The sequence below is a fragment of the Diospyros lotus genome, chromosome 2, assembly GCF_014633365.1.
Source record: "Diospyros lotus cultivar Yz01 chromosome 2, ASM1463336v1, whole genome shotgun sequence".
Classification (NCBI taxonomy): Eukaryota; Viridiplantae; Streptophyta; class Magnoliopsida; order Ericales; family Ebenaceae; genus Diospyros; species Diospyros lotus.
In genome coordinates this window covers 44,101,854-44,223,749 of record NC_068339.1, presented here as the reverse complement: position 1 = coordinate 44,223,749, position 121,896 = coordinate 44,101,854, and the positions used below count along the sequence as shown (strand labels likewise).

Below are 121,896 nucleotides of genomic sequence, written 5' to 3'. Positions count from 1 at the left end.
TGTGTGAATAATTAAAATCAAATTTAAAATCTCAAAGCGAATTTAATCCAAATTGAATAACCAAAATCAAAGTCCCAAACCCAATTTTCACTACATCGTGATTTCATGAACCTTTACAAAGTGTGAAAATTTAAATATTTTGTGGTATTTTATTTCCCATTGTCATCCCTCTCTTTATTTTTCTTAAGGTTAGTTTCTAAAATTATCCATCATTGATTGTTTGACGTTAACTAGCAACTAGATCTAGTGGTCAACTAAGACAATTTTTTATATTTTGTGTGTGTTTTTACTTTTTAAATTGTATTATTTATTAAATTTATCATAATTAGAGTTTGCTTAACTTAATTAAAATTATGCATATATATATTATTAGTATTATATTCATTAACTCATGAGATGTGATTGTGATGACGATAGACTAGTAATAAAGGAGACGCAATTAAATAACGATGACTAATGATAGAAATAGACAACGTGAAAAGAACAAAGATGAAAATTAATGGCGATGACATGTACTAAGGGTCAAGTCACAATTAGGTTAGGGTTTGTTGGATTTGGAAATTGCTATTGTAGTATATTATTAGTATTATATTTATATATTATATAATTATAATTCATTAATTAATCTATATTTGATTTTTAGTTAAGACAAAAACCAAATAAAAAATCAAAATTTTCTAAACCCCTAGATAATTATTATTTTAAATTAATTTATTGTCGTTGTGAGTGAGCAATAAAAGACAATGACAAATATGAATAAGCGAAAGCATACGAGAGAACGGAAATGGTAATCGAGAATAGATAATTAGTTATTAATGATGATAAATAATTATTAATGATAAATTATTACAAATAAAAATACATTTAAAATACAAAATCACAATTCATCGATTTTTATTTCATTTATATACCTATTAAAACAGAACCAATTCCGAGCACATGAACATTTTGTCCTAAAATTTGAGACTCAACCATAGTTAATTTAATTGGGGTCAAAATCTTATATATATATGTATATATATATATTATATAACAAAACCCTAAGCAAGTCGACCCACAATTGAAATTAAGCCCTAAAATTGAATTAGCCGATCAGGCAGGAGGTGGGGCCAGAAGTCATGCATGTGGGACAAATGTTAAAATCTCAAATCTTAGTATGCTACCTGTCGTCCCTAATCAAACCGCCTGTTACCCCCCTTGTTATTTTCTCTCCACTCCACCTCCGCTTCTTAAAAAATAAATATTAATCAACAAAATCTCTCTCTTTCTCTCTCCAACCCCCCTCTCTCAACCCTTTTGTCTCGGCAAAAAGATACCAAAAGGTACGTCCGATCCATCTGTATGCAGAGACCGACTAGTTCATCTTCATCATAAAATCTACACATGGAAAAAGATGTACTCCAGAGGAGAAAAATATGATTTTCCTTTAAAGATTCAGGGGTATAAAAGATTATCCTTTTCCGGGAACAATCCCGTCCATTTTCCCCTTGTCTTCTTCTCTCCCCAGATCTCTCCGCGGCGCAAACCCTTCAATCTGCGTTTTTCTTAGCCCTTTCTTGTTAGATATGTATGTTTATGGACATGTTTACTGAGCCCTCCTTGTAAAGCACATGCGTGTGTGTGTGTGTGGATGGATGGATACTTGTGTTTCTTGGTTTTTGGGTTGCATGTAAGGCTGCAAGTTTTTGATTTTTCTGTCTTCTTTCTCGTGGTTTTAGGGCTAAAGGGCATGCGGCATTTCATCATGGAAGTTGTTTTTGCTGTAGTTGGGACTTGAATGTGCTCGAAATGGAGGGTTGAGATTGGTTTTTTGGTTTCTGGATAGAGAGAGATGGGGAGTCCAAGTGACTCCAACACCAAAGGTATTGACGCCACAGTTGGCGGGTTGGTTTGGGTCCGGCGCCGAAATGGGTCGTGGTGGCCGGGTCGGATTCTGGGCATGGATGAATTATCTGAGGGCTGTTTGGTGTCACCCAGATCAGGCACTCCTGTGAAGCTTCTGGGAAGAGAGGATGCAAGCGTGTAAGTGCCCCATTTATGTGTTCACATAGTTGTTATCTGTTTTGTTAGTGGGTTTGTTTTGGTTTTATCACTCATTTTTCCGCCAAATTGTGCTCTGTACCTTTTATTTCTGACTTTAGGCTATATGTTAATCTGGTAATAGCTGTGTGCTGCAAGTTCCGAAAATGGGTAATGGACTTTTCTGGAATTTCTCCCACTTTTGCTTGTTCATTTGCACTCCCAAATGCACTTTGAAGACATTCAGTTTGATGATATGTAACATAGGTTTTCGCTGCCGTTGATACCTTTTTCAGTTTTTTACATGTCGAGTGATCCTTTACATGCATTGCATTACATGTTATACTTGCTGCTGATACGTCCACACAAATTTATTGTCAAGGATATATCTAGTTTGCACCTTAAGAGGTATGGTGCCAGTTTTCTTTTAAGATTATTTTTTGATGAAATGAATACCGGTGGTGCATTCCGTGATGTACTTGCTTAGATTGGAAATTGTGTGTGTGTGTCAAGTTATGGCACTTACACGGTTAAATCAAGATTTTTGTTGTGTTTGGTTATTTTGTATCATGCTATTACCGAAGTGGTGTCTCATGGGAATATATATATATATATATATATATGAGATGAACTGAGTGACACTGAAGTCACACAAAGTAAAACATTTGACTATCCTTTGACAGGAACCGGGTTTCTTACCTTAAATTGAAAATAATTTACTGTGTTTTTTTGATGTAGATTGCATGTGAAATAATCCTTCCACGAGTAGTTTAATTTCTAGAAGGTGGGTCTTTTTAATTGGTCATTGATTCTATTTATGTTCTTTTGTCATTGATGTTCTATTTGACATGGTGGATCTGATTTATAGTTGGAGATAGTTAGACTTGGGAAGAGGCAGAATAAGAATTGGAATTTGATGCCTTTGTATCTTATAGAGACTGTGGAATAAAGGATATGGGAGGGAAGCTTTTCTAGCATATGAGATTTGTGTGTAACATTTCTTGATGGGCGTGCATGGAACAAAATAGTTACTTTGTGTGAAGCTATGCATAAGCTCTGATTCAATGAGAATAAAACTCAATAACTATGTTTTGAACACTTTACAGTAAAAAGTGCTTGAAGTCTCATATGAATAACTGGGGTACAGTGGTTGTGAATCCTATGTGGGAAATTTTGGACCTGTACTGTTCTACAGCTTTTTGATACTGGAGTAGGAAGGCTTCTGTGGTCTTTTCTATCTTATTTTCGTACTCTTTTGATTATTTACTATACTTTTCTTATTCATATATATATATATATCTTGTGGATTTATATATATGTACATATTTATATGTCTAAATCATATGGATTTTGTTGCAGAAAACACTCTAGTTCTAAGATTTGGTTTTGGGGGGAGGGGGTGTAATGACATGGAGACCTTGATTTAGACATTGCTGGGTGATACTCTTGTAAATTGTAAGACGGCAACAAAGCCATGTGTAGAAATTAAGTTTAACAATGCACATCATTGGATAGGGAAGAAATCGTATTTTGCGTTATTGGTGATATTCTCACTTCATCACAGTAATTATTTGTTTGTATGTAGATTTATTTGTTAATTTTCTTGATGTCCCTAATATACCAGCTATTAAACTGAGATATATTGTGATTGTAGAATGGTCTATGGTGGATATCCTTGCGGCCTGGTCCAGCTAGCGTAGATATAGAGCTTCCCTTGATATAGCAAGCTACATGAAATGTTGTCTCCAAATTTGCTCCAAGCCTCTATGTCAAACTTGGGAATGTCCATGTGTTTTTTCCCCTCTATGATGGGCCCTGTGGCTGAGATGAATGCACATGTGCTTAGCCCAGAGCAACTCGTAGGTGGACTAAATCAAGGAACTCTCTGCCTTGAGGTTACAACCTCCATAGATAATATTAGTGTGAATTTTCTCCCTTGATTAGCCAAGTTACCCCCCACCTAAGTGTCCATCTTCTGACTTGGAGTTGAGTTTAGAATACTCATTTCATTAGCAACTTACACCATAGTCATTGGTGCTGAGCTGACCATGGTGTGAACTATGGCACAGCTAGAGAGTTTATTGGGTGGCTTAATCCATTCACCCTTGAGAGAGCTCTATGAAGGAGACATAGCCTACTTTTCTTAATCCATTCACTATGGCACAGCTAGAGAGTTTACTAGGTGGCTTAATCCATTCACCCTTGAGAGAGCGCTATTAAGGAGACATAGTCTACTTTTCTTACTGTCTCGCACCTAAGCGCTGCCCCTCAATGTTATGTACACCATTTCCACACTTCAATGGCTGAGAATGTGGGATCCACAATTAGTTGAGGTTGTCCCACTAATGAAGTGCGCGACTTTGCAATATTTGTCCTTAGCCTCTCTTCCTATAAACAACAACCTTTATCCATCAACTCCATGATGATCATTTACCTCTAAGATACTCCTCGTCTCTACTCTTCCATAAATAGCAACTGTCATTGCATCAAATCCATAATGGTCATTCACCTCTAAAGGTTTTGACAATCTCTCTCTCATACATGCATGTGCACGCCATAGCTCCTGTCGTGTACCTAAGGTGGGGGGTATAATTGTAATAAACAGTAGAAGTTGGTAGGGATTTGTAACTGTGAAACTTCGAGATTGTTGCATGCATAAGTGGCAACCGCTTTTGGCGCTAACTTCCGCTAAGGCCGAGTACATATATGCTCGGCCTATCACGTTGAAAGCATCGAATATCATTTGAGAATTTTCTGTTCTATTTCCCTCTCAATTCTCTCTCTCCCTCTCATTGCATTATCTAATTTCCCCCCTCCTTCTCTAATTCATCTCCTCTCTACCTAATTCCCGCTAAGTTCTCTCCACAAACGAGAGAACATCTTGCTGAATCCTAAGGGATTCAACAATTGGTATCAGAGCTCCGATCTTGGCCCCCGAACTTTGACAAGCTTCATTAATGGCGGACGACACTCGTATGAAGCAGATGGAACTACAACTTCAGCAAGTGACGACCACGGTGATGGACGTGCAGGCTAGAGTCGAATCGATAGAGGATTCGATTGGAGTTGTGGTGGATTGAAGGATGGAGGAAGCTTCGGAATGATTGCGTGGGGATATGCGCAATCAGATCAGAGATGAGATGTGAGAACATGGCAATATGTTGCGTGATCAGATGCAACAGTTCATGCTCATGTTTTCGAGCCAAGTGCAGATGAGGATGTCTTCAGATTTTCCCCTGTGAGAGAGATCGGAACCGATATTGCCAGGAGTTGGCACTGGACCGAGGATGATGGGATCAACGGAAGTGGAGATTGATCCAGTGGCAATGGAGAACAATGGCGCGGATAGGAGACATGAGATCCAGGTCAATTCTAACCACCATAACTTTCCTGTTCCGAAATTGGAACTTCCAGTGTTTGATGAATCGAAGCCACGGTGGTGGATCCGACGATGTGAAAAATTGTTCGGAATACATCAAGTGGCTGAGGAGCTGAAGATTAATTTGGCGGTGGCTTACTTGAATGACATAAGAGACGTATGGTATCAAGGATGGCCGAGAGTGAGGGAAGAATGTAGCTGGAATGAATTCGTGAAAGGATTATGCGAGAGGTTCGGCGAGAAGAGGACTATGGATATAGTTGAGGAATTCAACAAAATGAAACAGAGTGGATCGGTGTAGGAGTATCAGCTCCAGTTTGAGGAGCTAAAATCGATGATTCTCGGTAGGAATCCATACTTGATCGAAGACTATTTCGTGTCAAGTTTCATTAGCGGGCTGGGAGTGGAACTCAGATCCGCTGTTAAGATGACAAGGCCCAGGACGGTCCAGGAAACAGTTGAGAGTGCTCTGCTTCAGGAGTTAAATGTGGAGGCATTGATGAAGAAACAAAGGAGTCAGAGTAGGGGCAACGACCTGGGTTCCTCATTGCCAGGAAGGGAAATGTATAGGTCTGGGACCATGCCGAAGCCACCATTGCCATCTAATAATTTGGGGCAGCAAGGAAACAGAAGAAGTGAACAGAGGAGACCCTCAGGGGCTTGTTACAGATGCGGGGATAAGTACTTCCCTGGCCACCAGTGCATGAGGAAATTGCTCCTGCTGGAAGGAGGGGAGATTGAAGAAGACGTAGGAGAAGAAGAAGCGATGGCAGTAGGGGATGTTGGGAGGAGGAAGACAATGGCACGATATCCCTCCATGCCATAAAAGGAGTGGCAAGTAACAAGATTATCAAGGTGGAAGGAACGGTGCAAGAAGGAACACTTATGATCCTAATTGACAGTGGAAGTACCCATAGCTTATTGGTGAGGGGACCGCAAAAAAATTGAAATGTGAGTTATCTAACACTCAACCATTAGCAGTTACAGTGGCTAATGGAAGTAGGGTGTTAAGCAGATCAGCCTGCGTGGGGTTCTGTTGGACAATGCAAGGAGAATTGTTTGAAGCCGACCTGAGATTGTTGAAGTTGGGGGGGTGCCAAATATTCTTGGGAGTTGATTGGATGAGAGGGGTTAGTTCTATCAGTTTTTGATTTTAATAAGATGGAGGTTACGTTGGAAAAGGGAGGCAGGAGAGTTACACTTCATGGAAATATGGAAACAGGGTCCTGCAAGCTGGTCAAGGGCAAGAGGTTGTAGAAATTACTCAAATGTAAGTTTTCTCAAGTTGCTCAATTATTTTCGATTGAGACCAGCAAGTATACAGAGGAACAAGGGGAACAGGAGGGTTAGTGCCTAACAGCTAATAGCAAGCCAACCACCGACCTATGGCAGGTACATGAGCTAACCTCCCTTGATGCATTACTTATTGAGTTTAAGGATCTATTTGCAGAACCTAAGGACCTTCCTCCACAAAGACCATTTGATCATTCTATCCCTTTACAACCAAATGCTGAACCTGTGAATATAAGATCCTATAGGTACCTACCAAAGCTCAAAACAAAAATTGAAAACTTAGTAAGAGAAATGCTGGACAACTCTATAATTCGAGCTAGCAAAAGCCCATTTGCTTCCCCTGTCCTTTTAATTAAAAAAAAGGATGGAACATGGCGTTTTTGTGTTGACTACCACCAACTTAACCACATCACAATCAAAGAAAAATTTCCCATTCCCATCATCGAAGACCTCCTAGATGAACTACACCATGCAACTGTCTTCTCTAAACTCGACCTAAGATCCAGATATCATCAAATCCGGACGAACCCAACTGATATACCCAGAACAGCCTTTAGAACCCACCATGGGCATTATGAATTTACAGTTATGCCCTTCGGATTAACTAATGCACCAACCACCTTTCAAGCCCTAATGAACCACATCTTTGAGCCTTATCTTCGAAAGTTTGTGTTAGTATTCTTTGATGATATATTAATCTACAACCCAACTTTTTCTAAACACCTAGAACACCTTAGAATTGCATTTAGCATCCTTAAACTCAATCAGCTATGCATCAAAAGGTCCAAATGTGACTTCGCCCAAAAGCAGGTTGAGTATTTGGGGCATATAATTTCCAGTGCTGGAGTTAGCATTGATCCCAAGAAGATTTCAGCTATGGTAGCATTGCCTAAACCCGCGACCATCAAATCCTTGAGGGGGTTCTTGGGGCTAACGGGTTACTATAGGCGATTTGTGAAGAATTATGGGGTGATAAGCAAGTCTCTAATAGAATTATTAAAAAAGGATAACTTCAAATGGAATGAAGAGGCAGAAAAGGCATTTGGGCAGTTGAAGCAAGCTATGTGCGAAGTACCTATCTTGGGTATTTCTAATTTTAGTAAACCATTTTTCCTGGAGACCGATGCATGTGGAACCGGGGTAGGAGCTATGTTATCTCAAGAGGGCCGACCCTTAGCCTTCATGAGTCAAGCTCTAGCCCCAAGACATCAATGGCTCAGCACATATGATAAAGAGTTGTTAGCGGTGTTGATGGCAGTTGAAAAATGGAGGCACCACTTAGAAGGGGGGCAATTTATAATCCGAACAGATCATGAGAGCCTCAAGTTCCTTACTCAACAAAAGTTGCACACTAACTTGTAGAAGAAGGGGATGGCTAAGTTGATGGGGCTGGATTTTGTGATTCAATATAGAAGAGGGAAAGAAAATGTGGCTGCTGACGCTTTATCCAGGCGTTATGAGGAGGGAGATTGTGCAGCCATTACCACATTGGTACCAAGAGGTGACAACGAGCTATGCTAAAGGAGCGTGGACAAGAGAGTTACTAGAATAGCTGAGTCTAGACAACAACAACAGGCAAGGGTACTCTATATGTAATGGATTGAAACGGTATAAGGGCAGATTGGTAGTCGGAGACTGCAATGTCTTGAAGAAAATGATTTTCCAAGCCATGCACGACTAACCGTTAGGGGGGGCACTCAGGCATCCAAAACACTTACCGCAAGGTGCACCAAGTGTTTTATTGGCCAGGATTAAAAAAATCAGTAATGGAGTTTGTAATGCAGTGTGACACTTGTAAGAGGTGTAAACATGAATCGGTAGCTAAGCCTGGTCTTCTGCAGCCATCAGGGGTTCCAGCTCAAGCATGGGCTGATATAACTATGGACTTTGTTGAGGGCTTACCGCGATCAGAAGGGAGGAACTGTATCCTAGTAGTGGTGGATCGATTAACTAAGTACAACCACTTCATTAGCTTGGCCCACCCATTCACGGCATAGGAGGTGGCTAGAATGTTTTTAGATAATATAGTGAAGTTACATGGGGTGCCTCAAACGATCATTTCCAACAGGGGCAAGGTGTTTACTAGTTTATTTTGGCAAGGACTATTGAAATCCTTGGGTTCTAAGCTCCATTTGTCCACAGCGTACCATCCGGAAACTGATGGCCAAAGTGAGCGAGTTAACCAGTGCCTTGTGACCTACCTAAGGTGTTTCTGCTTTATGCAACCCAAGGAGTGGCACAAGTGGTTATCATTGGCGCAATGGTGGTACAATTCCAGCCACCATCGATCCATTGGGATGACTGTTAGAACAGGTAGGTTCTATGGCACACACCAAGAGGGGGGGGTGAATTGGATATTTTAAAAATAAAACTTGATAGAACTTTGAAATCCTTTTGATGAAAAATTCGATGCAAGTGAGGATTATTGAATTGCTTGAAATAATAAATGAAATAAAACTACAAGCACAAGAGAAGAACACACAGGATTTATAGTGGTTTGGCTTAACCCAAGCCTAATCCACTACCTTAGTTCCTCATTAAGGATTTTTCAAACCATCCACTAAAACCCCCTACTTAAACCAAGTAGGTCCTCTAGTCCAAGACTAGGAAAATACAAAACCTCCCACTCAAATGGGCCCTCTAGCTACACAAGCTAGGAAGAATAAGAAATATAGAATATGAGAGAATCTAAGAGATGAATCTCTTAGTTACAATGTCTCTCAAGATTAAACAAGGCTTAAATGAATGTATTAACAATAATAGAATGAAGCCTTGGAGAGAAAAGTATAACAATGAAGGCACAGAGCACTGTAAATACAAACGAAGATAAACCGTAAGCTCAAATCAATTCATTTCCATCCATTAGTCTCTCCTTGATCATCCATGAGTTCTATATATAAGCATCCATAAAGATTGAAGAAGAAACTAGCCGTTTTTGTGACCGTTGGAGTTGAAAAACTAGCCGTTATAAAATTCTGTGAAACACAATAGTCAACAGAGAAAAAGATTAGTCGACTATTTTTACAAGTAAAATTAAGAATAGTCGACAGACATAAACTGATAGTCGACTATTTCTAATACAAAAATCCAATAGTCGACAGACATACTTGAATAGTCAATAGTTGCTGAAGTGTGAAGAAATTTTTGAATTTCATGAACAAAAATAGTCGACAGATTAGAAGGCATAGTCGACTATCCTTACTCGATAGTCGACAGATGTTAAAACAGTCGACAGATGCTTGAATAGTCAACAGAACAATCAAAATAGTCGACTATTTCAAAGCATAGTCAACAGAATGAACCTGATAGTCTACTATTCTTTTGAAAATCTTGAATTTTCAATACATCCTTATTCGATTCTTTTAAAAACTCATTTTGATCATCTTGAAAGCAAGTTGAGATTATCAAAAGTATATTTTGAAACAAATCTCTCTCAACAAGCCATACTCAATATTTCCTCTATAAGATTTCATATCTTGCTTTAAGACTTATATACTAAAAATTCATTTTCTCATTCATATAATCCACATAGATTGATTTTCATATAGTCATTATCAAAACCATTTTATTACTCAAGAGTAAAATATCAATGACCCCATTTGAAGCCTTATACGGTACAAACCCAGCCTACTACCGTCTATGGGGGAGCCAACACTGGTGGCAGCCGCAGACAACTATCTACAAAACAGGCAGGAAGTCCTACAAACTTTGAAAACTGAATTGGCTAAGGCTCAAAACCGGATGAAGCAACAAACGGATAAAAAGAGGAGTGAGCGAATGTTTGAGGTGGTAGAAAAAATGTACCTCAAACTTAGTCAGCCCCATCTGAAAACTCTCTCGAGGCAGCCTGTCACTAAACTAAGCCTTAAGTTTTTTGGACCATATCCCATTATTGCCAAGGTGGGACCAGTTGCTTACAAGCTACAACTGCCCGAGGGAACACACATTCACCTCGTGTTCCACGTGTCCTTACTCAAGGGAGCAATTGGGAACCAAGTGGCCAGCCAAACCATTCCCATTCCATTCAGGGAAGAAGAACCAGCCATCACTCCAGTAGCCATCTTGGACAAACGGGTGCTTTTTCAGCAAGGCCGAGTACATATACGCTCGGCCTATCACGTTGAAAGCATCAAATATCATTTGAGAATTTCTTGTTCTATTTCCCTCTCAATTCTCTCTCCCTCTCATTGCGTTCTCTAATTTTCCCCCTCTTTCTCTAATTCATCTCCTTCTCTATCTAATTCCCACCAAGTTCTCTCCACAAACGAGAGAACATCTTGCTGAATCCTAAGGGATTCAACAGCTCCATTTTTTATGGTTGTCTTCTAGGTCAGTAATCAATATACTTTAAAAGGCAGTAAACAACCTACTCACCACCTATTGACAAAACCACACAGTGACAACATACTCGCTTCAAATATGTCTATAACGCCTGTCAACAGGGTTCTCTTTCTTATGCCAGTTGGCATCATGGAATATGCTCCCATTGCTCTTTTTGTCTTTAATTACTCAAATGGTTGTGACAGCCCCCTGGCATATTGTTGGGAAGATGACAACTTCTCTGATACTCTCAATGGATTGTTTTTGTCCTGTTAAATTAATGTAGTCAACTGGGTGTGCTTCCTGGTAGACAAAGTTTTCCTTGTTACATGTAGTACACATCTTTGCCACAAAAAATGTTCTGTTGTTGACCCACACAGAGACAGCATACTCATTTTCAAACGAGTCTATAATTCCTGTCAACAGGGTTCGTTTCTCTTTCTTATGCTCTGCACCTCTGTTGGCATCATGCAACATACCCTCATTGCTCTGTTTGTATTTAATTAGTCAAATGGTTGTCACAGTCCCCAGCATATTGTTGGGAAGATGGCAAGGCTTCTCTGGTAACTGATTGTTTTGTCCTGTTAAATTAATGTTGTCGATGTAGGGTGTTCCATGGCAGCAAAACTTTTCCTTGTTATATGCCATCAATTGTGATATATGTCGTTGAAGAATATTATTTTCTTTTCTTTTTATTTTTTCTTTTCGGGGGATGAATGAAATTTGGCCAGAAAGGGAGGAAACGGTGGGCTCTTTATTAAACTTTAGATGGGTGTTCTTGTGAAGTGCATTTCCTGCACATTTCCTATTGCACGGGTCATGAGATGCATGCCTCATGCATTAAGCAGGGTTAGATCTAGTTATTAATTTGAATGGGGGAAGAAAAAGAAAGCAAAGGGGAAAGCAAAATCACATGTTAATGTTCAGGGCCTCTTTGAAATTTATTTCATTTAAGTAATTTTCATTCCATTTCGGGTGAAATGGAATGAAAATTTCTGAAATGGTGTTTGGCACCCACATTTGCATTTCAAAAACTGAAACATGTTTCAGATAAAAATGGAAAAAGTGGACTGTTTTAAAACCGTTCCAGTTCCCGAATTTTCATTTCATTATAAACAAGACCCATTTCACATCTAAGGGCTCTCTCTCTTGTCGTTCACTGTCCATCATCATCTTCTTCTCATAGCCATCACCCCTCCACCACTGCCTGTTTGTCATCATTGTTCTCTCTCTGTCTCCCCCCCCCCCCCCCCCCCCCCCCCGCGGAATCTGGGGTTGGCAACCCCAAATCTGCTATCTATATACATATGTAGCTAAGAAGAAGGGGCTTGGCAGAGCTAGATCTGGGTCTGGGAGCTCCGATCTGCAATCTCTCTCTCTCTCCCCCCCACCCCCTTCCACGTATGTGTGTGTGTGTGTGTGTGACGAAGAAGAAGAGGAATAAGAGGATCTTTTTGAATATTCTCTGAATTTGTTTTTCATGAATTTTCTGGTTTTGTTGAATTTTTATAGGTATAAAAAATAAAACATTTAATTCTATCATATCTCTTAAAAAAAGAGGTGCATAGATTAGGAAATTTATCAAATATCATTTTCAGTTTTTCTTTTCATGTTCTTAACAGCTGACAGCAAAATCAAACATGTTCAGTTTTCATTTTCCTAACTCAAATGGAAGTAACAAAAATGGAATCGAATGGAAATCCGAAAATGAAATGGAAAAAAATCAAAGGAAGTTTGATATAAATATTTGTAGATGAGTGCACTAAATTTGTTATAGATGCACTAGAATAAATTTTGTTTTATTAGGCTACTTCTACAACTAGATTCCACATATAGCTGAAATGTTTAAGCCCTTTTGCTCTTCAGTTGTGTTTCCAGAAATGAAGATAATAATAGCTCATCATGAACAAAATCATAGGAAGTTTGAAATATACTTATTCCGTGGGTTTGTTTTTTTCTTATGAATGCAAGCAGGTTCAAAGGTTTGTCAAAAGCACTGCAAGCATCTTTTGTTGAGCTTCTTACTGTAGTCCTTATTTCTCAATTCCACATTTTCCCCTCATTCTGTTGTGAAAACAGAGAGGAAATGCTAGTTTTGCACTTTTTCAAACTAATCTAAATTTGGGAGAAAATGAAATGGCTGCTTTCTTCAGATGCTAGCTATTGGCCTCTGGAAATTGACATTGCCTGTGGAGACTATGGATTGCATTGAGGGTTGCAGATCAGACAGTTTTTAGAAGTTCTCACTTCCAGAAATAGCCAAATTGTGTTGATTTTAACTCTTGCATTTCTTGTGTGGTTGGCTGAGGTTTTAGTTGTATTGCTTATTGATTTGTTATCTTGCTCTCGGATATGCTTAAAAAGTTTAACATTTCTGTTCCAGGGACTGGTATAATCTTGAAAAATCTAGAAGGGTGAAGGCATTTCGCTGTGGGGAATATGATGAATGCATTGAGAAGGCCAAGGCTTCTGCAGCTAATTCCTCCAAGAAAGCAGTGAAGTATGCTCGGAGGGAAGATGCTATTCTTCAAGCTCTTGAGATTGAAAGTGCTCGTGAATCCAAAGATAATGCAGACCTCTGCTCAGAAATGGATAAATCAGGTGAGGAATGTTGTATTGTCAAGGAGTCGACAAAATTATCCCATTCTAGCAAAGAAACTGACCACACTGATGAGGAATCAAGCAGTTTTAAAGGCGCTTCCAGTTCAGCACAGGAATTGACTCAGTCTGGAGTATCATTTGAAGAGCCAAACCAGATAGGTGCATTCAGAGAGCAACTTGTGCAGGGGAGGCGACGACGAACCCCTAATGATTCAGAGGATGATGGAACTGAGGGAGTTAAGCGAATGAGAGGACTTGACGATTTGGGAATGAGTGTTGTGTCACCACTAAAGAGAAAGAGATCACAAGTGGCCCATGTTCATGAGTTCTTGAAACGAAAAAGTCGCCGCCGTCCCCTGACAAAGGTTTTAGAAAGTACAGCTATGGTGTCTGTTCCAGTTATGTGCGAAGAACTTCCCAGTCCAATTGGGTCACCTCTCCCAGGAGTGTCTGACAGCAAGGTTTCTGGACTAGAATCCAATGAATCAAAGAAGAGCTTCTCTGTGGTACTTAATAACTCAGATAGTACAGGAGTTTCATGTGAAAATGGAATCTCACTGAATGCATCTGGACAGGCTGCTGATGCATCTCTCATTAACTATAAACAAAAGGACAATGAAATTTGCAGCATATCAGGACCTGGCAATGATTCTTCTGACAAATTGTTTGATGTGCCATTTGTAAAGGAGGAAAGGAATGCTCCAGGTATGCTTTATCTTTAATGTGACTTACCCAAAGTTAGTATATTCTGCTTCATCCATCATTTTCATGGCTATTTTCTATTTTATTTTTAGTATGATAATCCCTAATGCTAATAGTGGATGTGACTGACTTATACTTTTTTTCTTTTTTGAGTTCGTTAGTAAGCTTAAGCTGATAGGAAATTGGTTGAACGATGTATATCAAACCTCTGGACTAGGTGCACTAACACAGAATACAAGTGCAAAATAGCCAGCAAGTGGAACACACATATAACAATATCTGAAACCGCAACCTCCTAGAACCAAATCTCTGATATTATTTTAAGGTACTACCAAAAGCTGAAGTTTTTTTAGGAAAGGGGTCTAAGGAGGTTATTTACCTACATCAAGAGGACCATCTATAAGCAATGAAATAGGATAAATTAACAAAAAAATTTCATCCAACCACTAGAGAGAGGAAAAATGAGAAATTTTGCCTTAAGAAAATGCATCAGGCTTTTTATGCCCCCTCAAAATTCTTATATTCCTATCTCCAGAATGATGTTTGAAAACTATTCTATGGTTTGCATGCAAGCAAACCAAAATATAAGACACCATATTTGGTGCACCAATGAGCAACATAGCAGGAGGTGTCCAGTAGTTCCTTGTACTCTTTAAACATAAAGCACCAATCAACTAAAATGTGTCTTTTCCTCAAATTATCAAAGGTGAGAATAGAATCGTGATGAGTACAAAGATGACTACCCTAAGTGGCATTCTTATTCTCCATGCAGCCTTATATGGGGAGCCCACCTTCCAACCATCTCAAACCACATTATAGAAAGACCAAATAATAAAGATCCTTCCCATTTTTGGGTGCATGCCCAACTCCACCCCCCCCCCCCCCCCAAAAAAAAAAAAAAAAAAAAAAAACCCAAACAAAAGAGCATTGATGGAGTCAATTTCTCAATACTATGTCTAAACTCTGGTCAAGCAAGTCCCTCTTGAGGCCAAATGTAGGAATCCTTTGTAGAAAACATTTTTAGCCCTGACCAACTCAAAGATTGATGAAAACATCTACATTTGCAAGAGCTATCAAGCTAAAACTCTACTCTATACCATACCCATACTTTGTAGAAGAGATTAAAAAAACAATCTACGTGGATATAGATGGAGGTACACCATTCCAAACTCCTAGATTGTAGTGGTCCTAACATGCTTAATGGACCATTCCCACAATTATGCCTATATTCGTGAGTCACTGCTTCTAGCATTGACTATTAAGTTCTAATGTGCTCGGTGGACCATTCTCCTAATTACACCTATATTGTCAGCCACCACATCCTCTTAACTATATGGTTCTGCAAATCTCCTAACCACTTCCGGGCAAAGCTTTATTCAACTTGCCAATTTTTGGAATAGCAAGACCACGAACTAGACAAAAGGCTTGCAAATCTTATTCCAACTTTCGATATGCTTAAATTTGTTTCTTATACCAACCAACTAGAAGCTTCCAAGTAGCTTTCTTTTCACCGACATTCTAATTCTATAGATGCTCTTGACAATAGAGGGCCCAACTCCTTGTGATAGATATTACCCCTAAGAGCCAACATCCTGACAATTTTTTCAGCTATCTAATCCTACATAGCTTTCAGTTTAAATGGAGATCCCAGGGGAAGTCCTAGATAAGTGCTTGGAAGGGAACCAATTTTGCTACCTAAAATCTCAGCTTAAGTCTAAGACGACCCAACTATAGGTCCCATGAGTGTCAACTCACTCTTTGCTAAGTTGATTCACAATTGAAAAAGCCTCGAGACAAAGAAAAATACTTCTCAATTAACTGCAAGTTTCTTGCATTAAATTTGGAAAATAAAATGAGATCCCCTCAAAAGGCTAATGTGAGATAGAGGGCTGCCCTTTTGGTGTTCCTTGCCCAAAAACGCTAACCCAACCTAAATTCTCAACCTTCTTCAGCATAATGCTAAAAGCATGCATAACATTGAGAAACAACAAAGGATGGTGGTTCCATTGGCAAAGCCCTCTAGAGGTCTCAAAAGAGCTGTTGGATAATATACCATTGACCAAGTCTTAAGAATTTAACTGGTGATATGTGGCAACAGATCCAGTCCCTCCAGTTATCCCTAAATCCTGTTTTTCCCAACACAACATGACGGTAAGCTTTTTAGCTTAAAACTACATCACACAAACTGCTAGAGAATCTATAGTCCTTGTAGTCATTAGCTTCAAGCACTGTGTCTAAAATCTGTTGACCCATCATATTCTGAGACTTTAGGAACTAACAAACCTATTACCTTCTTCAATCTCTTTTCCATGATTCCATCACATTTCAAAATTTTACAGACACTACCCACCAACTAGTTGCTTAGTTCAACAACTAGATGTTTGTCTTCCTTTAGTAAAGAGTCCAACCAAACATCATGATATTTGGTAAATGGGGCTCACAAGAAAAAGAGTACAGCTACTGTGAGTGTTGAACATGAGACCTCAGAAGATTATGCCTTATTGGAGATTCAATATCCAACCTCTTAATTGATACCTGTGTTTTGGCGGTGATTGCTGGTCCAAAGTTTATCCATAAACTTCGTACTAGATGAACAAGACTGGTCGGAGTTCTCTGTCATCAAATACTAATAACAACAATGTGAAATGTTTTATTAATAACAAAACATTTTCATGACATTGTTGTAATTGTTCTTAACATTATAATTCAGGCTGCATATTCTGCGTCTGTGATAATGAAACTACTCACAAACTGTTAGAAGCAGATAGAGAAGCTTTGAGCTAGTTTTCTCAATAAGCCAATGCTCACTAGTGAGAAGGAAGTTTCAAATATGTTGGTTGATTGCTTGATAAACTAAGGTTAGGTGCTAGGATTGGCCCTTTTGCTTTGTTAACCTTGTGCCACATGTTCTGGTAACTTGTCGCAAAGAAATCCCTTGAAAGCAGTTAACTAAAAGAGAAGTTTCAAACATTGAGGTATATGCTTGATAAGCTAATGTTTAGATAACAGGATTTGCATTTTTTGGCCTTGTTAACCATTGTGCTAGACATTCTGCAGCTGTAGAAGCATAATAATGAAAAGAGGATTTGATAGTTAGTATATGCATGAAAACTTCATGCTATCTCATCATGGATCTTCCCATGCCCAAGCATAGTTGCCATACACTTCTATAATGTTTGCATGGTTGTATCTTTCTACAATGGAACAGTTGGTCTGCACACTTGCATTTCATATGTTTCAGAAAACAAAAAGTTGCAGGCTATGCTATTTTGGGAACCTGATGCATTTGTTTTGGTACAAATATTGTTGTTTTAAAAATGTATAGTGCAATCAGTCAGTGTTACCTTCTCTCATCATAAGGGCTTCACAAAGGTGAAGTTATATTTTGGATGAGATAATACCAGAATTTTCCTTAAGCTGCATCTGTAAAATTTCATGTTGATTTTGTGAAGATACATAGTTCCTTTATTTTTTTTTCTTGGCCGATATTGTCAATATATGTTGTATTTTTTCCCTGGTTGGTCATGTCAATATATTTGTTATTGATTGTAATGGAAACCCTAGGGCACAAGAAGAAGAACAAAAACACGAGAGAGAATAAATCTCAAACACAAAATTTACTGAAATGATAGAATGAAACTTAACTTACAAAAGAGAGGCTGTGAGCTGCTTATATATGCAGCTCATTGCACAACAAAAGAGGCATTGCCTTACACCCAAACTTAGCTATTACAAACAGCAATCCAACTTACAATTAATCAACAAAACATGCTTGTTTCGAGAATGGAAGACTGGATTCTCAGCCATGCTCTTGGCAGCCAGATTATCACTCCACACTATTGGAGTAGTAACACATGGATACCCCAATTCAAAAAACAAAGATTTCAACCACATCAACTCTGTCACACCTAGGGCAACCGCTCGATACTCAACCTCTCCAACAGATTGTTTCTTGGACCCCCATACAATGAGATTCTTCCAAGATACACACAAAAACCACTAATAGATCTTCTAGTGACCTTACAGCCAGCATAGTCTGCATCTGTATCGACCACTAAAGACAAGTCATCCTGTGTGGGAGAGAAAACCAAGCCCATGCCAATAGTTCCTTTAAGGTACCAGAGCAGCCTCTTACAAGCTAACCAATGTTGAGATTTTGGGTTAGACAAAAATTGGCTCAATTTGTTCATTGCAAAAGCTATGTCCGGGCGAGTGTAGGTTAGGTACTGCAATGAGCCAATAAGAGTTCTATACAAGGAAGGATTAGAAAAAAGGTCCCCTTCATCAGTCAATGAAACCCCAGCAGTCATAGGAGTATCACAAGGCTTGCAATCTTGGATAACAGCCTTTTTCAACAAGTCAACATCATACTTGGATTGAGTTAGGTAAATACTACTGCCATCCCTATAGGCCTGAAACCCTAGGAAGTAATTCACAGAACCTAAGGTCTTAAGAGCAAAATGTGTGTTTATATCATGAATGCAAGACTTAAGGGCTGTTGAATCCGACTCGGCAATGAGTATATCATCAACATATACCAAAACAAAGGGTACATAACCGTGAAGCGAGAGCTTTATAGTTGGAAAGAAGCAAATAATTAGAGATAGAAAAATACATTGAGAATATTATTGAAATGAATGAAGAAAATAACAATCAATACAATGAGAGAACTAACTGATCCTTATATATATACATCACATTATGAACTGTCTAACTGCCTAACTAAACACCGCAACAACCATAACAAATATAATCAGCTGCAACTGAGAGCATAATTGCAGCCTGCTACCAACGACTTATGTCTTCCACATTCCCCCTCAAAGCAAGCTCCATAGATGATGAAAAAATAGACTTTGTAGTATTTGTAGGCAACAAACTTTCTGTAATAGCAGCAGAAGAGTCAGTATGAGAGTTCGACATAGGTGATCTCGTGAGCTCCGGCTTGGTACATAAAAACACAAATCTATCTCTTGATAATCCTTTAGTAAAAATGTCAGCCACTTGATGAAGCGTAGGCACATACCGAATATCAACATCTCCACTTTCAACCTTTTCTCTCACAAAATGCACATAAATCTCAATGTGCTTTGTTCTAGTATGGAATATAGGGTTTTCAGCCATACTTTTAGCTGCTAGATTATCACACCAAAGAATAGGAGTTTGAACATAGGGATAGCCTAACTTTGATAACAATGATTTAAGCCACAATATCTTGGTCAACCCTTGGGCAATAGCCCTATATTCTGCTTCACCCACTGACCTGACAACTACTGATTGTTTTCTGGAACCCAAATCAACAAATTATAGCCAAAGAATACACACAGCCCTCTCGTCGATCTTCTAGTCACCTTACAACTTGCATGGTCAGCATCTGTGTAGATAGTTAATGACAACTCCTTAGGTGACGGAGTAAACACTAGACCAAGATTAATAGTCCCTTTAAGATACCGCAACAATCTTTTACACGCCAGACAATGTTGTTGCTTAGGAGAGGATAGAAATTGACTTAACTTGTTAACTACAAAAGTGTTAGAATGTTGTCTCAAGTAATTCCAGTATATTAGCAGTTAGAATGTATCGGATTTAGTGGGTATATATAGGTGGTTGTCCCTAGAGGTTAATGCCCTATTCTTCTATAAATAAGAACAGGGGTCTAGGCTTAGGCAATACATTTGTTCATTCTCACGAGGAAGTTGAAAGAGGAAAGGCTGTGTGAGAGAAACAGTTTTTGTAATCTTGGAAAGGCTTGTAATCGTGAGGGTGAGGGTTGTATTGTGATCATTCTGAATCAAAGAAGGTTGCTATCAGAAGGTTTTAGAGGCTGGATGTAGGGTTGTCCTAAGGGGCAATCTGAACCAGGATAATCGAATTGTGTTCTTTTGTGGTTTGCTTTATTTTTTGTCAATTTACATTCTGTTTTCATTACCATTTTATTTGTTTTTGTTATCGTTCAAATCTGAGTGTGTGTGCAAGTGTGAGGTAGTGTAATCTGACTAAAGAATCTAGTTCTAAGTACTCCTAAGTTAACAACTTGGTATCAGAGCTAGTCTTTAGGATCAAGAAAGCCCAAGATTTTCATTGTTTAAAGTTTCGGTCATAGAAATAGTGTCAAGAATGTCGGCAACTAGATATGACATTGAAAAGTTTGATGGTCAGAATGATTTTGGTCTCTGGAAAATGAAAATGAGAGCTTTACTAGGGAACTTAGGATTAGAAGAAGCCTTAAACGGTGAATCAAAAATGCCTAAGTCATACTCGGATGAACAGAAAAAGGAGATTGTTAAGAAAGCCTATAATACCTTGATATTGAGTCTAGGGGATAAGGTGTTGCGAGAAGTATCAAAGATGAAAATTGCAACAGAGATTTGGCTTAAGTTAGAAAGCCTTTACATGACCAAGACCCTATCAAGTCGATTGTATTTAAAGGCTAGGTTTTTTACTTTTAAAATGAAGGACAGAAGGTTCAAGACCATATTGACAGTTTTAATAAGTTGTGCATAGATTTGGAAAATATAGAAGTCAAATATGATGATGAGGACAAGGCATTAATGTTGTTGCACTCTCTTCCAAAATCATATGAGACTCTTGTAGATATATTAAAGCATGGCAAGGACCCCCTAACCCTAGATGATGTAATAAGGGCATTAAATTCAAAAGAATTGCAACATAGGGTAGATGGGAAGAGCACAATTGGGGATGTCTTAACAGTCAGATCTAGATCCGATAAAAAGGACTCTAAGCAAAAGGGAAGATCTAGGTCTAAATCCAAGAATGGTAAGAAAATTATAAAATGTTATAACTGCCATGAGGAAGGGCATATTAAGAGAAATTGTCCTAAGAAAAAGAAAGATTTCCTAGATAAACCTAAGACTGAAAATTCCTCATCTATTTGTGAATATGACTATGATAGTGCCGATGCACTTGTAATATCAGAAAATACAGATAAATTTGTATGGGTATTAGATTCCAGGTGCTCCTTCCACATGTTACCCCATAAACAATGGTTCTTGAATTTTAAAGGAATAGGAGGAGGTAAGGTGTTGTTAGGAAATAATCATGAATGTAGGATTAAAGGCATAGGAGATATAAAGATCAAACTGCATGATGGGTCTATCAAAACATTAAATTCTGTAAGATATGTTCCTGAATTGAGAAGAAACCTAATTTCCCTTGGAGAGTTAGATAGAAATGGCTACTCCTATAGAGGAGATGGTGGAGTCCTAAGGGTATCTAGAGGCTCTCTAATAAGTATGAGAGCAGTCCTAAATAATGGCATTTATGTGCTGCAAGCCTCCACAGTATATAGAGAAGCTTTAGCCACTGAATTAAAAGCCTGTGATAAGACAAGACTTTTTCATTATAGAATAGCTCACATTAGCGAGCAAGGCCTTAGGGAACTATCTAAGCAAGGGATATTAGGTGAAGGAAAACTTACAGATTTAGATAAATGTGAGTCATGCATATTTGGGAAATCAACCAAGGTAAAATTCTCCAAAACTGCCATACATTCATCTAAAGCACCTTTAGACTATATTCATTCTGATTTGTGGGGTCCTGCCTAAACATTGACTCATGGTGGAGCTAGATATTTTCTATCAATGATAGATGACTTTTCTAGGATGGTTTTGGTGTATGTTCTTGAGTCAAAAGACCACACTTTTGAAGCCTTTAAAGGCTGGAAAACCATGATAGAAAACCAAAAAGGTAGCAAAATTAAAATCATTAGAATTTATAATGGTTTGGAATTTTGTAACAAAGAATTCTCTCATCTATGTAAAGAAAATGGGATCCTAAGACATTTGACAGCCCCTGGAAATCCAAAGCAAAATGGGCTTGCTAAAAGGATGAATAGGACCTTGTTAGAAAGGGTTAGATGCATGATTTTTCATGCTAAATTACCCAAATCTTTTTGGGGAGAACTTGTAAACATAGCAGCTTATATAATAAACCTATCCCCCTCAGCTGCTATAAGTTTTAAGACCCCATATGAAATGTGGATTGGACATAAACCTAGTTTAGATCACTTAAGAGTGTTTGGCATATGTCCATATTAAGCAAGGGAAACTTGAACCGAGGGCTAAAAGATGTATATTTATCCTCCAGTTAGGTATGGATATTCGGATTTGGTTTCCTATGCACTTTCAAGTGCAATGGAAGAAGCTGGTGATGAGCCTCTCACTTTTGAAGAGGCTATGCACTCAAAAGACTCCAAGAAATGGCAAGCTGCCATGAAATCTGAGATGGAGTCCCTTGTGAAAAATGAGACTTGGACTTTAGTAGATAAACCCTCAGGAAAAAGGGTGGTGGGCTGTAAGTGGTTGTTCAAGATTAAGGAAGGTGCTGGGAAAGAAGGTAAGCCTAGGTATAAATCTAGGTTAGTGGCTAGGGGCTTTACTCAAGTACCCGGTATAGATTTTAATGAAGTATTCTCACCAGTTGTAAGACATACTTCAATTAGGTTTCTATTAGCCATAACAACATACTTAGACTTAATGTTTGATCAAATGGATGTCACAACAACCTTTCTACATAGAGAGTTGGAAGAAAATATTCTTATGGAGCAGCCAAAGGGATTTGTGGTTAGAGGGAATAGAGAGCAAGTGTGCTTGCTTAAGAAGTCTCTCTATGGATTAAAGCAATCCCCTAGGCAATGGTATAAGAAATTTGACTCTTTTATGATTGTCCAAGGGTTTAAAAGGAGTGCATATGATAGCTGTGTATATTTCAAACATATGCCTAATGAGATATCAATATATCTTCTCCTATATGTAGATGATATGCTGATTGCAAGCCAATCAATCATAGAAATTCAAAATTTAAAGCTGAGATTAAGGTCGGCCTTTGAAATGAAAGAATTAGGAGAAGCTAGGAAGATATTAGGCATAGAAATTAAGAGAAATAGACAGCAAAGACAGCTTAGTCTATCCCAAAAGACATACCTTAGTAAGCTGGTTAGGAAGTTTAATATGCTGGATGCAAAAGAGGTTTCTATCCCTTTTGCACAACACTTTAAACTCTCACGAGCAGTCTCCAAACAACAAAACAAGCATGATAGAAATGAGTAAGATTCCTTATTTAAATGTAGTGGGCAGTTTAATGTACGGCATGGTCTGTACAAGGCCTGATTTAGCACACTCTATGAGTGTATCTGGCTCATTCAGATGTTGTAAAATGGACACGGAGATATGTGAAAGGAACATTAGATATGGCTTTGGTTTATGGTGGAGCAAAGTTAGGAGGAGAACCTTGCATTTTAGGATTTCTGGATGCTGATTATGCAGCTGATCTTGATAGGAGGAGATCCTCAACTGGATATGTTTTTCAGCTATGGAATTCTACCATAAGTTGGAAGACCAACCTGCAGCGTATGGTGGCTTTATCCACCACTGAGGCAGAATACATTGTTGTCACTGAAGCAATGAAGGAAAGTCTTTGGTTAAAAGGGATTGTGGGTGAATTCCTAGGAAGAAATGTCAAGGTTGAGTTAAGGTGTGATAGCCAAAGTGCAATCCACTTGGCTAAGAATCAATCCCATCATGAAAGAATCAAACATATTGATGTTAGGTATCATTTTATTAGGGAGATCCTTGAGAAAGAAGAGGTAAACCTAGTTAAAGTTGCAGAGGAAAATAATGCGGCTGATATGTTTACTAAACCGGTTCCTTTGTCCAAATTACAACATTGTTTGAATATTCTTAATGTTTGTTTGTGTTGGTGATCAGGTACATATTATGCTAAAGCCGGAAAGGAGAGCAGGTCAAAGCTTTGATGGATGAAGAATGAAGTGGATCTTACTCTAAGACAATGGTGGAGATTTGTTAGAATATTGTCTCAAGTAAATCCATTATATTAGCAGTTAGAATGTATCGGATTTAGTGGGTATATATAGGCGGTTGTCCAGCTTGTAATTAGAATTAAGTTGGAGGGATAAAACCGGAAATGTCTATACCAGTTATAAGTCTTAGAGGTTAACGCCCTATTCTTCTATAAATAAGAACAAGGGTCTAGGCTTAGGCGATACATTTGTTCATTCTCACCAGGAAGTAGAAAGAGGAAAGGCTGTGTGAGAGAAATAGTCTTTGTAATCTTGGAAATGCTTGTAATCATGAGGGTGAGGGTTGTACTGTGATCATTTTGAATCAAAGAAGGCTGCTATCGGGAGGCTTTAGAGGCTGGATGTAGGGTTGTCCTAAGGGGAAATTTGAACCTGGATAACCATATTGTGTTATTCTGTGGTTTGCTTTATTTTCTGTTAATTTACATTCTGTTTTCATTGCCATTTTATTTGTTTTTGTTATCGTTCAAATCTGAGAGTGTGTGCAAGTGTGAGGCAGTGTAATCTGACTTAATAATCTAGTTCTAAGTACTCCTAAGTTAACAAAAGCTATATTTGGCCGGGTGTAAGTCAAATATTGAAGAGAACCAACAATAGTTCCGTATAAAGATGGATTAGAAAACATCTCACCCTCATCAGTCAAGGACATGCCTGAGGTCATTGCTGTTTCACACTGTTTACAATCTTGCATTGTTGCCTTTTTCAATAATTCCAGTGTGTTTTTAGATTGTCTAAGATATATACCAGTGGAATTTCGATATACTTCAAACTCTAGGAAATAATTAACCGACCCTAGAGTTTTAAGAGCAAAATGTGTGTCCAAATCATGTATACACCCTTGAAAAGTTAAAGAATCTGAACCTGTCACGAGGATGTCATCAACATACACCAAAACAAACAACACATACTTAGAAGTTCTCTTAATGAAAAATGAAGCATCATAAATTGCTTTCTTGAAACCCTAATATTGTAAGGTAGGCTTCAACTTTGTGTACCAAGCTCTAGGGGCCTGTTTAAACCCATAAAGGGACTTTTTCAATCATGCATGTGTGGTGAATTCTGGATTAACAAACCCTTCCGGCTGAGTCATAAAAACTGCTTCATTTAGGTCACCATTTAAGAAAGTATTATTGACATCAACTTATTGAATGTTCCAACCAAATGTGATAGCTAAGGAGAATAAATCCCTGGTGGTCGGAGCCTTTACAATGGGACTAAAGGTCTTAACATAATCAGTTCTCGGATTTTGAAGGAAACCCTTCACTACTAATCGAGCCTTATGCTTAAGAATAGATCCATCGGGATTGTACTTAACACGGAATACCCACTTGTAGTCAATCAAATTCATCTAAGAAGAAAATGGAACCAGATCCCATGTTTGATTTCTTTGAAGAGTTGAGTACTCATCATTCATAGCACTAACTCACTTAGAGTCTAAGAAAGCCTCTTGAAGAGAATTGGGCTCAGAAGAACTTACTAGGGCATGAGGTGAGGAAACAACAAGGTGTTTAGACTTGGATTTGGTAATCATAGGGTGAATTGAAGGGGTAGGAGCAACTTTTGATCTTGATGATTTTGACAAAGAAGAAGACAAATTAGTGCAATTAGGTAATGAGCATTCTGCAGCTGCAGGTGAAGAAGGTCCAGTAGATGAATCACAGGATACGAGAAGATCATTAGGAGTTGGGATAGAGGACTGTGCTACCCGAGAGTTTGAAGAACTGCTACGAAAAGAATGAATAGCATGAAGGACAAAAGTAGACTGACCAATAGAGTTTAACTGAGGGGAATGAGAGGATGAGTTAGAACATAAATAAGGAAAGGGAAATTCTTCTGAATTAAAATGAATATGTCTTGACACATAGACCATTCCCGAAGGATGCAAGCACTGATATCCAACTTGAATATGACTATAACCAAGAAACACACATTTGATAGAATGAAATTGAAACTTATGCTTGTTATAGGGTCGAAGAAAGGGAAAACAAGCACATCCAAAGGGTTGCAATTGCATGTAATTAGGTTGTTTATTGTAGAGAGCTTCAAATGGAGACTTAAATTTTAGGGTTGATGCTGGAAATAGATTTATGGTGTAGACAACAGTTTTAAATGCTTCTGCCCAAAACTTCAAGGGCATGTGAGCATGGGCTAATAGAGTGAGACCCATCTCGGCTATATGTCTATGTTTTCGTTCTGCTACACCATTTTGGTGGTGTGTATAAAGGCAAGTGAATCGAGATTGAATGCCAAAAGAGGTAAGATAGGGTAAAAATGCCTTAAATTCACCACCATTGTTAGTTTGAAGAGCCTTGAGTTTAGATTGGTATTGTAGTTCAACAAATGTATGAAAGGTTTTGAAAATGTCCAAGGCATCAGATTTCAGTTTCAATGGATATAACCATGTATATCTAGTGCAACCATCAACAAAGATTATGTAATACCTATACCCCTCAGTAGAATGAATTGGAGCAGGACCCCATAAATCCGAATAGACCAATTCTAAGGGAGCCTTTGCTGTAATTTGACAATTTGCAAAGGGAAGTTGATGCATTTTTCCTACTTTACAAGAATCACAAAAGGACAGGCTCAAACTAGAACAAGGAATACCAATTTTATTCAATACCAACTGAAATACACGAGGTGAGGGATGCCCTAGTTTGGCATGCCACTGTTGACAAATTTTATGAACATTTGAAGATACACGGAAAGAAGACAAACAGGACAAATCTTGTCCTTTACATTTATTCGAAGAAATAACATTGGTAGAACTAGAAAGAGCAACTGGTGTCCTTGACTCAACAGAGAAAACAACTCTGGAATCAACACGACCAAATGTTGGAGTGAGTTGATAAAGGCCGTCTTTAAGGATCCCTTGAAGTAGCACTAGTCTTGATCCCTTGTCCTTGAGAAAACAAGAATCATAGTGAAACTCAACAATTAAATTGTGATCTTTAGTAAGCTAAGAAACACTAATAAGGTTCTTTTTCATGTTAGGAACATGAAATACATTAGGTAAAGAAAAGAAAGATTTATGAGTAGTTTGAGCATACAACTGACTACGGCCGATATTAGAAATAGAAAGCTTCTTACCGTTGCCAACTGCAACCTTGTCACTGCCATTGTAGGGAGAGTGGAGAGAAAGATTGCTAAGGTTGGAAGTTATGTGGTTAATGACTCCAGAGTCTACAATCCAAGAAGGTTCACTTTGAAAGGATAAGGTCGAAGAAAGTAGAAGAAAATTGGGACTATGTTTTTGAAGGTTGAGGCAAACAACCATAGTAAGTTCTAGGATTAGACCCTAACTCAGTCAAGTAGGCTTCATTATAACCTATGGGATGAGCTATAAACGACTACGAACCAGATTGCAACATACCTCCTTTTCTACCAAACTGTGAACCAAAATTTGGAGTGAAACTCCGTTGAAAATTCCGATCAAATCTATGATAGCACCTGTCTGCAAAATGACCAGGCTTCCCACACAATTGGTAGTATATTCTCTTGCCTAAGGATCTACCACGTCCTCGTCTTCCTCCTCCTCTATTTGAAGAACCACCTCTATTCAATCCATTCTCATTTCTAAACCATTGAGAGGCTAAATTTACATTTACAGATTCAAAACTAAAAATTGAGGAGTTAGATATATTCTTGGCAGCAAGCCTTTGTTCATGCATCAGTAACAAGTATTGAACTTTTTCTATGTTAATGTCATCCATTTGATACGTAATAAGACTCACAACTATTTAATGTTATCCATGTAAGATTGCCATAACTAATTCTTTGTCATTTAACGGTTCTCCAGTAGCAGCTGGGGCATGTCCTATGGTTTTGATTTTCAGGATATAATCATTTACAAGCAAATCATTCTTTCTTATAAATCTAAGTAGTTTTTTCAATTGAAAAGACTTAGCAACCGTCTATTGTGAGTAAAGATTCTCAAGAACATTCCAAACTTCAGCAAATGATTCGCAATGAATCACTTGCGTCAAAACTTCTTTCTCAATAGTAGAAAACAACCAGCCTAAAAGTAATTGATTTGACCTTATCCAATTGAGGTATTTGGGATTTACTACCTGAGCCTCGTGATTGGAATTTTTGGATCGTTGATGTACTTCAAAGGAGCTAGAGACTTGTTAATGTATGACAGCAAGTCAAACGCCCTAATTGTGGCTAACATTTGAGTTTTTCAAAACAAATAATTTCTAGAATCAAGTTTGATCGGAATGAAATTGAATGCTTTTGCTATCGCTATAAAGTCGGACTGAGAAGTCAACGATAACGTAGAAGTAGAGTTAGGTAAGGAGGAGGAGGAAGAACTGAATTCACAATTGGAAGCCATTGACGCTAGTCAATTGGCTCTAATACCTTGAAGTGAGAGCTTCACAGTTGGAAAGAAGTAAACAATCAGAGATAGAAAAATACCTTGAGAATATTATTGAAATGAATGAAGAAAATAACAATCAATACAATGAGAGAACTAACTGATCCTTATATATATACATCACATTACGAATTGTCTAACTGTCTAACTAAACATCGCAACAACCATAACAAATATAATCAGCTGCAACTGAGAGCATAATTGTAGCATGCTACCAACAACTTATGTCTTCCACAAGCCGGTTGTCCTCTTGATAAACAAAGAAGCATCAGATATAGCTCTAACAAGACCCTAACTCTGCAATGCAGCCCTTAGCTTTGTATACCAAGCTCAAGGGGCTTTCTTGAGCTCATAAAGTGATTTCTTCAATCGACACACGAGTAGGAGACCGAAAATTACAAACCTTCAGGTTGAGCCATGAAAACAGTCTTGGTCAAGTCTCCATTAAGAAAAACGTTATTAACATCAACTTGTTGTATGTCCCAACCAAAAGTGACTGCTAGAGAGAATAAAACTCTAATAGTTGGAGTCTTGACAACCGGGTTAAAGGTTTCAGCATAATCCACCCTTGGAGTTTGAAGAAAACCTTTGGCCACCAACATGCCCTTATACTTAAGAACAACCTCATCAGCCTTATTTTTTACCTAGAAAACCCATTTGTAGCCAATCAAATTCATATCCTTTGAAAAAGGAACCAAGTCCCAGGTATTATTCCTTTGCAAGGCCGTGTACTCTTCTTCCATGGCCTTAACCTATTGTGAGTCTAAAAGAACCTCACGAACTGAACTAGGTTCAAGAGAACTCACTAAGGCATGAGGAGAAGAGGCTACAAGTTGTTTGGACTTTGATCTTGTAAGCATAGGATGAATTGAAGGGGTTGGAACAACCTTGCACTTAGGTAGATAGGATTTAGGTGCTAATGGCTGGGTGACCAAAGGTTGTAATTCAGATGAAGTGTTTGTAGACCGAGCCGAAGTGTCATGAGAACTAGTGGAGATAGGACTAGACAAAATAGGAGCCGGAGACTGTGCTACTTGAGGAGATAATGAAGGAGTAGGAGAAGAAGAAACAGGTAGAAGAAATGCAGTGGAATACCCATTTAAAGATGATGAAGATGGCACTGATTTAGGTAGAGAAGAAGATGAAGTGGAAAACAAGGCAAGAAAGGGAAATTCACTAGGATTGAATTGCACATATCTAGACACATACTGATGTAGGACGACTAAGGAAACAAATAGAAGCAACACCCTAGGGATGTGAAAGGGAGGCACGACCATGAGGGCAGAACCGTCATTAGTTTCCATTAGTTTCTGTTTTAATTGATTTAATTTTATAATTACAACTGATGTCTATTTTAGTCTTTTCTGTTTTTTTTTTTTTTTTTCAATTGCGTTTAGGGTTGTTGATTGCTAGGAAGTATTTAAACACTTTTCTCTTGTTTGAGAGGTTTTTTTTTTTTTTCAATAAACTTATGAGTTTACCCTAAGTTGCTGGTGGAATCCAGTTCTCTTTGTTTCCCTAAGGTCTTCATTTGAAACCTTTACTTCTGCTTGCGTTAAGTGGTATTAGAGCATGGTTTCTCTGTCTCCGTATCGTTGACTACTATCCTCTTCCATTGAATCTACCATGGGCGATGAAATCGATGCCATGAGGGTCAAACTTGATGCCCAGAACCAGCGAATTGACAATCTGTCCACACAACTCGGAGAGATTCGTCAATTATTATTGCAGGTCGTCGGAAGCAGCAGAGGAAACAACATTGATAACCCTCCTCAAGGCCCCATTGGGGTAATTGTCCACAATATAATCGAAGGAACCATCTCGAGATGGGCACCCATGTTGAGGGGCAGCGAGGGATTAACATGAGGCATGTAGTAGATGATAGTGAGTCAGATTCCGAAGAAGATTTCAAGGATCTGCCTACATGCCATAACCATCAAAATCGAAACGCCTTCGACGATTATAGGATTAAGGCGGATATCCTTCATTTCTCGGGAAACTTGAGGATTGAAGAGTTCCTAGATTGGATGATGGAAGTGGAGCAGTTTGTGGAGATCATCTAGGTTCTAGAGGAGAAGGTCATTAAGATGGTGGCCTTCTGTTTGAAATTGACAGTTGCAGTATGGTGGGATCAGTTGTAGAAAACTCGCCAGAGACAAGGAAAGAGTAGAGTTCAAACCTGGATGAAGATGAAATAGCTTTTGATGGACCGATTTTTACCTGCTGACCATGAGTAGATTTTGTATCGCATGTATTTGGGATGCACGCAGGGCAATCAATCAGTATCGGACTACACCAATGAATTCATGAGGTTGGCCGGACGTAACAATTTGATCGAATCTAAAAATTGAAAGTAGCCAGGTATATTAATGGATTGAAAATCGCTATACAAGATAAAATTGGATTGCAGAATATTTGGACTTTGCAGGAAGCCATTAACAAGGCGTTGAAGGCTGAGATGATTGGTGGAGCTGATAGGCCAACCCCCAACTATCGGAGGGTTGTTCCCCCCATTGACCAGCCATCGACCAACGTTGTTGACACAGGAAAAGTCGTTGCCAGTTCATCCAATTCCCAAAATAAGGCCGGTACAAAAGGAGGTGGCAATAGGATTCCTAATAGAGGGCAAGGCCGAGCTCCATTTCAAAGGGATAATTCGTATGCCAGACCTATAGTAGATATCTGCTACAGGTGTCAAAAATCTGGGCACCGCTCCAATAACTGCCCAGAACGAAGACAAGTTAATTTGGTGGAATGTGAGGAACTTATAGAGGTGGAAGAAGAGGTGGCGAATGAAGGTGAATATGAGGGAGTCGAGTTTGCTGTTGAGGAAGGACTAGAGAGGTTGAATTTTGGTGTTGTAGCGAGTCCTCTTATCACTAAAAGAAGAGGGACAGAGACATAACATATTCCGATCACTTTGTTCTATTAGGAATAAAGTGTGCGAGGTGATTGTGGATATTAAAAGTTATGAGAATTTTGTATCCAAGAAGTTGGTAAGTCTGTTGCAACTACTAATTGAGAACCATCCCAGTCCGTATTCCTTTGGTTGGGTGAAGAGGGGACCTTTTGTTTAGGTTATTGAGACTTGTAAGGTACCACTCTCCATTGGCAGACGTTATAGGGATGAAGTGGTATGTGATGTCATTGATATGGATGCTTGCCATATTCTTTTGGGTTACCCTTGGCAGTTTGATGTTGACTCTACTTTCAAGGGACGTGATAATGTGGTGATATTTACATGGGGCAGTCACAAGATTGCCATGACTCCTCTCAAACAGACTGGTAATGTGAACAAACAGTGGTAAAAAAATTTCCTTACTCTTACGAGCAATGAGCGAGAGATAATGGATTCTGCAACACTCTGACTGCATCTGTCATCTGTCCAATGGTGGTTAAAGAGCTTATGATGACCATTAATGAAGGAGAAACGATTTCGATTGAAGCGCAGAAAATACTAAATACCAAACGAATTGCCTCCCATGTGAGATATTCAACACCAGATTGATCTAATACCAGGGGCAAGCCTTCCAAATTTGCCTCACTACAGAATGAGTCTGAAGGAGAATGAAATTCTGTGAGAATAGATTGAAGACTTGTTGAGGAAGGGGCAAAGAGAGCCTGAGTCCGTGTGTTGTTCCTGTTTTGTTGGTGCCTAAGAAAGGAGGGACCTAACGGATGTGTGTGGACAACTGCGCCATCAATAATATAACTGTGAAGTACATGTTCCCTATTCCCCGATTGGAAGACATGTTGGATGTACTTGAGGGGTCTCGTATGTTTTCAAAGATAGATCTTCGCAGACCACCAGATCCGAATCAAGCTCGGAGACTAGTGGAAAACTGCATTCAAAAGCAAGGATGGACTCTACGAATGGTTGGTAATGCCTTTCGGATTGACCAATGCTCCAAGCACCTTCATGAGATTAATGAATCAGGTACTTAAACCTTTCATTAGCTCTTTTCTTATTGTGTATTTCAACGATGTTCTCATCTACAACAAGACCAAAGGAGAACATCTAAATCATTTGAGGCAAATCCTGGGCGTGCTAAAAGAAAATCGGCTTTACATCAACCTGAAGAAGTGTACATTCTGCACCAATAAACTCCTCTTCTTGGGTTATGTGGTTAGTGAGAATGGTGTACAAGTGGATGAGGAGAAGATAAAGGCAATTCAAGATTGGCCAACTCCAAAATCCGTGTCAGATGTGAAACTTTCCATAGTTTAGCCACTTTCTATAGACGATTCGTTCGACATTTCAGCACCATCGTGGCTTCAGTTACTGAGTGTTTGAAGAAGGGATGATTCCACTAGGGAGAGGAACAAGATAAGAGCTTCACCCTCATCAAGGAGAAATTGTGCACTGCTCCAGTACTAGCCTTGCCAAGTTTTGACAAAGTATTCGAGGTTGAATGTGATGCTAGTGGTGTGGGTGTTGGGCGGTACTCTCCCAAGAAAAGAGACCTGTGGCTTTCTTTTCTGAAAAATTGAGCGATGCCAGGCAAAAATGGAGTACATACGACCAATAATTCTATGTAGTTGTGAGAGCCTTGAGGCAATGGGAACACTACCTTGTACAGAAGGAATTTGTACTGCTCATTGATCACCAAGCCCTAAAGTTTATTAATAGCCAAAAGCATGTCAATAAGATGCATGCTCAATGGGTGACTTTCTTACAGAAATTTCCTTTTGTGATCAAGCACAAATCTGGGAGTTCGAATCAAGTTACCGATGCCCTCAGCCGGAGAGCCTTTTTGTTGATCACACTTTCCCAAGAAATTGTTGGGTTTGAGTGCTTGAAGGAGTTATATAAGGATGATGATGATTTTGGGCAGATTTGGGGCAAGTGTGTGAATTGCGAACCAATGGCAGATTTCCATGTCAATGATGGCTATTTGTTTAAGGGCAATCAGCTTTGTATTCCTATCTTATCCTTGTGTGAGAAGTTGATTCGGGATTTGCATGGTGGAGGTTTGAGCGGACATTTGGGGCGTGACAAAACCATAGCCAGTATATAGGAGAGATATTATTGGCCCCAACTAAAGCGGAATGTTGGCACCATAGTCCGAAAGTGTTACACTTGTCAGGTGGCGAAGGGTCAAGTTCAGAATACCAGGTTGTACATGCCACTTCCTGTTCTTGACGGCATTTGGCAAGATCTCGCTATGGATTTTGTACCGGGATTACCGTGGACTCAAAGGGGAGTAGATTTAATTTTTGTGGTGATTGACAGGTTTTCCAAGATGACCCACTTCATCACTCGTCGAAAAACCTTTGATGCATCAAATATTGCCAAGCTGTTTTTCAGGGAGGAGGTGCGATTGCATGGAGTTCTCAAATCAATTACTTTTGATCGAGACAAAATTTCTAGGACACTTCTGGATTACATTGTGGAAGTTGTTTGGCATTGTTTGCTATCGTGTACACTGAAGTTCCCAACCATGTCGTCGATTTGGTGAAGCTACCCCAGGGTCATGGCAAGAGTACAACTGCTGAACACTTGGCTGAAGATGTGATTGTTGTTCGTGAGGAAGTAAAACAGAAGTTGGAAAAGATGAATGCAAAGTATAAGGTAGCGGTAGATGCTCATTGTTGGAATAAACAATTTCAGGAAGGAGATTCAGTAATGGTGTTTCTGAGGAAAGAGAGGTTTCTCGTCGGTACCTACAACAAGTTGAAGCCCAGGAAATACGGTCCTTTCAAAGTATTGAAGCAAATCAACAACAATGCCTACATTCTCGATTTGCCAGCCACCATGGGAATTTTCAGTACCTTCAACGTGGCAAACTTGTATGAGTTCCATGAGGATGATGACCCACTCTATCTAGACTATAACTCGGGGTCGAGTTCTTTAGAGGCAGAAGGGATTGATGTAGGACGACTAACGAAACAAATAGAAGAAGAATTGGACCAAAAGAAGCAACACCCTAGGGACGAGAAAGGGAGGCATGACCAAGAGGGGCAGAACTGTCATTAGCTTTCATTAGTTTCTGTTTTAATTGATTTAATTTTATAATTACAGCTGATGTCTATTTTAGCCTTTTCTGTTTTAGGGTTTCAATTGCGTTTAGGGTTGCTGATTACTAGAAAGTATTTAAACACTTTTCTCTTGTTTGAGAGAGTTTTTTTTTTTTCAATAAACTTATGAGTTTACCCTTAGTTGCTAGTGGAATCCAGTTCTCATGAGTTTACCCTAAGTTGCTGTGGAATCCAGTTCTCTTTGTTTCCCTAAGGTCTTCGCTTAAAACCTTCATACATTCTCCTCGATGGATGCAAGCACTTATAGCTAGCTTGAGTGTGACTATACCCTAGAAAAATACACTTGCTAGAATGGAAATCAAACTTGTGCTTGTTATAGGGATGAAGATAGTGACTTTTGATACAGCAATTCAAAGGGAGTGTTAAACTTGATAGGTGAAGCAGATAGCAAATTTATTATATGAACAGCTGTCGGAAAAGTTTCTACCCAAAATTTTAAAGGAATTTGGGCATAAGCTAACAAGGTTAGGCCCATTTCAACTATGTATCTATGCTTTCTCTCAACGACACCATTTTGTTGATGGGTGTGTGGGCAAATAAACCGAGGCTGGATGCCATTAGCATGAAGATAGGGTAAAAAAGCTTTAAACTCCTCCCCCCACCCCCCGCGCAAAAATTGTTAGTTTGTAAGGCTCTAAGTTTAGTTTGATTTGAAGTTCAGCAAACTTGTGAAAGATAGTAAAGATTGACAAGGCATCAGACTTGAGTTTTAAGGGGTAAAACTAAGTGTACCTGCATGCATCCACACAGATTATGTAGTATCTAAACCCTTCAATTGACATAACAGGAGGAGGTCTCCATAGGTCTAAATAGACTAATTCCAAAGGCTTAGTAGCAGTAATTTCACAGCTAGTAAAAGGAAGTTGGCTCAATTTGCCAATCTTACAAGAATCACAAAAAGATAAATCTGAAAGAGAACAATAGATACCAATTTTATTCAACACAGATTTCAGATTTCAGTACATTCAATGATGGATGTCCCAATCTAGCATGCCACTGCTGGCAAACATTAGTGTTTTGAGCAACATTTACAAAACTTGACAGCTCATGACAAAATGAGTTTTGTCTGTTACATGAATTGTAGGAAAAGTAGAATTGACAGATGAAGGCTCTAGGGATCGGGCAGAGGTGCTGTTGACAGCAGGACAAGATGTTGGAATCAGCCGATATAGCCCATCCTTAAGGTGTCCCCAAAGTAGCACCAACCTGAAAACCTTGTCCTTAATCAAACAAACATCCGAATGAAACTCAGCCACAACATTGTGATCACGAGTAAGTTGTGAAACACTAAGTAAATTTTTCCTCATACTTGGAACATGAAGAACATTAGGTAATGAAAGAATTGAAGTAGGTTTAAGCTATGTGTGTAAATAACTAGTACCTATATGAGTAATAGGCAGCTTCTTACCATTGCCTATGACCACTTTATCTCCACCATTATAAGGAGTATGCAAAGATAAGTTGTTTAGGTTTGAAGTAATGTGATTGGTTGCCCCAGAATCGACAAACCAAGATGGATCTGAAAGAGAAGACCGAACAGCAAAATCATCAGAAGATAAGGGTTTGGGGAAGCTTCCATAGTGAGAACCTCGTATAAAACCTCTCTCTCTCTCATGTAGGGTCCATTAGAATCACTAAAGGAGGCCATATAAGCTTTGGAATCTAATTGATTTCCACCATTATTCCCACCATTAGGTCTGCCAAACCCTTGGCTAGGCACTCGCTGAAAATTTCTATCATAACGATGATAGCACTTGTCTACAAAATGCCCTGCCTTCCAACACAATTGACAATAATTCCTTCTATTAGATGCTCTACCTCAGCCTCTTGCCTCCTTTATTCATATAACCACCTCTTCTCTGAGAATAACCTCCTCTATTATTACCAAACCACCACTTTTCTGTATAGGAAAAGACGCCACATTCACATGCATAGAAGAAGAAGACATAAGATCAAAACTTATTGAAGACTTTGATGAATTCTTAATTGACAGCCTTTGCTCATGCATCAACAAGAAGTATTGAACCTTCTCCAAATCAATTTCATCCATCTGATATGTTATTAGGCTCACAACTATTTCATAGTCCTGATTTAGACCATGTAATATAGCAAGCAACATGTCTTTATCATTTAATGGCTCTCCTATGGCTGCAAGAGCATGGCCTATTGTCTTAATCTTTAGGATGTAGTCATTTACAGAAAGTGCTTCCTTCTTAATTGACCTTAGTTGTTGCTTCAATTGAAAAGATTTGGCTATAGTTTGACGTGAATATAAATTCTCCAAAGAGAGTCATACCTCGGCAGATGATTCATAGTGAATCACCTGTGCTAACACCTCTTTGTCAATGGTGGAGAAGAGCCATCACAACAAGAGTTGGTCAGACCGGATCCAACTCAAATATATAGGATTGACTGCGGCTTCTCCTCCTTCTGGACCGGACATACACTTCATTGGAGGAGACGTTTTATTGAGAAATGGAACAAGATCAAAGGCTTAGATTGTGGCGAGGATATGAGCCTTCTAGAATATGTAATTGCTGGAATCGAGTTTTATAGGAATAAAGTTGAAGGTCTGTGCCACCGCTGAGAAATCAGACTGAGGAGCAGATGACAAGGATGAGGAGGATCGAGGAGGAATTGAGAGCATGATTGGAGGCCATTAGGATGGAGCAATGGCTCTGATGCCATGTAATGGAAACCCTAGGGCACAAGAAGAAGAAGAAGAACAAAAACATGAGAGAATAATTCTCAAACACAAAATTTACTGAAATGATAGAATGAAACTTAACTTAAAAAACAGAGGCTGTGAGCTGCTTATATATGCAGCTCATCGCACAATAAAAGAGGCACTGCCTTACACCCAAACTTGGCTATTATAAACAGCAATCCAACTTACAATTAATCAACAAACTACTACACAATAAAAAACAAACCGTAATAGCAACAACTCTATTATTGTAAAACATTAGATGCTTCCACATTGATAAGTAATTTTTCACACAATAGAACCCATATATTGTTGTTGGATGTCTGTGACCAGTTCTAGAAAACTACCAGCCTGAGTGATTTTTTTTTGAAAATGGTAATCATAGCAAAATGTTTGTGAAAGAACACCCTAGGTGGTGGGATTTCTTAAAGTGCATTATTCTTGGAGTACCTGTTGCTTGCAGATGTTGAGACTTGTTGAGGGCTCTTTTGTATATTGGACTTAGCGTAAATCTTGGGAGGATGCTATAGACTTGTTGATGGTGTGGTGCTCGATGAGTACTGTTCTTCCTCAAGGAATATAACATGGAGAATGTTGCTTATGAGATGGGGAAAGGAAGTCGGTAGTTACAAGTACACGGACTATTGGAGGTGAGAGAGAGAGAGAGAGAGAGAGAGAGGGGGGGGGGGGGATGAGAAATTAGAATTATGTAACTTTAATGTCTGATATTAGGATTAGGTTTTATTTAAATTTTACGTTTTAATTTTTGATCATATTTATTTAGATTTTATCTTTTTATTTATAGATTTGTTTTTAGATTTGAATTATGTTTTAGTTTTAAACCTATAAATAGGCATATGATGTATTAGTTGGACTTTCTCTTGTGACTGGTCAAATACCAAATTCCCTCAGGGGATGAACAGGGCCTAGAGGAGACTCATAGCCTAGGAAGCACTGATATGAATTGACTTTGGGAATACGAAAAGTAGGGATACAAGTATGTCATGCATATGGAGAAAGAGGCATTTTTCCTTAGTACATTTATGGACGTAGACACCAAAAAGTTTTTTTAAGAACACTATTAACTGAATATGAAGATACCAATTATTTTGTATAATGATAATATGAAAATTTATTAAATAAACCATAACCAATCTAATAAAAGGTACTATTAAATACATAATAATGATAATATAAGCATTATTTAACATACAAAAGAATAATAAGAAGCAGCAGAAGAAAGGAGCTGTCTTGCAATTATGCATAATTGTATTTCAACCTTTAGTTAAAACTTTTTATTTGTAGATTACTAGAGTTCGTCCTAAAGTTTTAAGAGCTCTATTGAAGCCACCTTGTCCTTAAAACGTATTTATCATGTTCAACTCATGGGCACATTTGTCAGTTACTTGTCCTATATATGTCTAAAAGCAGAAATAACACTAAAAAAATAACATATATCATTTCTGTGTCTGTCATGTACCATGGAGTGTTTCAGGGGTATCTGTATCTAATACATATTGCCATATAGGTCATGATTATGACAACTAAAATGAAGTGTGTGCGCTTCTTAACCCATAACTCTAGTAGCCTTAAATCCAAAATTTCCTAAAAAATACGGTATCATGTGGCATGCCTCCTCAAGTTGCATGATATGTGTACTCGCTACAGTGGGTAAAGGGATACTAAGAAAAACAATCATTCCAGGAGTATCTAATATGCAAACTGAATGAGATAGAAAACTCCCTATGCATGATAATTTGAGGTACCATATTTTCAAATATTTTGCATTCCATTTGGATCCAACATATAACGAGAAGTTGATTCACAAAGACTTTCCTCAAAATATTTCATTAAGCATAATTTATCATCATCTAAAGTGTTACAGGATGCCTAATATTTAATTCAAAATGGGTGTAGAGAGGAATATCCTTCTCATAATTGTCTCCTTAAATTTGGTTATACCCAATTGGGTTTTCTCCTATTCATGTATTTTATTTTTTATTTCTGATCGCCCAATGTTGACATTCAACTCTGCTGGTGCTTCTTTGATGATTTTTTCCTCCTTTTTCATATAACTTGAAACTTGTTTCTGACTTCCTGACACTTGTAATTTCGCCCCATTGTCACCTTGTTCTCCATTGCTGTGGAGAGTTATAATAAATGTTCACAAACTTTTTTAGTTGTTTAAATGCCTGCATTCCTATCTTTCTTTTGCAGTTATTTTATTTTCCCTCTCTTTCTTTTATCTTATATGCCGTCTTCAGTGAGTCTGTCTCTCTGGTATTTTACCATATGCTGATGTCACAATTTTATTCAATTAGGCTATGCACCATTGTTTGCACCGTGTCCACCTCAAAAGCTCCAGGTTGGTGCTGGGGGGCAATCTAGTCAAAGCAGTCAAGTGGAAACTATCTCCGTGGGAAATGAAGAACTTAATGAGTCTGGTTCTACAAGTTCAGGTGCCCTTGATATTGATAGTATCAGCCAGAGTATAGAAAAAGGTTCAAAGTGGCAGTTGAAAGGAAAGAGGAATTCAAGGTGTGCAAGTAAAATGAAAAGAATGGACTCAAGAAAGCCTGTCGATGTTGATGATGAATACGATGTTTCTTTGGGAGGCTTAGAGGCTGGGGATGAATTTTCTATAGGCTCTGATCTGAAAGTTGACTCTGAACCCCAAGCAGTTACAGAATTCCATCCAGAGTACCGGGGATGGAGTGGGCATATGGCTTTCAAGCGACCACAAACAAGGAAGCCAACTGCTGATATGAAACACCTGTCTGGTTACTCATTAACTGCGCAAAGGTTGCTACCGTATCGCCAGTCCCGTTTTACAATGAACCCGAAGTACCAGTCGTCAGATTTTCCCGTCAGATTTTATGATACTTATCCTTCTTTATTTGAGGTTAATCTGGAGGTGAAAGCCAGTTATCGTCCTCAGCATGTACCATATATTTCTCTCATGAGCAAATTGAACGGGAAACCTATCACAGGTCACCCTATCACTGTCGAGGCGTTGGATGATGGTTCCTGTGACCACATGTTGTATGGCCCTGATTGCTATGCGACTAGTAGCAGCTGTGAGTTGGATGACAATCTGGAGGATAATAAATCTGTTCTTGAAGGCGTGGATATGGATTATGAAGAAAAGCCAAGCCTGGGTGCTGGAAGAATTCCCGTCAAGCATCTGAAGTTACACCGTGTTTCGCCAAATAAATCACCCAAGTCCAGGAAAACCGGGCTCCTGTCTAAAAAGATGCGTAAACTGTCTTCGCTAACGGGGTCTCACAGACGAACTGAGGATGAGAAGCTGGTGGTAGAGAAGATCAAGGGCCCTTCCATAGCCTGTGTCCCCTTGAAAGTAGTGTTCAGTAGGATAAACGCGTCGCTGAAAGGGTAGAAGAAGAATGGGGCGAGCAGCAAAGCAAAGCAAAACAAAGGCATCTCATCTCATCTTGCTCGACCAATCCATGACCATGAAACCTGTTTATTTGAGAAAATTGCAGTAGCTGGAACATGCATGTATGTTTCTGTTTTGAGGTACTCTTTTAACTCAGTTAGGCAGCCTTATTTTCAACAATTTTAAACTGTTAATGGTGCTTCCCCGGTTTCCAGCTCTGTACATACTGCCCTCCACCCCCCAGAGGTAGGCTTCCCCCCCACCCCCAGTTTCCTTCTTTGTATCATATCGCCAATGCCCTTTTTCATTGCTAGGAAGAAGATGATGAAGAAGAAGGAATTATATATTAATTATTCTAGAATCTTAGACCAAAAATTATAAGCAGTCTGCTTTGGTTGTGCATGTAACATTGGCCAAGGTGTAAAAATATTGGTGATATCATCATATTTTGGGTTTTGGTGTTGTATTTCAGGGAATGAGTCTTCGATTCAGAATAGAATCCATTTTATTCGTTTCGATAACATAATCATGCATGCCAAAAGACTCTGGTTGGCTCGATTTGATTCGATTCGATTCAATTCTATTCTTGATTCTTGGTTCCCGTTCGATGCATTATTGATTGGTTCGCAGGAAAATTTGGCCATTTTATCTGTAGGTGTGCATTCAGGGCTCAAAGGTTGCACACTCACTGCCAATGCTTTGGATTTTGTCTTTGGATCACTTTGGTGGAAAGTTGTGACTACTTCTCTACTACTCTCGCATTCCTCTTTATCTGTCAGATGATCCAAAAAAATTTTGGTCCATCAAACGCTTTGATCGTGGCAGGTAAAATTCTAATTTCACCCATCTTTACAGATAGGAAATAGGAAATGATAATTTTTAAAAAATAGAAAGAAAAAATGTTGGGAAAACTTGTTTAAAAAAAAAAAAATGTCTTTTGTAAATATATTTTTTAATATAAAAAGAATTATTAAATTAAATATAAATATAAATTTTATTATTATTCATTCAAATAGCCATATGGTTGTTGGAACAATAAAATTGAAACTGCTTCATTTTCTATCGTGGTTGAATGAAAAATATTTTTCTAATATTATGAAAAGATCCTGAAACGTTTTTAAAATTATAAAAATAGATTAAAAATATTTTTTAACTTTTTGAGGATAGAAAAAGTTTAAAAAATACTGAAACCATTTCAATGTTTTAGTACATCAAGATTATAAACATAGGAATAAATATTGGGCATTTGATACTATTTTGCAAATCAGGCCCACAGCCCCAACGATAGATATGATATTAACGATAGAGAATACTATGTGCTGCATAGCAAATAGGCCAAGGGCACAAACGTAAATAGCCGAAATGAGACGTACTAAAACAGTCATTTTGGCCCTTTAGGGTTCCACGTACGGCTTATGTATAAATAGCAATAGCTGTTAAAGCTTCGTCTTCTCCCTCTAAACCCTACAAACCTCCCAGATCAAGCCGGCCTGAGACAGCGCCTTAGGAATTTGCTCTCTTGGTCTCTCTCTCTCTCTCTCTCTCTATATATATATATATATATTTATATCTGTGTGTATATATGTCTCTGGGTTTGGGAATTGATTGTATGTGGATACAGTGTGGAGATGGCGACGTTACCTGGGCCGCTGATATGGGAGATGGTGAAGAAGAACAACTCGTTTCTGGTGAAGGAGTTCGGTAACGGAACCGCCAGCGTGCAGTTCAGCAAAGAGCCCAACAATCTTTACAATCTCAATTCCTACAAGCATTCTGGTAACTTATTATTATTATTCTCCTATGTTTTAGGCTGCTTCGATAGTTTTCGATGCCTGGTTCCCCTATTTTAGAACTAGGGTTTGTTGGGGACGCGAAAGTGGGATCACTTCTATGCATGTATTCAGCTTTGTGGATAATCAAACTAAAAAAGAATATTTTCTTGAGGATTAGTGATTCATTCTTCTTTTTATTTCTTAAAAATTATATTAAGCGCTTTGTTGATCTATATATTTTTGCTCTTTCCTCATCCACAAATCAAACGTAGGTGAAACGTTTTGGTTACAAGGAAATATGGAAAGGATTGTCAGTTATTTATTTTGCTCATAGAATGAATAACGAAGCAAGACTTATTTGTTTAATTTCTTGGAAAATATAAGAAAGAAATCTTAGCTAGCTAGTGACCCACTTTGCAGAAGAAATGGAGGTTGTTTCATAATCTGCTTATTGTACTCTGAATTGTTGAATGATATTTTATTTTGTTAAAATTTTGATTCAAGTTCAACTGGCTCTCTAGCGAGCGCAGAGAAGTTGTGGTGGTTTTAATTTTTTTTGGGGTTAGATTGACATGGTTGTCTAATGGGAATTATTTTATAGGGTTGGCTAACAAGAAAACTGTGACTATTCAACCTGGAGGCAAAGATCAATCTGTTTTGTTTGCAACAGCAAAGACTAAGAAGCAGGGAAAACCTGCTACCTTGCTTCACAAGTCCATCATGAAGAAGGAGTTCCGCCGCATGGCAAAGGCAGTCAAGAATCAGGTATTAACTTGTTAAGTTGCCGCATTAAATTCGATTGCCTAATGAATGGTGTTTGCCATCTGTGTAAGCCATCTGTCACTATGAATTGTTTCAGCCAAAGTAGAAATTTGAAAGGCCCTTGTACAAAAAGATGTGGTTTTATGCGTTTAGGAATCACTAATTACTTGCAACATGTATTGGGTTAAGGTGAAATTGCTTTATTCTGTCTCGAAGAAGAATAGCGCTGTTCTAATGTACTGTCAAAATAAGTACTGTCAATTTATTTTGCTGTTAAAAGATTTAATTTGGACATTCCCTCAGGATTTTCTCTGCAGCAATTTGCTTCTACTTTTGAGAAGAACCCTGTCTGGTCTCCAATGGATCTTTCAGTGCTTTATTTATGAGTAACTCTAATGTTAGTAGAATTTAATCTACTATGTAAATATGATAAATTAACCAATTGCATTTTTCGTTCTAATATCTCATCAAAAATAAAATAGAATAGAATTCTGGTGCTAAGCTGATGTGTAGTTAATGTTTGGTGTTTGACCCCTCTCCCCCTCCCCCTCCCCCCCCCCCCCCCCCCCCCAAAATTCTATTTTTCGCATGTGTATTACACTGCAACTTGGGATTTAACTTTCTTTACAAAAAACTAGCATTTTACCTTATGTGTTCATCCTTTTTTTTTTTTTTCCTTCTAATTTTGCATTTGGGGAATTTAAGTTATATTAACTTGGAGAAGAATTCTCACTTTTTTACCATATAATTTATTACAGGTGGCTGACAACTATTACAGGCCTGATTTGAAGAATGCAGCACTTGCAAGGTTGAGTGCTGTGCATAGGAGCCTTAAGGTTGCCAAATCAGGCGTCAAGAAGAAGAACAGGCAGGCAGGCTGCTAAGACCACCCGTGGTAGGAAGTGAACTTAAGAAGATGTGATTTTTGCATGATTTATGGACGCGTGGAATGTTTGGATTTTCATCTTTTTTTGCTATTTTGAAGCTATTTCCTTTGACTTGAGTAGATCAAGTTTCGAAGTGGGAGTAAAAGAGACGTAGTCTTTTAACTCAGTTTTCCATCAACATGTAGTTAGTTTATCTTGGGCACTTCTACTCAATATTTGAGTTATTAATGCGATATGCTCTGATTTTACTTGCTTGGGATTTTTATGCGGTGATGCGAATGGCTTTAAATCCTGAATGTAGGCGCCACCCCCACCCCCAGCAAAGACTCTTCCCGATTTGCTCCTTTCATGGCCTCTGCTAGATCTTCTTTCATGGCCTCTCCTTCCACTGAACTCATCTTCTTTCATGGCCTCTCCTTTAACTGATCCCAAAATATGTCTGGGTTCCATGGGACTTGGGCTTTTTCAAGAAAGCCAGATGTGGTGGGTTCCTCAATGGTAACCCACCCGAAGGGTTTCGAAAGTGGGTTTTTGATTTGAAATCCGTTGGCGTTGGTTCAGATTCAAGTGGGTTTTTTAATTTTTAAATAAAGAGAAAAAATAAAGAAACGGGAGGGCATTCTATTCTAGAAATAGAAATTTAAAAGAAAATAACTAGCCTTGTTTAATGGCAAGGGATATGTTTTAGGTGCTAATGAACTTCATAGATGATGTCATTTGACTAGTAAAATTTAGTCAAACAATAGTTTTTCCAAGTTTAAAAAAAAAAATAGATTGGACGGTCAGATAAATAATATGTCGGTGTTAATCTGGTGGGTCGTGAGTTTGATTATCACCTTGCGTAATGAAATAAAATTTCACGCTTACGATTTATTTCTCCCAGTATACTTATGGGCATGATCGAAAATCGTGCAAAAAAAATTATCTTCAGTAATTATCCTAATAATTGATTTTTTAGTACTGAAAAATTATTATATTCACAATTTTGTCCATATTTACTTTTATTATTAAATAGTGTATTCATTATATATATATATATATAATTATCGAAACTCCTCTTTAAGAGTAACTCCCAAAAGTAAATAATTGAGTACGATTTTGAGTTATTTGATCCCAAATTTAGGACCAGTTGCCGGTTGAATAGGGCAAATGCCAATACTCTCCACTCATGGTAGAACTTGGATTGAATAGTTTAGTTGAACACGGTGAAATCTCCATTTAACCCTTGTATTTAACACTTATAATTAGACTTAAATTGAATAGTTTGGTCTGAAATGAAATTCTTATTTGATTCTTGTACTTACCACTCATAATAATGAACTCACTATAAGTATTAACTACAATAGTAGAATGAGATTCTATCCTCATTTTATACACATGATTCAATAAAACAAGTTTTCTTTTTATTTTACTTTTGTAATAGACTTTTTGGGTATAAGAACTATTTCGTATTTTATAATTTTGGATTAATACTAAAAATACCACTAATATCCAAGTAGCCATTATTTTATATATTTACTATTATTATCATTTTTTAGGGCTAATTATGAAAATATACCAATTCCTTTTGCAAATTTATAATTCTATTCAATTCTTTAATTTTATCAATTAAGTCTAAATTAAGTCAATTGAATACAATTTTATCCAACACATAAAATCAATTTAGAGGAATTGTGTTATGCTAAGTATTATATAATAATATTACTATTTGTAGAATCTGTGTATATATAAGAAAAAAATTAAAAAAAAAAAAATTATATATTTGTTGTTGTTGCCACCGTCGCCACCACAGTCGCCAACTGTCGTCAGTAGGCAGTAGTTGTGGCGAAGGAGGTGGTCTTGGAGGGGTGGGGCGAGTAGAGATTTTGGCAATAGGTCAGTTAGAGGGTTTTGGTCTTGAAAGAAGGATTTGGGAGGTGGGGGGTTGGGAGCTAGAAGAGAGAGAGCTAGCTTATTTGTCATTGAAGAACGAAAGAATCTATGGAAAGAAAGAAAAGATCTTAGAAAGAGAGAATGATGTTCAGTCTTTATTGGGTATAGGACCATAGCTAGTTGCCAGTGCTAAAATAAATAATAGCTAGAGAAGACGAACAAGCAGCTGTGATTGTCAAAAACTATAATTGATACAGTGATAGTAAAGATGGATTGTCGGTTATGACAAGACAAATCATGGTCGGAGAAAATGAATAGGCAACCACGATGGTTGGTAACTACAATTGATATAGTTGACGACGCCTGCGAGAGGCTAACGGCAATAGGCGATAGCGGTGATGACAATAAAGACGAAGATAATTTTTTTTTTTTTTTATGTACATATAAATACACTTGTTCTAAATCAATTTGATATAATAATTAAAATTATACCTAATTAAATTAATTTAAATTTAATTGTCAAAAGTGAAAGTGCTGGATTATATTACAAATTTACAAAAGAGATTGATATATTCTCACAGTTTAGCCTTTCTTTTTAGGAAGATTCTTCCACGACAGCTTTACGGTTGACATGTTCATATGGTACATAACCCAACAAACAAACTACCCAGAAAACACAAGACTTTGTGTTGTCAACGCTTTCCTTGGTGCCCAAGGCCAACAACAATGACCAATTATCGTTTGGCAAAGAGAATAGAATTGACCTGGAAACTTCTAATTGCTTCTGCTTTTATTTCCTTTATTTTCCTTATTTTTTGTAACTATAATTAATCCGAAAATAACTTTTCTATTGCTTCCGGAACACCATTACTTAATAATACCATCAACTCTGCTGTACTTTTCCCGTAAAATTTTATGTACCGAGATGATTGGTTGCTACGAAAGTTGATACGCCTAAGGAATGTTGGAAAGGTCTCGAGTCAACAGCCGCACGGTTCCGTGCCTTGAACCAACTCTATTTTAGCCTGAATAAATTCTGAGGAAGCCCTTGCAGCAGCCAATGCAGAATCCAAGTTTGGCTGCTCAGCCGATGGGAGAAGACTCCATCGGCAACTCCGCTAAAGAAGCCGGAGCTCCGGCAAAGCGCCAGCGTTTCGACCGCTGCTGCTCCTTCATGGAGATCTCCATGGAACCAGGAATGAAATCCCTGGCAAGCCTGGATTCCAAGAAGTTCAAATCGGAGATCAAGAAATGGGCTAAGGCTGTTGTTACCTACGCCCGTCAGGTCAGCGGCCAGTTTGGAAGCATCCGTGATTCCGGCGACCGGGTTGGAAGCTCTCGTAGATGATCGAAACTGCTGCAGCAAGAGCATGATCTGTACATACCTAGGCCTTCTCTCGAATCAATTGCTTTAACCGAAAGGCCCATATAAACAAAACAGAGTTGTTTTAGCAGCACAAGCCCACCTACTGTTCTACATTCTTCAAGGAGGCAAGGCAACACAATACAATTACAGAGTTGTCTTCACAATGATTCTTCACTGATATGTTGCTTGCGGGAAGAAATGAAGAAGAATTCTTTTCATAAAAAATGCTGTATTTATACAAATAAAAGAACCCCAGTTGAGGCAATACTCTATGCTGACACAACTAGGCTTCACATATGTTCCTTGAATAATCTTAAAGAAATTCAAGAAGATTTTTTTTCGTCAAATTGCCCCATCGCTCCACCTGTCATTTCGGCTCGAGAAAATACCTTTTCATTGCCAGAAATGTTCCTCAAAAGCTGCTTCGAGCACACATCCCGGGCTTGCGTTGCATTCATCATTCTGTCAGCTTTCACCCAATCAGGCTCCTACAAGGAAACATGTATGCTCAGGCTTCATGGATTGTTCAACTGTACTTCGGCATCTAATCTATTGGTTAGAATGGAGACGCAGCTGGAAGGAATTTTTTTGAACAAATAGAAAATCACCTCAGGAACAATGCGGGAGAAGACGGATTTAATTAACAAGAGGATGTGTTCCATGATAAGGATAGCAGCAAGCCCAGGTTCAATTTTCCATTTCCCTTCCCGATCGTAAAAGCAGACGAGAATCGCACAGTTGGTGCATATAGACACCACTATCAGAAACTGAAATTCAAAGCATTGGTTGCATATGAGTAACTCAGTTTGTTGTAGAGCACGAAGACAACCAGAAGACACAACACATCTAAGCAGCTAATATAACCAATGACAAATCCATCTGATCTACAAATCACATAATGTACGTTTAACCAAAGTCTATACCTAATGAGTGGAGAAAGAGCATTCTACTCCTTATTTTTACAAGAACAAAAGAAATGTTCATAGTAGTAAAAATTACAGAGGGATCAAGCTAATGGACTATATCATAAAAGTTGAGGAAAGGGTGATTGAGTAAGAGGTTAATACAGGAAACCAAGGTCTCTGAATCCCAATTTGGTCTCATGCCTAATAGATCAACAACATAATTTTTCTACTAACTGAGGTGTTTGATGGAAAGATATAGGGAAAAACCTATTACAAAGTCCAAAAGAGTTGTGGAAGGTTTAAGAAGAAAGGAGTTCAAGTTGTTTATATATGCTATTAAAAGAATTATCATAAAGCAGAAACACATGGCAGACCTTGTGAAAGAGATACTGAAGCTTAAATTAAGGGTCCATAGACTGTACATTAATGGCCCACGTCTCCTTCCCCCTTAGATGGCCACTGCATGGGATCATCTCCTTCTCTGTACAGTGGGTTGGTTCATTGGGGTGGGCGCAGGGGAGAGAGAAAGGGTGCAAGGGAGAAAAAGAGAAGAGAGGATAGTTCAATCATTGTCAAAAATTTGACTGGTGTTAAGTAACGTAGGGGGCTTAATGCAACCAGATTTCTAAAGTGAAGGGATGTCATTGCTATTTTTAAACCCTCAGGGTACCACCTGCTTTTAGGCCAAACCTCAGGGGTACTGAACACATTTTTCCCTTAAAATAGTCTAATGAAAATAAGATGTGGCAAGGTGCTATGATAAAGACCAACAGATGTGCCTGTGAAGAGACTGGATGAAATGAAAGAAACTTGTAACAAAAGAGAGACTAGAGAAAACTTGGTGAAAAACTCTTAAAATATGAAATAGGATATAGACTTCAGAAAAGATATGATCAAATTAATTACTTACCGAAAACAAAGATGTGATCAAAGACAAATATAATTGAAGAGTTAGAATCCATGTAGCCTGTCTTACCTAGTGGGATTAGGGCCTGTGATGATGATAACTATGATATAATTTACCTTCACATATCAAAAGATAAACAATGACAAATTTTCTCCTAGGGCAATGATAGATATTAAGCCAAAGCATAAAGCTTGAACTCATTAATATGGAAATATTGGTGCAGCGAAGACATCAGTAAACCCGAAAAAAAGCACAATGAAAACAGCTAATTTTAACTGTTAGGAGAAGCAGTTTAACCACAAAGAAAGGACCCAATGGATTTGCTAATGCCAACATCTAATTACAGTGATTATATCATTGATAAGAGTATTTGCTAAAGACAAGGGATACATCATTCTCAATTCCAAATGCAAATTTCCTTCTAGTTGATACTGATTACAAGCACTTTCTAAACTGGTGTGGCAACAAGTAATGACATTGACCCATAATTGCCACAAAAAGCAGTGACAAGGTTGCAATGTTAAGCTGAGGTATTTACTCTTTGGCTCTTGGATGCTTGAACATTGACATTAACAATCAATTTCTTTGGATGTATATCTAAGGAAATAACCAAAGTAATTCCAAAAAAAAAAAAAATCCATTTTCTACTTCCAAAATTCTGAAGAGATATATTACCCAGATAATATTCCAAAATAGAGTTGTCCAACCTGACAAATTTTACAAATAGCAAAAGAATACTTGTGGATATAGAAACTGTATTTTAAGAAATAAATTTAGCACCACCACTTAGACATGTTTATATGCTTCATGAGCGGGCATTCAGAAAACAAAAATGAGAGGACGGAAACCCTTTTTCTTTTTCAGTCTAGAACAGATATGTTTGGTACCTGAAATATATTTAGCCAAGCTCCAATTGTTGCAGCAGCACGAGGAATGGGCCTTTTCAACATAGCAAGCAGCTTTAGTGAATCTATTCTGATTTCTGTTATGTTGTTCTGCAAAGAAAGAACATGTAGAGGAAAGATTTTCATCTCGTCTATATCTGATACGATCTAAAAGAGTGCCCCGGAATTATGTTGAAGAAAGCTACAAAGAACATTATTACCAGTGCAGCAAAGGCAAATGCTGGAGGAAATGCACAAGCAAACATCATAATCATGCCAAACTGCAATGCCAACACCAGAAAGTCTGCAGATGATTTTGGAACTCTCATGAGCTGAAGAAGTCAAATAGTTTATTCCATATGCTTGATACAAAACCACATAAACAAGAAATGAAGCAAATAAAAAATAAGAAACCCCAAAGGAGGTTGGAATATGCACGTTTACCATGAAGGATGAAATCACAACCAAAAGCAATCAGAGGTGAATCATTTCTACAAATGCCAAAATACATGGCAAACTCAAACAATCACATGTTACGTTGGACCAAGGATGGAGTTCTCGACAAGAATTAGTTTGACGAGTCAAAATCAACTAACTAAGGCTTCATTGGCCTAATAAAGGAGCAGAAAAAGCTGGTTTAAAAAAATTTGTATCTTGCGTTTGGTAACTGCTTAAAAATGTTATTTTTCCTGTAGTAATATAATTTGGAAAAGGAAAATGCTATTGGTACACCTTTGTGTACACCTTGGGCTACATAAAAGTGTACCAATGACAAAAAAATCTATCATGAGACGCATAGAGGCGCGTGAGGCGGAGGGTATTTTAGTCATAATACCCCCTTATGTAGTCCAAGATGTACAAAATAGTTGTACATCTAGCATGATTCTTTGGAAAATAAAATAATAACACTCTTATAATAAGAAAACATTATAATTTATAAAAACAGTTATATAAAATGCAAAGGGTAAATTGACCATATACCCCCTGTGGTTTGTGCCTTTGGCCCAAAGGCCCTATGCTTTGTTTTTAGCCAAATCAGTTCCTAAACTTTCTCAAAATGGCCAAGAGATGCCCTCCATTACAAATTTCATTAATTAAACTAAAATTAAGTTAAAATTACCCTAATCTCTATTTAATTAAGTTAAATTAAATCAATTTTAATACAAAACAAAAAAATTAAATTAAAAAAAAAGGTTGCTGGCCGAGGGGAGCCCAGACTGGTTCCTACAATGGTTGGCCTTCTTCTTTTTCAGATCTAGGAACCCCTCTGCCAGCAATGGGAATGGGCCCACTGGAATCAATCGGGGGTGGGTTCCCCTCAGCAGTAACCTTTTTACCTTTTGAATTTTATTTTTTATTTTGTATTAAATTTGACTTAATTTAACTTAATTAGATAGATATCAAGGATAATTTTAACTTAATTTTAATTAAATTAACAGAGCACAGAGACCAATTTGGCTAAAAGTAGAGTATGGGGGTGTTCATGCCGAAGGTTCATACCATAGGGGAGTATGGTTTATTAGACCCAAATGTAAAAATATTTCTAATCTCTTCTATTACTGAAAAGAAATAAAGGGGTGATGATACATTTGCCAAGGGGAGCAGACAATTTTAGCAGCCAAGTGGCCAAATTGACAGTTTTGCCCATGCATTGAGATCTAAGTCGACTCATTTTGATACATTTATCATTATCCTAACAAAAAATAATAATAATAACAATAATCTTTGTTGATTTTTGGTCCAAAAATCTTGCTTTTTGCAAAGTAGAAATTGGCTAGAAAAAGTTTGCTCCAAAATGCCTACAGTATTTTTAAGGATAAAAACAGCTAAAAAACTAGGGTAAAACAGACCTAAACCTCATCTGAATATGCATTAGAGCAACAAAAAAAATAACACAAATCTATATGCAACTTTAAAGATAGGAAACAAAATAATGCCTGCCATATTAACTCTCGGCAACAAAATTGGACGCCTTAAATACCATACGATTTTCATATGTCAATATTAGCAAAACATATGATTTTGCAAGCAGCAGGAAATTGTGCATTACCATCAAACAGCCCATCTTCAAGTTCCTCACCAACGCTTGCAGAATATGCAGGCTTAAGATACTCTTTCTCTACCCTATTAATGAACTGCGCCTTCCCTGTATGCGATCCTTTCTCTCGTTTTCTTTTCTTTCTGCAAGGCAAGGAATGGTGAAATAGCATTCAAGTGCATTAGCATTCAAGTGCATATAATGAACGCAAAAATGAGCATGTTAGTTATGGGGCTAAAAAATAAGGAGATTACAATGAAAGAAATTTACCGAACAGCTCTATATTTTTTGTAGCTGTATTTCAGATAGGGTAAAGAATGTTCCATCAGATTTGCCAGCAGCTGGAGTATATTTCAAGCAAAAGAGTACATAAATTTTCAAAAAAAAAGAAAAAAGAACTGAACCACATAAAAAATCATCAACACCTATTTCTACCTGGGACACTATCAGCCGCTGAATTAAAACTTGGCGAAGCGTCGATAAATTACGATGAAGAAGTGCATGATAGAATATCCCAATATATGATTGCATAAAAAAGAGACCAAAAACCTGCAAGTGAGGAAGTACTTATTTATAAAAAACCCAGATCCTAAAGGATGGCAATGGTTCTCTTCGCTACCTTGTAAATCAAACTGTCAGCTCTGTATTCTGTGCTTTCATTCTTTTCACATTTAATGAGATTGACAGATATCTTGCCCCCAATTTTGTTAAAATATTGAATTGCAATAAGATAGAGTGCAGTCAGACCAAACCTGAAAACGAAAGATTCACCCGAGATTATAATAGTTAAATGTGAGAAAAACAAGAAATATTTGATGCAAAATTGTTATCTCAGAAGTAGTTGGCTAATCCTTGCCTACAAATTACAGCTAGGCCACATGGAGTGCAGATTCTAGTACATGGACATTGAATCTCTTTCTTTTCGGTAAGTAATGAACATTAAATCTCAATTGATAATTATGTCAAAAACCAACAAATGGCTAAATACCAATTCTGCAGAAACTCTTGACACAGTGATGATGCTTGAAAAAACATTAAATTAAAATTAGAGACAACAACAACAAAGATAACAAAATCAAACCTTAAACCTACTAGTTGGGGTCAATTATATAAACTCTAGCTCGCCAATCATTTTATCTATGGTCATACCATGGCTAAGAGGTAGAGGGTTGTGTTAGGAAAGGCATTTGGTATAAAATTTTGCCACATTGTTCTTTTGTATGGATTCGTATAGTCAATTGACATTACAAATTCCATGCTCCTGACCCCAACTTGGTTAGAATAAGGTGTATTACTCTTACCTCTTTTGCTAAAAACATTTTCCACTCTCCTTGCAAGAATATCGATCAATCTTCTTCTCATATGACCAAACTATTTTGATCGTATTTCATGTATTTTATCTTTAGTAGAACTCTCTCTAATCATATGACATATAACCTCATTTCTAATTCTATATTTTCTTGTAGGACCAAAGTCCACCTTGACATTCTCATCTCCATTACACTGATATTTTACACATATTGGTGCTTTATCGCACAATATTTTGTGTCATATAACAAAATTGTGAGAGATATTCGCATTAATTTGTCTATCTTTTTGTGGAAATGGAAAGGAGTCAATTCCCTTGACCCCAATCTCTTGATTGATGCCCCAAATCCCTTTCTTTGATTGGTTGTTTTTATTTTTAGGTGTAGGAATATTCTATATATTTTGTAAATCTTTCCTAATATGTTGTATCATTCCTCTATAAGAAGATAGGAACCATTGTTTTTCCACAACACAGTGAAATAAATTTCCTTCTCCATATCTATTCTTTCCAGTTTACATCAAAGCAGGGAATGAGTCATAGCCACCACTTTCAAACCCTAGGTGCTCGTTGATTCATAGCTGCCACTGTCAAACCCTAGCCGCCGCCAACTCCGGCCACCACTATCAAACCCTAGTCGTCGCCTTAAATCGCCGTTGTTTCAGCCTTAGGCAACCCTTGCGACCGCTGAACCCTAGGCCACTAGCCACCATCACAATTATTTAATGGCCTCATGAAGCCCTCCATCCTCGCCTCTAGCCACCATCGCGACGTTGGGCGACCTCCGCGTCTTTCCTACCTTTGTCGCCGGCCATCAACATGCCATCAAATGCCCTTTGCGCCCTTTCAGTCATTGCCAACAGTACCAGCCTGCAGCCTCTTTCTGCAACTTTGCTGCTTCATTCTGTAAGAGCCAAACTATGGCGCACACGTTACTGAGAGACATCCAAGCTGATGGTTGAGAATGTTCCGACTTCCCCATCATCTGTGAGTTGTGCCTCGGAAATAATCCGTATGTTCAAATGACAAAGGCAGATTATGGCAAGGAGTGCAAAATTTGCACTAGGCCATTTACAAGGTATTAAAAAACTAAGACTTGCACCACACTATTCAATCAGCAACAAGCAAGACCCCTTAGTAAAGAGTAGCTCAATCAACTCGTGTAACAGCTAAAGTCTAATCCATTACTTGGTACACCCAATTGTTCATTGGCCCATTCAAGTAGAAATCCTTTAGCCCTATCTAGTTTTTCTAAATCTGCTCCCCTAAATCATTGATTCAGGAGCATCTGATCATATGACTGGTTTATCATATATGTTCGATTAGTACATTCCTTATTTTGGTAGTGAAAAAATAAGGATAGCCGATGATAGTCTTTCACTTATTGTAGGTAAATGTCTCATTAAACTCTCTGATAGTATTGGTCTTAAATCAGTACTTCATGTTCCTAAACTTACCTGTAATCTTCTATCTATCAGTAAACTCTCAAAAGACTCTAACTATCGTGTTACCTTCTTTGATTCATACTGTACATTTCAAGACCAAAACTCAAGGAAGACGATTGGTAGTGCTAGAGAGATAAACAGACTTTACTATTTTTAATGAGGATGTCTTCAGTCAGAAAAAAAAGCTCACGAATTAAGTGGTACACGTTTGATTTCTGTTTTTGATCAAATTATGCAATGGCATCTAAGGTTAGGCTATCCTATTTTTCCTTCTTTGAGACATTTAGTTCCTAAGTTATTTAAAGGAGTGGATCCTTCTATGTTTCAATATGAAAATTGTCATTTGTCTAAAGATCATTGTGTTACATTTACTTCAAAACCTTACTGCCCTTCAAAGCCATTTTATTTGATTCATAGTGATGTTTGGGGACCCTCAAAGATTACCACTTTATTTGGCAAAAGATAGTTTGTAATGTTTATTGATGATAGTGGTGTTCAAAAAAATAAACACACTGTGGAAACCGATCGAACCGCGCGATTTTTTTAGGTGAGCGGTTCGACACAGCTTAAGAAATCTCCAAACCATGCGGTGCGCAGTTTGGAGATTTCGCAATTTGGTTTTGAACTAAACCGCCTCAGCAATATTATAATAATAAAATAAATACAAAATAAAAAATAAATATATAAAAGGCATGTATAATGTATGTAATCGTAATGCCTTCCATTCTATTTCTTCTCTATGTTCTCTCTACTAGTGTCGCACCACATTTCTTCTCTATGTTCTCTCTACTAGTGGTGCACTTCTAACCCACTAGGTCGATCGTTGCCGCTCGCCGGTAAGTCCGATCATCGCCACCTGCCAGTAAGTCCATCCTTACTCTGCCATCGTCTTCTTCCTCTTCGTCTTCTTCGAACTTCATTTGCAGTCGTTGGCAACGCTGGAGTATAGTCGTCAGCCACCTTGGTCACTTTGCAGAATCAAGGTATGAACCAGAAGTAGTGTTAGAAGTTTGGAGTGTTTTTAATCAGCCCAATAAGGGAAGGGAAGTGGAAACAACAGGACCAAATAAAGTCAAGGTAGTTGAAGGAGATGAATAAGAGCAAGATAGAAGAGGAAATAGATAATAGGAAAAAAGAGGATGCAGATGGTCAAAGTAGAAGCAAGGGGATTTTCTGAATCATAGGGAGGGAGGGATATTTCCAAATCATCACATTTACACATGCTGGATATAGCATTTTAGGTAACCCAAAACCTGTCTTTTTACTCCTGTGCTTGTATGGTGAATATGAGTTGCAAAGGATGTAAGACATTCAACATATTCAGCATAGGATTTGATAAGAGGCACCGAACCGCATCAAACTGCGAAAACCAAACCGCGTCAAACTGCGAAAGCCAAACATTCAACAAATCGTGGAAACCGCACTGAACCTCACCACAAAATGCGGTGCGGTTTCCATTCCCCAAACTAGACTATATGGTTTGGTCTTATAGAAAAACCGCAATGCGGTTTGACGTATTAAAAATGTTAAAAACCGACCAAACCGAACCGTGAACACCCCTAATTGATGATCATACTAGACTATGTTGGGTTTACTTGCTTGCTAAGAAATCCAATGTAGCTAGAATTTTCAAATATTTCTTTTCCATGATTGAAACCCAATTTAACACAAAAACTTGTATTATTCGATCTAATAATGGAACAGAGTATCTTAATGAATGTTTGGGGGGCATTTTTGAAAGAAAAAGGAATCTGACATCAATCCATATGTAATGAAACCCCCCAACAAAATGGCATTGTTGAACGCAAAAATAGACATTTACCTTAAGTAGCTAGAGCTCTTATGTTTTCAATGAATGTCCAAAAATACCTCTAGGGAGATGCGGTTTTAACTGCTTCCTATCTCATCAATAGAATGCTAACTTGTGTCTTAAACTCTGAAACTCCTTTGCATTCTTTAAAAAAGTTTTTCCCCATGTGTCGGTTGTACTCTAAGTTACCCTTAAAAGTTTTTAGTTGCACTTGCTTTGTTTACATTCCACAAATATTTCTCTCCAAATTGGATCTCATAGTTGAAAAGTGTGTTTTTATGGGTTACGCTCCCAATAAAAAAGAGTACATGTGCTTTAACCCTATGACAAATAAAACTCAAATAAGCATGGATGTGTCTTTCATTAAGAATCAACCCTATTTTCCCAAAATTCATCTTTAGGAGAAGCATGGTGTAGAAGAAGTTAATTTTTTGGAAAATGATACTTTCTTGAAAATCCATGAACCCCTTCCAACTATGATTAACACTCTGCTCCACTCTGATAAACAATCCAAGGAAACAAGTGCTCAAAAAAAATAATGAACAGGATGCGTCTAGTTCATAAGTGTCAAGCATGATGGAGTCAAAACCAGGGAGAGAATTGCCACAAACAAACCAAAGCAATTTGAAACTGGAGCTTCAGTTTTATATGAAAAGACAAACTTAGAAAAAATACTATCGAACCGAATATCCCTCCATCAACTGAACAGTCAACATCTCCGAATGATGGTCTTCCCTCCTCTCAGGGTAACTCTAAACTTGCTCTTTTGAATTCTTCCTCGTTTGATTTCCCTAATCTAGATGTCCCCATTGCCACTGGAAAAGGAGTAAGATCATGTACCAAACACCTTATTGCCAAATATTTGTCATACTAGAAACTGTCCAATCACCACAGGACTTTCCTTTCAAATATTTCTAACTTGCATATTCCAAGAACTATTTAGGATACCCTAGGTGATCCGAATTGGAAGGTAGTGGTAAAAGGGGAGATGAATGTTCTTGAAAAGAATGGGCTTGGGAGATTGTGGAGCTACCGAGAGGCAAGACAACTGTAGGTTGTAAGTGAATCTTCATCATAAAATGTAAAGCAAATGAGAGCATGGAGAGGTATAAGGCGAGACTTGTTGCGAAGGTATTTACCCAAACTTACAGCATTGACTACCAAGAGACCTTCACTGCAATAGCAAAGATAAACTCCATTCAAGTACTCCTCTCTCTAGCGATGAATTTGAATTGGCCTCTACACCAGCTTGATGTAAAGAATGCTTTTTTGAATGGCAATTTGGAGGAAGAAGTGTCTATGGACCTTCCACCGGAATTTGAGAAAAGCCTCAGTACCAACAAGGTATGCAGATTAAAAAAGTCCTTATATGATCTAAAACAGTCATCAAGAGCATGGTTTGAAAGGTTTGGAAGAGCGTTAAAGAGCTATGGTTACACTTAGAGTCAACTAACCACACAATGTTCTACAAGCACTCAAGGGACGATAAAAAGGCTATTTTAATTGTATATATGGATGATATAATAATGATTGGTGATGACAATGCAGAAATTGGAGAACTTAAGAGAAAGTCAGCACATGAGTTTGAGATAAAAAAAATTGGGAGCCCTAAAGTACTTCCCTGGGATGGAATTTGCAAGATCAAAGAAAAGAATCTTTATCAATCAACGCAAGTATGTCTTGCATTTACTCAGTGAAACAAGAATGAGTGGATGCAAGGTAGCCGAGACTCCCATAACTTGAAGCTTCAACCTACTGAAACCAAGGATGGGGTAGATAGAGAGAAATACCGAAGACTTATGAGTAGACTCATCTATCTATCTCATACCCGACTTGATATAGCCCTCACAGTAAGTGTGGTAAGTCAATTTATGCACTCACCGAATTCAAAGCACTTTGAGGTTGCCTATAGAATCCTAAGATACCTAAAGGGAACACCTGGAAAAGGTTTGCTCTTAAAAAACTAAGGACATCTTCACATAGAGGCCTATACTGACGCAAATTAGGCAGGCAACGTTACAAATAGAAGATCTACATCGGGTTACAGAACCTTCGTGGGTGGTAATCTTGTCACTTGGAGGAGCAAGAAACAAAACATGGCAGTCAGAAGTAATGTTGAAGCTAAATTCCGTTTAGTAACCCACGGGATTTGTGAGGTTATGTGGATAAAAAGATTATTAGAGGACTTCGAGGTTTCCACTTTCTTACTAGCAAAGGTCTATTGTGACAACAAAACTACAATTTCCATTGCCCACAATTCGGTTCTCCATGACAAAACAAAGCATGTAGAGGTGGATTAATATTTTATCAAGGAGAAACTTGACAATGGGGTAATTTGTATGCCTTACATTTCAACAGTTGATCAAGTTGCTGATGTTCTCATAAAGGGATTACACAAGAGACAGTTTGAAGATCTAGTAAGCAAGCTTGCTATGGAAGATATCTTCAAGCTAACTTGAGGAGGAGTGTGGAAATGGAAAGGAGTCAATTCCCTTGATTAGTGGGAGCGAGAATCAACACCAGTCTCTTGATTGATGCCCCAAATCCCTTTCTTTGATTGATTGTTTTTATTTTTAGTTGTAGGAATATTCTATATATTTTGTAAATATTTCCTACTATGTTGTATCATTCCTCCATAAGAAGAGAGGAACCATTGTTTTTCCAATACACTGTGAAATAGATTTCCTTCTCCATATCTATTCTTCCTAGTTTACACTTTTTAAACAATTGATTCAAGAAATCTAAACTTATCCTTTCTTGAAATGACTCCATTTTCAAGTCTCACCTTAACATCTTCCACACTTCTACATTTACTGAACTTACATTCCATATATTTGGTTGTTGCATCTGCTCAATTTGAATCTTTTGAATCATAAGGTATCCCACCATATCTCAAGCTTAATATTCAAGCATTTTTTATCTCATCCACCAAGACAATGTTATATGCAAATAGCATAAACCAAGATCTATAATATTAAAATTAGATGCAAGAAGTTAAAAAAGAAAAGAAAACTAGCAGCAGCACTAGAGATGTTGATGCAGTAGAAACCAGAGAGAGAACTAGTAGGAGGAGGAGAAGAACAAAATAAAATACGGGCAGATCCGAAAGGAAGCGGAAGGTGCAGCTAAAGCAGTAACAGCAGCAGAAGATTATAGAAGAAGAAGCGTAACAAGAAGAAAAAGAAAAAAGAACAGGAAGCAGCAGGGAAAAGAAACAGAGAATCTTATGGAGAATAGAATGAGGAGGAGGAGAGGGGCATAGAGACCAGAGAGACCAAAGCCCTTCAAGTTCCAAAAATTAAACTTTTATTCATTTTCAAACTCATTATTTCAGTTTACATGAATAAGCCATATTTATAGACTTCATAAAACACCTAAAATTAATCTTATTTGATATGGTAACCTAAAATGAACCTACATCCTACCTTATAATTTATTAAGTCATCATGAACTTAAAATACATCGAGATAATATCAAAGACCCCTAAATAGATAAAACTAATAAGTTTGTTTGTGATATTGTGTAATACCCAATCATCTTGACTGCTGAACAATATACTCCTTCACTACACTAATGATAAGTCATTGGTACTTTTGCTAGTAGTATTTCCTAGTAGATATTTTTATTTTTGTTTTAATCATTTATTCATGGAAGAGGGGTTTTAAACCCTGACATTCTTCCCAGTGGCTTCCTCAACAGTTAGGCAAAGACACTTGTAATTGCGCAAAATATCCATAAAATATGTTAAACTCAAGTAAAGTTCTTGATATCATCCTTACATGTACAAATAGGGTATCCAGTGCTACATTTGATCTATCACATGTCAGCAGCAATTACTTTTAGCGAAACATACAACAATTTGAAAAGTTTAGATACTGAAACTACATGTATATGAATATGTGTGACCCAATCCCACATCAATAGTATATTGGGGAGGTCTTGTGTATAAAAGCTTAGCCCCGTGAACCCATAAGTCATCTTCAGCTAACACTTTTTGGTTGGGACCTGTTATGGTTGAGAATCCGTGACCTCCAATTCATAACACCTATAAGCACCAGAACATTAAGCAGAAAACTGAATAAGTTATTCCTATTCCGGGTTTAGTTAAGGAAGATTAGAGTTATTCTTGTTCCTATTTCTATTTTGCCAATTGTCAGTTTTTCATCAGTACCATGAGTCTTTGTGAGGTAGGAGACTTAAAAAAAAACTCCTACTAGGACACTGCACCTGCTAGCAACCAAATTTTAAAAAGTCTCCTACCACACAAAGACTCCTGGTACTGATGAAAAACTGACAATTGACAAAATAAGAATAGGAACAAGAATAACTCTAATCTTCCTTAACCAAACCTGGAATAGGCATAACCTATTCAGTTTTTTACTTAATGTTCCGACGTTTATAGGTGTTATGAATTGGAGGTCTAGGATTCTCGACCATAACAGGACCCATGGTGTTCCAAGTGGTATCAGAGCTAACCCAAGACCAACTACCATGTAGCTGGGCCAGGAAAGTGTTATGAATCTGACTTGAGTTAAATTAATCGGTATAGGATTGTTGGCCTAGTGAGGACACTAGGTATTAGGGGTGTGTAATGAGATCAAGAAAACCGGAAAACTGAACTGAACCCAACTGGATGTTCAGTTCAGTTCGATTCTGTTTTCAAGGGGGGTTGGTTTGGTTTCAGTTCAGCATTTGCAAAAAACCGAGGTGTTCAGTTAGGGTTTGGTTATGTGTGCTGAAAAACCAACCTGAACCGAAGTTGTAAACCGAACCAAACCAGAACCACTTATGTATATTTTTTTTTACCATTCTGCTGTCCGAAATACATAGCTGTAGTCCGTTAGCTTTACAGAAACCCTAACCTCACATCGCCTCAGTCCCCTCAACAAAAACCCTCATCTCTAATCTCTAATTCTCTCACTCCCCTGGCTGAAGCCTTGAGTCTGCCATCCATTCACCATTGAAACCCACTGCTATCAGCTAAATCTGTTATCACCAATACCAAAGCAAAGAAAGGAGAAAGGAGAAGGTCTCACTGACGTCCACACAATGAAATCTAATGAGGTGCTTCGCTTGGTTGTTCTTGTAGGCTATAGCTGTATCTATTGAGGAAATTATGCTGATTTTTGAGGCTTCAGTGATTTGGAGGAGATGTATTTTTCCAAGTTTATCTGTCTTAATTTCAGCAACCGTTCTCCATCACATAAATTTATAGGAATTCTCTGGTTTCCCGCACTCTGGTCACTGGTGTTTTGTTTTGGGCTAATTGGGAGTTGTATTTATATTTGATTATTACTTTGTTGGTAACATTATGTCAAGCTAGTATGACAATTTCAATTTTAATGATAGCAGGTAGCACAAAATTGGTAGCAGAACTATATCTTAATTAAATTCCCATTTGAAATGTTTTCTTTCAATTTTAATGCTATAGAACAGTTCTAAGTTTTGGTGAAAAGATCTAAACATCATATAAAATTTTGGATAAAATATAAAAGAAAAAATCGGTTGTTAGGAACCCAAACCAAAAAAAGCCAAACCAAGCAGTTCAATTTCATGTCATTCTTTTCCAAGTTCGGTTTCAGTTTGACTCTTTAGAAAAACCGAGCAGTTCAGTTCAATTTGATTTGTTTTGGTTCGGGTTTTTTTTTTGAAAAAATGAACCATGCACACCCCTACTAGGTATCAAAAGAGAGGAGTTTGTCATGACCTTATCCCACATTGGTGGTCTACTAGGGAGGTCTTGGGCATAAAAACTTGGTCCCACAAGCCCACAAGTCACCTTCAGCTAGCACTTTTGGGTTAGGACCCATGGTGATACAATATGTCTATGTATATATGCTGCACATATGCAATTGACAAATTGCAAAAGCTCAAAATCGAACCTAGCAGTTGTTGCCTTTGGGGGGGGGGGGGGGGGGGGGGGGAGAAGATAATAATTTCTCTTCCTAGGAAAGAGAAAAACATAATTAAATTCAACATTATTTAGGTTCTCACTTCATAAGATCAGATCTGATAACTTCATAGAGATGAGCATAAGCCAACTCAAATGGCAGCTGAAGACATATGATACTCAAGATAATGATGGCATCATTTCTGAATCTCATCAGACGTCCAAACCATTCTTCCCTTCGAAATCTCTCCTTCACATTTGTTTTATCACAGCCCCATTTCTTTATAAGTTCAACAGAAGACTGGAAGCAACTCCAGTCTGTTTCCAAATATTTATATCCAGGGTCTCCAACCGTACTAGTCTGCCATCTACAACACCCAAGCATGAGAAAAGATTAAAAAAAAAATGCATATATAAATAACAACATTAAGTATGAAACAACTGACATAGCAAATTTAAAAATAAAAAACAGGAGGAACATAACAACCATCACAACTTAGACGAAACAATAGCTACATGATAATATTTTTAATACATAATTGTGGGACAATAAACCAAGTACCTGACCAGAAGAGAGCAGTTTTTACGTTTCCAGAACTGTAGAAACAACACAGCCCATAGTATTATACTTATGAAGAAAACAGGGAGCACTAATAACTGCAAGGATCTGAAGAAAACAGTGACAAGAGCAAAAAATTGTTGTAAGCCAGAGACAATCATAATCCAAAATCATACTCCACGCATGAAAAAAGATGTTCACTTTTCCAAATAAAACGTGAAGAGGAACAGCACCATACCCAAAATCAAACAACTGCAGTGTAAGCCCAAATACAGCTGGAAATAAACTCCACCGTGTATACAGTCCAAGAAAAGCAAAATATGTTGCAATCTAGAGCATGAATTAAATCGTCAAAGATTACTGCAACTCAAAAATTACATATAAATAGGAAATGCAATATTAGTTAGCACTGTATCAATGGTCACCTTTGACCCAAAATATGAATATATCTGATCAAGAGGCTGTCTTGTGAAGTCCCAGAAGTTCAGTGCCCAATTCCTTAGAAGCTGCTTTCTCTTTAGTTCATCTACAAACCAAAACTCAACTTATTCCAAATGTTCTCACTTCTCAGAACGACTAGTAACCCTGTAATATATTAAAGCTAGCATACCGTGCAAAGGAAAAACTTCTTTGACAATTCCCTTTGACACCAACTTCTGAAGAAGAGATTCTCCCAACTTCCCATGGAACTCTTTGCAATCATATCTTAATGTTGACCCTGACTCGTGCTTGTTTACCTGTGAATTTAAAATTTCAAATTTCAAATCAGCTCAGCAACAAAATATGTGCTTACAAGGAAACCAAAACTCCAAGAATCTCATAATGGATTAGTTTACATTTCAATTAATGAATATGCATAAAATTGAGAAATAAATATGCGGACATGTAATTTTAGATCCTGCAATGAGAACATCAATAAAGAAGAAGGCAAACCCCAGTGACTCACTTGAGTTCAGCTATAATTAAATTGCCATGTCTTTGAACTGTGTTGTTCACAGAATAAGATATTCAGATCACTGCCTTAATACAGATAGACAATGTATTGAGAGGAATTGAGCATGAAGGAAAGTTGATGGAAGCATTTCTGCAAATTAAAAAACTCACAACTCCATATATGATGTGAAGGTAGCATTGAAAACGCTCACACCAACTGAATAATGAACCATCAGGTTGTCTTACAAAAGCTTCAGCCTGGTTCCACTCAAAGAGTAGATCCATTCCTGCATTAAATATCAAATATTGTCAATCAAATGCACGAAACCATTCATTTTTTGGTGAGACAGGTGATATTTAATATCACCAGGGTAAAAGACAGAAGAGTTGTTTTGGGCCCAGAGGGAGGGGGATTAGAAGGCCCGTGAGAAATACTAAACAGGAATTCATCAATATTACCAATATGAGTTCTTTTCTTTAATTGCAACTCAGCTGCGGCTCTCCCAAGAGTTTCCAGAGGTGCTGCCAACTAAAGAAGTAATTGCCACAGCGTAAATTTGGACTTAGTATTCAGCTATATCAATTCAAATATTCAACAGAGGAGAATCCAGATTATCCTAATTTTAATTCAAAAAGCTGCAAGTATTAACCATGCAATCGATTCACGATTTTCATCTTCAAATACACGTAGAACGAACAGGTGAGGATCTGAAATTTGTCGTGCTGGAGGAACTTGGTTAACTGATACTATCATGCCCAAGGAAGTGTACACTATGCATTAAGAGTTTGAGTGGATGATTTCAATAATTTATACTACAAAATTAAAATAACAAGGAGTAGAGAGCAAACTAGAGTTCTTCTCTAAGAAATTCCACATAGCATTTGTATTCTAGCATTCTTTGTATGAAGAATGAAATTGAAGAATATAAATTAAAATATCAGCAATCAAGTTAAAAGAACGGACGTAAAAGGACAACAAACAACGATGTGATCTCTGGCTTGAGATTCTTATTCAACACGAATCCAAATAAAAAGAAGGCGTAAAACAACAAACCAAAGAGGAATTTAAGGAATTATGTAACCTTAAGAAATTCTTCCTGACAGCCAATAACCCTGTCAACTATTAACCCCGCCTTCCTGAACTCATCAACAAGAACCTCAACCCAATCATTGCCCTCCTCTCCTTTCTTCAAACCCCGCCTTGGAACCACCACGCCTATCTCAAAAGCAGTTCTCTCTCCTCCTCCATGCCCAATCATTTCCAAATCAGCTTCAACGAAACCAAAAAAACAAGCGAGTCTTTGAAATCTCCAATCAATTGAGCCTTGCTCAAGCAGAAACGTCAGTTACCGCAAGAATAATGATCTGCGTCTCCCTGTTGTTGAAGCTGCAACGAACCTTCGAGATTCATTTTCTGCAAAATTGGTGATCCAGGTCTTCGTCTAAAAATAGTAAATGACGAATAGCATTTGTTTTTGAAATTTTCATTGGACCAGGAGGGGGGGGGGGATAGATTTCAATGCTCGGACATTGAGGCAGAGCTGCTGGAAGCGTAGAACGAGAGGCGGACACGTGGCCTCGTGAACGCTGAAGGCTTTTGTAAAAACGGCGAGTTTTGGTTGCTTTTGTCGCCATTACAGTTCGAGTGAGACGCGGGGCACGAGAGCCAATGCACCATCGGTTTCTGTGACAAATCTAAGGGCGTTCGATTTGATCTCTCTCTCTCTCTCCCATCTCTTCTCGTCTGCAAATTCCATCTCTTCTCGTCTGCAAATTGCAAGTTGCAGGTGAAGAAGAAGAGATAGATGCCATTGCTGCTGCAGAGTGCAGAAAAGGAAGGAAATATGCAACTGCAGTGCCGTTGAGCAGGCTGCGAATGTTCTGCAGCGTGCATTCTGCTCCATTGCTTGCACTGCCCACTGGACCGACTCACAACCATTAAGTAATGCTTTCAGACGATCCACCTGTCTCCCTCTATAATAGTGCTGCGGTCACCGACCGCTCCCTCGGTGGAAATGGCACAAATTAATCACTTTAGAAACAGCAAAAACCCCAAAATAACCGTGACCATTTGAAATCCCAAACACTGAAATTACAAAAATATCTCCTTATTGGAACCCACCCCAAAACCCAATCAGAACTCATACCAAACCCGATCGTGTCTCCTCCAAACCCGAGCGCAAACAACAACCGCCAACACCATTGCCAATCGACTGCAATCCCAAAGGTAAGTCTCAATCAGTTTCCATTTCAAAATTCATTTCTCTTGGATTTGGATTTGTGGGTTGGGTGACGGCAATGGGAAAGCCCGCCGATTGTGATTCGAAGCCTTATTGTTGGATGGGGGTTTCTTCGATGGGGGTGATGGGGCTTCGTCGGCTAGGTCGGAGTCGATGGAAGCCCCATCGCTCGCCACTGTCTCACCGGAGGGGCTTCATCTTCTCCAAACGCAAAAAATGAATATAAGAAATTATTATTTTTATCTGTCTCTATTACAGTAATACTACCGAGATTTGTTTATTTTAACATGTGAAAATATGAGGGTAGCTGCTAAAATGACTCAGCCACATTGCCATAAATGAGTCTATTTGCATGTTGTAACGATCTCCAAGCTTTAGTGTACATGATCTGCACACCATGCTGCTCCAACAACTCCCCTATTAGCATTCCATGTGTATATTCACCACTCGTCACTCTTTCTGAGAACAAACTTTCGATAACAATAGCCTTCACATTCCGAAAATTTGAATCATACACGTCTGGAGTACATGTGTGACCCGGCATAAACTTCACCACATGCCAAAACGAACAACCGAGTTTGTATCTTACATGAAGCAAAAACTTGTAGTTCACATCCTTTCAACCAGCCTTAAATCTAACCGTACATGAACGTCTGATTCGATAGTTTATCTTCGCATCAACACAATAGTGTCCAAAGGCCAAAATCAATTCTTGTTTACTTTTAAATAGTGCGCTCTGATCAAAAATATCACCCCGGTAAGGAGTCGGCACTTCAGGTCGCGTTACCTCAATTGCATAGTTTTCTACACCAGGAACTATCCAGTTCCCTTGTAAAAGGTTGTCCTCAAATTGTGAATCTAAAAATCTTACTTCCGGGTACTCCACACTGGCTCCTTCTTCATCATGATCACTACTATCATCACCATTATCATTTGTTTCATTATCACCATTATCTGTGTGTGCAGCGTCATTTGACAAATTAGTCATACCATATATACCAAAATCATCATTCCACAATGGACTACATGCGGATGTAAATGGAATGGCAACACCTGCATCCTGATTACCACAACTGTATGAAGGCAATTGGTTTTATGGCTAACTATGTAGGTTAGAAACTCCAGCATTTTTGCAAATCATATCAACATAGATCATTTTATATCTACTTTCATCGAACGTAATAAACTTGACACCATGGTCGTTCTTGATAAGGAACTTACTAGTTGGAAAACTGGTTGAGGGTTCCATCACAAAATGAATGTTGATGTCATACCTTGCTTTATCAATTCATGTCACTGTGTAAATAGTCTCAACCAATTCAATAAAAGTCACATTATTGTAGGCCCCCATACATATCTTATTACCCTCTACATACGTATTATCATTCTATTATCCATTCCACACGATGACCAACGACACTACATCTATTGCTGCAATATTTAAAGGAAGAAATTAGTCTCACTATTGGTGCCATGGGACACACACACGCATACGCAAGTCGGTCCTAACCATTGGTAAAGCTTATTTGCTTTTTGAAATGTGTATTTTATTTTCTTTTTCTTAAGATACGAGTTATAAAATTCAAATTCATTATTTTTGATTATAAAACAACCATCTTATTATTAATAGAATCTTCTAATTTTAACTAAATATGTAGTTTATGAAAAAAAAAATCAAAACCACACTCATAATTTTTAAAGATTTTATGAAAAACTTTGGAGGAGGCATCAGTGTTCAGTTTTAAATTTAATTTTTTTAAAAGTAGTCAATTTTTTTTTTTTTTAAGTAACATGATAACATCAAATTTATTGTGAAACTCGATTGGGCTTGGTGGGGCGGGTTTCATGGGCCCACTAAACCCGATCAGGTTTTTTGGGGGCCATAAAACCCGATCGGGTTTTGTGGGGTCGTGCTGATCGGTTCCCTTTACCCCACCAAATCCGATCAGAAAACAGATCAGGTTTTGTGGGGCCACGAAACCCGATTATGATGTGTAGTTTTTAAATTTTTTTTGTTTCATGCAAATCAGTCAGATCTGGAATGATATATAAGCAATTGTGTTATACTCACAATCACAATCATTCTACACAGTTTAATAAGCAATGTGTTATAAAAATAAAAATAATGAAAAACAAAACAAATCAAAATCGATACCTTCAGATTGATTGAGAATGCTTGTTGGAGAGAAAAAAACTTAGTGAATGTAGCTTCTTCAATGAGGTCCTTGTTCAACTGATGAACAAGTTTGTGATCAACCAACAAGCAAATAGGAATAATGATTAAGTTTGGGATGTTTCAGCAATGGAGAAAGTCAGAGCGTGAATGTTGAAATAAAGGAAATGAAGAATGATAATGTGAGAAAGATAAGGGTGTTTTCGTAAATTAGGTTAAGGGCAATACAGGCTCTTCATTTTTAAATCTCATTAAGGGTATTTGAGGTATCTTACATAAAAGTGGCTATAGAGTACAATTAGTTTGTTTACTAAAATAAAAACGTTTTTTTCCTATAAAATGGTTAAAAACAATTTTATACATTTAATCTGGGTTAATTATGAATTCCCCCCTCCCCTCCCTCGTGAGGTCAGGGATTTTATACCTTTGTGATGGTATTTCTTAAAATTTCTATTGTACAAAAGAAAATATTATTATATACAGTATCTTAAAGTTTAGGATAATTGAAAGAAATATTTTTAATGTTTAAAAAATACAGTATGTCTTTGAAGTTTAAAAATCCTAGTTGTAATTTCTCTCATGGCCCTCCTTAAAATTTTAAAAATTTACTAAAATATTTGTATATTTAAACATTGTCTTTTTTTTTCCATTTTTTCTTCTCTCTTTATATTTTTTTGTTCCTTCTTTTTTTGTTTACAAAGGAGAAAGCAATTAGTGATGGTGTGACAATAATGATAGAAGCATCTCTTACAAATAGAGATAGTAATTGCAATAGAAATTGTGGAGAATTGAAGCGAAATCGAATTGATCAACGCGATTAAAAACTATTTGACTGAATAATGATTTGGTTTGGGAAAAAATCGAACACTGTTTCAGTGGGTATAGTTTGGTTATGATTTTTACTAAATGCAAAACAAAACCCGAACAAAATGTGTGAATAATCGAACTGAATATACATATATATAATATATACTTATTTATTTAATATATTATATATGCACATATTATATATATTAACTAATACAATTTTTACAAGTATTTTAAGCAATGCATTACAAATATATAAAATATTTAATATTTATAAAGTAATTAACAAATAAAAATAAAACCTAATCTTAAATTATTTTATTCTTATCAATCAAATAATTATATTCAAGAAGTTTAAAGTTAATTTGTAACTTTATGAAATAAAAGGTAACTTTATTAGAATTTGTCTTTATTTGTTATGGAGTTACGATAAGGGTCAATATTTCTTATATCCTAATGAATTATATCCTTATTTTGGTTTTATATTTATATTTAAAGTAAATAATTATTCATATTACATATTATTTCAGGATGAAGCAAGGAAGTTGGCTTCTACAATTAATTAGGGGCATAATCGAAAACATTGGATTACCTATTTTTATTGCTCAAATTCAAATGCCAATTATGGAGTCTAGAGGATGTTTCAAGTGCACTTGGCCCAACTATCAAATGGAATCCAACCAAAGGCCCAAGACCAACCAAAGGCCCAACAAAAGCCCAACTTATAGAAGACTTTTTTTTATTTTGTATTTTTTTTATAAATGATTTATCACCTAAAGTCTTTTGTATTCTTATGAGTAGTCCACCACCTAAAGTCTTTGGTATTTTTTGTCTTTTACCTAGTTTTCTTTCATTAGTTAGGTGAATATTTTGTGAGTGCCCATTAGATATATTTATATTTAGTTGAATAATTGTGTGGTTTGTATTGCATCTTGTGGGCTATAAATAGCTCACTTAGGTGCATTTGTGATAATGTTATTATTATTTGAATCAAAGTTTAGTTTTGTTCTTAGAGTTTCTCTTAGAGAATTGCTCTTATTCTCTCTTTTGTTTTATCTTGTAATCTTACTTCCTTCATTTCTTCTTTTAAATTCTTATGTCATTTATTGTTACTTTATTATCCACCGCCTAAATGACCGGTTAATTTCTGTCTTTAAATTTCTGCAATTTTAATTATTATCTTTTAATTATTCACCGCTTAAATGGCCGGTTAATTTCTGCTATTTTAATTATTGTCACTTAAATTCTGTTATTTAAATTACGCCATTTAAATTATTGTCAATTAACTTTTAAATGGAATGTGTAGCTAAATCTAATATTGGGTTAAGGCAAGGACAGTGTCCAACGCCAATGATTCCCCAAAAAAGCTATACTTTAAATGAGTAACATTAATTTAAATTTCAGTACGAGTGTGTTTTAATTATTAGAAAATCACTAGGTTCGGATTTGAGCGTAAGTCTAACTTAGAGCTTTCATGTCACGCATGAGAGTTACTAGAATTGGAAACGCTATCATACCCAAACCCGGATAATTAATTTAGTTGTTTTGTATATTAATTGTAATTGAATTTATGGTAGTTGCTTAAATTAGAATCCTCGCATATCATGTATGGGGATTGCTTAAACTATAACTATCATCATCCCTAATTGCATTTAGTAACAAACTCTCATATCTGAAATTAAATTAATGTTACTAACCTTATCTGCTAAAATTTGGGAATCAACTGGTTGGTATTGAAATTGTCTTAACTCAAGTGCTATCCAATTTTATATCCTCACATTAAGTATTTATTTCAACTTCTACCTTGATTTATTTTATAGTATCTATTATAAAAAAAAAAAATCTTGTTACCAATCCATCTAAAATGCGTGTGCGTGATATTCTTTTTCTTTTGCAATAAATAAATCTCTCAGTTGACGACCTGGACTCATCCAGAAAGTATAAATTTAAATTTGGACTACAACTGCACTCGTACACTGACGAGTATAAACCTTTCACCTAAATAAAGAAAAAAATATATAAAATTTTTATTGTGTTTTGTTTTGTGTTTTAATTGCAGGGTGAGAGTGCAGTCAAGTTATTAAATTTTTTTATGAATATTATTTGCAAGAGTTTGTTTTTGTTTGTTAGTATGGATCAAATTAAAAAAATTATGGTTAAAATCAAAACGAATGATTTGGTTATGATTTTTAATTTTTAAAATCAATGGATAATGATTTGGTTTTAGTGTTAGTAGTTTAAATTTGATTTGGTTATGATTTTAGTAAAAACCAAAATCAAACCGAATCATTGACAATCCTAATTGCAAACATTAATGTTAAGCCCCCATGGTTCATTTTATCTCTCACTTTTTTTTCTTAGTCTGTCGATATAAAAATTAGTTACGATGGCAACAACGATGATGAGGACATCTAATCTCTCTCTTCTTGTTGTAAGTCTATAATAAGATTAGATTTACCTTCATCGCAAATCTGAATCAATTCGTTATTTATTACAATGTGAATCCAAAAAAATCATCTTGTTATATTTTTCTCTAAAATGACAAAGTTTGTTCTCAGTGACAATAACAATGATAATTGAAGTATCTATCTATTAAATTTCCTAACATAAACAATATTGATCTAGTGTGACAATCATGATCTTAAGATACAATCATTAAAATAAATCTTATTTTTTATGCTTTGAAAAAACTGGATTCATTATTAATGTTTTTTAATAGTTAAATTATATTACGTTACACAAAGCTCATGTTATGAATATAATTTATTTAAAGTTTAGTATTAAATATATATTTAATATTCTAGACTCGATAGCAAATATAATAAATAGTTAATATATGAATTTATTAGTTCCGACCCAAATGAAATTAGTTAAGGGGACCTCCTGTAATTTTCGGCTCAACTGACACAAGTTGTTAGTTGAGGGGACCTCCTGTAATTTTCCATTAACAAAGGCCGCGTAGAGTCTGTAGACCCACGTCAAGGAAAACGATCAGATCTCAGCCGTCCAAAAAAGCCAATCAAGGACAATTCAGCCGCGGATTGAACTCAACGCGTATTCTACAACTTCTCCTTGTCGCACTCGATCTTGGAAAGGGCAAGATTCGAAGAAAAAGAAGGATTGAAAGTCTTTTTGAACCCCCACCCCCCATCCATTCCAAGCGAAACCCTAAACTGAGAGAGAGAGAGATCCAAGCGACGATCAAACCGACGACCGTCAAGAAAACGGAGATCAGGCCCCGACGATCGGATATCGGAGTAGATCAGGCATGGGGAACACGGAGAAGTTGCTGAACCAGATAATGGAGCTCAAGTTCACGTCGAAGAGCCTCCAGAGGCAGGCGAAGAAGTGCGAGAAGGACGAGAAGTCCGAGAAGCTGAAGGTCAAGAAGGCGATCGAGAAGGGCAACATGGACGGCGCCCGGATCTACGCCGAGAATGCCATCCGCAAGCGCAACGAGCAGATGAATTACCTCCGCCTCGCGTCCCGCCTCGACGCCGTCGTCGCCAGGCTCGACACGCAGGCCAAGATGTCCACGATCACCAAGTCCATGGGATCGATCGTCAAGTCGCTCGAGTCCTCTCTTACCACCGGCAATTTGCAGAAGATGTCCGAAACGATGGACCAGTTCGAGCGCCAGTTCGTCAACATGGAGGTCCAGGCCGAGTTCATGGAGAGCTCTATGGCAGGAAGCACGTCGCTGTCGACTCCCGAGGGCGAAGTCAACAGTTTGATGCAACAGGTCGCCGACGATTACGGCCTGGAGGTGTCCGTGGGGCTGCCGCAGCCGGCCGCTCACGCCGTGGCCACCAAGACACAGGAGAAGGTCGACGAGGACGACTTGTCCAGGCGCCTTGCCGAGCTCAAGGCCCGTGGTTAAAATGGTGAATTTAATTTAGTATTTCGGGATTCTGCTTCTGTCTAAGGAACTTGTCTGTACATCTGAATTAACTGTGATCTTGGATTACATAATCTCGTGTCGTTGTGCCGAGATATTATTATGCCCTATACTGTCATTTACATTCGCTGCTGGATTCCTGTCATGTTTGCTGAATTTTTCGGAATTCTAAGGAATTCAGTTTATTGAACTGCAGTGAAGGTTATATAAATATATATGTATATTACTGTTTCAACATATTTGTGTGTTTGTGTTTGTTAACCTACAGTGAAGGTTATAGATATATGGGCATGAAAGGGATTTACTCTTTATTATCTTATATATTTTGTTCGTGTGTTTCTGTGATTCTGTGAAGGCTTATACCTGTACACCTTATGGAAATCATAATTTTTGTTTATTGCTACTGATAGGGATATTTATATGGAAAAAGAGATTGTATGAGATATTCTGTCGTGAAGATTTAAGGTGCAGTATGTGCAGTTACTTTGGAGTGGAGTTAATCTTCTTCAAAAATTTGGTAGTAGCAGAATTTTAGTTCTGGAAGAGTTTCTAATTTTCTAGGATTATACGTCCTGAATTCATTGTTTATTGTGGTTAGCCAAGTTCTCTGGAACACAGTCTGCTGGCGCACCATGAATTCTACCCAGTTTCATGTTTGTCTGGTGGCTCAGTTATGTGTATGTTTCAAGTTTACACACAACTGGTACACACATTCCATATGTGATCATGTTTGTGTCATTTAAAAATTGGAAGATGTATTTTTTGTGGTTTCAATGAATCTCAAGGGTGGTCAGTGTAAAGATCTGAAAAGTTACGTGAATAGATGATATGAGGAAGTTCAGTCCAAATTCGGAACTTAGGGGCAACTGGAGGGTGCATGAGGACTTCTATTTACTTTGTGGTCATGTTGCATTGAAGTAAAAAGAGTTGAATCAATTAGTTAGTTTGGCGTAAACATTAAAAAGCTCAGTTTTTAGTGTGCAAGTGAAGTAATACTTGATGGTACAAAAGTTGGAAAACTTGATCCAATTAGTTGATCAATTATAAAGGCTTGGTACTTTGTGGAAATTGATATTGGCATGTGTTGTAGTATCTGTTAGAATTATTAGTATAATTGTATATATTGTAATTATTGTATGTGTGTATTTTATTTGTAATTAGATTTAACTTATAGGTGTTTTAAGGCTCGTTATGCCCAGTATAAATAACAAGTTAAGAGAGACTAATCTCTTAAGTTTTTCTCTTATAATTATTTTCTTACATGGTATTAGAGCCACCGATGAGAAAACTATAGCCATCGCATCTTTTTCTAACGACCTTCAAACCCTAGCCGTCACTGTCACTGTCCATGCTAGAACATTACTATCCAGCCACCATTTGCTAACATCGCCACCACCCTAGGGTTTGTCCCATTAGATCGGTCGACCGTCGAAGACTCGTCGCTGATGAACCACCTAGGCGCCCCCATGCGTTGTCGCCACATGCTGTCTCTGCCTCCACGCGTCGGCGCGTGACAATGCGTCCGGTGGTCACTTCTCTCCTGTTTCTCCAAATCTGATCTCTGACGTCCCGTCAAACTATTTTCGGTGTCAAAGTCCTTGCCATGTCATGTCTAGTCTCAGTGACGCAGTTTCTGCCGGTGCTACTCCCACTCCAGCATCTGTTGTCCCTATTGCCTCTCAATCCTTTACTATCTCCAATCTTGGGACATCCAATATTATCATTATCAAGTTAATAAGGTTTGTCAATTATCTCTCGTAGGCAACCTCTGTCAAAATGTGGTTCAAAAGGCAAGGCTAAGCAGATCATCTTACCACAAAGGTTGAAAGTGTGTCAGAAGCTAATCGGGTTAGATGGGAACAAGTTGATGCCCATTTATGTAGCCTCTTATGGCAGTTTATTGATTCGTCCATCATGCAACTTTTTTGCCCATTTGAAACTTGTGTTGATGTGTGGAAGGAAGTTGAAGAGTGTTATACAAACGACATCTAATATTTATACATTGTGGTTTTTAATATCAAGAATCTCAAGCAGAGTCGTCCATGGAATCTTATCTAGGGCAGGTTCGGGCTCTCATGCAAGAATTTGATGCTTTTTTTCCTCTTACTATGACTTGCATCGAACATATTGTTTAACGAGAGAAGTTTTTTATGGTTATTATTCTCTTCGGCCCAAAACCAGAGTTTGACGCCATTAGGCGTCAAATCTTGACCAGTTTCGCTAGTCTTACCATGAATGACTCTTTTAAAAGGCTGTTGAATATGACAGGTGTGCATGGTATGTCATATTCTTCTCATGTTGTTCTTCTAGTCGAATTTTCAGTTCTTGTGTCTCAGGCTTCCACCTTAGGAGGAAATAGAAGATGCAATAATAGTTGCCCACATCTATAGCGTACCTTTTGCAAGAAACTGGGTCATCTTGAGGACAAATGCTGGAAGAAACATGGTCGGCCAGCTACTCCACCTGCATCATTTACCAGTGCTGCTCATGTATTTTAGAGCGATCCTAGTCCTATTCAATCTCCACCAGGTTCAAAATTTGTACCTATGTTTGCAGTCGAGTATGATGCATTCCTAAAGTTCCAGACCACCCACCTGTCTCATCTTGGTAATTCTGTTGCTTGTGTTGTTCAAGGCTTATCTATTTGTCATTTGACTATAGATTCTGGCGCCATTGACCATATGTGTGATAATGAACTTCTTTTCTCCTCATTTACTTATTCTGATACCTTACCTACTGTTATCTTGGTTGATGGTACCAAAATTGGAGCTAAAGGGATTGATCAAATGACACCTACCTCGTATTTCTCATTAAATTCTATTTTATATATTCTTAATAGTCATTTTAATTTGATTTCAGTTAGCTAACTCACCAAAACTTTTAACTATTCTGTTATCTTTACTCCTACATTTGTTTGTGTTCAGGACTAGGGTACAAAGCGGACGATTGGCATTGGGCGTGAGTCACATGGTCACTATCATCTTGTTATGCCTAGTTCGTCAGTAGTTTGTACCAATGTCGCTCCCCTAGATCTTCTCCATTATCGTCTCAGTCATTCCAAACTCTCCAAACTGAAGAAATTAGTTCCTAGTTTGTCGTCATTTTCCATGTTTAATTGTGAGTTATGTTAGCATAGTAAACATGCTTGCAATTCTTTTTTTTGTCGGGTCAATAATGGGGCTGATACTCCATTTTTCCTTGTGCACTCTGATGTATAGGGGTCTAGTCGTGTCAATTCTACCATTGATTTTTCATATTTCGTTACTTTCATTAATGACTTTTTTCGTTGCTATTAGTTGTTTCTTATGAAGAGTCGATCCAAGTTGTTTTTTATCTTTTAGACATTTATTATTGAAATAAAAATACAGTTTGGAGTTTGTATACATGCTTTACGTTGTGATAATGCCTCTGAGTATTTTTTTTCTCTCAATTAACTACCTTTATGATTGCTAATGGCATCCTGCATCAACCCTTTTATCCTTATATACCTCAACAAAATGGTGTTGTTGAGCGTAAAAATCATCATCTTATTGAGACTACACGAACGTTCATTTTACATGTTAATCTTCCCACCAAATTTTGGGGAGATGTTCTAATTGCATGTTATCTAATAAATCATTTTCTATCTTTAGCGTTATAGGACCAAATTCCTTATTTCCCTTTATTTTGTTCCTCTTTGTGTTTTTGGATGTATTTGTTTTGTGCATTCTTTTTCACTTGAATAAGATAAGCTTGCTGCAAAATCTCTTAAGTGTATCTTTCTCTACTATTCCCGGTTGCAGAAAAGATATAAGTATTACTCTCATAAGTTGAATTGTTATCTTATGTCTACTGATGTCACATTCTTTGAACAATAGTCTTTCTTTTCGGTTGCTTAGCCTAATTCACAGAGTCTTCACCAGATTTTGCTTGTTTCTTTTTCTTTTCTTCCGCTATCCTTATTGGGTCTGTATGTCTTCTCCTTTGTGGCGCCTACCCTACCATTTTTCGGTCCACCTTCCACGGCTCCTCCACTTATTACATATCACTGTCGTTCTCATCCCGCTACCAACACCAGCATTTCTCTATCTCAGGACTCTTGACTCGCTCTCTACGTCTGTGGTCCCTCCTGTCTCGGATCTTTAGCCCGACAATCTCCTTATTGCTTTTCGCAAAGGTACACGGTTTACTCATGATCCCCATCCTATTAATAACTTTTTATGCTATGATCATTTGTCTCATTCTTATAGTGCATTTGTTTTGTGTTTTTCCTCTGTTTCTATTCCTAAAACCATAGGTGAAGCTCTATCTCATCTTAGTTGGCGTCAGGCTATGTTAGATGAGATTGACGCCTTACATTCGAATGATACTTGGGATTTGGTGCCTTTACCATCAAGAAATACTCCCGTTGGTTGCCGTTTGGTTATCAAAGGCTTTACACAGATCTTTGGGCTGGATTACAGTAATACATTCTCTCATGTTACGAAAATGGCCTCTGTTCGCCTCTTTCTCTCTCTAGTTGTCACGCATCATTGGTTACTCTATCAGATCCATATTAAAAATGCTTTTCTTCATGGTGATTTGCACGAATATATGGAGCAATTACTTGGTTTTGTTGCTCAGGGGGAGTCCAATGTAGTCTGCAAACTCAAGAAGTCTATTTATGATATGAAACAATCTCCACGGGTGTGGTTTAGTAAGTTCAACATTATGGTTCAAGTCTTTGGTCTCACTCAAAGTGAAGTTAATCATTCAGTTTTCAATCGCCATTCTTCTTCCTTATATATCTACCTTGTTGTTTATGTAGATAACATTGTTATCACATGGAGTGATCAAGTTAAAATACAGACGTTGAAGGAATATCTATATTAGCACTTTCAGACCAAAGATCTAGGCTGATTTTGGTATTTCTTGGGTATTGAAGTTGTTTAATCAGGAGATGGTATCTCAGTTTCTCAAAGGAAGTATGCCCTTGACATCTTATAAGAAATTGATATGGTGAACTGCAACCCAGTTGACACTCCAATGGATCCAAATGTTTGACTTTTGCCTGGACAAGGGGAGCTTTATTCAAATCCTAGACGGTATAGGAGACTGATAGACAAGTTGAACTATCTCACAATCACTTGTTTTGACATTGCTTTTGCTGTGAGTGTAGTTAAGTCAATTTTTCAGTTCTCCATGTGATTCTCATTGGGATACTATTATCCGAATTTTGAGATATATCAAAAGGGCGTCAGGTAAAGGGCTACACTATGAAGATAAGAGACACTCAGATATTTGTTATTATACAGATGCAAATTGGGCAGAATCTCCTTTTGATCGTCGATCAACCTTTGGGTATTGTGTTCTTGTAGGAGGTAATTTAAACAACAACATATCTAGTCTTTATCCCACTATGTGGGGTCGACTACATGAATTCTAGACTTCTATGTATTTCTATCTTTTGTCATATTTTCATTGAGATCCATACACTTCATATCAAACTTTAATGTCTCCCTCAAAGTCTTCTTAGGTCTGCCTCTACCTCTTTTTTTGATTAATTGTTCCATTTCATCAACTCTCATCACAAAAGCGTCTCTTGGTCTCCTTCTCACATGACCAAACCATCTTAGTCTAGTCTCTCTCATCTTCTCCTCTATTGGCACTACTCATATCTTATTACGAATAACTTCATTTCTAATTTTATCTTTTCTTATATGGCCGCACATCCATCTTAACATCCTCATCTCCGCTACACTCGTCTTTTGCTCATGTTGGTATTTGACTGCCTAACATTCTGAACCGTACAACAAAACTGGTCTTATAGCTGTCCTATAGAATTTTTCTTTCAATTTTAATGGGATTTTATCATCACATAACACCCCCGATGCATTTCTCCATTTTAGCCAACCTGCCTTAATTCTATGTGTGACATTCTCGTGAATTTCTCCATCTTTTTGAATCACTGATCCCAAATATCGAAAATGGTATTTTCTTTGTAAGATTTGGTCTTCCAATTTTATTATAACATCCTCCACTCTTGCATTCTTACTAAATTTACATTCCATATATTCTGTTTTCTTTCTGCTTAATTTAAATCCCTTAGATTTTAAATTGTTTCTCCATAGCTCAAGCTTAGTGTTCACTCCTTCTTTTGTTTCATCCACCAACACTATGTCGTCTGCAAATAGCATACACCATAGCACATTTGTCTGAATATCTTTAGTGAGTTCATCCATTACTAAAGCAAATAAGTATGGACTTAGTGCAGAACCTTGATGCAATCCTATTGTAATTTTAAACGGTTCAGTATCCCTTCCGCATGTTCTGACCATTGTCTCTGCACCATGATACATGTCCTTAAGGGCTTGTATATAGGCTATTCGGACTCCTTTCTTCCCTAAAATCCTCCATAATACTTCTCTAGGGACCCTATCATAGGCCTTTTCTAGATCTATAAACATCATATGTAGGTCTTTCTGATGATCCCGATACCTTTCCATTAGGCGTCTCAGTAGGTATATAGCTTCCATTGTTGACCTACCGGGCATGAAACCAAACTGATTTTCTGAGACCTCTGTTTCTTTTCTGAGTCTCTGCTCTATTACTCTTTCCCAGAGTTTCATGGTATGGCTCATTAACTTAATTCTTCTGTAATTTTCACAGTTTTGAACATCTCATTTGTTCTTATATATAGGGACCAAAGTACTCTTCCTCCACTCATCTGGCATCTTTTTTGATTTAAGAATCGCGTTAAATAATTTTGTTAGCCAGGAGATACCCTCTTCTCCCATGCATTTCCATGCTTCTATTGGTATATTATCCGGTCCCACCGCCTTATGATTTTTCATCTTTTTTAATGCTTGCCTTATTTCATTTGGATTTATGCGTCGATAAAATGTATAGCTCATGTTCCCTTCAGAGTTACTAAGATGTCCTAACCTAACTCTTGTGTCGCCATCATCATTGAATAATTTTGTGAAATACTCCTTCCATCTCTCCTTAATCACTCATTCATTCACTAAAATACATTTTAATTTTCATCTTTTATGCATTTCACTTGATTTAAATCTTTTCTTTTTCTTTCTCTTGCTTTAGCCAATTTATATATATCCCTTTCTCCATCTTTTGTATCAAGTCGTTTATATAGATTCTCGTATGCTTTTGACCTTGCTTCACTAATAGCTTTTTTTGATGCCTTTTTTGATTCTTTATAATTTTTTTGATTTTCTTCATTGTTGCACTGATATACAGCCTTATAGCATTTTTTCTTATTTTTAATTTTCAATTGCACTTCTTCATTCCACCACCAAGACTCCTTAAGGTTAGGGACTCTACCATTTGTCTCTCCAAGCACTACCTTTGCTGTGTTTCTCAGGGCATTAGCCATTTCTCTCCACATTTGGTTTGTCTGTCATTCTCCATTCCATTCTCTTCTACCCCTTAATTTTTCTTTAAAGATTAGTTGTTCCTCCCCTTTTAAATCCCACCACCTGATTCTTGGATTTTGTTTTATGTGATTTTTTCTCTTCCAATTTCTTATTTGGATGTCAAGTATTAGAAGTCTATGTTGAGTAGTCCAACACTCTCCTAGTATCACCTTACAATCCCTACAACATACCCGGTCCTCGAGGAAGTAATCTATTTGGGTGCTTGATGTAACATTTTTATATGTGATTAAGTGTTTGTCCCGTTTTTTGAACCTAGTATTGGTTATGATGAGCCCATATGCCATTGCAAAATCTAGAATAGACTTACTCTCATTATTAATTTCCTCGAATCCATACCCTCCATGTACCTCTCTATAGCCGTTTCCGTCTCTACCCACGTGACCATTTAAGTCACCTCCTATAATCACTTTCTCTCATCTTGGTATCATTTGTATGAGTTTCTCTAGGTTCTCCCAGAATTTTGCTTTTATCTCCTCACCTAACCTCGCATGTGGTGCATATGTACTAAAGATATTCATAGTCATTCTTCCTAGAATAACCTTCACCATAATAATCCTATCCCCTATTCTCTTTACATCCATTACCTTATCTACTAAGCTTTTATCCATAATGACCCTCACTCCATTTTTTGCTCGATCATTTCCTGTGTACCATATTTTATATCCATTTTCTGACAAAGTTTTTGCTTTTTTCCCTACCCATCTCATCTCTTGAAGGCACACAATATTAATCTTTCTCCTAATCATCGCATCTACCACTTCCATAGTTTTGCTTGTTAATGTTCCTGTGTTCCATGACCCAATCTTTAATCTATGATTTTGTTTTTGGCTTTGACTCTGAATTTGATTTTGTTTTTGATTTTGATTTTGTTTTTGGTTTTGGTTTTGATTTTGATTTTGTTTTTAGTTTTGGTTTTGATTTTGATTTTGATGTTGGACTAACTTCTTTACCCACATCCGTCCAAGCAAATGCGGGAACCCTTGCTCATTTGTCACTACATCCGGGCACCGATGCAGCGGCCCTAGCTCACTTGACACTACACGTGGGCAGTGTAGCGCGTCGCTATGAAGGGTTACGCCCACGCCTAAACGTTTTTTCATAATTTGTCTAGAATTCATGTTTTGGATCCGACTAAGTTTTACGTTGGCTGTCGGCTACCTAACACAACCCTCCTCCTTTATCCGGGCTTGGGACCGGCAGTGGATAACATCCCCAGGCGGAGTTTGTAGGAGGTAATTTAATTTCTTGAAAAAGTAAAAAACAAAATGTAGTATTTAGATTTAGTGCAGAGGCAGAGTATCGAGTTATGGCTAATGCAATTTGTGAGCTCATATAGCTTAATCAACTTTGGTAGGAATTTAGGTTTTGTGAAGTGTCCTATATGAAGTTTATTTGTGATAATTGGGTTGTCTTATATATTGCTTCCAATCTAGTGTTTCATGAGCGGACTAAGTATATTGAAATCGACTCACTTTATTAGAGAAAAGTTAATTGAAAGTGTTATTATTATAGAGTTTGTTAACTCCAATGATCAATTTGCAGATGTTCTCACCAAATTTCTAAAATGTCTTCGAGTGGAATATGTTTGTATCAAACTTAGTACATATGATATTTATCCTGTTTGAGGGGGAGTGTTAGAATTATTAGTATAATTGTATATATTATAATTATTATATGTGTATTTATTTGTAATTAAATTAAGTTTATAAGTGTTTAAGATCCGTTATGTTTATTATAAATAATAAGCTAATCTCTTAAGTTTTTTACTCATAATTATTTTCTTTTTAAGTATAAGTGGATGGAGTTTTGCCATTAGAGGAATAGTTGGTTATGAAGTTGCTCTTGAAAAGAAGTTTATAGATCCTTAGCAAAAAAAAAAAAAAGTTTATACATCACTAGGTTTAAGTCCATGGAAATCTAATATTTACACCACTCAGATGGCTAGGAAACCCAGGGAGGAATATATGAAACGAACATTTGTTTGTTTTATTTGAGATTTACTATTTCCTCTAATCATAATGTGAAGTTTCAGACTGAAATCTTTATTCTAATATTTCTGGCAATAGAGATTTTAGGCCATTAAATCGAGGTCTTACATCAATTCTTTTTTTTTTTCTTTTTTTTTTTTGGCTGACCATTACATCAATTCTTTAGCCACCCTAGTTCTACTTGATACTCATCCTTTGGTAATTATTTTTAGCCGTATAGACACTGTTCCCATACAATACTGCTGACATAACCTCCCTGTTCTCGTACAATACTGGCAACCTTTTAGATCAATTTTTCACTAGGCATTAACCTTAGATGCCGGCTGGTTTCCATTGTCATCTTTGAGCCCTTAAGATCTGGATTTGGTGCTGACTAACTTCTTAAGCTGCTTTTGAACCTTTTTGTAGAGATTTGTTGCTCGGATATGATGAGATAAACTGAAGCCGATGGCATCTAGGTACCAGCCACTCCTCCCCCTGAAGCCGGTGACCACACCTCCTTCTGTTGAAAACGAAAACGGAACCCCTTCTTCAACTCCAAAAGGCCCGTAGGTTTTCTGATTACTCTTGAACACGAGTGATCGGATCACAGGACTACCTCCATACACCACCGGACAATAGTGACCGCTCACACTTGTCAAGAACTCACGAGGGAACTGCAGCTTAATCTGCAATATGAAGTTCACAGGTTGGTTACTTCTAACTTTCCTTTTGTCAAACCCCTTCTTATGGTTAGTGAATGAAATTTTAATTACCTCAGCCTTCTGAGTTCCTCCAACACCTCCGTGTTGTTCTGCCGAAACAGGCTTACCATTCTTATCGTACACCACTTGGATCAAGTCGATGCAATCGCCATAAACCAATCTGATCTCTCTCACCCCACTGTAATTGCCATCGTCCCAATAGGTTCCACCGCCTCCTCCCCACGGGCCGACAACGATGTTCATCCTTTTCTCCCCAGCTTGATCCATCTCGCCCCCCTGTAAATACATCACCTTGCAAAAATCATTTAAAGAATGTGAAGAAACTATTAGATGGAGCAAGGGGGAAGATCCATGATTGCGTACCATGACCATGGCCATACTCTGGGCGATTAGGAAAGGTAGTAGAAGCTCCGATGGGAATGAGAAGATGAAGCAATATGTGGGGCAAAAGCTAGGGTTTTTTTAGTCTGCAAGTTGTGGTTATATATGCAGAGAAGAAAGAAAAGGAAAGTAGGGTATATAAATTTGATCCCATTTCTAGTGTTTCCCAGAATCTTGCCTTTTCCTTAATGGCTGAGCACATCTTGGTGCCATGCCTTGATGTTTACATGCCCTTTTACTTATTAAGGGTAGATGCCTTTGTTCCTCTGGCCACAGATCATGTCCAAATGATCTTTTTTCAAAAAAAAATAAAATCTATATACAAATCCGACCCCCCTCTAGAGTTCTTGTTCGGTTCTCGTTTTTCATAAAGCCAGGAGCAGCATTCATTCTTTCTTTCTTTCTTTTTTTAATGCAATTTAAGGTGCTAGTCAATTTTAAGCTGTACTCAATATGATCTGGCAAGCATCCGATGCACTTTGCGTTGAGGACGATCAAAGCATGGTTCCAAAACCAAAAGTATAGTATAGTGAGCTTTATTCATTTTTTCAATTGTGCGTTAGTCTTCCATATGATAAATATGAAGATAACTACTAAAGTAATTATATAATTAAAAATGTTTGGAATAAGAATTAAGAACCATGGAGGGATCAATGGCTTTTTTAAAGGAATAAATAATGAGAATCACTAAAATAATAATTTAGTGTTTTTCTTAGAGAAATCAAACAAATAGCAGTTTCCTTTAGAGAATCAAACCAACCCTTTTCCCTTTCTTTTGATCCACTCATGAATCAATCATTCACAGCCTATTTGATTGCAATTTCAATTTCAAATCTTTTGTTTTTTATGTTCGAAATTTTGTCAATAAAAATAATCTAATTTAGTAACCTGCTAGCAGTTTGCAAAATACTTTTCTTTCCACTAGTCTTTTTGAAATTTTAATTTTCTAAATAGTAGTAATATTTATAGAGAGTTGATTAGCTTCCCAACTCTATTGCCATTTTGGTGCACAAGAATGGAATTGGATGGAAAGCAGATTCTCATTTCCTTTTGCCATTTTGATTTCCCAAACTTGTTTAATAATGAGTGGACTAAACATAGAGATAGAGGCCAGAAAAATCACTTTCAGAGAAAAGAGCATGTTTCCTCAGACACAAGCCATCTCTTCAATGACAAAGCCAAGAAAGAATTTTAGTCCGAGCTAAATTATAATTTTAGTTCTGGTTAAATTATAAAAATTATAATTATCTATAGTAATATATATATAAAATAAAAAAATAAAAAAATCAGCTCTCTCTCTCCCAAGAGATGGAGGAATCGGTTTTCCATTCCATCTCCTTCCCCTCTTTACCAATTAACAAGCCTTTAATGCAATTGATGCCTATTTGGGATCCTCCTCTTCATCTCCCAAATAGGAACAAGTAACAAAAATGATTAAAATTAGTGTTCAACAAGTCTTCTACTACATGGAAAAGGGTTAAGTTGTACGAAAACGAAAATAGAAAATAAATACGATATAAAAAAAAAAAATTCAAATGTATAATTAAAAAAATTAGACTTTTGTAAATATAATTTTAATATAAAAAAATTATTCAATATAAAAATAAACATAAATTTGATAATGTATTCAAATAAAAATAAGTTCTGAAAACAAATTCTAGTAAAAATTAAAAAAAATTGAATTAGAGAAGAAAAGATTTATTATATTTTCTTAATATTACGAAATGACCACAAAAAGTTTTTAAAATTATAAAAGTGACCCAAAAATATTTCTTAGTATTTCGAAAATGGAAACGTTTCGGCATTCCGACATGGCGCCCCCAAAAAGTTTTCGTGCATCATAGAAAGAGAGTACAACAATACAACAATCACTAAGACTTAATCTCTCACTAGGTAAAATTGCCCATGTGAATTCTAGATCTCCATATGCCTTTCTACTATAATCATATCCTTTGTAAAACCATGTGCTCCGGGACACATTAAATTTGTATTTCTGGATGAGGTAAAGAGATTAAATCAAGACAGAAACCACAGGAGAACCTGGAACTAACAAGACTATGACAATGACAATGACAAGATACCGGCTGCAACATTTGATGTTATTGACAAATATATAACAAGTTCCTTGACACAAAATTACTTAGAATTCTTAGGTCAAGCTATTATGATTTATTGACAGAGAAGCTAAATCTCAGTGCAGAGCCTAGGATGCCCGAAACTGCACAACCATCCTGGCCCATTGACAGTCCTAATTATCCAAAAGAAGAAAAAAAAACAACAACAGAGAGAAAGAACCTCACAGCTCGTCGTGATGTTTTCTACTTGACGGGGTACTCCTAGTTTGGAGTTCAAGAAGATACCCGGCAGCTAATGAGGCATCAAGTGCGGCTCCATAAGGAAGCGCATCTTCGTTGATTTTGAAGTAGGGAGAATGCACTGATGCCGGCTTCCCACTTGTTTCATCCTTCGTACCAAGGAAAAAGAAGTAACCAGGTATCATCTCTTGGTAAAATGAAAAATCCTCAGACCCCATCACTGGTTGCATGTCCTTGACATTGTCAGATCCAAACAAATTTGCTGCAACACTTTGGAAGTGCCCGTGCAAGCCTTTGTCATTTATGGTTGGGGGAGTGAAAGGCTCTTTGCCTGCTGCATGGAAATCAACAGTTGCATTGCACCTTTGAACTGTGGCTTGTCGGGTTATTACCTGTTAGAAAGAAGGATTAGCTTTTTGTCTGGTCAAAAAACAACTCAAAAAGGCAAACCTTAACAACGATCACAATCTGAGAAGGAAAATGAAATTTTTGCTCACAGGGGTGTGCCAACTTGGGGGTGCTGAGCCAGGTCAAATGGGCATTTCATCCACTCGGCACAACCCCCAGTCGGCAAAAGTATCAACATTCATTTGAGAATAATGAAATTTTTAAGTTGAAAATTTTGCTACAACATTAATCCCAATGACGACAACTCTGGAAATTTCAGGAAATGCCAAGAGTTTATGCATTTGGTAACAAAATTCACTCTAGTGCATGACTTAAATGTTACCTCTTCAATTCTCTGCTTGAGTTGCATAAAGCTTTCCTTTGAGAAGGCTCTGAAGGTGCCCCCAATAGTGACAGAATCAGGAATGACATTGAATGCACCACCTCCTTTGAATTTCGCAACTGTTACCACCTGCAAATATGCATAGAGTTAAACTTTGTAACAGATACGAGTGGCAGTGGAAACTGAATGTCATTTGCTTTCAAATTTAGTCAGTTTTTTGAAGTTTATCACAGGAAGAATAAGCACTTCAAGGAAAATCACTCTCATTTAATGTTTGGAACTACGATTTCTGGAAGGAAAAGAAGAGAAAAGGGAAACAAATGTTTTTATATAAATGTAAAAGGCATATACATAAGTTACTAAATTTTGTTTTCAATTTACTTCCCATTGCAAAATCCCTATTCCAAAAAGTCAAAGGTAGCGTTTGTTAACTAAGATATAGACCGGAAAATATGAAAAGTATCCCAAACAAAAGTACTTTTCATTGTGTTTGTTAATTTTTTTAGAAAGAAGTCACATGATTTCTTATCTTGAACTTTCAAGATAAATTTATTCATTCCCTCATTCGGATAACTTATTTTTAACTTCACAGATAAGTTATCTTGATAGAGCCTTATCTTACTCATTTTAACAAACACTAAGTTAAGGAATTAAGGAGACTGTTTTAGAGGCCAAAACTTTCAAATTACATCACTGTATTACTCCCACCTCTCTCTCTCTCTTGAAGAGCAGATCAGGCTTCCAATTTTCATGAAGACCAATTTCTTGCATAGAAAAGAGTTTTTTTTACAGCTGCTTGCTTTTCATGCTCTGTGATCAACAACTGGTTTTAATTTTATATCTAGACCTTGTTGATCTTTTCCTTTGATTTAATTTTATTGAAGGATTTCTTGAGTGAGAGGGATCGAAAGATGATTGAGGGTTTGAAACAGTCAGAACCCTAGAGGATTCCGCTGTAGATGAATTTGGTGTCGAGCTTGTCATTGACCGTCTTTGATTGCCAGTGGAACGTCTGACTCTGATACCATGAGCAAAACGATGAACAAAAAGTGAAATAAACTTACTTGAGTAACTAACAACTTTACTCGAGTAATATAAGACCTTACTCGAGTAACTAAGAAAGATTACTTGGGCAAATTAAAACTTACTCGAGTAGTTAATAAGCATTACTCGATTAAAGGGAAGCTTACTTTTATTTCTGCGACTATGGGATACACACACACACACACAAGACTATCTAAAATATATCCTGCAAAATAGGAACAACTACCTCTTAAACTACAGGAACAGATTTACAGATTTGAATTAGGAAATTTAAATTTCTGGAGTTGTTGGAGTCATCTTCTTCACACTGCCTTATCTCCTTATCTCCTAACAACCTTATGACCTCATCCTTTAACTCCTCTTATCTCTTTTATCCACTTATTCTCGGTCATAAGAGAGAAAACTGGTATTTTCATTTTAATCCTTCCAACAAATTTCTCTAGGAAGACCAAAAAGAAGTTTCTCATTCCCTGATCCAAAAAGAAAACTCTGGGAGAAGGAACTGCCATAATAGGGAAAAATTGAAGCTAAATTCATCAGTCGCAGTTTGTTTCATCCAACACCTATTCACGATCTGAATTATATATTCAAAGACCAATCAGTTATGTTTATATGTCTGCCAACCTGGTCATTGAGGTAAGAAGAAAAAAAGTAGTACAGAAATTCCAGCCATTTCACTAGAAAACCTTAAAAAGTATCCTTCACAAAATCCCTAATCTAATGGCGGTGACAGCCTTCCAAATTTTGTCAAAGTCTTCTATTGCAACAAAAATAATTGGAGTTGATGAAATTTAGGCAAGTATTTCATTCTGGTAACAAGGTTGACTATGACAATGTTCATAGTGCAAAACAATTTGACAGATAACAGCAGTTATTCAGCCCAAATCACTTTCAAATTCTGCAAAAAGTTCAAGAGGTATAAAATGTTAATTGAGAAATGGTTACACCTGAGAGTCCAGTGGATCAGCTTCTCTTGAAACAAGGTGCTGCAAGCTGACAATTACATTTGATGCTGCCAAAATTGGATCAATTGAGTGCTGAGGAATGGCTGCATGGCCTCCTTTTCCATTTATTACCGCTTCAAAAAAGCCACTCCCAGCCAAAAAAGGACCAGATCTGGAGGCAACTTGGCCTGTGGGTAAGTCGGGATAGACATGCAGCCCAAAGATAGCTTCAACATTCTCAAGTACTCCAGCTTCTACCATTTTCTTTGCGCCACCACCTCCTTCCTCTGCCGGTTGGAAAACAAGAAGAACCGTGCCCTATTGGTTTCAAGAAATAAAATATTTATTAATATGTTAAAAAAACAAGTTAAGAATCAAAATAAAAGGTGAAAAGGATGCCAAATGGAGCAGGCGCATAATTTTCCACCAACTACTTTCACCTCAAACCCTTTCATCCTATTCTATCCATGAACTATAACAGGTTCTAGGTGACCATATCAGTTACTCTCTCAGCCCATTTTGTTATGGTAGCTAGCTAAGAAGTCGTCGTAATTAGGCTACCTTGCTTATATGATAGCTTATAATACTTAGGCCTTATTTGGCATGGTTGGAGGAATGTTCCAGCATGCTATAAGCGCAAGTGGGCAAGTTGAGGCAACCATTTTTGGCGCCTAAACTCAGCTCAGATCAGTATAAACAATGCTGATCCGTGTCAAACTGCATATGTTGAATGAAATTGGAAATTAGTTTTCCTCCAATTCTCTCTCAATTCTCCCTCCAACTCTCTCTCTCCGTTCTGATCTCTCTCTCCCTCTCAAATATCTTTCATTCTCTCTCCATTCTCGTTTTCAATTCCCTCCAAAACTCTCTTGTCAAATTTGTAATTTGACAAATTGGTATCAAAGCAAGGTCATGTTCGAAATTTGCGAACTGATCGAGCAATGGCTAACGGTACCAGGATGCGACAGATGGAGGCACAACTACAGCAAGTTTCATCGTCAGTGGCCGAGATGCAAGGCATAATGGATACGAATGGAAGAGAGGGTTGGCTTGATGGTGGATAGGAAGTTAAATGCATTGGCCGATAGGCTTAGGGGAGATATGCGTATACAAATCAAGGAGGAAATGCAAGAAATAAGGGATCAAGGGAACCTATTGCGTGATCAACTGCAACAGTTCATGAGGATGTTTGCGGGTCAACCGCAAGTGAGGATCTCCCCTGATTTCCCACCCACGGAATGATAAGAACCAATTTTACCGGGAATTGATGGCAGTAACCGTAATGTGGAATTGTTGGTGTTGGAGGGAGAATCGGTTACGGTGGAAGAGTTAGCACCGGAGAGGAAGCATGAGGTGCCAATTCGCTTGCATCAAATCGGATTTCTAGTACCTAAGCTGGAATTACCGGTGTTTGAAGGTGTGAAACCACAATGGTGGTTAAGGCGATGCGAGAAATTGTTTGAGATCCATCGTGTAACAGAAAACCAAAGGGTGACCCTAGTTGTGACATACCTCCATGATGCAGGGGACATATGGTTCCAAGAATGGTCCAGGGTGAGAGAGAGCTATAGTTGGGATGACTTTGCACAGGGGCTGTGAGAAAGGTTTGGGGAATGAGGAAGATGGGATTTGGTGCAAGAATTCAACCACCTAAGACAAGAAGGGACGATGTTGGAATATGAGGCAAAGTTTGAGGAGCTCAAATTCATGATGTTAAACAGGAATCCCTACCTGAATGAGGAGTATTTTGTATCTAGTTTCATAGGAGGATTAAATGATGAGTTGAGGTCAGCAATACAAGTCCCCCGACCTAAAAATAGTGCAAGAGGCAGCAGAGGGGGCTGCCTTGCAGGAGATGATGTTTGAAGCATTATTGAAGAAGTAGGGGGGACAAAACAAGGGAGTACAGTCCGGAACTATGCAATATGGGAGCCGACCTATGGGAAAGGAACTGGTAAGATTTGGTGCCTGCAACAGGCATCTAACATTACCCCCAGCTTCTCAAAATATGTAGAACAAGGGCAAGTTGATGGAATAGAGGAGGTTAACTAGATTATGTTTCAAGTGTGGGGAGAAATACACACCGGGGCACCAATGTAGGAAGCAACTACTGTTGTTAGAGGGAGGAGATGAAGAGGAAGAGGAAGAAATGGATGTGACAAGAGAAGAGGAGGAGGAAGGCAATGAGGCCATATCCTTGCATGCTATTAAAAGGGTAGCCAATAGCAAGATTATTAAGGTGGAAGGGAAGGTATAGGACAATTTTCTCATGGTCTTGATAGATAGTGGGAGCACCCACAGTTTTGTTGATGAGATGGTCGCTAAGAAGATGAGGTGCCCAATGGCTAGTACCTAACCCCTATCCGTGACAGTAGCCAATGGGGACAAAGTAATCGGTAAATTAGCTTGCCTAGGGTTTTGTTGAGAGATGCAAGGAGAGGAATTTCGAGCTGATCTAAGGCTGCTCAAATTGGGGGGATGCCATATCGTCTTGGAGGTGGACTGGATGCGGGATGTAAGTTCTATCAGTTTTGATTTCAACAATATGGAAGTAACACTCGAGAATGAGAGAAGAATGGTGGTGCTACAGGGAAACATAGAGGTGGGAATTTGCAAATTGATGAAGGGAAAGAAGTAGCAACAATTATTTAGGAAGAAAATGGCACAAGTGGCTCAGTTATTCTCAATCAAGGCCATTGAATAGCAAGAAGAAGAATCAGGAAGAGGAGGCTCCAATCCCACCTAGCAGGTACATGAGTTGACCCTCCTTGGTTCTTTACTGATTGAATACAAGGATCTCTTTGTAGAACCTAAGACATTACCCCGCAAAAGACCACTAGACCATACTATACCACTGTTATCCAATGTTGAACCAGTAAACATTAGGTCATACCGATACCCACCCAAACTCAAATCTGAAATCGAAAAGATGGTCAGGGAAATGCTAACCCAATCTATTATATGCCCCAACCACAACCCCTTTGCTTCCCCTGTCCTATTGGTTAAAAAGAATGATGGTACTTGGCACTTCTGTATTGATTACAAACAACTCAATGCCATCATCGTTAAGGACAAATTTCCCATCCCAATCATTGAAGATTTACTAGATCAACTCAAACATGCAACCGTATTTACCAAGTTGGACCTTTGTTCAGGGTACCATCAAATTAGGATGGACCCCAATGACATTCCAAAGACAACATTCAGAACACACCATGGGCATTTTGAATTCACAGTGATGTTTTTTGGCCTCACCAATGCCCTTGTCACATTCTAAGCCCTTATGAACCAAATTTTTAGCCTTACCTCAGAAAATTCATGTTGGTCTTCTTTAACGATATCCTAATCTATAGCCCTTCTTTCGATCAACACCTAACCCACCTTAGGGTTACATTTGAGATCCTACGATTCAATCAGTTATGCACCAAGCGGTCAAAGTGTGCATTTGCACAAACACAGGTGGAGTACCTCAGGCACATCATATTAGGGGTTGTAGTGGGAACAGATCCAAAGAAGATAGAGGCAATTGTATCATGGCCTAAACCCACAAACATTAGGGCTTTAAGGGGATTCCTAGGGCTTACTGGTTACTATCAGAAATTTGTAAAGAATTATGGAACAATCAACAAGCCTTTAATGGAGTTGCTGAAGAAAGAAGGTTTTAAATGGAACCCCAAAGTAGAAGAGGCTTTTGAGCAACTGAAGAGAGCACTGAGTAATGTTCCCACACTTAGCTTACTAGACTTTAGTAAGCCATTCACCCTAGAGATAGACACCAGCAATGCGAGAATAGGTGCAGTACTACTGAAATCTGAAGGGAAGGATTGCATTCTGGTGGTAATAGACTGATTCACTAAATTCAGCCACTTCATAGGGTTGTCCCGCCTGTTTACAGCACAAGAAATGGCTAAGGCCTACTTAAAAAATGTAGTAAAGTTGCATGGAATTCCACATTCCATTGTATCGGATCGAGACAAGGTATTCATTAGTCTCTTTTGGAAGGAACTCAAGAGAATATTAGGCACCAAGCTCCTAATGTCAATTGCCTACCACACAAAAATGGATGAGCAAACGGAGAGAGTTAATCAGTGCTTGGAAGGATACCTAAGGTGTTTGAGCTTCTTACAACCTAAAGGATGGTACAAGTGGCTAGCAATAGCACAATAGTGGTACAACTCGAGCTACCATAGCTCTATCAAGATGACACCCTTCGAGGCTCTCTATCCACAAACTAGACTTATTGCTAGCTTTGGGAGGACACACTACAGTGGCAACAGTGGAGGCTTACTTACAACAAAGGTAAGAGGTGATGAGAATGGTTAAAACAGAATTGGCCAAGGCCAAGGCCAAGAACAAGATGAAGCAATTAGCAAACCGGAAGAGGAGTAAACAGAATTTCTCGGTGGGTGAAGAAGTGTATTTGAAGCTCAGCCAACAACACCTCAAGACACTGACCAAACAACCCATATCCAAACTGAATCCCAAGTATTATGGACCATTCCTAATCCCGGAGAAAATAGGTGCCATGGCCTACCGACTACAACTGCCCGAAGATGCCAGGATACACCTCATATTCCACGTGTCCCTCTTCAAGAGGGTTGTGGGAACACAAAGATCGACTCCTACATTGCCTCCTATGGTGGGAGAAGTACCAACAAATGCTGAACCAACAACTATTATTGACAAAAGAGTGATCCACCGAAATGGAGTCCCTCTTATTCAAGTGCTAGTTTAGTGGTCCTCTCTTCACTTGGATAATAACACCTGAGAATATTTGCCAAAACTTCTCCACCAGTTTCCTAATGCAGCAAGCTTGCTACACATTTCTTATAGACAAGAAATGCTTTAAGGGACGGGGATTGTTATGGTAGCTAGCTAAGTAATCGTAATTAGGCTACTCGCTTATATGATAGCTTATAATACTTAGGTCTTGTTTGGCATAACTGGAGGAATGTTCCAGCATGCTATAAGCGCGAGTGGGCAAGTTGAGGCAACCGTTTTTGGCGCCTAAACTCAGCTCAGATCAATATAAACAATGCTGATCCGCGTCAAGCTACATATGTTGAATGAAATTGGAAATTAGTTTCCCTCCAATTCTCTCTATCCGTTCTAATCTCTCTCTCCCTCTCAAATTTCTTTCATTCTCTTTCCATTCTCATTCTCAATTTCCTCAAGAACTCTCTTGTCAGATTTGTAATATGACAAATCCAAACACAAACTAGGGTTGACGGTAGTTCCTCATATTGCTCAGTAGGAGATAGTTGACAGTTGACCTTAACTGAGAGTTCGCCAAGGGCAGATGCTAGGTCATGAGTGCAGGGGGTAATAATCCAACATATTGGTACAAGAGAGTTTCGTAATTTCATATGTTTGTAGGAACATTTTAGAGTTTTGCCCATATGTATAAACATATTTCGTCCTATTTCTTCATATAGTGAAAATCCAGTGCTCTCCCCATGGACATAGGCACACTGACATGTAACATAAATCTGTGTTCTTCACCTCTTTGTTTCATTCTCTTGTTTGTATAATCATATTTTGCAAACGTCAAGATTAACAATTAGAAACAACTAGTTGGGGGTTATTAGTCATGGTATTACTTGCCCATGTTCTAGAATACCACCTCTTCCCAGCATCAAAATAAACTCATCATTGCAGGGATCTAAGCTACATGAACTTAGGTAGCCAACTACCAGCATAAAATTTTTTTAATCTTATATCATGAATTCTAGACTAAAGAGTGATAAAGTCATGGATAGAGATGGGGGAGGACCTAAAATCTATGAAGCCGACCCACCTAGTAGGATTAAGATTGTGATTGCTCTTTTTTGATTAAGAAACATCTTACAACTTTTTTGGCCAAAATTATTTTCTAAAATTCATATTATGCTTAAAGCACATTAAACCATTTGGCCTATTTGGAGAGAAAGAAACTTGAGAGGTTCTAAAGGTGTTGAGAGTTTGTTTCCTTCTCTCAAGAGAACCATTCTCATTTCCTTTTTTTGTGAATAAGGAGGATTCCACTTTGTTCCTTGAGCCTACCTGGAGTTTTGTGGATTGTATCTGTGAAGTAGTTTATTTTGTTTCTTGTAAAGGACAACCGCCCCCCCCCCCCCCCCCACACCCCCCCCCCAAAAAAAAAAAAAAAAGTTCTTTAGCACTCCATTGTTATTTACCAAAAGTCAAAAAACTCAAAACACACTAATAGGGTATAATCCAACATTGAACTTGGTTAGATATATTACTAAGTTCAGCTCTTCTATTGTATCACAGTTTAACTTTGGTAAATATTCAATATGTATGTATATTCCAAAGTAAATGACTAAACTTAAACTTTGTACAAAGAAATGGTTGGGGAGATATAATTAATGTAGCTGACCCCACCTAATGAGATTAAGGCTTGAGATTATTGTTGGGTTGTTATTAGTTTTTTATTGTTCCATTGTCATTCATTTTGTTAAAATTTATTTAATTCATATTTTCTAGAAAACAGGTCACAGGTAATCTTGCTTGATCATATTAGAATTGGATTTATAATTTTAATGATAATGTGATGAGGAATAAGGATTTTAGTTTTAATGTTTGATAGGATATTAGTATTTTGAATTATCATATTTTGTTTGGTTTTAGAGTCATATTTTGTTTATATTGTACATTGTTACTTTTTAATTAGGTTTTAGGATTGTTTATATTGTTATCTTTTCATAATTATGATTGGACTTTTCCTATAATTAAGAATACGATGTATTTTGAAATTCACCACTTTTGATCATTGAACAAGGAGTTCTCTCTCTCTCTCTCTTCTTCTTCTTCTTCTTCAATCTTTTATCCTTTGGCTGTTCCACATCATAATGTTTACTGTGTATGACTAGTGATAAGAGTATAGTAAGACAAGGATGTCTCAGATAAAAACCAAGACAATTTCTTTCTTGCATGATGTCTTAGCTTATTAAGTAATTCTCATTTCAACAGACTTTTGGTACAACAATAAGTTTGCCATTGTTGCTGGTTTATATAAAGCGTGGCACCTGCTATAATTAGGCAACAATTAGGGTATAACAGCAATCATCCCCCTTAATCCCACTAGATGTGATCAGCTACATGAATTATAGATCTCCAGTCATCTCTATCCATGGACTTATCCAACTGCGCAATTGTTAGGATATGAATAGAAATCAAAATAATTGTTGGGTTAGATAGGAGAAAGTTAGTTGGACAGCTTTCTATATCGGGAGTAGATATCTAGCACTTCTTAAAAAAAAAAAAAAAAAAAAAGCCCAAACTCCAGATCAACAAAAAATGAGTCACCATGTTGGCATGCCCCATTCCCTTACCTCCATTTACAACATGCAATTTGACAAACCCACCCCTTCTTACAAATAATCACCCATCAAATTTCGGGAGGCTTCACCTAATTTCTACTCCTAGACGCCCTTTATCTCACAGTATTTTCAGAAAAATCTAGGGTTCCAGTTTTAGAGAACCAAACCCCCAAAAGAACTATTCTTCCATTTAAGTCCCCTTATTATTTATTTATTTATTTATTCTATGTAGCAATGAGACTCAGGATTAAGGTAGATACCACGCCCCACACCTCTCTATAGCGTTGCATTCGTGGTACACCAGAAAGACAACTACCCACAGAACTAATTCCTATCAACTCGGATCAGCTTCCTAACCACTACTCAAGATCCATCACCAGGATCCACAGCTTTTGTTTTTTTTTAAATTCTGCCAAAATCTTCTCAATCCCTTCCCATATCAATTACGAGACATCTAATAAGCATCCTGCTATTTTCCAAATGTGAGACCCTCCAGCCTTACAGGAAACAGATCAACAATTATTCCTTAGGAAGATACAGCCAATTCTGAAGATGATCAGCCACCTGTGCACAGATCAAATTAAAAGAAAAAAAGAGGAAAAGAACAAGAAAGAATGGAAGGTGGACCCAAGACAAACACTGCAGAGTTTCCAAGACAACAAACACATTGGCAAAGAAAAGCCAAAGTAACATGAAAATCACCAACAATAATGCAAATAATAAGAGGATAGCCTTATCCAGACAGAATCAAGGAGTATGACAAGATAAACCTGCAAGAGTTCACGATGCTCTTGAAGAATCTTTGCAGCACCAAGAAGCATGGCAACATGGCCATCGTGCCCACAAGCGTGCATTTTCCCAGGAATTTTACTCTTGTGCTCCCATTCCACCATTTCCTATGAAAATCACAACCCCCATTAATATGCTCCACAGGAAAATATTTTCACTTCCCCCAACTTCAGCCAATTTCAACAACCTCAATCATTGTCCAAACTTCAAACCCCTCAACGTGGTACATCTAACAACTTAGGAAAAAAACACTAAGAGATTTATTTATCATCATTCAATGGGAGTGTTTAGTGGAAAACAAGTGTAATAAGTACACCTTGTATGAAAATAGGGTAATCCTAACCATTGCACCTTGTTTTCAGCTCAAAAACACTACTATTGGTTGGTGACAAATGCATCATGTTTTGCAACATTTTATCAATCAATAAAAATATTTAAAATTGAAAATAAGTTACAATAAATGCACCTTATGGTGCTTGAACCATAAAAATAAAGTATAATACATATATATTATTCAAAAATAAAATAAGCTTATTACACTTTATCTTGTGTCCTTAAAAAATCCAGGCTAAAATTACCCCCCAAAGTTGGAAGAGGCAATAATTGTCTCTTTTGCAACTAGATACTGTGCATGCCTCCAAATTTGGCTAATGCATACTCGAAGAGTAGTGGTTACGGTTTTCGTCCTCACCAAAAAAGTTAAACTCGAGAGAGATATGGAGGGAGGAGAGAGAACCTGCATAGACAGAGCATCCATGTCGGCCCTAATCGCAACGAAAGGGGGTTCGCCGGAGCCGACGAAGCCAACAACTCCGGTGACTGCAATCGGGTATTTGTAGGGAATACCCATTTTATCCAACTCCGCTCTGACAAGCTTACTGGTCTCAAATTCCTCGTAACCCAGTTCCGGATTTTCATGTATCTTTCTCCTAATGCCCACCATCCAATCAAAAACCTCTTTTTTCTTCGCATGGTTGAGGAAGATTGAGGTAATCTCCCTCGAGCTCGACGAAGAATCTGCGGAGCTGGGTGTCAACTCAACCGACAGCAGGGCCAGAATCAAGAAGACCCGATTGAAGAAACCCATCTAATCTTTCTTCTGCAATTGAAGCTTGAGTTGAGTTTTGCAGAGGAAGGGGAAGGGCTGACGCTCACGGGAGGAAACGTGAAATGGAGCAGGGAGTTGATTGTGGCCTTCCTCGCTGGTCTCTGACGTCTTCAGATTGGCTTCTAAGATCAAATTAACATATATATATATATATAGCCATTTAAATTGAATTTCTCCATGTGACAGTTTAACATTTTAGGAAGTGTGATAATTGGTGCCGATGAGCCAAACTTCCCTAAACTGAAAAGTTTTGTGGGTTGGGAACCCTATTCAAGTTGAGTAAGATGGAATATTTAGTGTTATTTTTAAAAAATTAATTTTAACGATTACGGATTAATATAAGTCTTATTGAGTTAAATTAGGATAATGATAAATCTTTTAATTTTTTTAAATATTTTAAGATTAATATTTAATAATTAAATTTATTAACTTATCTAATTAGATAAAATAATACATGTTATTGTCCCATTACTTAACAATATAAATATATGGTGAGTTTGAACTTATTGTCGTCCAAATATAACTTAATAATCTTATTCTCTAAATATTTTGTCGTCAAGAAATTTCACCTATTTTGATAATATATTTATATTAATTATTGTCTTTTTTTTTTTTAGACAAGGATTAAAGTGTGTATTTATTATATATTATTTTTAGTTTAAAAATATTTTATTAATTAATAATAAATGTATTGTCTCCTGTATTTATTTAAATAATTTTATTAATTAATGATAAATATAGCATGGTTTGTATTATTTAATTAATTAATAAAATTATATAAATATATTTTATTTTCATTTATTGCCCATAAAAAAATATCGGGAGAGAGAGAGAGAGAGGAAACAGAAACACACACGTGATAAAGCATGCAACCTGTGCACGTGAGAAGTGCGTGCGCATTTTATGTGGCACGGCTGGTTCATGGGCCCACGCCAAATGTCCTTGCGCTACCACGTGCTTAATTTTAAATCCCACGTGTTTCTTTCTATTATAACGCTCCGCATGGAATGTGATGTCACCAACGAGAAGGCTATTTTCACGCTGAATTTTGCTATTCCGTGCAATGTTCGGTATTAATATTTAGTAATTAGTATTAATCCCTAAACTATTAATAGTTAATTAATCATTTTAAATAAATAAATCTTCTTACGCTCACGTGGTGTATTAAAAGTTGTGATTGACAGTTTAGACACGTAATAAGGATACTTGTTGTAAGAATTATTAATATATAGATTTAAAAAAAAAATAAGATATAAAAAATATTTTAAAATTTAGTTATTTTTAATATATTTGTTAAATTTATTTGATAATTTTTTAAAAAAAATTACGTGACTTCTTATCTAATATTTTTTAGATGTGTTTATTTTTTTTCCATTAATATAAATATATTTTGAATTTTATAAATAAGAAAAAATGATGCATATATATCCTCCAATGCAATGCATTTTAAAAAACTTAACAAATAATTTGATAAAAATTTTGAAATGCTTCACAGTCTTATCTTAACCATTTTATATCTTAATTCAGAAAACATATAAATTTTATTTTAATACAATCTTATCTTACTCAGTTTAACAAACACTATCATAATAAATTCTCTCTCTCTCTCTCTAGTGAGTGTAATGCTTCGATTCAACTTTTACGTGGCCAAAATAATAACGAGCATCATTTGTGTATTGCTCGTATTAATTTTTTATTTATGTTTTCGTAATCTTTCATAAATTATTTTTTATGTTCATAAAATTTTAGTAATATGAGAAATTTATAAGTCAATTGTCTTTTAAATTCTATATATTTTACAATTTTATTAATTTTTAAGGCTCACAAGTAAAAAGCATTTACCAATACTTTATCTTTTATTGACTAATTTTATATTTTTAAAAATTATTTTCTAAACCAAAAAATGATACTTCCATTTTATATTACAAGTTGATGATAGATGATATAAAAATCTGTAAAACAATAATAATTAAATAAAGAATAATTTGAAATTTGAATAGAATTAAAAAATTATTTTACGAGCATTAATATATTTAAATATTATTAAAATATAAAATATAACTATATAATAGGACAGGGATTTGTGGTTTGTTTCTATTAAATCTCAAAGGTACCCCCAATATAATTTTTGTTTTTAAAAATGTTAATTGGCTGATAAATTTTTATTATAAAAATATGTAAAAGATATATAATTATCATTTTTTTTTCTATGAATGGAGAGAACATCTTATTAAGATAGCGTTTGTTAAAATGAGTAAAATAAGATTATATCAAGAAAAAATTAGAATAATTTTCGAATCAAGATATGAAATGATTAAGACAAGATTATAAAGTATTACGAGATTTTTATTAAATTGTTTGTTAAATTTTTTGAAATACATTAGAAGACATATATGTCATTTTTTCTTGTCTGTAAGGTCTAAGATATACTTATCTAAGCAATGAGAGATAAATATATCTAAAAAATGTCAGATAAGTTTAACAAATATATTGAAAATGAAAAAATCTAAAACACTTTTCATATCTTATTTTTTTTTATTTTATATATTAATTAACAAACACCATCTAAGAGTAAAACCCAAATAGAGGAATAAAACATTAAAATTATGATAAGAGGTTCATATGAAAGATGTCATTCTCATTTTTTTTTATTCTTTTTCTTGCCCAAAAAGGCTTTTTCTCCCCCCAATGATTTTACTTTTTCTAGTTGCTCCATTTCATGATATATTATATACATAGTACAAAAATATTATAAAGAATGTAAAAGGATTAAGAGAGAAATTAAGAGATAAGTAGAGTAGTTATGTGTAATGAGGTGTCATTTTTACAGTTATATATTAGTGTGGTATTATTTTATAGTTGTATTGTTGATTTGTGATTCAAAATTAAATAACATGTATATATGAATTGATAGGATTGAAATGCTATGACACACACTAAAATGGGGTGAATTGGTATAAAAAAAATTCTTTTTCCTTAAAAATTATTTTGAGAAACAAAAATGTCATCTATGAAGACCACGAATTCGTTAAACCTCAAGACCTTAGAATGGCACGATGAGATATCAACCGTGTAAAGACAATCTCGTCTTGTGAATAATGAATATGAAATCTTTATGGATGAGAGGTTAAATATACAATTTAAGTAGGGGATATAAAGATACTGATAAGAACAAACAAACAAAAGACACAAACACAAGAGACGACGATTTATAGTGGTTCGACTTTCCAAGCTTAGCCCATTATTTTAGCTTCCAACTAAAGATTTTGAAATAAATCTACTATTAACCCCCTACTCAACCCAAGTACGTCTTCTAGTCCGCGACTAGAAAATTTACAAACCTCCCAATTTAATGGGCCATTTAGCTTACGCTAGGTCAAATACAATAAAAATGAGAATGAGAATCTAAGAGTACAACTCTTAGTTATAAACTTTCTCAAACTGAAAAATAGAGGCTTACAATGAATGTAACAGTGTAGATACAAAGCCTCAAAAAAATAAATACAGAGAATAAAATTTAATGCTCGATGTAAATTTGAATGCTCGGTAGTTGAAGATATTAAATGTTTTCAACAACCATCAACGATTCTTCAAACACCTATTTATTGATGATGGTAGATAAATACAAAAATCCAACCATTGTGGTAGTTGAGCAAGCATTAAATACGTCAAAAACTAGCCGTTACAACTTTATGTGAAACAAACTATTGATAGACCAAAGAGGTTAGTCGACTATTTTTTTGAATAAAAATAAGACATAGTCGACAGACATGTAAGTATAGTTGACAGATAATCAAACCAAAACTACTGATAGTCGACAAACACCTTCACATAGTTGACACACCTAAAATATGAAGAAAATTTCTAACATCATACACACAGATAGTCAACAAAATAATTTTAGTAGTTGATAGAACCAACACAATAGTCGACAAAACAAAACATAGTCGATAGATGCTTAGGCATAGTTGATAGATGCACGGCACATAGTCGATAGATGCCAAACATAGTCGACATAACACAAACACATAGTCGACTATTCACTTAAAAAAGTTGAACACTTACATCTCCCAACTTTGTTTCATTTGAAAGCAAGTTGAGATTATCAAAATGATATTAATTTTGAATTTCAAATACTCAACACACAAGTTGAAATTATCAAAATGATATTGAGTTTGAATTTAAGTACTCAAACTTATTCATTTAGATTTTAAGATTGATTTTCATAATCATTGTGTCATTATCAAAACTCTTTTAAATCTTAAGAGTAAAATATCATGAATTTTATTCATATTTCATTTTTGCGGTATATAATATGTGGAATTTTATATTATGTTAAATGGCTGATTATTTCTAAGCCATTGATCTTCTCTTCGAAACCCTTAATCAAGCGGTTGTCAACATTTTCCCTTTTGTATATAAAGCCTATTGGTATTCCAATCGATCAATACAAGAGAACAGAAGAACAAGAGAATTGAAGCCAAAAGTTGTGCGAGAGAGAGTAAATACAATCGAAACCCTAAATCGAGAATCATATATTGATCTTTCACCGTTTTTCTATGGGATTGAGTGTGAGAGATTTATAGAAAATTGTTTTGAGAGTGGTAGAATCGCTTCGTTGATTAAGCGTTATATTCTCTATTTGTATCATCTTCTTGCTTTGGTTATTGGTTCTAATTTTGTTGTAATCGCTATAAATCTCTATAAATCCATTGTGTATCATTTTAGTGGATTGACTAGAGTAAAGCCCTACCATGAATAGGATCTATTTGGGATCCGAACACATAAACGTTGTCTCACTATTATGTGGTGTGTGCGTTGCGGTTATTGTGTTCATGTGCATTTGTTGGGTTTCTGTTTTGATATTTCTGCATTGTTCTTGGCATTGTCGTGGATGTGGTGTGTTGATAGGTTAAAGAGATTAACATGTATAGTAGTGGTAACTACTGTAAATAACTGCTGGAATAGTCCTATATAAAGTTATACCATAGTATGCCGAGGAATCAAAAAATTATGTTGAAGTTATCTTATTTTCTTTCTATCTATTCTTTGTTTCCATCTATTCTTCTCTTTATTTTCTCCCTAAATTCTCTCATTTCTCTTTATTTTTTGTTTCCATCTGTTCTTCTCTTCCTTGTTTTCTCCCTAAATCTTCTCATTTCTCCTTCTCTTTCTTCTTTCATGACTGTCAACTAGAAATCCAAGATTCGAAAAAAAGTAACAAGATAATCAGTTTTGAAACTTCTACAGATTGATTTATTTAGCCCAGAAAAAGAGAATGTTGCAGATGTTGAGCAGGAATATGAACTATAATGAGAAGATTGTGTATACATGCTGTGTGGAATGATATGAATGGAGAACAATACATGGATCCCAATAATGGAAACCATTTGTTTGACAACTGTGTCTAAGTAAGATGTTGAAGCAGTATGTGTATGTTCCTGAGCTTCTAGTGTTTGAAATGCTTTTGTACATTAAGAAGAGATGAGTCCAGGCAATTTTCACAAGGGAGGAGTGTTCCCTCTTGATTGCTTCTCCCAGTGATGTTAATATTATGCAGGCGATTTGGGTCAGTAACCGAAGACATTGGATGAAACTTCCAGTAGAGGCTCTAAAGCATTGGGAGAGAACTTCCTAGCAAAGAGGAAACAAACAGAAGATGGCTGGTCATTGTAAGTGCAGTTTCTGCCTTGGAACATTCTCTTGAAGAACTGCTCCCCAATATCCGACCGCCCATATGTGGCGGGGTGAGCGCCGCCCCTAGACCAGTCCACCCACGTCAGCGTCCTGTTTGCCAAGAGATGTGGAGATTGGATGCTCAGCATGGTTGGGAAATAGTGCTCGTCCACGTAACAATTTGGTCTGCAGAAGTGTTCGAACTTGGGGTAGAAGATGTTGTCTTCAATGATGTCGACTGCCAGTTTACGATTGATTTCAAACCACTGGGAGCCTTTACGCCATTCAGTGATGTTGACCTCAGGTGCCATGTTTGGGCTATAGCGCCCTCTTCCATCGGGTCCCAGTTCATCATATGAACCCATAAAGCTGTGCCGGGATCTTGAGATGTAGTCGTAAACAAAACTGAAGTTGTAAAGAGGAATGCAAGCTTCAGAAATGAGGATAAACCATTCATTGGAGATATCAAGCAATGCATTGGCTAGGAGTCTCCTCTCGGCATCACACATACTCATCATTCCCCACTCAGCCACCTACATGGAACCAAGTCCAAGAGTAAAGAATAAGGATGCAGATTGTACTCATGACAAGAAGGGAGAACTGGATGAGAGTAAGAAGAAAGACTCGAGTATCAGTCAGGGTAGCATGAATCAGAGATCAACAAAAAGCTACATCATGTCAATGTTGCTGTGGAGCCGAAGGAGCCCAAAAAGTATAGCAGTTAGTTGATAATCACCATCTTTACTAAGCCATACATGCAGGGCCTTTCACACTGTGTTGTGTCTGTGAGAGTAAATAAGCAATTTGTCTTCGGGAAGAGAATATAACAAGTAAAAATGAACGCAACATTGGTAATTGCAAGTATATTAGATTATTAAAAATATCGAACAAGAATTGTGCTTAATCACCGTGGTGCTATCTAGCAGAGGAGTTTCTGTAACATGAATAAACAGCTAAAGAGATGCATGTACTGCTGACTAATGTAGTTCAAGTTGCCGAAACAATCTCTTTTCAGTGTAAGGGTAAAGTTTCGTAAAAAGATGACCCTCCCTGACCATTTCAAAGTAGGGAGCCCCATACACTAAACACTTTTTTTTAATTTGACTAAGCTTTTTCTCTACAATATGATTGAATTTTGAAGTCACCATCTCTCTCTATCCAGAAGGAAGGAACAGTAAGAGTTGTCTGCCCTAGGGAAGAAGACTGCTAGAATGAATATAGTCCTCGCTTGCACATAAATTGGATTCTCATACAGAACATATTACAAGTACCTGATGCAAGTTTTTGCCTATTGTAGAAGTTGAGTTTTACTTAATTTCATATCATGATTATAGTCAACTATTTATATTGTTATATCAAACTTCAAATTCAGCATACAACTTCTTTCTTTGTTTATTAGAGCTCAGAACACATTGGATAACATTCTACAAGTTTCAGTGCACCTCTGGCTAGTACTATTACTCTCTTTCATTTGACATTTGTATCTTAGCGAGTTGTGTGCACAGGACCACAAGGCACAGGTTTGTCAGATTCCAGGATGTGACAAAAGTTTCATGTTCTACTCTGAGCATATTAATGCTTTTCCGAACATTTTCTACATGTTGACAACAGTAAATGGCATCGACAAAACATAATTATTTTTTCCCCAATCCTATCTCATATTTGAATTGATACTTGGTGGTGATCACAACCATAACTTCTGCTTGGCTTTTCTTCCATCTGCAATAATATCATTCCTCACAAGTCATGACCATTCAATGTCTCCTGCCATCATTAAATGCGATATTCATTTTCTATACCATTTCATTTGCTTCTCAATTCTCCCAAACATATGATAGCACAAACCCAACAACTAGAAATTCTTTTGGATGCTCCAAATAATGCAGATATTCAATCTATTTGTGAATGAAGTTCAACAGAGTAGAACTTCAGTAACATGGTTAAAAAGAAGATTCTATTGTGGCCAAATTGCTTGTCAAAAATGAAATGGCTAAAAAGTAAATTTTCTGGTTTCATTACTATTGATTCCTGTCCCTTTTGATATATCATCAATACCTTGTCCCACCCAATACATACATAAGCCCCCCTCCATTTCCAAATATCTGCACCATCCAAAATACACAGAGAAAAGCAAAATAGACTAATAGAGATGTAGACAATGACAAAAATCCAAGGCATGAATGATGGGCCATCTTTCCTATTCAAAATTTTGCTCTGGCTACTTATTTTCTATTATTTTCTCTCCTAAACAATCAATATCAACAACTTGAAAACTATTCAAGCTTTGCACTAAACAATTTCTTCATCTGGACACTTTGTTACGGGAACAACTAAACCAAGAATAATCCCCCTGGAAAAGGAATTCTTTTCAACAGTCCAATCTATGGCCACATTTTGACTGACTCACAAGTTGTTCGGCAGTTTCCACTTCTCTTGGCTAAATTGTGGCCCTTGTTGAGCTCTTACCTGTCAACAATGCTACATGGCACTTAACCAAAATATATCTAATATATAGCAGGTACACAATACTTATGTTGAGTATCACTTCAGGACCAACCTGGGAATTGTTTAAGTTGCAATAAGGAGCTTCCATCAGCTCCCATTTGACTAGCTCAAGGAAAATACATGTTTTAGAAGCCACAACGGCTTCAACTACACGAGTCCCACCACTACAATCCAATTACTACCTTCTTGTTACTGACTCTAATTCAACCAGGTGTACTCCACCACCATACTCTAACTATCACAATCCATGCTTTTCATGCCTAACACATATCTCAATTGAACATACAGTTGCCAAAGCATCCACCACCACAAAACTCCCAAGAGTTTTCAACAACACAACCAGCCAGCCAGCAGTAACAGTAGTTCTAACAACCATTTGTTACACAAGAATGTCCATGACCACATTCCATGCAGATTGATTGCTGAAAAGGCAAATTGAGGTGGGATGGTGGAGTAGCCCAGAGGAAAGAGGTGGATTCTTGGATGGTTGTCATAGTCCCAAGTTAAGTTGTGGAAACAACCTCTTTGTAGAGCAAGGGTAAGGCTGCATATAAAAATGCCCCTTCCCCTACCATCTCAAAATAAAGAGCCTCATGGACTGGAGATGCCCATTTAGTGTGGTCTGAGGTGGAGTTGCATGTGAAAGGGAAAAATGGAGTGGGTTTGCTGGCATCAGCGGTGATTGGAAGTTGGAGAAACCAAGATACATTTAGGTGGTTGAAAAGGGGGCAGGGTTGGTAGGTGAGGCGGAGGAGAACTAGATGTGACAATTTGAATGTAGAGGAGAAGAACTGGGGATGGTCAAGATGACTACCAATGGGGTTGGCTGAGGGGTGAAGGAAGGCCTAAGATTAGTAGGTTGACTAAATGACAGAGAATATTGTTGTCCTTTTGTAAGCTTATTATATTGAATTACCAATTGAAGTCATATGACTGGTATATTACAAAAAAATAAAAGCTCATCACTTTGTTGAGATTGAGACTTTATAAGAGGCTTGCACATACTTGTTGAGTTTACACGTATTCCAGCTGAAATTTTTTTTACCATGAATGAGCTAGCTAGCACGCCAAGACTGCAATCCCAACTTAGAGGAAGAATGTTTGTCTTGCGAACAGCTTATCCAAATGACACTAGGAGTAAATGATGTAATGGCCTTGAAGAAAGGACCATCACAAGTGAAGTAAAAGCCTCAAGTGTCCAAACAAGAAACACATAAAACAAGCACCTTTGTACATTCATATTTTAGAGGTGGTGAAGTTAAGATGAACTTGGGTACTGAATATATGCAACAATCAACTTATATATCCAAAAAAAAAAAAAAAAGAAGAGGAAAGCTATTGGTTGTTGATACCTGGCTTGGAATCTGTCTTTTGTAAAAAACTGATGAAGAGGAGAATGTTGGTTCGTAATCTGGCATCGAATGAATGTAGATTGAATACAGCCCCTCCTGCCCCTCAAAGAACCTTTCCCAGAGTGGTGCCATTGGCAATGGCCCTCTTGCCAAGAACATGAAGGCAATTTTGGGGGTTCTCTCAAAAGCATAATCTTTTTTTTGAGGAACAAAAGATGCCCGCCAAAACAGGTCAGTGTCATTCATACTATGCAGTAGGTTCAATGGAGGCCTAATCCAACCCTCCAAAGTTCCAGGCTCTCCATAACATGCCTGAATTGTAGACTGTATCGCTGGAACTACCCTCTGGACTCCAAAATACCTAATCATGTATACACTCAAAATTGTAAACGCAATGGCCACCACCAAAAAGGCCGAAAGAAACTGCAGGATTCTCGATGGAAAAACCCTAGATTGGCTTGGTCTAGCATTGGTGGCAGGGTCCTTGCCTTCCTCCAATCCCACCACCCTGGATTGCATCTTCACCACAATTTCCTCCCAAATTCAATTGTGGGTTTGAATTTGAAATTTCAAATCACAAGGACTCTTTTCCTTTTTACCCTAAATTCACCTCTAATATGACTATTCCTAAATAAAAGGCATTTCAAGAATTCCCAGATTTTCCAATACTTGCTCGAGAAATAGGAAACTTTTGAATGAAAATGGTGCAACTCTGGGCAGCAAACTCCCGCCGGTCATGGAAAACCAAGAATCAGGTCGCCGGGAGTTTGATCTTCTCTCTGATTTCCGAGAATGGGGATTGGGGAAACCAGAGAACATGGCGAGAGAGGAAAGAATGGCAAGGAAGAGATGGAGATCGTGCTACCATTTATGTAATCGAGGAGGTCCTTGAAATGCAAAATCGACGAAGAACGTACCAGAGACGTTTCAGGAACCAAGCAAGATGATTCGAGCAATCACGCGTGCTTTGTTATGGAATGTGAAAATGATGATTGATGTTAGAGAGGCTTAACAAGCAAGAGGCCGAATGTCCATATCCGTACGAATCAATCAACTACATTCACGCAAAGCTTCAAGTTTAAACAACCAGAGAGATGCGTCCTGAAGATTTGAAAGAATGAAGAAGAAGAAGAAGACGACAGAGAGAGAAGAGAGAGCGAGTTTAATTTTGGTGTTACCCTTCTGAGAATGGGAAAAACGAGGAATTTCCTCGTCCAAATCGAATTCCACCATTGTTGTCAGCAGCAGGCCCCAAACGGTCATTGGACATTGATTCTATGTCGGATCCCTAACGGTAACATTTTTATTGGGTACTTAAAATGCACGTGTCTGTCTAAATATAAAAAATGAATAAAAATTTATGTGTTTGTAAATGTAAGAGCTAAATGCCATCCTTTTCTTGTTGGATGGTGATGATCCAACCGAGAGGTTTAGGGGTGATATCAAGGTTGCCAATTTTGTTTTGGTTACGATGTTGAATTTTTTTATTGAATTGAGATATTTTAATGTTAAAATATTTTGACGTTTGGTTTTAAAATTATATATATATAATATATAAAGTTGAGTGCTGCTACGATAAAAAAAGAGAAGGCTTAATAGGAAAAAGAAAAAGAGAAAAAAGAAGAGAAAAATAAAATTGACTAAAAAAATATAAAAAAAATGAGAAGGCTTGTTGTTAAAAAAGAAGACGTGCTAATAACCAGTCACAGTCGTTGGAACTCAAAGTTTGAAATGAGAGAGGAGAAAAGAAGATTGACATATTGATACTGCCAAAAAAAAAGACAAAAAGATGGCTTGTGGAAAAAAAAGACGAAAGAAAATGAAGAAAAGGAAAGAAAGAGAAAAGGAGAACTACTAAGAGTTAAGTGTTAAATATTGATCACAAGCGCCATGAGCCATTGTCGAAACGAAGAAATGCGAAAGAAGAAAGGGAATACTAAATGAGATATTTGATTTCTAATTTGAATTTCACTTTACATGTGGTACTAATCTCCCATCCCACCATTTCAATTGAAATTCCAATTTTAGTCAAAATTTTTATTTGGCCAGTTTTGACTAGAAAGTGTTGAGAACACTGAGAAGTTTGTCGATACTAAACAACATGTCCTCTGTTTCGATTTTGATGAAAAATTAAAATGTTTAAGTCTGAACGGAACGACAATGACATTCTTGGGTGAAATATTCTTTTTTTTTTAAATAAATAATATAAAATTCTAATTAATTACAGATAATAAACAACAATGTGGCAGCTTTGGACATAACATTTATTAATTCTAATTAATTTTTATTTTATAAAAAAATGTTAATGTGGTTTTTGAACTTTTGAATTCCATCAATTTAGCCTTTACACTTTTTTTTTCTCAAATTCATATCTATTTTTTTTAAATTTTTAATTCAATGATGAATTGGAGAAAAATAAAAAAAACTAACATTTTACGGATACAACAAACAATGTTTATGAATGAAATTTGAGTAAAAAAGAAAAGTGAAAGAGTTCAATTAACTAAACTCAAAAAGTTAAAAGTAAATGTCTATACTCACAGACAAATTTGACAAATAATCCTCACAAACAAACTGATATAATACACACAAATTCATAATCATTTTATCAAAACTCACATTAGTCTTACTTAAAATTAACAATAAATCTATTCACTACTATGAATTATTATTAATTTTTGATAGAACTATTATGAATTTAAATAGAATTATTATGAATTTTTGTGTGCCATGCCAATTTGTGAGAGTTGTTTGTTTGTCAAGCTTGTTTGTGTGTATAACATTTCCTAAAGTTAAAAGGCCGAATCGATCCCATTTTTTATTTTATTTCCATATAAAAGGCCAAATTGGCCTAATTTTTTTTTTTTATAGAAAGAATACACTGACTAAACAAATTCACTTCCCCCCTCTCAATAGAAAAATAAAGATTTATCTTTTTTTGTATAGAGAGTAAACATTGATATTAATATTAAGATTGTCCTTTTGTAACCAAACTCTCAAAAGTTCGTGTTATGAGAACTTCTTTTTGCAAAATATGGGTAAGATTGTATACAAAAATACCTCATAACCCCACCAAAACAAAGAGCCTGGTACACTTAGTAAACTCATATTTCTTCTCTCAAAAGGTAGGAAAGTTCTTCAGTACTTTACATGTATAGGTACCCTAAAGTGTTATATACAACATGAAGAATTTCTAACATAGTAGCCAGCATCCTTACAAAAACTGCCACTAATTATGTGGATAGATCCTAGCTTCGCCATCAATAGGGCTCATCAAAAACATAAAAGTTATGGTAAGTTAGTATCCATGTATAGTCAAAGAGAACCATTGCAATAACCACTTGATTATTTTCATCATTGAGAATAATCAATAGGTAATTGCATCACTTGTCTAGTTGACACACTTTCACATATAAATAGAATAAATATGGCAATTAGAAGTTAGTATTAGGGTGTGCAAACTTTGGGTTCTTTAATGAGTATCCAACCAAATTAAGGTGCTTGATTTTTAAAATGTCTCGAATAAAAAGGAGCCAAGCATGCATAAAACTTGATCTAAAATCGAGCACCTCGGTTTTAGTTTTTTTAATTATGTTTCTCAATCAAATGATTGAAGGGAAAATGAAACACAACACAAAACATGCAATTGATCTATACATATAAGAATAGTATGCACAAATGTACCTCAATCGAATCAAGTATAACCAAAACTACTCGAAACATTCTCCTTACGAGCAACATTTTTGAACTCTATAGCCAATTAAGAGCCCCACCATGGCCCTTTCCTAGGTATGTCCTTGCTCGCACCATTAATAGAATTTGTTTCCTTGATGACACTATCAACATATCAATAGCAACGACCACTCTACAAACCATCTATTGCCATCGCATCCACTAGCTCCTTGCCATGAAGATAGTCAGTTGCCTCCTTATTTGCATGACCATCTTCGGCTAACTCCCTTGCTCACAAGTGTTACTTCACCTCATCTATCAGGAAGACAAGAGAGACCATCTTCTATAATTCTTATAGAATTGAGCCAATCTCAAAGAATACTGATTGGCCTCCCTCTACAATAACATGTGAGGCCATAACGTGCCAAGTCTCCCATCTTGCCAAGACCATCCATCTACAATTCCCCGACTACAACATATTACAACTTAGATGGTATGAAACAATATACTAAACATGAATAATAGATATTCAAATAGAAAAACAAGAACCACATACCATGACAAGTTTGACCTCCTCTGTACTGGATGTACAACTCATCTTTATTAGAAGGACTTGATTTGACTTCTTCTATGGTCTTGCAATTATGCAAAAGTTAAGGTAGTTATTGTCGATTTATTATGCCTACATGTTATCTTGACTTTTCAATTTGATCTAAGGGTTTGTGACTTTTCGTTTTGCAAAAAGGTTTCTTTGACTTTAATAAGAGAGAGAGAAAGAAAGAGACTATCTCTCTCCCTTAATCCAACTTGGACTTTCCTTCGAAGAGAAACCCCAATATCATTCCCCCATTCTCTCGTTTGGACTCATTTTTTAAGAACACATTTGGTTTCTCATTGAAGATAACCCAATTCGTATCTCTCTGTTTATTCTTCCCTATCTATCTCTTTCACTATTTATTTATCTTTCCACACTCTTTTTCCTTTCATTGAAACCAATATCAATCAACAATTTTTTATTTTTGTTTTTATAATTTCTATAATTAAAGAAGAATGAGCCAAGGAAAAGGTATTTTGGTCATTTACAAAAATTTAATAGTTGATTTTTCATAGCTAGAGAAAGTTTTAATCGTTCTCAAAAATTATGAAAGGTTTCTATTATTTCTCAACACACATGGAATTTTTGTGTTTCATTGCCAAATCTTAAGGTGTTAAAGTGGAATTTATCCTATTATATAAATAAGGCCTACAAAAATTTTAATGAAAAATCATTTTCCTTGAATGAAATTTTCAAAACCCTAATCCACAACTAAGTTACCGTACATTCACCGAGTATTCAGTCGATAGTTGTCTCTGGAGCCATACAAGGAAGAATTGATACATTCCATGATGAGTAAGCTAATCATCATTCTCTCCCTCTTTGATTTGGTTTTCCTTTTTCTTTCTTCTTTACACGTCATTCGTAATGCATAAGAATTTTAAACTTTGAATCAGAGTAGTTTTTTTTTGTCTTTTTAATGAAACGTGCAAATAAGATTTGTGGATCTTGTGCTAGAAAATAGAGAGAAAGGGCCAAAGCAAGATACGAAGAGAAAGCCTAGACATGGGGCTTACAACTTCACAAACACATCCACTTTACCTATTTTTTCTTTTGATTTTGGTTGTGCTTGTAAACCCAACCTCTGGGCTTCTTATTCTTATCTTTCTTTGGCATTTGCCTTCTCACTTTTTTAGCATGAGCATGCGATCCACAAACCATACTTAGATGTTCCAACCCCTAAGACTCATAACAAAGACCTCTCAGATTTAAAGCTCCAAATTCTCAAGCAATATCTGCAATATGTATAGAAAAAGATAAAGAAAACAAAATTGACAAGGGAGAGAAGTATGATTAGCTTATCCATCATGGACTGTATCAGTTCTTTCTTGTTTGGCTTTGGTGAAGATGACAGAGTTAACAAATAGTAAGTGTGTGTGGTAGGTGGATTAGGGTTTTTGAAATTATGGGTAAGAAATTTAATTTTTCTAGTCCCGTGTTTATACGATAGCAAAATTTTCACTCGACACCTTTGAATTTTGGCAAAAAAATTCAAAACTCTTGTGTTTCAAGAAATAATAAATACCTTTTTTATTGTTTGAAAATGAATGATAATTTACTCAGTGCCATGAAAAATTATTGTTAAATTTTTATAATAACCAAAATACTCTTTCTCCCTCTCTTCTTTTTCTCTCTTCTTCATAATTAAAAAAACATAGTATAAAAATAAAAATTATGGGTGATGGTTGGCTCCACCACCATGGACATTGTTATTAATTTTGGTTGGATGAACCAAGATTTAAGTTCAAAAACATGATTTGGGTTCATTTTTTGTATCAAAAACATGATTTGGGTTCATTTTCTCTTCAAAGATAGTCTAAATCCAAGAGAGAGAGATGAACTAGATTTGGGTTCTTCTCCAAAGAGGAACCTCCATATTAAAAAGAGAATGAGACAGAGAGACAAATGAGAAAAAAAAAAAAATAAAGCAAAATAAAGAAAGGTCGAGAGAATTGGGTTTGCACCTCATATATGGTCAATTGCCTTTTCCATTATAACAATAGTGGTTATGGCAAGAGGTCAATCCCTCATTTACTTTCCCTCTCTACAACCCCATCACCATATTGCAATAGGATTCATGGGAAAAACCCATCAAAGCGATGGGGTTTCTTTATCAACCTATTACGCAATAGGGTTCAATTGTGAAAGGATAATGTTATTGCCTGCATTACCACTGCTACTATTATTGTCGCTATTGCCTCAACCATACCTTATCTAGACTAGTGACAAGTTGTGATTAATTAAGTTTTTGGAGCACAGGATCCACTATAAATGGCAGGTGTAGAGCATACAACTCAATTAATTAATTAGCCAAACTTTCTAATACACAAGCTCCACCATAAATGACAAATGCAGAGCATATGGCTTGCTAACTGCAACCCCTAAACTAGCCCTGATACAAGGGAGCAAAATAAATCAACTCTTGACATATTAGAAAAGATATGTAGAGAGAAGGAAAGATTAAGTTCAAGTGTGCCTTTCAAACTTGGTAAAGCCATATTTTTTTATAATAAAGTTAGTGGCTTATTTCTTGAAATGTGATCGATGTGGGATATAAAACAAACATAAAACTAAGTGATGTGGGACAAGCAAAAATAACAAGCTTTGAACAAACATTAGTTAATCAAAAAAATGATGTTTGGTGATACTTTCAACTAAATCTTGGTATGCAATTAAAGTTAAGGTTGCAATTGAATCGAATTGAGCTAAGGTTTGTTGAGCTCAATCTTGGCTTGATCTCGAGCTCAGCTTACATAAACTAAGCTTGAGCTTTGCTCGACAAAACTTGCTAGTAGGCAACAATAGTGGTAGTAAGTGGTGCTTCAGAGAGGCAACAACAAGCAACGACAGAGGGAAAAATGGCTGTATAGTGGCAACAAGCGACAACAATAGCTAGTTTCAAAAAGGAAGGGGGTGTGTGACGGTGATGGACAATGGAAATTGGTTGTAGTTCAACTTGAGATAGAGTGTTGCTACAGCAATGGTGGGCTTGAGCAGAAAGACTAAGGCTAGCTGTATCTTTCTTTTCAACCTTCACACAACTTTTAGAATTTAGCTTAGGGTTTCTAAGTTACAACTATTTATATGAATTCACGACAAGGGTGATTTGAATTATGGGTATTCTTTTGAACTTTAAGTAATTATTGTGGTAAGTAATTGAAAGTTAGCATCACAAATGTTAGCAATTGAGTCCAAAACCAAAATAATGCTTAAGAATATTTATGAATTGACAAATTTTAGCGAGTGTTCATTATCTACTCCTTTATTTTGAATCATTTAGTAATTAAAAATTGACATCACAAATACTAACTTTCACATAAAATGGTAGTCAAACATATTTAGAAACTTTAATGAATTTAGATCTACTAAATTCAAATTCGACTCGTTTACAAATCAAGCTTCAAAATTAAGTTCAAACTCATATCGTTTACCTTAACGAATTCGAATGAACTTTTATCGAGTTGAATATCAAGTCGCTCACGAACAACTCGATTTATTTGCAACCCTACTTGAAGTATGTAATAAGATCTACCCAAAGAAGGGTAATACTTAGAAGCTATTAAAACTAAAAGGCCCTTAGATGGAGAAGTGCGATTAGTATAAGATATTACATTGTGATTCACCAAAGTTAGAGAAGAATAAATGAGGAAACAAAAGATCATAAACATTTTAAAAATTAAGAGTTAGAAAACAAAAAGGTTTTATTTTTAAAAACCAACCAACACCAAAGAATCCATTAACCAACGATCGACAAATTCAAACTACTGAAAAAATTTGATCCTTAATAACTAATACGTGTCGAGAGAGTACTAATGAGCATTTTGTGTGTGTGTGTGTGTGTTTCAACTCTGGTCTGCCCAGCAATTTTACCTAATAGCTGCTGGATGCCAGCTGCTTCAATATAGAACCCTAACATACCAGGTGAAAATCATATATACATAACGACGCTCAAATGACTAATGATCAAACACAAGGTAAAACATTCTATTGATCTATGCATATATAATAGTCTGCACAAATGTACCTCCACCCAACATAAGTATAACTTAAACTACTCGAAACTCTTCCTACCGGCGGCCTTTCTCCTCTTCTGTGGCCGACTAGGACCCCCACTATGGCCTCCCGGCCCTTGCCTATCTCCCCTGCTCGCACCATCAACAGAATCTGCAGCCATGCCACCAAAGTCAGCAGAATCCTCTTTCGCGCGACCATCTCCAGCCAACTCCTCTGCTGCCCGTGCTGGTTGCTTTACCTTATCTTCTGGAAAGGCAAGAGGTAACATCTCCCCTAGTTCTAGCACAATCGAGGCGATCTGAAGGAACAGTGACTCATATTCCTCAACATTAGGGCATTTGCTGCCATAACTTGCAAGCTCCTCTATCTTGCCCAGACCGTCCACCTGCAATACCCAGAAAACAATGTATTACAACTTAGATGATAGGAAACAATTCATGTACTAAAGATGAATAGTGGATATGTAGATGGAAAAACAAGAACTACATACCAGAGCAAGTCGGGCCTGCTCCTTACTGGAGGTACGGCACCTGTTTGGCAGAGAGGCCCAGATCGACTCCCTCCATGGTCCTGTAGTTACGTAAAAGTTAGGGCACTTACCTTGAAGGTATAGTGCCTACTTATATAAATCATACATGCATGAATTACTTGCTTCACTTCAAAATTTACATAAATCATCTTTTCGAGCAATCATTTCTAGTCTAAAAACAAAGGGATATAACCCTCATTTAAAAATATATTTCACCAAAAAAGATTCTAATTTCATCATTTATGTCCATTTCGATGGTTGATTTTTAGCTTAAGTGTTGAAATTTATCTTAACTAAGAAGCAAATATGTAAGGTGGCATTCCTCTTATCCCCTAAAATAATTACCCAGATTAATTTTAGTATGAAGGCTGTAGGACTTAAATGAAATAAATAAATAAAAAATTCAAGATTGATACAAAAAAATAACATAAAGTGAAAAGTAATCACATACTTTACACAATATTATTTAAGAAACATTTATTCACCTAACATATAAAATAACTTGCTAAGTGCTAGTTTAATTTTGCTACAATTTTCATGCTGTCGTTTTCAGTACAACTCAAATTAGAGCCTCGGTTTTTGAAAAGAACTTTATTAGAAAAAGCACAACCCTGCACAATAGTGATCACAAAGGAGCAATATTCGGAAGCCATTAAAAATAAAAGGCCCTTCACAGAGAAGCGTGATTAGCATAAGGTGTTACACAGGGATTCACTGAAAACGGACTCTCAGTTAAAGAAAAATAACAAAGGAGCTTTTGTAGTGGATTTCTCCGATAGAGTTTTCTGTGTTTGGTTCTTGAACTCTGACAGTGATGATCCAGCACTTGCACATAAAGAAGAGAAAGTGATAGAGTTCTCTGTGTTGATTTCACAGACTGGCCTTGAACTTTGGTTTTAAGGTTTTTCTACACTGCAGATGACTAGAAAGAATGTTGAATTATGCATATTTATAAATCTGAAGTTTTGGTCAAGGTCTTAAGAGCTAAATGTCGAAAATTTCAAAGACAAAATTCATTAAGCTTAAAAATGTCAAGAACGCTTGTCCCATGTAGGCAAACAAAGTCAATAACACTTGTTTACAAAAACTGTCAGCAACAATCTCAACCGCTTGTAGTGAAACAATGTCAATATGCATACATGCACATGTTAACTGTGCACATATATTTACCATTGAGGGTTTACATGCCCCTAGTTCCATGTGAGACGATTTACAGAAGAATTAAGGACTTTTGTGTCTGCGATTTGAATATAGATTTTGGCGAGACATTGGCGTGTATGCTATCTGTTGAGAGCTTTGTGATTGTTGGGTACTTTGCTGCAGAGAGGAAGAGGATCTCAGGGAGTTTGGGGAGAACAATCGTGGAAAGACCAGGAGGGGGTACGGGTTTTAAGCAACAGGGATTTAAATGATGTATTTACCTTTAAAAATGACCTGCTTGTTAGAGAAGCAATTGTTATTTAGAGCCGCTCGTTTAACAAGCGGCTCTTAATCTTCATTAACTTTTCCACTTGACAAAGTTTGTTTTCGTTGACAAGGAACAGCTGGTAAAATAGGCAGTTCTACACCAGAGCATAGAACACAGGAAATTTTGCATTTACCATCCATCCTGGCCCCTTCTCTTGCATGGGATCTCAGGTGGCAGGGAAAGTGGAAGATTTGTAAATATTTTGGGAATGATGGTATTTTTGCAAATTTTTAAAAAGCAGAAAATTACAACAAAAAAAAAAAATTCATCTATGTCAATGATGGGTGATAAAGCTACTCTTATGGCACTAAGATGTACTGCCCCTTATTACTGAGAGGATTTCACAATTTTAGTTGGGTTAAAACGATGATGGTTAGTGGTGGAAACATTTCTGATTACGGTTACAGGTTGGATGATTCTACTGGTTGACATGAACAAGTAAGATTTTCACAATGTGTCTCCCTGGGAGAAGGTTGATGTTGGTGGTGAGGGTAGCCTGGGTAGTCTTGGTGATGGATTTGGTAAGGGCAAACACATTATGCACACTCTTCTTGTTGATCTACACCATCTTTTGATCTCCTAAGTACACACTACCTAATAGGCAGCCAGGTGCTACATCATAGGTGCAGGAGTAGGCAAGGAGGGCTGGGATGAATGGTCATTGAGATTGGGTGGTTCAAAAAGAAAGTGATCGGGGTTGGTATAGCCATTGTTAGAAAGAAAACAGAGTGAACTAATATAACATGGTCATGTTAGTCATTTGCTTCTTTCCATTAGCAGTGCTAGATTAGAAGGGTAAATATAGCATTTCACATCACAGTAAGGGGTAAAGCATGATGATTTCTAGATACAGTTACACGGGGAAACAATTTGAGGGGGATGCATGCATTTAAACCCCTGGCATTGCAGGTCCCTAAGAAAAATGTACTTCTGAAATTTCTAAAAAGTTGAAACCCTGCCCCACAATTGCACACCACACATGTATATTTGGCAATTATGCCCAACTAAAAAGGAACGGGAAAGGAAACAACCTAGTGCACTAGACTTCCTACTTTGTAAGCGTTGAGGAATGTTGGTATTTGTACATAGCTTTAACTTACTATTTCCACAACTCGAGTATTTTACTTTCCAATCACAAAACAACAACTTAACCAAGGTTCAACTCACAAAATGAGGAAAAAGATATTAGGAAAAGAGACCGTCATCATCAAATTTTCCTTCCATTTTTTATCATTCAATATCTCAAACATATTATCAATTTCAAATCGCTTTTCAAGTAAAAGAGAAAGCAGAAAGGAAAGCAATTTTCCTTCCTGCGCTCCTTTTCCTTTTGCTCTTCCTTCACTGAATCCAAATTCCAAATATATGCTACCCATTTCACCAGAAATAAATAGAATAAGCAGAATATACGACTCTTACAACTACAGTTAGAAACTAAATCCAGATTGCAGAGGTTAATAAGGGAATTCTTCCTAAGAACAATCTGATATGAATTAGCTCAGCAATCAAAAAAAAAGTAGATGAATGTGTATAGGATGTGTTTTCAGGCCCGACCTCTGGCCTTCGTCTTCGTTTCTGGCTTCGCGACCTTCGGCATTAGCCCTCTCTCATTTCCGGCGCGAACTCGGGATCCGCAATCTTTACCTACACAATTCAACCCCCAAAAAATCATACTAAAATTTGAAGAAACCAGAAAAGGCAAAACCAAATCAATGATGGAGAAAGCTTCGATTAGCTTACCCATCGGAGAATGTATCAGTCATTCCTTGTTTTCGCGACGGCGACGGCGACGGCGAATACCAAATCGACGAGCGGGGTGTAGCCGGGGTTTTGGAAAATGGTTTCTTATCGAAATTTCCGCCGTCGTTGTTTATATACTAAGATAAGTTTCACTTTGACACCCCTAAAATTTGAAGAAAACACACAATACCCTTCTGTTATGAAAAATAACAGATACCCTCAAAGGTGCCATTGTGTTAAGTTGTTAATGGCTTATTCAATGAAATAGCCAGAAGACAACCTATTAATTGAGGCAAAATATAAATTTGTAATTGGGATTAATGATAAAATTCAATTGAGACAAAATTGTTTTTCATGAACCCAATGAAGTAATAAGGTTAAAAAAAAAATTGAAGTTATAAGAGATCTATGTCTATATTTTAACAGGATTATATTTTAAGGTAAAGTTAGAGATTTAGTACTAGTAACTGTAAATCTGAATCATGAGTTTCCATTACTTATACTTCATTTACATAATACCAAAGTAAAACTTATTTTATTTATTCTTTTCTCATAAGTTTATTTGAGTAACTGTGTGTCTCACTTGAGAAATATCAAAAGATATCAAAATTACTTAACTAATTAATGTTTTACTAAATTTTTCGTTTTAGACAAATAGATCTTCATGAAAAGATGTCTGAACTTTCATTAAAGTGAACTATGTTTGAACTTAAAAACATATTCTAACCATTGAAATAAAAAAAAATAGAAATATATTTTAGGTTAAAAAGCTTAAAGTCTTTTATCCACTGAACGGACAAGTCAAAAAGTGTATTAACAAAACCAAGACTACATATACCCAAGACATGCACGAGATTGAGGTTACACATTCTGATGATGAATTTTCTTAAATATAATGAGAAAGACAATAAAGAAAACGATCTCAACTAAAAAAAAATTCTTGTCATTCATATGTTTCCAAGTCTTCTAGTGTTTCATACCTAAAAAATGAAAGTTTTTCAATTTCTATCTTTTATACTCTTTGTTAGTAATGATCTTGAATTTCCTTACGAGCTTTCTTTCATATTCTTTTGAGAGCCAATTGCTTTGTGAGCTTTTGTTCATATTTTTTTAGAGCTATAAATTTAGTGAGTTTTTGTTCCATATCTTTATATCTCAAATTATTGTAAATATTGTGGCTAAGATTTATAAAAGCTACTAAAAAATTATAGCTAATGCTATTAAAGGCTAATGAAATGTTATAACTAAGCATGTTAAAAGGTACTCTAAAGGTTATAAATGAACACTTGAAAATCTAGTTGATTATCTTTAATGAAAAGTCAATGTAATGTAGTAAGTCGAATTGTGACGAACCACTATAAATCATATGTGCTTGTCTTTTGCATATTCTTTTACATTTGAATTTCATATTATGTGCATTTTCAACGTTGATTTTGAAGTTATAAAAATACAAGCATTTTCAATCTTTACTCACATCATTGAAAAGTTGTACAAATTTTTTATCAAATTGAAAAGTTTTCAAACACCCAATTCACCTATCTTTTAGGTGAGCACTCCTATCGTTTTTTTTTCATTTCTAAAGTGTAGGGTTTAAGTGTAATTTTTTTTAAAGATTATTGGGTTTTATCATAATTTTTAGAAATTTTGACTGGTAAAGTGAAAGCCTAAATTGCAGTGGGTCGGGCTATAATTTAAAAGTCATATAAGTGTATTAGATCAAAAGTAGAAGGACAAAAAGAAGGTGTTCAATTGGAATTAACCAAACTTGAGAGGCAAAAGTATAATTTTCCAAAATTTTGCCATTTGCAGTGACACCCATCTGTGGCCAAATCCGAGAAATCCGACCTGGAGATGAAGGAAGAAAGAAGGAAGAACGGATGAGGTTTAAGGATTTGGGCAGTGTGGGTGGTGGTTTTTGGCCATACAAAATAGAAGACAAAATCAATCTTTTTCATAGAGCATTTTTCTTTTCGGGTTCAAGAGAGTTGGATTGGGAGAAAGAGTGAAAAGGTGAATTTTTTTAGAAGATTCCAATTTAACGAGGCACAAAACAATCACACCAGTTCTTTTTGAGTCTAAAAAATAAGAAGAAAGAAAAAAAGAGAAATGAAGGGAAAGGGGAAGAAGAAACAATTGTGTGGAAGTCAATAGTGGTGTGTTTGCTTGTTTTCTTGGCAGGTTCTTCGGTTGGACTATCCCCAAGATTATAGATTTCCTCTTGCAGCCCCTGTGCCTATGCAGGTCTATTCAGAAATTTTGTGGTAGTTTTTAGGGGCTGAGGCTATTTTTGTTGAAGGGCCTCTACATGAAGGGTTCTCGTAAAATTACTTTATTTTTCTTTATTTTGTTATGTTTTATCTGTATGAAGCATTTATATTATAGTATTGTCGCACTCTTTATTTCCTGATTTGCTATATTTTTCGATTCGTATAGTTTTCATGTTTACGGGACATGTCCCTGTTTTTTCTTATAAATGCTTTGGCT

The 121,896-nt window shown here is 36.9% G+C and overlaps 9 protein-coding genes across 14 annotated transcripts; 4 read left to right on the top strand and 5 right to left on the bottom strand.

The window, feature by feature from the left end:
• The first annotated feature begins 1,182 nt into the window (after positions 1–1,182).
• On the top strand, positions 1,183–41,492 carry LOC127795075 (uncharacterized protein At1g51745-like). Of its 3 annotated transcripts, none has more exons than XM_052326522.1 (4): positions 1,183–1,322; positions 1,719–2,022; positions 13,395–14,317; positions 39,595–41,492. In XM_052326522.1, exons 2-4 carry the CDS (start codon positions 1,832–1,834, stop codon positions 40,668–40,670), a joined length of 2,190 nt encoding a protein of 729 aa, XP_052182482.1. In that variant the 5' UTR covers positions 1,183–1,322; positions 1,719–1,831; the 3' UTR covers positions 40,671–41,492. The 3 variants fall into 3 exon arrangements, with proteins under 3 accessions (XP_052182482.1, XP_052182484.1, XP_052182483.1); XM_052326524.1 differs by having other exon boundaries at positions 1,294–1,440; XM_052326523.1 differs by lacking the exon at positions 1,183–1,322 and adding an exon at positions 1,419–1,567.
• Positions 41,493–42,044: 552 nt separating this feature from the next.
• Positions 42,045–44,350, top strand: LOC127793842 (60S ribosomal protein L28-2-like). Its single transcript, XM_052324589.1, has 4 exons — positions 42,045–42,192; positions 42,292–42,446; positions 43,044–43,207; positions 43,963–44,350. The coding sequence occupies exons 2-4, from the start codon at positions 42,299–42,301 to the stop codon at positions 44,086–44,088; spliced, it is 438 nt and encodes a 145-aa protein (XP_052180549.1). The 5' UTR covers positions 42,045–42,192; positions 42,292–42,298; the 3' UTR covers positions 44,089–44,350.
• Positions 44,351–47,008: 2,658 nt separating this feature from the next.
• On the top strand, positions 47,009–47,676 carry LOC127794874 (uncharacterized). The gene has a single exon (XM_052326140.1). The coding sequence runs from the start codon at positions 47,024–47,026 to the stop codon at positions 47,309–47,311; it is 288 nt and encodes a 95-aa protein (XP_052182100.1). The 5' UTR covers positions 47,009–47,023; the 3' UTR covers positions 47,312–47,676.
• LOC127794873 (anoctamin-like protein Os01g0706700) lies at positions 47,521–65,523 on the bottom strand. 3 transcript variants are annotated; one of them, XM_052326138.1, is made up of 16 exons: positions 65,089–65,523; positions 64,466–64,535; positions 64,178–64,293; positions 63,684–63,810; positions 63,499–63,599; positions 63,312–63,403; positions 63,077–63,181; positions 62,619–62,882; positions 52,683–52,815; positions 52,499–52,612; positions 52,334–52,404; positions 52,076–52,206; positions 50,247–50,329; positions 50,029–50,136; positions 47,938–48,096; positions 47,521–47,817 (listed from the first exon to the last, which is right to left on the bottom strand). In XM_052326138.1, the coding sequence occupies exons 1-16, from the start codon at positions 65,263–65,265 to the stop codon at positions 47,653–47,655; spliced, it is 2,016 nt and encodes a 671-aa protein (XP_052182098.1). In that variant the 5' UTR covers positions 65,266–65,523; the 3' UTR covers positions 47,521–47,652. The 3 variants fall into 3 exon arrangements, 2 of the variants coding, with proteins under 2 accessions (XP_052182098.1, XP_052182099.1); XR_008021709.1 differs by having other exon boundaries at positions 47,670–47,817; positions 50,247–50,357; XM_052326139.1 differs by lacking the exon at positions 62,619–62,882.
• Positions 65,524–72,317: 6,794 nt separating this feature from the next.
• Positions 72,318–73,361, top strand: LOC127796022 (ESCRT-related protein CHMP1B). The gene has a single exon (XM_052328054.1). It carries the CDS (start codon positions 72,495–72,497, stop codon positions 73,104–73,106), a length of 612 nt encoding a protein of 203 aa, XP_052184014.1. The 5' UTR covers positions 72,318–72,494; the 3' UTR covers positions 73,107–73,361.
• A 9,138-nt stretch (positions 73,362–82,499) lies between these two features.
• Positions 82,500–83,758, bottom strand: LOC127794421 (jacalin-related lectin 19). Its single transcript, XM_052325480.1, has 3 exons — positions 83,592–83,758; positions 83,280–83,504; positions 82,500–83,192 (listed from the first exon to the last, which is right to left on the bottom strand). The coding sequence occupies exons 1-3, from the start codon at positions 83,604–83,606 to the stop codon at positions 82,875–82,877; spliced, it is 558 nt and encodes a 185-aa protein (XP_052181440.1). The 5' UTR covers positions 83,607–83,758; the 3' UTR covers positions 82,500–82,874.
• A 1,929-nt stretch (positions 83,759–85,687) lies between these two features.
• LOC127794420 (IAA-amino acid hydrolase ILR1-like 4) lies at positions 85,688–97,999 on the bottom strand. Of its 2 annotated transcripts, XM_052325478.1 has the most exons (5): positions 97,490–97,997; positions 96,735–96,860; positions 88,646–88,960; positions 86,655–86,783; positions 85,688–86,316 (listed from the first exon to the last, which is right to left on the bottom strand). In XM_052325478.1, exons 1-5 carry the CDS (start codon positions 97,838–97,840, stop codon positions 85,906–85,908), a joined length of 1,332 nt encoding a protein of 443 aa, XP_052181438.1. In that variant the 5' UTR covers positions 97,841–97,997; the 3' UTR covers positions 85,688–85,905. The 2 variants fall into 2 exon arrangements, with proteins under 2 accessions (XP_052181438.1, XP_052181439.1); XM_052325479.1 differs by lacking the exon at positions 88,646–88,960 and having other exon boundaries at positions 97,490–97,999.
• A 5,132-nt stretch (positions 98,000–103,131) lies between these two features.
• LOC127794218 (glycosyltransferase BC10-like) lies at positions 103,132–108,627 on the bottom strand. Its single transcript, XM_052325162.1, has 2 exons — positions 107,395–108,627; positions 103,132–104,070 (listed from the first exon to the last, which is right to left on the bottom strand). The coding sequence occupies exons 1-2, from the start codon at positions 107,911–107,913 to the stop codon at positions 103,432–103,434; spliced, it is 1,158 nt and encodes a 385-aa protein (XP_052181122.1). The 5' UTR covers positions 107,914–108,627; the 3' UTR covers positions 103,132–103,431.
• Positions 108,628–115,515: 6,888 nt separating this feature from the next.
• LOC127793939 (uncharacterized) lies at positions 115,516–119,505 on the bottom strand. The gene is made up of 4 exons (XM_052324756.1): positions 119,413–119,505; positions 119,227–119,316; positions 116,166–116,245; positions 115,516–116,060 (listed from the first exon to the last, which is right to left on the bottom strand). The coding sequence occupies exons 1-4, from the start codon at positions 119,414–119,416 to the stop codon at positions 115,713–115,715; spliced, it is 522 nt and encodes a 173-aa protein (XP_052180716.1). The 5' UTR covers positions 119,417–119,505; the 3' UTR covers positions 115,516–115,712.
• Positions 119,506–121,896: the final 2,391 nt, after the last annotated feature.

Coding starts and splice junctions, on each gene's coding strand:
- LOC127794421 (XM_052325480.1), bottom strand. Junction 83,193..83,279: donor GAGGAACTCAGAAGGCTGAG/GTAATTAAAATT, acceptor TTCATATTGCAG/ATTAAGCTGCAGTTCCCTCG.
- LOC127796022 (XM_052328054.1), top strand. CDS start 72,495: ATGGGGAACACGGAGAAGTTGCTGAACCAGATAATGGAGCTCAAGTTC.
- LOC127794874 (XM_052326140.1), top strand. CDS start 47,024: ATGCAGAATCCAAGTTTGGCTGCTCAGCCGATGGGAGAAGACTCCATC.
- LOC127795075 (XM_052326522.1), top strand. CDS start 1,832: ATGGGGAGTCCAAGTGACTCCAACACCAAAGGTATTGACGCCACAGTT. Junction 2,023..13,394: donor GGAAGAGAGGATGCAAGCGT/GTAAGTGCCCCA, acceptor TTTCTGTTCCAG/GGACTGGTATAATCTTGAAA. Junction 14,318..39,594: donor GGAGGAAAGGAATGCTCCAG/GTATGCTTTATC, acceptor TTATTCAATTAG/GCTATGCACCATTGTTTGCA.
- LOC127794420 (XM_052325478.1), bottom strand. CDS start 97,840: ATGGGTTTCTTCAATCGGGTCTTCTTGATTCTGGCCCTGCTGTCGGTT. Junction 96,861..97,489: donor TGGATGCTCTGTCTATGCAG/GTTCTCTCTCCT, acceptor TGATTTTCATAG/GAAATGGTGGAATGGGAGCA. Junction 86,784..88,645: donor CTGATCCACTGGACTCTCAG/GTGTAACCATTT, acceptor GCATATTTGCAG/GTGGTAACAGTTGCGAAATT.
- LOC127794873 (XM_052326138.1), bottom strand. CDS start 65,265: ATGATTGGGCATGGAGGAGGAGAGAGAACTGCTTTTGAGATAGGCGTG. Junction 63,600..63,683: donor AGAAGTTTTTCCTTTGCACG/GTATGCTAGCTT, acceptor TTTGGTTTGTAG/ATGAACTAAAGAGAAAGCAG. Junction 47,818..47,937: donor TCTCCCGCATTGTTCCTGAG/GTGATTTTCTAT, acceptor GTTTCCTTGTAG/GAGCCTGATTGGGTGAAAGC.
- LOC127793939 (XM_052324756.1), bottom strand. Junction 116,246..119,226: donor AACGAAGACGAAGGCCAGAG/GTCGGGCCTGAA, acceptor ACGTAACTACAG/GACCATGGAGGGAGTCGATC. Junction 116,061..116,165: donor AGCAGGCCCGACTTGCTCTG/GTATGTAGTTCT, acceptor TGGGTATTGCAG/GTGGACGGTCTGGGCAAGAT.
- LOC127794218 (XM_052325162.1), bottom strand. CDS start 107,913: ATGCAATCCAGGGTGGTGGGATTGGAGGAAGGCAAGGACCCTGCCACC. Junction 104,071..107,394: donor AAAGACAGATTCCAAGCCAG/GTATCAACAACC, acceptor GGTTCCATGTAG/GTGGCTGAGTGGGGAATGAT.
- LOC127793842 (XM_052324589.1), top strand. CDS start 42,299: ATGGCGACGTTACCTGGGCCGCTGATATGGGAGATGGTGAAGAAGAAC. Junction 42,447..43,043: donor CAATTCCTACAAGCATTCTG/GTAACTTATTAT, acceptor ATTATTTTATAG/GGTTGGCTAACAAGAAAACT. Junction 43,208..43,962: donor CAAAGGCAGTCAAGAATCAG/GTATTAACTTGT, acceptor AATTTATTACAG/GTGGCTGACAACTATTACAG.